The following is a 121,896-nucleotide window of genomic DNA, read 5'->3' as shown; positions in this document are numbered from 1 at the left end:
AGATGAGAGAACTTGTATAATTGACAACGTGGCCGAGCTGGACAGGCAACTCCTAACTGCTAATGCTGTTTGTTCTGAGTCAACCTACCCCTCCTTGAACATTTACTGGATGCCTAGTGTATGAGGCATTTGGCAGGAGAGGTTCCGGCTTGGTAGGCCACTACTGACTTCCTCCTCCTCCTAATGCTGATACTTTCTTACCCGCCCACCCCCGCCCCCTCCGCGCTTTTTTACCCCCCCTTTTTCTCCACTGCATTACTTTTATTTATTTATTTTATTTTATTTTATTTTATTTTATTTTATTTTATTGCATTACTTTTAAAACCGGCCTTGGATGCTGAGTTAAATGGGGAAAAGCGTAGTGCAAGCCCGGCGTCAGTGACGGGACCCTGGTGGGCAGCAGGTCCCAGGAGCAATCTAGAAAGGCAGTGACGCCTTCGGACCAAAGGAGTGACTCTCCTACAATCCGGGTGTACGAGGTGGAAGGGAAGGGCGATGCTGCGTCTCTGCAAGGCAACGCCTTTGGCTTTTCCGTGACCCCACTGGTAGGGCAACGGGAGAACTCTCCTGTGCAAGATGCCTACGCATTTGGCTTCTGCAGCAGGGTGACTGGCTGCCCAGGGCATTCGGCCAGGTCTCCGGGGCTCTCTCCCCACCGGGTTTATCCTGAATTCCAAGTCTGCAGCTGACGTTCCTACCTAGGCCGCCACGGCTGACCCTGAAAGGGACCTTTCCACCACCGTTGTTGGCTGACAGCCCTCAGCGGCCGCGCGGCCCCGCCCCGCCCCGGCCTGCGCCGGGGGCCAGAGGCCGGCAGGGGTCAAGTTCCCTCAGGGGTCCCGGGAAAGGCCACAGCTGAGGGGCTGCCACGCGAGGCCTTCTGGGCGGACCGCAGCCAATCCTCAGGAGGCACACACGAGCCGCAGCCAATCAACGCCCGTCTTATTCCTGGGTCCCGCCCGCCCCGGCCTTTTCTCCCTGCCCCCCCCTTCCCCGTGCCTGTAGTCGCGGCTGAAGCTGCAGCCGCCTCCACAGCTGGCCGGGGTCTGAGGATCGGCCTCCTCCTGGCACCGTCGGGTTTCTCCAGTTGTCTTCACTGAGGATGTGTCCCTGCGCCGCTGTGTGCCCGTCTCGCGGAGACCACCGGCGCACTTTCATCTAGCGACTGGTGAGGGAGCGCTGTGCGCGGCCTCCGCGTGCGGAGCGGGCTGAGGCGCCGGCGCTCTTCAGCCGGGGGGCGGTGGCACAGTATTCACTTTCCCGAGGGTGCGGGTGACCGGGGACGCCAGTGGCGCGGGTGGGCCGCGGGGAGGGAAGCCAGTGGCTCGGAGGCACGGAGCGGGCCGAGTGGCCGGGCTCCCTGCCTCCGCCTTCCCGCAGCCTCGCGCAGCGTATGAATGGTCTGTTGTGCGACGTGCTACGTTGCCGTCTTGCCCGACACGCCCTCCAGCGTTGTTGCCTTGCTAGTCTCAAGACAGTTGTCCGCGTCGCTTCCCTTCAAGCCTGGGACTCGAATCCGTTCTTTGAAGCGTTGCCCCTTCGTAGGGCCACCTATTTTTATTCCACTATGGTGACACTGACTCTGAAATTCTGCGTCAGTCGACCATTACGTGAAAAGGGACCGGTTCTTTATTGGGGGTGGGGGGACAGGACAGAGGCTTTTTATTGTGATCATGCTTCCCTGGTTCTAAAAAGTTGTAGTTCAGCAGCAAAATCGGTGAGCACGGACATTCTTGACGACTGTTCTCCAGCCTAGTTAATAAAACTTAAAGATATTTTTCAGGAAGCAGAAATTGATGTAGCTGCCCCCTCCCCCCTCCCATGCTTCCAAGCAGGGCGTTTGAAATTCGAAATTTATCAGAATTACTGAAAGAATGTGACTTCTGTGAGTGTGTTTCTCTACCCAGGATGTACCGATTCACATCCTTGCATAGCCGCTTCTTGATCTTCTCACTCCTTTCTCTGTTTTGAATTCCTTGATTTTTATTGGTTTTGGAAACAAAGATGAGGACAGAAAGGTCTGCTTTCTTTCTTTTTTTTTTTTTTTTAAAGATTTTATTTATTCATGATTGAGAGAGAGAGGGAGAGAGAGAGAGAGGCAGACACAGGCAGAGGGAGAAGCAGGCTCCATGCAGGGAGCCCGACGTGGGACTCGATCCTGTGTCTCCAAGGTCAGGCCCTGGGCTGAAGGTGGCGCCAAACCTCTGAGCCACCCAGGCTGCCCAAGGTCTGTTTTCTAAAAAGAATTTGTTACAGATACTTGCGGAAACTTAAGAGTTTACTTCAAGAAGTTTTTTAAAAAATGGCTGTTCCATGATTTAAAAAAAAAAAACCCAAACCCCAAAGAAACTTGTATTGAGGGTTCTTAGTATACTAAATTTTATGAAGGAACTTACTAAATTCTTTTACACTCATTATACTTTTGGACCGTATAAAGTTCACTAGACCATAAGTGAATTTACCTATTACATAAAGGAGCTCCGTATTACTTGGTTTATTATTATAAGTAATATCAAAGTCAGTTTACTGTTATCAATAGGTCAGTAATTTATTGCTACATGTAGAGATGTGCTTGCCCCCTAAAACTTGGGAGAATTTTTCTGTTGTGAAACTGAGTATTGCTCTGATAAAGCATTGAAGTTTCTGTTTTGTACCAAGAAAATATTTGGGAAAACGTTAGACTAAAATAATATTGATGAAGCAAAATTACTAATTTCCTAAGGAAGGAAGTGCTTGTGTTTTAAAATTGTTATGTGAATTATTTTCAGGCTTATAGAAGGAATTAAAAAAAATTAAACTCTTTAATTTTGAGTTACATTTGTAGCTTTGTAACAGTTAATATAGATACAAGTTTAAAAGAAAGATATTTTGGTATTAGTGCTTTTACAAATCTACTTACTGATTATATATATATAGAGAGTGAGACATAGGGAGAAATAGGATATCCAAGAACTTAAAACCTTTGTGTACATAAGGGACATACTAACAGGGCAAGTTATTATCATCAACTTTGCAGATGGAGAAATAGGACTAGGGAGATTAAGTTATTTGTCCAAGGTTTTAGATAGTAGGAACCTAATTCTTATGACTACAAATAACGATAACTTTTTTCATACTACACTATTCTATTTCTCACTAAAGATTTCCTAACTGCATTTTGAGAGAGCAATATGAGTAGAGTAGAATAGATAGAATCTAGAGTAAACTTTTCTGTATTTGTGATTTTGGATAGGCTACTTAAACTTTCACGTAAATTTCCTTTCTGTAAAATGAAGGTTCTCACATATAAAGGGGCAATATGAGTCTGAAATTTGAGTAAAGCCTGTGGTTGTCTGTATCATAGTTCAGAAGATGGTCGATATCTGTTTTGTAACTCATGGGCACGTTGGCAGTCATGTAAGGGTTTGAGTGAAAAGCATTCCAAGCAGAAAGGACTCTAATATAAAGTAATGCCATTTTGTGACCTGTATACTAATATGTCCTCTTCCCCCTACCCACCATTCTTTTTTTGAAACATTTGTTGGGTGCTTACATATGAATAAATGATCTCATTTATTTTTCAGAACAACTCAGGAGATAAATAGTTGTTCCCCACTTTTTGCAAGTGAGAGAATTGAAGCTTAGGAAATTGTAATGTGTCTAGGATTATTATTTTTTTTTAATTTTTTTTTATCATGGTCACAGAGAGAGAGAGAGAGAGAGGCAGAGACATAGGCAGAGGGAGAAGCAGGCTCCATGCACCGGGAGCCCGTCGTGGGATTCGATCCCGGGTCTCCAGGATCGCGCCCCGGGCCAAAGGCAGGCGCCAAACCGCTGCGCCACCCAGGGATCCCTGTCTAGGATTATTTAGTCAGTGGTGTACTAATGGGTTCCTAGCTCCGGTGTTCTGAATTTAGATCTGAATTTTACATGCTACATGATCTTCAGGCCTAATTGATATCCTCTTCCTGAGATCACAAGACTAACCTTAACACATAAAACATAGATATTGGGCTTAGATTTGTCAGAGAATGGCATGATGAGATTTGTGTTTTAGGAAGATACCTAAACTCCTAACCAAGGATAAGTGGAACAATTATGAGGTCTCTACTTCTACTGGCTAACACCTTTGTGGTGGCTCAGTGCTCAAGGCTGAACAAAATTGCCTGTAGCTAGCTATACTGCTCCAACTCCGTTTCCCATCAGCATTTTTATATTCACATATAAAACAATTTTTCACCTTTAATTTTTATTTGTTGGTTTTTAAAAGTTTGTTTTGTTTTTCTAATTTCCAAAGTATTTAACCCTTACTCTACTTCTTGGCTGTTCTATCTATAATCAGGCTAGAAACTTGGGAGTTCACCACATCTTGTCAGTTCAAGAGCTTAAATATATCTAAGTGTGTCTCTGAATCGCTCACTTTCTTTAGACCTAAAGAAAGGCACAGAAAGCTGTCTATAATCTGACTCATCTGTGTGTATATATTAGGCCTCACTCTTTTCTGTCTTCTGAATTACTTGGAATTTTCAGAATAGACCAAAATGATTCTAATGCTTTCATTTATATTTATTGTTCCCTCTGCCTTGAATGCCTACCCACCCTAAATTTATCAGGCAAACATGTACATCCTGATGTGGGAAATATCTCTTTCTTGTCAACTCCCTATTTCTATGAGTCACTTGCTTTATCTTTATTATAAGTTTATAATCATGTTTTTATTGTTTAAATAAAATCAGTCTCCTTTATCAAATTGTGATCCTTTGATGGTAGATTATAATAGGTAATAAATTTTGTTCATTGAATGCAGATGTTAAATGAGCTGTAGTTTCACTTAAGTATTATCCATGAACTTGTATTTTTTTTCATGTTATCTAAAATATTTGTATTTATTTTGCATTTCCAGTACCTTGTGACCTGCTGTGGATTCATTGGAGAGGCAGTAGTGTAGTAGAAATAGCGTGGACTTTGCTGTTAAACAGATCTATGCTTAAATTCTAACTCCTCTTTTATTGGTGCTATGATTTGGGTGGCTTAAACCTCTCTGATATGTAAGATATCCAGTATGTATCAGGTGCTTAATAAATATTTATTTTCATTGCTTTCTTTGCCTTCAGTAAGCATTTGCTGAATGCATAAATAACATTTACACTGGTAATTGGAAATACGGGCCTGGAGTTTAGGAAAGATGTGAGGGTAGAAGACATATTTGGGGGTTATGAGCATATCAGTTACAGTTAAAAGCTAGAAAGAGATTGAAATTACCCAGGGAGAATATGAAGTAGAGGGGAAAAGAAGATTGAGGATGAAACATTGAGAGAAGCCCAAAATTTGAAGGTAAGGGGTAGAGATAATGTCTTTGGAAGATGTGGTGAGATGGAGTCCATGCTTAAATGCTTCAGGTATCCCTTCCTAAATACCTTAGGAGAATGCCAGATTAATGACCAAAAGCAGGTAAGTAAAATAAAATAAGAACTGAAAGTAGTGGAGTGCCTGGGTGGCTCAGTGAGTTAAACGTCTACCTCCAGCTCAGGTCATGATCTCAAGGTTCTGGGATCCAAAGCCATGTGGGCCTCCCTGCTCAGTGGGGAGTTGGCTTCTCTCCCTCTGCCCCTCCCCCTGCATGTGTATATTCTTTCTCTCTCTCTCAAATAAATAAATAAAAATCTTTAAAAAACCAACAACTGTGAGTAGCTAAAAGTATCTGGCAGTTTGGAGGTGATTTTGGTAATCTTAGTGTATGTAGTTTAATTGGAGAAGTATAGAAGTATTAGGGAAACCAGGTTGCAGAGAAGGTGAAACTCAAACATGAATTTTGAGATTAAATTTGTTACCCTTTTGTTACAGAAGTAATATTAGTAATAAAAGATATTATTTGTTGATTGCCTGTTTTGTTCTAGGTACTAGACTAAGCAATTTCATTTACAGTAACCCTGTGAGGTTGGTGACATTGTCTTTGTTTTCAGATGAAGAAATGAGAGATTATGTAATTTTTAGTTATGTAACTAGTAACAGCTGGCATTACTATATTTGAATCCAAATATGTAAGACTCTAAGAAACTCTAGCTCTTAGTCACTTCCATATTTATGTTCATAGTATTCTATATGTTTCTCTATATATTGTAGTATGCTATGATTTTTACATTTAATATTCCCTTTTTTCCCATTTAAATTGTCTATATAGTAACAGTTATGGAATTTTCTGTAGTTATACCTTAATTCTTTCATGTAATGTCTGAGTTATTTGCCAGTAAGTAGTTCTTCTCAGGTATTATGAATACACTAAAACTACAAAGGTGGGAAGATATTTAGAGTCTCCAAAGAATGAAATTAACTACAGTTGACTATTTTGCCATGTATCTCATTTTCCAGTTTTCACATTTTAAACTACTTGAAGCTTTGGTACCTTTTTGTTTTTGATACCAATCAACAGTTGGGATGAATGTTATAAGGCTTATATCAAGTTATAAAACATACAGACTAGTAGAAACAACTGAGGCTAAAGAGGATTGGGAGTCCTCTAATTCTGTGCTGTCACTTCCAGATGGGAAAGTCAGGAAGGGAAGAACTAGTTAAATTTAGGACTTTTGACTCTTAATGTGGTTTGAAATGGGAGTTAAAAGTGCAGATTTGCACTATCTGTGATGCACAGGAGGTTTCCCTATACATACAGTAAACTCATCATATGTCCCCCCCCCCCTTTTTTTTTTTTTCTTGGTCCCTCTAAATAACTGCCTCATAAGTGTTTTTCTGGTCACTCAGTGTGTATTTAAAAAATTAAAATGAGGGGTCCCTGGGTGGCTCAGTCATGTAAGTGTCTGCCTTCATCTCGCATCATGATCCCATGGCCCTGGGATGGAGCCCCGGGTCAGGTTTCCTGCTTGGCAGGGAGCCTGCTTCTCCCTCCCTGTTTCCTGCTCCCCTTGCTTGTGCGTGGGCTCTTTGTTTGTCAAATAAATAAATCATCTTTAAAAAATTAAAATGAATAAAGTATTTTGGGGAATTTAAGTTTTATTTTTAAAATTCATTCAGTTTATTTCAAACAAAAAAAAGCCAGTTGAACTAGTTCATCCATTTCTGCACCCCTACCCCCATCTTAGAAATATCAATCTGTTCTCTTTGTGAGCTTGTTTTGTTTTTTAAAAATACCACATATAAGAGTCATAAGCTATTTTCTTTCTTCTGACTTATTTCACTTAGCATAATGCCCTTGAGGTCCATCCAAGTTGTTGCAAATGGCAAGATTTCATTCTTTTTAATGGCCGAATAATATTCCATTGTGTGTGTGTGTGCGTGTGTATGTATAACTTCTTTATCCATTTATCCATTGATGGACGCTTAGGTTGTTTCCGTATCTTGGCTATTATAAATAATGCTACAGTGAACATGGGGAATCCATCTATCTTTTCAAGTTAGTGTTCTGTTTTCTTTGGATAAATATCCGGAAACGGACTTGCTGGATCATATGGTAGTTCTGTTTTTAATTTTGGGGGGAGCCTTCATACTATTTTCCACAGTGGTTGTATCAATTTACATTCCCATGAATAGTGTAAAAGGGTTCCTTTTTCTTTACATCTTTGCCAACAGTAATTATTTATTTATTTTTATAATAGCCATTCTGAAGGAGTGAGGTAATATCTCATTGTGATTTTGATTTGCATTTTCGTGATGATTAGTAATGTTGAGCATTTTTTATGTACCACTGGGCATATTTGGAAAATTGTCTATTTAGATCTTTTGCCCATTTTTTTTTTAATCAGATGGTTTGTTTTTTGCTCTTGAATTGTATGAGTTCTTTGAATATTTTAGATTGATTAGCCGTTTGTGAGATGTATGACTTGCAAAAATTTTTCTCCCATTCAGTAGGTTGGTTTTTCATTTTGTTGATGGTTTCCTTTGCTGTGCAGGAGCTTTTTAATTTGATGTGGTGCCACTTGTTTATTTTTGCTTTTGTGACTTTTGCTCTTGGTGTCAGATTAAAAAAATAATATCCAAGACCGATGTCAGGGAGCTTACTCCCTGTTTTCTTTTGGGAGTTTTATGGTTTCAGGTCTTATAAGCGTTTAAAACCATTTGAGTTAATTTTTGCATATGATTTAAGATAGGGAACCAGTTTCATTTTGCCTGTGGCTGTCCAATTTTTCAACACCCATCTATTGAAGAGATTGTCCTCTTGCCATTGTGTATTTTTGTTTCCTTTGTTGTAAATCATATATGCATGGATTTCTTTTCCATTGATCTGTGTGTTTCTTTGTATGCCAATATCCTACTGTTTTAATTACGAGTTTGTAATATAGTTTGAAATCACAGGTTGTGCTGCTACCAGCCTTGTTTTTCTTTCTCAAGGTTGCTTTGGCTACTTGGAGTCTTTTTTGGTTTTAAGATTGTTCTGTTAAGTATTTATGATCAGTTCCTTGGAGAAGAGAATTTATATAGAATTTCTGTTATAAAAGTTTTAAAATCTAACCATTATGAAATGGATTGACTGGTTATTTAAAATACGGAGGACTGGGGTGGGCGCCTGGGTGGCTCAGTCGGTTAACCGTCTGCTTTTTTTTTTTTTTTTTAATAAAATAATTTTTATTGGTGTTCAATTTACCAACATACAGAATAACACCCAGTGCTCATCCCGTCAAGTGTCCCCCTCAGTGCCCGTCACCCACTCACCCCCACCCCCCGCCCTCCTCCCCTTCCACCACCCCCAGTTCATTTCCCAGAGTTAGGAGTCTTTATGTTCTGTCTCCCTTTCTGATATTTCCCACACATTTCTTCTCCCTTCCCCTATATTCCCTTTCACTATTATTTATATTCCCCAAATGAATGAGAACATACAATGTTTGTCCTTGACTCAGATCATGACCTCAGGGTCTTGGGATCAAGTTCCACAATAGGTTTCCTGCTCAGTGGGGTGTCTGCTTCTCCCTCACCCCTCCCCGTTCCTGCTCTCTCTCGCTCTCAAATAAATAAATAAAATCTTAAAAAAAATCCAGAGGACTAAAATAAAATAAAATCCAGAGTACAAAAATATTGAAAGAAAAATAATTAGGAGATAATAAATAAAAAGATGATGGAGACTGGAGGGTATTATGCTGAGTGAAATAAGTCAATCTGAGAAGGACAAACATTATATGTTCTCATTCATTTGGGGAATATAAATAATAGTGAAAGGGAATAGAAGGGAAGGGAGAAGAAATGTGTGGGAAATATCAGAAAGGGAGACAGAACGTAAAGACTGCTAACTCTGGGAAACGAACTAGGGGTGGTTGAAGGGGAGGAGGGCGGGGGGGTGGGAGTGAATGGGTGACGGGCACTGGGGGTTATTCTGTATGTTGGTAAATTGAACACCAATAAAAAATAAATTAAAAATAAAATAAAATAAAAGAAAAAAAAAGATGGAGAAATGTTGAATGGAAAGTAGTTCACTCTAGATATAAAATTTCTAATATATAGGTGGTTAGTTTTCTAACAGGAAGTAAAGAAACTGAAGAATAGTAATTTATCATATCATATAGTTGACACTGTATTTCATTTCTCCAGATCTGAACAGGGGAAAGCAGACAGTGTAGCATACTGGAAAAAAGGAAATAAAGGCTCTTATATGGTGGCTGAGTTTTCTAGATTTTCCTACAGTCTGTCTAATCAATATATTAGTATTTCTATTTTTTGGATGTTTATTTTTGAATAGATATTCATGCTCATGGTAAAGCATTCAAAATTGGGTCATCGTAAAATATAAGTAAGTGTGCCTTCCATTTCTGTCTCCAGCTAGTGGTGCTCTTCTCCATAGGAACTATTGTTAACCATTTTCCTGTGTATTCTTCGAGACATCTTTTGTACAAATTCATGCATAATCATGTAAATACATATACATTTTTTCCAGAAAGAGTATTAATTTACATCTCATTTTAAAGAACATTGTACAGTGTATCTTAGAGATTATTTCATATAAAAAATACATAGTTGCTTCATTCTTTTTGATGCATGAATAATACTCTTTTGCATGGATATACTTTTAGCTATTTAGGGTTTTTCCATGCTTTACTATTTCAAACAATGACTCAGGGAATATTCTTGTACTTATGCCATTTCACACATAATGTAAGGTTTTACAAGATAAATTCCTAGAAGTAAAATTGTTTGGGTCAGAAAAAATGTGTATTTTACATTTTCATAACTATACTAAATTGCTCTCCAAAGAGATTGTGTGAGTGTATATGTTTACTGGCAATGGAGTAGGTATGTATTTTCTTACAATCTTGTCAGTACATAATATCAACCTTTTGATCTTTGTATCTTGTTAGATTAAAAAGTGGTATCTTATTATAGTTTTTTTTTAAGTTTTTATTTAAATTCCAGTTAGTTAACAGTGTTATATTAGTTTCATGGATACAATGTAGTGATTCAACAATTCCATGAATCACCCTTTGTTCGTCACTGACAAGTGCACTCCTTAATCTCCATCGCCTATATAACCCTCCCCCCACCTCTCCTCTGGTAACCATCAGTTTGTTCTCTATAATTAAGGCTCTGTTTCCCCTTTGCTCATTTGTTTTGTTTCTTAAATTTCACATTTGAATGAAATCATATGGTATTTGTCTTTCTCCGACTGACTTTGCTTAAGCATTATACTCTCTAGCTCCATTCATGTTGTTGTATGGTATCTCCTTATAGTTTTAATTTACATATCTTTTGAGGGAGATGAGTCTATTAAAAAAAATCTGTTTAAATTACCCCCCCCTTTTTTTTTTTGAAAATATCATATTCTTTGAGTTTTATTCTGTTGGTCTCTAATTTGTAGAGACTATATGGTAAGGTAGATTTTCTCCTTTTTTGTCTTAATTTTTTTTTTAATGTAGGCTTTAAACTGATTAAATTTTTATAATTTTTATAATTCTCAAATTTCAGATTATGCTTTAAAAGTCCTCTTGTACTTTGAAATTGTAAAAAGGAATCTCCCATGCTTCTCGTGTTTTTATGGTATTATTTTTGTTTATCATTGCCCCATCTGGAATTTATATTGGTATAAGGTATAAATAAGTATCTAAAAGTTTTTTTTTCAGGTTGATACCTAGTTGTTTTAATACCTGATATTTAATTATCATCTGCTCGTATGGTGAAGGACTTTCCAGGCACAGAGAACATTATGACAGTGTCTAGCCCTTAATAAAAACTGAATGATGAGAGAGAGGATTGGCTTTTGTGGTGGTGATGGGTGGTGTTGGATGGTGATGGTGGTGAAATAATTTTAGGGGGTAAAGTTTTGAGATGGGATTGTTATAAAGATGGTAGAATTAAGTGTGCTTATAATTTGTGGGGACATAGCTAGTAGAGTGTAAAAATACAGGGGAGAAGGAATGAAGCTTTTGGAAAGAAAGCGATGGACTCCAAAGTACAGATACAGGGGTTGACCCCAAACAGGAGACTGGACAAAAGGTGGTAAAGCTGATTGATATAGTTCTAGAATTCTGTGGATGTGAAGTATGAAGGTGAAAAGGTGATACATTTTTATTTATTTATGTGTTTGAAATAGGAATTGGGGGCACTTATTTTTTTAGGGGGCACTTAAATATAGAGGTAGTTGTAAAGCACTTGAGAGTGAGGGGTAAAATTTGTATTTTTTACTTTTTCTTTCTCTTTCTTTTATAGGTCACCCTTGCAATTATGGATATTTAAAAGGATCACACAGTGTGGAGGGGGAGTTCCCCTCCTCACTCCCCCTTGGTGCTTGATTCCAGGAATAATTTATAAACTGTGGAAAGTTTTTTTTTAATAAAGAATTTGCATTTGATATAAACTTTATAGAACTATTTATAATTTTTTGATTTAAGTGCCAAAATAAATTGTACAAAGATATATAGTTTTATACTATTGCCATTGAGGATTTAAATTATAATCCTAAACAAGTCATTTATTCTCTATAAATCTTACTGAATAGCACCTTTTTGTCCTGGCTTTTTTATTTTTAAAAATTAGTCTTAACTATTTTGAAGAACTACTAAGCAGTATAAATAAAACAATTAGGATGAATTCTTCCATCCCTGACTGCACATCAAAGTGTCGATCCCTGAAGCATGCTTTGGATGTCCTTTCTGTCGTAACAAAGGGGAATGAAAACCAGATTAAGGCCTTTCTCTCCAGTTATTGTTACAATGCTGCAACTATCAAAGATGCCTTTGGCAGAAACGCCCTCCACCTTGTTTCCTCCTGTGGAAAGAAAGGAGTATTAGATTGGCTTATTGAGAAAGGAGTGGATCTGCTGGTGAAAGACAAGGAATCAGGATGGACAGCTTTGCACAGAAGCATTTTTTATGGACATATTGATTGTGTTTGGTCTCTCTTGAAGGTAAGTATCATTTGTTTACTTAAAACTGTTTGGTGTGGTATATGTTTTTCTTAGTCTGTTTGAAACACCCCATTTATTTTCTAGAGATTTGAGTTTGTTCTTATCAATTGTTTGTTATCTTTTACTATTGTAACTGACTCATCTTTAGAATTCAAATCCCATATATGTTTTTATTTAGACTTTTTATGATGTAGATTTTAAGCATATACCAAAGTTCTAATACATAGTAGACTGTTGGCTAGTTATGTTATACATGTCCCTCCTGTCTTGTTTATCTCCTACTATTTTGAAGTAAATCCCACACATTTTATCATTTCATCAGTATTATGTATCTTATAGTATATTTTTAAAAAATATTTTAATTATTTATTCATGAGAGACACAGAGAGGCAGGGGGAGAAGCGGGCTCCATGTAGGAAGCCTGACGTGGGACTCAATCCCGGGTCTCCAGGATCACATCCTGGGCTCAAGGCAGGCGCTAAACCACTGAGCCACCCAGGCTGCCCATCTTTTAGTATTTTTTTTTTTTTTTTTATCTTTTAGTATTCTTAAGAAAAATGATATACTTTTCTGTAACTGTTATTAGCTTTAAAAGGGCACTACTTATTGAAATATAACATTTAAGGACTGTTTTTGGGTACTATGTTTCTTCTTGTTTGCCTAGGATATAGTTTATAGTTGTAAAAAAAAATAGAGTCAGTTTAATTGAATTGAAATTTCCAGTAAGTAAATTAAATCTAGGTTTGTTGTACTGTATAGTCAAATAATGAAGTTTTCTGAGATGTATCCCAATGTCATTTCACTGATGAATGCACATTAACAGTCAAAAGTCATGAGTTTTAAATGGAAAAGTTTTTTTTGTACAGGCATTTTGTCATGTTTGTAGAGGATACAGAGAAGAGCAAAACACTTCCTGTCCTCAAGGAATTTATGGTCACATTAGGGAGTTTATCTTCAGTGTCTTCATCTATTTGTGATTTTAAAAAAAGTTTACTAATAGTACTGGTAATTCCTCTTATATCTAAAACATTTGAATATTGGTTCAATTTCCTTACTTTATTTTATACAGAAAGCTAGGTTGGTAAGAGTTAACACATCTTAACCAGATCTACTCTTATCCTCTCCCACCTCTAAAACCTCACCTTTTTAACAGTTTCTGCTAGAAAGTTGGATGACTCCTAGTCCTGTCAGGCTTATGAGCATCCTTGGATTTTCTCTTGTCATAGGAGTTGCCATTCAGGTGTCAAGATTTGGGGCTTCAGTTTGAAATAGGGCCTGGTCTGAATTTTGAACCTTCCTTCCCTTTGAAGTTTCATTTCCCTTTAGAAATCCTCATTCTTTCCTCCTTGGCTAAGAGAAGCCAGAAAATTGTGCCTTTGGCCACCTTGTGCTTGGCTTGATTGTCGTTTGTCATCATCAAAGCCCAACTGATCAATGATAGATATCTAAGAGTGGATACATTGCACTAATAAAATTTTCCCACAGAAACCTTTTCCTATCCATTTAGTATTCATGTCTCAACATAGCATATCCTTTTTTCCTTTGATCTTTTAACATCATTTAATTGGAAGGGCCGCAGTGATTGGGGTGTGCATGTCACTTCTATTTCTGGACAACTGTAGCATTTAAAGTATTACGACAACTATAGCCCTTAAGGTATTATGGTTGGCAGAGAGAGACTATACACAAGTACACATTTTAAATAAATTGCATTTGATAACAAGTTTATAGCTATAAGACTTTTTAATTACCAAAACAAATTGTACAATAAATATACACCTGTACTACCAGTTCCTGATTGCCAAAGAGAAGAGAAACCTCAGCAGAAACTACTTGTCTACCAAAAACTGGAATAGAGACAGCCTATCTTATACATATCTTCTTTGACTCCTTGATTTCATGACAAGATGAGTGGCTGTCAAAGACTCTTTATGCTTGTAGGGTCCTGTTGTATGTTATTGGTATATCATTGTTTTTTCATACTAATAGTTTACTTACATTTCTATTCTGGAAAAACTTGCTTTATTTTTATTTTTATTTTTTTAGAGAGTTTATTTATTTTATTCATGAGAGACACAGAAAGGCAGAGACACAAGCAGAGGGAGAAGCAAGCTCCTCAAGGGGAGCCTGATGTAGGACTCAATCCCAGGACCCTGGAGATCACTACCTGAGCCAAAGGCAGATGCTCAACAACTGAGCAACCCAGGTGTCCCAAAACTGCTTTAATTTTCTTCATTTGTAAATAGAACTAACCTAATCATAAGGTTGTATGGATTAAATGCTCTGCTATTTGTAAAATATTTGGAACAAAAATTTTTTTTTTTTTTTTTTTTTGAGTGCCTGATGTGTTCCACTGATCTAGGCACTGATCTAGGTCATAGGGATATGTAATGAACACAATAGACAGGTTAAAATAGAGATAAGTCTAATTGTTGAATGTCTTAATAAACTGTCAGCAAGTACCAAAAGTTCTTTTTTTTCCCCAAAGATTATTCTCAAAAAGAACATTTTATATTTAAAAAACTGTAGTGAAGTAACAACAATATCAGTTGAACATTACTATCTGTCCCCCCTACTCCTCTTCTATTATATTTTAAAAGATAGAAAAGTATGGTGTTAGGGATAGGGTGTGCTAACTAACTGCCTTATATAAGTGGGACAGAAAATGTTCTCTTTCATGTTTGATTTTGAACTGTGAAGATATAAGAATTACTTTAAATTCATCCTTAAAACACATAGACACATTCTCAGTTTTTTTAATTAGGATTTATAAGAAGCTACAATTAAACATTGCTTTAAAGTTTGAATACAAAGATGAAAACCTGTATCACACTAATAGAAATAAAGGAATAGAATTGTCTTAAATGTAAATAACAGATGTAACAAAATTCAAGGCAGGAAGAGATGCAGCCTAGATGATGACATAATATTTATAAACAGTAAATTCTGATATCAATATTGTTCTGCCATTACTTGAAGTCTTTATAGCTCTTAACTAGACGTGGAGCATGGCTCTTTTTTTTTTTTTAATTTTTTATTTATTTATGATAGGCACACAGTGAGAGAGAGAGGCAGAGACACAGGCAGAGGGAGAAGCAGGCTCCATGCATCGGGAGCCCGACGTGGGATTCGATCCCGGGTCTCCAGGATCGTGCCCTGGGCCAAAGGCAGGCGCTAAACTGCTGCGCCACCCAGGGATCCCAGCATGGCTCTTTACATACATAAAGTATATGTGTGCAAGCACAGGCACATACAGAGAGACCCAGAGCTAGGGCAGCCAGACTTGCCTAACTGTAGAAAATTTTCATGTCTAGTTCATTTTGATTTTAAATGTTACTTATTTGTTCATGTTTTCTAGTTCTTATTTTAAGAATTAGATTTTTTTTAAAGATTTATTTATTTATTATGATAGAGATAGACACAGAGAGAGAGAGAGAGAGAGGCAGAGACACAGGAGGAGGGAGAAGCAGGCTCCATGCTGGGAGCCTGATGTGGGAATCGATCCAGGGACTCCAGGATCACGCCCTGGGCCAAAGGCAAGCGCTAAACCGCAGAGCCACCCAGGGATCCCAAGAATTAGATTTTTGATTTTTTTTTTTTTTTGGTTCTCTTCTGTGTGTGAAAAAATGTGGGTGGGCATAGGAGGTAACATATTTATATATTTATCTCTCTCTCTCTTTTTTTTTTAGCATGGTGTTAGTCTGTATATTCAAGACAAAGAAGGCTTGTCAGCTTTGGATCTTGTAATGAAGGACAGACCAACTCATGTAGTATTCAAAACTACTGGTAAGAAAATTCCGCAAATATATTTCATGAAGATACAGCTGAGAAAATTTTAGTGAAACTTTGTTCATTTTAAAATACATGAGAAAATTTATTTGTGTGTGGATATCTGCAAAGAACTTTTATCTTGGTGTATGATGGCAGATTATTTTGGGTTTTTATTCAGAACACTGATTTATTTTGTATTTTCAGTTTTAATCTATATTATGTCTGTGAGAATAAAAACATAGCCAAGTGGGAAGACAATTAGAATTGTAACTACTGTAAAGTAATTAATGTGCATCCAGAAAGCAACATCAATACTTGAGGTAGAAGGGAAAAGGAAGTGATTCTTCTACTTTCATATCTTTTTGATTTTGCTTATTTCTTTAATTTGTGTGCCTTTGAACTTTGGAAATGGGAATTGGTGGAAAAGGAGAAGAGGTTTACATGAGTCCACTCTATAATTTGCATTTAAATAGTGAGCAAGCTAAATAAGGACACATTCTTTTTTCATTTTTATTTCTATCCTTGATACTGTATTGCAAGTTATAGTTGTAATTCCATTCAAGAACGGTATGTTATATGCCTTCCAAAATAAAAATTAAGACTTAGATCATAAACTTAGCGGTGATTTTTTTTTTATTCCACTTTAATAGGTATCACTAGTGTGATTTTTACATCTATCAAGAGCAAACTATTGAAGTTAATATTTCTCTAAGAAAAGTAACTTAATGATACATTTGCTTCTTTTAGAACCTTTATATGTGTATATGTAACATATAAATAATATATATATGTATTAGTAACATTCTGTATTTAATTAATTATTTTCATGGAAACTAAGTGGATACAGCAGGTGGTATTTTATTCATTTGGCAATTAAACTAGCTGCTAACAAAACCAGGAACAAATATTAGATTCCTAACATTGAGACAGACTTGTGCTGATTTAGATTTTCTGGTTTCTATTTCTAAAATTAGATAATATGTTAATAGTTTCATAATGTAAGAGATAAAGTTGACAGCGTCTTTCTAAATATGCTGGTTAAATTAGTTAGAGTCTGTGTTTGAGGTAAACTGATTAGTAGGGTATATAACTCAACTGTATTTGTTTTAAAATATTAAAGTATAAAAATTAATTTACATTTTAGATCCTACAGATGTCTACACCTGGGGAGATAATACAAATTTCACCCTGGGTCATGGAAGCCAGAATAGCAAACACCATCCAGAGTTGGTGGATCTGTTCTCCAGGAGTGGGGTTTATATCAAGCAGGTATTTTGAAGTACAATGAGAACTTTCAGAGATTAAAAATAACTTTTGTGTTTGATAGTTTATTTTTTATTTGGATTATGTTAACTTTGTGGAAGGGATAGTAACATTTTAATGAAGAAATCAATCAACAGAACTTCACTAATTCTATTTTAGATTTTGTTAGCTTTAATATTATTTAGATTGTGTTAAATACCATAAAACTGAGATGTTTGTGCAAACAGTATTAAAAATTAGAAGGCAGTATAGAGATACTACTTTAAAAGGTAAGAGCTTCTATTGATTTTCTAGCATTTGTTTTCATTTCACAAAAATTATAGTTCTTCACATTGTTTCTCAAGTGAATTTGTTGTTGAAACTCACTGTTAGTTTCAGGTGAGCAAACCTGAGTTCTTAAATATGGGTAATTATAAAATTTTAGTTGATATAATTGTACAGTTTTGGTCTTTGGTCTTCATTTTGCTGAATCATGTTTTCCACCTCCGTGGATTTTGTTACTCTTGACATACTCAATTTATTCCATAATGCAGTGTGTGTGTGTGTGTGTGTGTGTGTGTGCGCGCGCGCGCACGTGCATCTGAGCTTACTAGGTCCTCATAATTCTTAAAATGCTATTCCACCCATTAGCAGCCACTAATGATTGATCACAGGGCATTTAGAAAAGATACCTCTTTTCCTTTTCTGAGATAATCCATGGTGTAGTTACCTTGTATGAGCTGAGATTTTTCAGGAGCAAGGATTTTTAAACAAGAGTAAAACAATAAATGGTAGCGTTAGGAAACCAGATACTGGTTATACCTTCAGGTCCTAAGATACATGTGTTATGGAAGAAATGAGCATATTTATCCTTTGTTAGGATGAAATAGTACACTTAAGAAGAAAGCTATACTTAAGGCAAGAAAGTGAGAATATTTTGTGAAGAGATTAAGGATGTAAGGAATTTGATTTACCACAGAATGAGATTGAAGCAAGCACTGGATAGGTTATGAAGGAAAGCACTGTAAATTACAGTCAGAAAAGAGAAGACAAGTTTTATGGGAATATTTACTGAGCACCAGTTATACGGAGAGCCCCATTAGTAGTAATTGAAATTGACTGATTCTATACTCTAGAACTAAATGAATTAATATCATGGGGCAGATAGTATTAATCTCAGCACAGTATATTCCAGAGAATTAAGATGAAAGGGATAATCAGTTATCTCCTTAAAAAAATTTGGAGGTTTGGGCAGCCCGGGTGGCTCAGCGGTTAGCGCTGCCTTCAGCCTAGGGTGTGATCCCGGAGACCCGGGATCGAGTCCCACGTCGGGCTTCCTGGATGGAGCCTGCTTCTCCCTCTGCCTCTGTGTCTGCCCCCCTCCCCCCGTGTCTCTCATAAATAAATAAATAAAATCTTAAAAAAAAATTTAGGGGTTTTAAGGTTGGAAGACTTTTTTTTTTTTTTTTTTTTTAAGATTTTATTTATTCATGAGAGACACAGAGAGAGAGAGAGAGGCAGAAACACAGGCAGAGGGAGAAGCAGGCTCCATGCAGGGAGCCCGACGTGGGACTCTGGGATCACACCCTGAGCCAAAGGCAGATGCTCAACCGCTGAGCCACCCAGGCGTCCCAAGGTTGGAAGACTTAAACTCTGGTATTGGTTGTTTAATATAAGTCAGAAATAGAATGGCATTCTAATATTGAATATAAAACCAAGCAAAATGTATTATTTCTGGTTTAAAAAAATGATTTTTCCTTTACAAATTCTAAATTTGTGTTACAAATATGAATATAATGTTGGGTTTTATTTTTAGACTTTTTGGGTATTTGCGGTATAATTAAATGAATTAATGACTTTTTTATTACTTAGATAAATATACGTATTCACAGAACTTACCAAGTAATTAAAAGATATATGTGAATAGAGCTTGTAAGTCAGCTTCTAACTTTCTTATTTTCCATAAGAACCTGATTTTCTGGAAAATAATTCTCCGATTGCTTTATTTTGTAATAATTTTTTATATCCAAAGTTAGAAATATTATAGGTGACATAAGAAATGTAAAAGCACATATTTTTTAAAAAGAAAAAATGATTTTTAAATGGTATTAAGGTAAAACTAATATACTGATATTAGATGGTTTGCAAAATAACAGAGTGTGGTGTAGGGGTTAAGTATGTATGTACATAAACAGGCATACTTTGTGTTATTGCACTATGCTTTATTGGACTTCATAAACACTGGATTTTTTACAAATTGAAGGTTTATGGCAGTTTTGCATTGAGTAAGTCTTTGCCATTTTTCCAATAGCATTTCTTTACTTCATTGTCTCTGTGTCACATTTTGTTAATTCTCTCAATAATATCAAACTTCTTCATTAGTATTATACAGTTGACCCTTGAAGAACATGGAGGTCAGGACACTTGAACCCCTCCATTCAATCAAAAATCCATGCATAACTTCTGACTCACCAAAAACTTAACTGCTGTTGATTAGGAGTCTTACTGAGAACATAGTCAATTAGCACATACTTATATGCATTAAACACTGTATTCTTACAGTAAGGTAAGGTGGGGAAAAGAAAATGTTATTAAGAAAGTCATAGGGAAAGAGAATACATTTAAAGTATTGTACTATATTTCCTGGAAAAATATCTGCTTATAAGTAGATACACACTGAAGTTCAAACCGGTGTTGTTCAGAAGTCATTTGTATTTGTTCTGGTGATCTGTGATCAGTGATCTTTGATATTACTATTGTAATTGGTTTTGGGTACCACAAACTGCATCCATATAAGATGGTGAACTTAATTGATAAATGTATGTGTTCTCACTGCTCCACTGGCCATTGTTCCCTATTTCTCTACCTTTTCTTGGGCCTCCTTAATTCTCTGAGACACAGATTATTGAAATTAGTTCTGTTAAGAACTCTGCAATGTCCTCTAAGTGTTTAAGTGAAAGGAAGAATTGAATGTCTCTCACTTTAAATCAAAAGCTAAAAATGATTAAGCTTAGAGAGTAAAGTGTGTCAAAAACTGAGATAGGTGGAAAAGTAGGCCTTCTGAACCAGCAAGTTGGCCAAGTTGTGAATTCAAAGAAAAAGTTCTTGAAAGAAAAGAAAAGTGCTACTCCAGTGAACACACAAATGGTAAGAAAGTGAAACAGCCTTATTACCGATATGGAGAAAGTTTTAGTGACCTTAGTATAAGATCAAACCAGACACAAAATTCCCTTCAGCCAAAGCCTAATCCAGAGCAAGGCCTTTAACTCTCTTCAATTCTGTGAAGGCTAGGAGAGGCGAGGAAGTTGGAGAAGAAAATTTGAAGCTGGGAGAGTTTAGTGGGTTCATGAAGTTTAAGGAAAGAAGCCGTCTCGCTAACATCAAAGTGCAAGGTGAAGCAGCAGGTGCTGATGTAGATGCCCCAGCAAGTTATCCCAAAGATCCAGCCAAGACAATGCAGGCTGCTGCACTAAACAACAGATTTTCAATGTGGACAGACAGACTTTCTATTGGGAGAGGTCAGTGAGTGGCTTCAAAGGACAGGCTGATTGTCTTGTTGGGGGCTAATGCAGCTGGTGAAGCCAGTGTTCACTTAACAATACTAAAAATCCTAGGGATCTTAAGAATAATAATGCTAAATGTCTTCTGCTTGTGCTCTAAAACTAGAACAGAGCCTGGTTGATAGCATATCTGTTTACTGCATGGTCTACTGAATATATGTCTTAAGCCCACTGCTGAGACCTGCTCAGAAAAAAAGATTCTTTCAAAACATTACTGCTCATTGATGATGCACCTTGTCACCCAGGAGCTCTGATGGAGATGTACAATGTGATTGATGTTGTTTTCGTGCCTGCTAACGCAACATTCATTCTGTGGCCCATGGATCAAGGAGTCATTTTTGACTTTCAAGTCTTATTATTTAAGAAGCATGTTTCATATGGCTAAAGTTGCCATAGATAGTGATTCTTCTTAAGGGTCTGGGCAAAGTAAACAGAAAATCTTCTGGAAAAAAACCAGAAAAACGTTCCAGATGCCATGAACACTTGTGATTCACGGAAAGATGTCAAAATATCCACATCACAGGAGTTTAGAAGAAATTTGATTCTAGCCCTCATGGACGACTTTGAGGGGTTCAGATCTTCACTGGGGAAAGTAAGTGCAGATGTGGTAGAAATAGCAAGAGAACTAGAATTAGAAGTGGAGCCTGAAGATGGGACTGCATCGTTGCCATCTCATGATCAAATTGACGGGTTGAGGAGCTGCTTCTTATGGATGAGCAAAAGGTGTGGTGTCATGAGATGCATTCTACTCCTGGTGAAGATGCTGTGAAGACTGTTCAAATGACACTAAGGATTTAGAATATGATATAAACTTAGTTGATAAAGCAGTGTCAGGGTTTGAGAGGATTGACTGAAGTTTTTAAAGAAGTTCTACTGTGGGTAAAATGCTATCAAATAGCATTGCATGCTAGAGAGAAAACATTCATGAAAGGATGAGTCTGTTGATTTGGTTAACTTCATTGTTGAATTGTTTTAAGAAATTGCCATAGTCTTACCCACTTTCAGCAACCACCAGTCAGCAGCCATCAACACTGAGGCAAGACCATCCACCAGTAAAAAGATTATGACTTGCTGAAACATCTGATGATTGTTTAGTACTTTCTAGTACTAAAGTATTTTTAAAATTAAGATATGTGCATTATTTTTTTAAAGACCCAGTACTATTGCTTACTTAACAGACTACAGTATAAAAGAAACATAACTTTTATATGCTCTTGGAAACCAAAAATTAATTTGACTCACTTTACCAAGAAATTTTCCCTATTGTGGTAATCTGGAACCAAATCCACAATATCTACGAGATATGCCTGTAATTAAAACTGCTATTGGTTTCGTATTATTGCCTTCCATGAAGTTTAGTCCTTTAATTAGCCTTCTGATAAGGGTATGTGAATATATAATTGCGTGTCAGTAGGGCAAGGAGGGTTTGGAAAGATGGCAGGTAGAAAAGGAAATGGGGAAGAGGGTAAAACTTGAAAATAAGTTTTATTTAAAGCCATGTAATGTTATTAAAGATATATTAGACAGAAACAGATATTAAAAGGACATACTATTGAACCACCAAACCCTGTATAGGCGATACCTTTTTAAAAATATTCTTAAGCCATATGTACTGTTTTCTTTAATACCATATTAGTATTTTTGATGTTTGTGCTTCATGTTGTACTGCTTCGTTCTTGTTTGTGATTTTATAGTTGGGAAACAGCTGACTACTGCTTTTCCTAGTTGAACGCTTGAGATTTGCATTATCCTTTGTTTAGTGTCTTTTGTGGGTAATATATACTTAATTTCTTTTTTCCTTTTCCCATTTATCAGCATTTGTAGATAGTTTTAAAATTGTATTTTTAGGGGATCCCTGGGTGGCGCAGCGGTTTGGCGCCTGCCTTTGGCCCAGGGCGCGATCCTGGAGACCCGGGATCGAATCCCACATCGGGCTCCCGGTGCATGGAGCCTGCTTCTCACTCTGCCTGTGTCTCTGCCTCTCTCTCTCTCTCTCTGTGTGTGTGACTATCATAAATAAATAAAAATTAAAAAAAAATAAAATTGTATTTTTAATATTTATTATAGAACTATATATTATAGTACATACATATATATACAAAATAGAGAGAATATATAATGAATCCCCACATACATGTCATCCAGCTTAAATAGCAGTATTCTGTAATTTATTCTTTTGATAAAAATTATTTTATTCAGAGAAATTTAATCATATTCTTTTGTTTTCTCCTAGGTGGTGCTTTGTAAATTTCATTCAGTGTTTCTTTCTCAGAAAGGGCAGGTTTATACCTGTGGTCATGGTCCTGGAGGACGTTTAGGCCATGGAGATGAACAGACATGCTTGGTAATTGAAATGTCATTACCCATCTTAGGTAACTTCAGTAAAATTTCCCTAAAATGGAAGCTTCAGTTAACTAAAGAGACATTGTTTTTATCCTACTATAAGCAGAGAGTAATATAACAGTTGATTATAGAGTTAAAAAATTAGTTGTGGCGCCTGGGTGGCTCAGTTAATCCTCTGATTCTTGGTTTCAGCTCAGGTTGTGCTTTCTGGGTCTTGGGACAGAGCCTTGAGTTGGGCTCACTGCTCAGCAGGGAGTTTTCTTCCCTTTTACCCCTAATCCCCGCTTTTGCACAATCTCTCTCTCTGAAATAAATAAATCTTAAAAATTGTTTAAAAAAAGATCATTTAGTTTCCTTGCATATCATGTTTAAAGCATTTAGATAGAGTTTTTTTTTTTAATTTTTTAAAGATAATATTTTATTTATTCATGAGAGACACAGAGAGAGAGGCAGAGACATAGGCAGAGGGAGAAGCAGGCTCCACTTTGGAAACCTGATGTGGGACTCAATCCTGGAACTCCGGGATCACGCCCTGAGCCAAAGGCAGACGTTCAACTGCTGAGCCACCCAGGTGTTCTGAAGCATCAAAGAAAAATTATATTTTGCATATAGCAAATAATAAGACAGGAGAGCATATAAATAAGTTTTAAAATATTTCCATATTTGAAATTTTAAAAGTCAGACTAATTGTAAAGCCCTTTTCTTGAAGTAGTCCTGGTTTTTATTTATTTACTTTTTAGTTCTCATCAAAGTATTTGTGGCCTACCAGTTGAGTTGGGGCCTCTGGGTGGCTCATTTGGTTGAGCCTCCAAATCTTGGTTTCAGCTCAGGTCATGATCTCATGGATTGTGAGATTCAGCTTTGGGTAGGGCTTTTTACTCAGGGGGACGTCTGCTTGAAGATTCTTTCCCTTTTTCCTTCTCTCCTCTTATGTTCATGTGCTCTCTCTCTAAAATAAATCAGTCTTTAAACAAAAATAAAAGTTGAGCCTGTGTTTTCATTGTATAATCAAAGATTGACTCTTACGCTACTGAAACTGTTAATTGGAAGAAACCTAAATAATTATTGCATTAAAAAATTGCCTAGGGATCCCTGGGTGGCGCAGCGGTTTGGTGCCTGCCTTTGGCCCAGGGCGCGATCCTGGAGACCCGGTATCGAATCCCACGTCGGGTTCCTGGTGCATGGAGCCTGCTTCTCCCTCTGCCTGTGTCTCTGCCTCTCTCTCTCTCGCTGTGTGTGACTATCATAAATAAATAAAAAAAAATTAAAAAAAAAGAAAATTAAAAAAAATTGCCTAGTAGATTATTTTTAAGGTAAAATTTTTTGACAGGATTACTGCTATTGAAAAGAAGAGAGAACTATAATAACAGCTTCCAATTTTCGTGGGTTTATTATGTTCTAGGCATCAGTGATGCTTTTCGTACGGTATCATTGACTTAAGCCTCACAAACAACCCTGTGAGATTACAGATATTATTGTCTTCATTTTATGCAATGTCAGAGACTTGTTTTTTATACTTACCAAATCATTTACTCTTCACACCTGTATTTTCCTGTATTTTTATTTATTTATTTTTTCAATACATCAGTGAATACCTTAGCTGAAGACTTCTTTTATTTATACCAAACAAATTTATACTTGGTGTATGATAAGGGCTCAAAAATCATTTGTTGGATTGAATTATTTTACTGAAATGTCTTACTGGGTTTTGCATTTTACTCATAAACCAATGTCCATATCCTGTTAAACTTTTTTTTTTTTTTTTAAGATTTTATTTATTTATTCATGAGAGACATAGAGAGAGGCAGAGACACAGGCAGAGGGAAAAGCAGGCTCCGCGCAGGGAGCCCGATGTGGGACTCGATCCTGGGATTCCAAGACCACACCCTGGGCCGAAGGCAGGCGCTAAACCGCTAAGCCACTCAGGCATCCCCCCTAAACTTTTTTAAAAAAAAATATTTATTTTTTTAAGATTTTATTATTTATTCATGAGAGACACAGAGAGGCAGAGACACAGGCAGAGGGAGAAGCAGGTTCCATGCAGGGAGCCTGATGTGGGACTTGATCCCAGGTCTCCAGGATCACACCTTGGGCTGAAGGCAGCACTAAACCGCTAGGCCACCGGGGCTGCCCCATATCCTATTAAACTTATCCCTTGCTAAATTGTAGAGTTTACCTATGATATGTCAGCCATTTATTAGTTATGTCATTTTGGAAATGGGATCACCAGATTCTGTTTGCATTTTGGTATAAATGGTTAATATATACTAAAGATACTTTTATTTTGTAGATTCCTAGGCTTGTGGAAGGACTGAGTGGTCATACTTGTTCCCAAGTGGCAGCCGCTAAGGATCATACTGTTGTACTGACTGAAGATGGATGTGTTTATACATTTGGTCTGAATATTTTTCATCAATTAGGAATTATTCCTCCACCTTCCAGTTGTAATGTACCCAGACAGGTAAGCTTCCTTTTTTAAAACAAGGTGACTATTTGCTATAAAACCTGTATGGACAAAAAGATGGAAGATACTGACATGTAACTTATTTTACTTATATTTAATGCTATATACTTTATTTTTCACAGGAGATACTAAGCAGAGTATAATTCAGCATTTGTTTGGAGTAAGAGAGAAGGCGTTTGGGAAACTAGGCCCAAAAGTTCTTTAGTTTAAACTTTTTTATTTATAAGCAGAGGGGGATCCACATTTTGCGGGTTTAAAACAAATAATTTTGAGGCCCTCCTTAAGAAAACATGAAATTTATGGGGGCTTCTGGGTGGTTTAGTGGTTGAGTGTCTGCCTTGAGCTCAGGGCATGATGATTCTGGGTCCTGAGATCAAGTCTCGTATCGGGTACCCTGCATGGAGCCTGCTTCTCCCTCTGCTTCTGTCTCTGCCTCTGTCTCTCTGTGTCTCTCATGAATAAGTAATTGAAGTCTTTAAAAAAGAATAATAAACGCAAAATGTGCCGTGTAAGTGAGTTATCCAGAAGTCCAAGCTTATTGGGCTAGGACTGGTGCTTTAAATTAATATGTTGCTAGAATCATCACTCAATAACAAATGTGTTTCCAATTTGTAAATTTTGTATTTCAGAGATTAAATTTCTTTACTGGTTTAATCCTTTGGATTTAAAATTATTATTAGATACACAGTTTTTATTAATAAGCTTTTAAATCTAATGCTTTTCCATTCTGGATGACTAATGAATTGATAGGAATTGCTGAGAAATAGTTAGAGGTAGCCTCCAATCTGTGGTACTTTTTGGTTGGAGGATCCATTTTCTATAATCATGAAATTTGTGGGTATTAATCATTTTGTAAATTTCTTTATAAATGGTAGATTTTATTCTTGTTTTTATTCTTAGTGTTATGTGGCTATCTTGGAGCTTTAGGTTGACACGGACATATCTAGTATTCTCAATTTTGCATCCCTAGGAGCCATTTGGCAATGTAGAGATATTTTTAGTTGTCACAGCTGGGGGTGGGGTTGGGAGTAGTGCTACTGACATCTAGTAGGTAGAGTTCAGGGTTGCTGCTAAACCTGTAGTTTATAAGGTAGTCCCCCACAGCAAAGATTCATCTGACTGAAAAATGTCAGTAGTGCCACTGTTGGGGGACCCTGAATATGTCCAATAGTTTTTCTTTAATTTATTTTCATTTTCTTCTATTTTTTTTTCAACATAGGAAGTGTACTCTTTAATCTCCATCACCTGTGTCACTCATTCCCCCAGGCACCTCCCCTCTGTTGACCATCAGTTTGTTGTCTATAGATAAGAGTCCTCGTCTTGATTTGTCTTTCTCTCTCTCCTTTTTCTTTGCTCATTTTTTTTCCCTTAAATTCCATGTGAGTGAGATCATGGTATTTGTCTTTCCCTGACTTTCTTTTGCTCAGCATTGTACTCTATCCCTGTTGTTACAAATGGCAAGATTTCATTCTTTTTTTTATGGCTGAATAGTATTCCATTGTGTATATACACACCACATCTTTATGCATTCATTTATTGAGGGACACTTGGCTGTTTCCATAGTTTGGCTATTGAAAATAATGCTGTAGTAAACATAGGGGTGCATGTATCCCTTTAAATTAGTGTTTTTTTTTTCTTTTTTTTTTAATTAGTGTTTCTGTATTCTCTGGTTAAATACCCAGTTGTATGATTCCTGGATCATAGGGTAGTTTTATTTTTAATTTTTTGAGGAACCTTCATATTGTTCTACATAATGGCTGCAATAGTTTGCATTCCCACCAACAGTGCAAGAGGGTTCCCTTTTTTCCACATCCTTGCCAGTGCTTGTTACTTGTGTTTTTTATTTTAGCCATTCTGACAGGTGTGAGGTGATAACCTCATTGTATTTTTGATTTGTATTTCCTTGATGATGAGCATCGTTTTATTGTCTTTCGGCCATCTATGTATGTCTTCTTTGGAGAAATGTCTATTCGTGTCTTCTGCCCATTTTTTATTTTTTTATTTTATTTTTTTCTGCCCATTTTTTAATTGGATTATTTGTTTTTTGAGTATTGAGTTGTAGGAGTTCTTTATATATTTTGGATACTAAACCTTTATTGAATATGTCATTTGCAAATATCTTCTTTCATTCCATAGGTTGCTTTTTAGTTTTTGTTGATTGTTTCCTTTGTTGTGTAGAAACTTTTTATTTTGATGTGGTCTCAGTAGTTTCTTTTTTTTTTAATTTTTTATTTATTTATGATAGTCACAGAGAGAGAGAGAGAGAGAGAGAGAGAGAGAGAGAGGCAGAGACACAGGCAGAGGGAGAAGCAGGCTCCATGCACCGGGAGCCCGACATGGGATTCGATCCCGGGTCTCCAGGATTGCGCCCTGGGCCAAAGGCAGGCGCTAAACCGCTGCGCCACCCAGGGATCCCCAGTAGTTTATTTCTGCTTTTGTTTCCCTTACCTCAGGAGACATATCTAGAAAAAAGTTGCTACAGCCAGTGTCAGAGACTTATTGCCTGTGTTCTCTTCAAGGATCTTTGTGGTTTCAGGTCTCACATTTAGGTCTTTAATACATTTTGAGTTTATTTTTGTATATGGTGAGAGAAAGTGGTCCAGTTTCATTCTTTGCGTGTTTCTCTCCAGTTTTCTCGATAAGATTTGTACGAAAAAGACAAAACAATTGTCTTTTTCCCCATTGTAAACATTCATTCTTCCTTTGTTGAGGATTAATTGGCCACATAATTGTGGGTTTATTTCTGAATTTTCTGTTCTTTTCCATCGATGTATGTGTCTCTTTTTATGCTAATATCATGCTGTTATAGTTACTGTTGTTTTGTAATATAACTTGAAATCTGGAATTGTGATACCTCCAGTTTTGGTTTTCTTTTTTGAGATTGCTTTGGCTATTCCTGGGATGCAAGTGTGATTCAGTATTCATACAAGAATCATTGTGATAATACATCACATTAGTAAGAGTCATCTGGCTGTAAAATCAATAGTGCCACTGTTGAATATGTCACATTTAAAAGTGTTGAATTTTCTGATAGAATGAGAATCCCTGTTTTGCATGTTGCTTGTTGAAAAGTTGAATGATTTGGTTTTTATACTGTTAATTTTTTATATATTAAAACTGCTGACTTAAAGTTGCTGCATCAAAATATCTTGTGTTCTGAGAAGGGTTGGAGTCTCAGTGCTGAGATCTTCAGTGAATTCTGGCATTAGAACTTGAGGGGGCACTGGTAGTGGGTATGTCATATATTTGCTACTCTGGTCTACTGGATCTTTAAAAAATTATTCTAGTACTTGGTAATATAATAAACTGCTGTCTTACTTATCTTTTTGAATAGGTGCAGGCAAAATATCTGAAAGGAAGGACAATCATTGGAGTAGCGGCAGGCAGGTTTCATACAGTGCTGTGGACTAGAGAAGCTGTTTACACTATGGGACTAAATGGTGGACAACTGGGTAAGAAATCTTGATGACAATATCTGAAAAGTAAATTGAATTTTTTTAATTTTATTTTTATTTTATTTTTTTTGAATTTTTAAAACAATAAAAAATTTAAAATTTTTTAAAAATAAATTGTTTTTTATTTATTTGTCTGATTTTTTAGGTTATTTGCCAGATCCCAATGGAGAAAAGTATGTAACTGCTCCTCGTCAAGTCTCTGCCCTTCATCATAAGGATATCACTTTGTCTTTAGTTGCTGCAAGTGATGGGGCCACAGTCTGTGTTACCACAAGGGGAGATATTTACTTACTTGCAGACTATCAGTGCAAGAAGATGGCTTCTAAGTATGTTATGTGTATTTTTGTAAAGAAATATAATTTTAATAATAATAATTCTTCCAGCAAGACTTAGAATATAAGCTTTATGTGCTATGTTCTAGAGTGTCAGATGAAGAAAACTGAATGGAGAAAATTTAAAACTGAAAGGGAAAATCAAGAGTTTTTACCTTTGAGCTTAGTCTTTGAGAAGCATCCAGGGAGCATATGTAGAAGTTCTCTGTAAATTGTTAAACAGTATTTCAGAACTATATTTAACATATGGTTAAATGTGACCTATAAATTTCTTTTTTTTTTTATGCTTCAGGTACATAGTACTAGATTAATTATAATTCTTGGTTTGTGACACAATCATCATTGGTTCATGTGTGGCTTTCTTATGTTATGCATTTATTTATTTTTTAAAAATAGCTAATTATTTATCATGGATTCTCAGTCCATGTGTTTATAATTAACTGGTATATTTTTTATCTTTATATTTGTGTAGCCTTTTGTTACCTGAGAGTAGGATATAGTATGATATATCCTATAGTAGGATATAGTAGCATGCAGTAAAAACTAGCAGTTGGTTAGCTCATCAAAAAAGCCAGGTAAAGCAGGGAATCATAAAACTAAGGTGTAAGCATGGATGTGTCCGCCAATTGGAGTTCCTTAGCTTTTGAGCATAAACCTACCCATAATGTATCATCTGTGATTTCATTTTGAACACTTAAGGAGGAAGCTCTTAAAAACAATTGTGAGGTAAATTAATATGGTTAGAGTCCTTTACTTTTCATATATTTCAATCTTTTATAGTTGATTAATCCATTTCTGATTTGACAGCAGTATTTTGCTATGCATTTTAATGTGTCATTCCAAAGTATTCAACTTTTTTTTTTTTCAAGATTTTATTTATTTATTCATGAGAGACACAGAGAGACAGGCAGAGAGAGAAGCAGGCTCCATGCAGTGAGCCCAATGTGGGACTCGATCCTGGGACTCCAGGATCACGCCCTGAGCCGAAGGCAGAAGCTCAACCTCTGAGCCACCCAGGCGTCCCCAAAATTAAATTAGTGATGATTTTCCTGGTAGCTATTAGCTATTTAGGGTTGTTCATATTTGAAATTAAAGATTTGTTTCATTTTGAGGTTTTAAGTTTTTCTGGTCTGTTAGGAGCTTTTAGTCTTATCAGTTAATTAAAGTAGAGTGAAGGGATCCCTGGGTGGCGCAGCAGTTTAGTGCCTGCCTTTGGCCCAGGGCACGATCCTGGAGACCCGGGATCGAACCCCACGTCAGGCTCCCGGTGCATGGAGCCTGCTTCTCCCTCTGCCTGTGTCTCTGCTCTTTCTCTCTGTGTGTGTGACTATCATAAATTAAAAAAAAAAAAAAAAAAAAGTAGAGTGAATGTGTGCATTCACAAGTGGGACTTTAGATTTCAGAGGTGTGTGTGTGTGTGTAGGTACAGGCATTTGGGAGGGAAGGACTTGCTATAAAAAGAAACTGCCATAATGTAGGGGAAACTTAAAGAGAAAGGAGGGACTAAGGATACCAAAGGCCAAATTGTCTTACTTCACGTGTCACAATAATCACTGTAGATTATTGTTTGAATAGTAATTTCTTAAAAATTGAGCCATGTATATTTTAGAGAACATATTTTTTTTAATTTTTTTTTTTTTTTTAGAGAACATATTAATGGAGAGTTTTCTTTTTCACCTAGACAACTAAACTTGAAAAAAGTTCTTGTTTCTGGGGGACGTATGGAATACAAGGTTGATCCTGAAAATTTGAAGGAAAATGGGGGTCAAAAAATTTGCATTCTTGCCATGGATGGAGCTGGAAGGGTAAGTGTATATTTATGCAAAAGTGTAGTAAAGAAATTTTGTTCTCAATTGATAGCTGTAAGGGACCTGATAATGTGAACATGTATTATTATGATGATGATGATTCCCATTGACTTTTTTCTCTACTTACTTTTGACATCAGTAGTAATTAGTATGGAGCTGATATTTCAAAGAAAGTTTGATGACAATTAATGTTGCACAGTACAGCTTTGTTAAACTGTAGCTTAAAATTTCATTTACTGTGCTTAAAATGGAAATAAGGAATTTTGATGGATTATTTGATATGTAAACTGAGTATGGATGAAGATATCAAATCGCATAGATATATTTTATATAACAGCTCCTTAAAAAAAGTAAAAGCTGAACAGGCAAAATTAAAAATTTTGTAATTAGTAAATTTCCCCCAGATTTAGTTTTAAGGAAATGTACACATAATGTATATTTTCAGAGATTATAACTGTCATATATAAAAGATAATGCATTCCTAGATCACTATAGGAAGAATCTCTAATCTCTTTACATTTAAGTAGACTTCAATTTCAGTGCCCTGTGCAAATATATCAGTACATTTCTCTAAGGAAATTGTTAAATTAAGCATATATTCATACATTTTAGTAACACAAAGAATTTTACACTGGCTAGAAAAACACAGATTGCCTTCTGCTTTTTGTTTATAAAATAGAAACATATAATGAGAATGTTTTCTGAATCTTACAAAGTGCTATAAAATTTGACATTTGGAAATTGAAGAATTAATCATAAAGCTCTACCTACTGGTACTTAACAGATATAAGTTTGTAGTTGATAATTTTAATATAGAGGACTATATTAGAACTCTAATTTTATACTATGGGAGGAAGCAGTGGCATGGGATTACATAAAATAGTCTAAAAAGCATTTGACTCTAGGATATATTTTATTTATATTAATATGGATCTAGTTTATACTTCTGTATCTTTAATTTCTGCAAAATAGAATCTTACTATGAAAACCAATCTCTGAAGGACTCAATCAGTATAGTCTTTCTTTTTTTTTACATAAATTTTAAAATTTTGGCAGATACCATTTTGTGTTAGTTTTCTTAAATATGAGGGGATCAAACTTTTAAAAATCAGCAGCATTAATTTTTCAAATGTAATTTTTCTTGGAATGCAAATATATGAAGCAGATAAGAGTTACTGTTCTGGATGAAGCTGGATTGGAAAACTCAATACCATACCTCTCCTTATTCTCTCCATCCCTAACTAGTAGGTTCCAAGCCATTTCTCAGAAACATTAAAGCTTGCAGAACCGCTTGGAAGCCATTGAACTCTATGATTTTTCTACCTGTAAGATTTAGTTCTATAATTGGGTTATTCATGTCCTTTTTTTCTTGAGAGCTAAAGTTTGGATTTTCATAGGGTGATTTTCATTCTTCTTGCAAATAGATGGTACTACAAGTCTAATATCTAAGTTTTAGTTTTCATATTTTTGCTTTTCTTTACTATTGTAGCAGATCAATTTACCAAAAACGAGTAATACTGAAAATTACATCTCTTAAGGGGAGTGTCTTTGAAGTATTTTTAGTGCTTCATATTTGCTTGATGTACTTTTTCTGAAAGACACAATGAATTGATTTTTATAGTTTCTTTTTCTGTGAAAGAGTGAACATGGAAACATATTAATTAGAGATATAATCCTTTGATACCAGTTTTTGGTTGTTCAGGTGCTATATGGGAATATATTTTTATTCCAGTGTAATTTGGATTTATTTTAGGTATTTTGCTGGAGATCAGTCAGCAGTTCTCTAAAGCAGTGTCGATGGGCTTATCCACGCCAGGTCTTCATTTCTGATATTGCTTTAAATAGAAAAGACATTTTATTTGTCACACAAGATGGAGAAGGATTTAGAGGGAAATGGTTTGAAGAAAAAAAAAGGAATTCTGAAAAGAAAGGTCAGTTCATATATGTGTCATATATGTGAATAGAGCATAAAGTATCTTTCAATTAACCTTTAATTTCACAAGTGTTTATCATTAGGTTTGACAAGGGTTATTAGGTTTTACCCTTAAGTATTGTCTTTTGATTTTGGTTTATGTGTATGTAGGTAAATAGTTAATTCACTTAACTCTGGTTTTCTTTTTTATTTTTTAAATATATTTTTTTAATTTTTATTTATTTATGATAGTCACAGAGAGAGAAAGAGAGGCAGAGACACAGGCAGAGAGAAGCAGGCTCCATGTACCGGGAGCCCGACGTGGGAATCGATCCTGGGTCTCCAGGATCGTGCCCTAGGCCAAAGGCAGGCGCCAAACCGCTGCGCCACCCAGGGATTCCTTAACTCTGGTTTTCAACCTTTTATCTGTCTCAGTATATCCTGAGGTCATGGTGCATTCCTATCACTAATAGTAGATCACTGCTTGGCTCTAGGGACAGGGAAGTGTAAAGCTTAAAGAAAAAACTCCCCAGATGCTTTTGAACCATCTTCCAAGCTCCATTTTTTTTATCTTCTTCCCTAAATTGAGAAGTGACTGGCTTATAGTGTGTGTGTGTGTGTATATATATATATATATATATATTTTTTTTTTACATTTTATGTATTGTCTTTTTATATACTTGTATATGTAAAATTAAAATTTTTTAAACACACATTTCATGGCTTAAAGGAAAATAATAGGAAGAATAAATTTTTATATTGAGAATTTAAAAAAATAGTTGTATTAAATAGTTGTTGGGTAGAGATAAATTTTATTTCATTCCTTGATGAATAGAAAGGATAGCTTTAAGATGCTACCATTGAAAACAGAAATTATTCATTATATAGTTCATTCTTAATTTTATCTGATTATAAATTTATAAATTTATGATTACTTGCATCGTTTTTTAACTTAAGTTGCCAAATTTTTCTTTCATCCATAATTATTTGTTGATTTTTTTCTGGAAAAACTAAAATTCATTTACCTCTTCACAGTTAATGGGTCCCACTGTATCCCAAATCATATGGACTACTGCAAAAAATATATTTTCCTAAAAAAAAAAAAAAAGTTTTCCTTATTCGTACTCTTATTTCTTTTTATCTGTTCTTAACTATTAGAGTGATCTTATTTTAATATTTGATCTGATTTTAATATTCCTGTATTTAAAAACTCTTTAATGTTTCCTCACTTCCTAAACATCGTCCCAAAAGCTCCTTCTCTGACCTTTGTCTGTGTACCTGAACTGCTTTCATTTATCATTCTTCAGTCACATCCATCTTCAGGTTTTCAATTTTGTTCAGTAGTCCCAGGACTTTCTCTAATTTTTCACATCTCAGATTCATTTATGCTTCATCAGAAATGTTTTCACAGATCCCTCAATCTAAATTGAAGTACCCTGTTTCACTTTTCATATTCCCTTTGGATTTTCATGATGCAACTTGTCTCTACTTGTTTTTATGTATTTATCTTTTTTTTTTTTTTTTTAAGTTTTTATCTATTTATGAGAGAGACAGAGACAGAGATGCAGGCAGAGGGAAAAGCAGGCCCCATGCAGGAAGCCTGATGTCTGGAATCACGCCCTGAGCCAAAAGCAGATGCTCAACCACTGAGCCACCCAGGCATCCCTGTATTTATCTTTGTGATTAGTTTTTTTAATGCTTGTCTCCTATCAGGCTATAAGATGGCAAGGACCTTGACTATTGCACTGGGTCCTTGGCATTCAGCATATTTCCTGATACATAGTAGTCCCTCATTAAGATCTGTTGAATGAATATGCTAAGACACATATAAGGAACGTTTATAATTAATTCAGAAAATTATAAACATAGTTTTCAAAATCAAAGACACAGTGGAGTGATTAGAGGTTTGTTGTATTTCTTTTATTTCTTTATAGATTATGTAAGTCTGTAAACATTTAAATTAGATTTACTGTGTGTCACATATAGAGCTATGCTTTATTGATAACATATATGTTGATAACAGGGCCCCTGTTCTCAGACACTCATAAGTTTGTAGGGACAATAGATACATGTTAATATTTACAGTTTACAAATGCTAATATGCATATGTTAGGTTTTTTGAGAGTAGAAATTGCAATAACTGAGTGTGTGGGAAAAATTAGCAAAGGCCTGTAAGACTGAAATAGAGTGAATTTGAGAGAGTAACCAAAATGCAGGTTTGACTGCATATAAATGTTGGAAGTCTTAGAATTGTATCTTAGTCACATTTAGTAATCTGAATTCATGATCTCATGCTTCCACATTTGCTTTTTAATGTTTTATATCTAAGTAAATGGTTGTCTTTGACACCTCACATCCCGCCACCCCTATATCCGATCAGTCACTAAATTTTGTCACTTTTGTCTCAAATATTTCTGAAATCTTTCCACTTTTCTCCACTTTTATTGCTACAACTTCAATGTATATTATTTATTCTTTGGATTCTTTCTTATTAGTTTCCTAAATGATCTCTGTCTTTATTTTTAATTACTTTCAGTATTCTTCCTACTGAAGAATAATTTCTTTGCATGCACATTTCATACTTTTCTTTCATAACCTTAATTTGACTCGTAATGGATATAATCATTTGTTTTAATGTCTGTCTTCTCTGCTAGATTGTGCACTCCAGAATGGCAGGGACATGCCTATCTTGTTCACTACTGTATCATTAGGGACAGATTGATGATCACTGCATCACAGTAGCACAGTATGGTCACTCATATATTTGGGACCAAATAACAAACTATAGGGATCCTAAGTTTATATATTTTTAATGCAAGCTGAGGAGTTTTAGAAGGTGGTGTAACACTAGATTTGCTTCTTAGAAAGTTAACTTTGGTGCAATGTGGAGGATGTTTTTGTTGAAAGGGACAAAATCATGGGTAATTGAGAATTGACCAAACAAAATTTCCTTTATAGTACCTATACTATACATAGGGTGCAAATTGTGTTGGGGGGCGGGGGAATATAATTCTTCAAAAGGACTTATATATGAAAGATACTTTCATATTTTATTTTTCTATTTTCTTTTCTCCTAAAGCATTTTAATAGTTTCAATAAAGCCTCCATTAATAGAAGTTTGTTTATTTTTCTTTTTAGCAGAGATTTTATCAAATCTTCATAATTCCTCATCAGATGTGTCTTGTGTCTCTGATATAAATAGTGTATACGAAAGAATTCGACTTGAGAAACTTACTTTTGCCCATAGAGCTGTTAGTGTCAGCACAGATCCAAGTGGATGCAACTTTGCAATCCTGCAGTCAGATCCTAAAACAAGGTACACTTGTATATATTAAATTTCATTTTTAGAAGGAATAATCACTGAGTTTTCCTTTTTTTTTTTTTTTTTTTTTTTCAGTAGCTCCTGGAGGAAATTTAATTGAAATGCTTTTGCCAAGACTTGTAGAAGCTTTAGACATAAAATCATGTTATCTGGAAAACTCAGAGGTGGAATTTGTTATAGTGGGAATGATAAGTATTTCTTTTAGTTTGTAAACTGGTATTTATTGAAAATACATATGTGCATGCACAAAATTTATAACTACTTTTTGATGTACTCTGGGTTCTCAAATTCTGAGAAATATAAATATTACACAGTTTGCAAAAATCTCTAATACTTGAATATGATAATTAACAAAAGAAGAGGTGGTATAGTCATCTGTAGGGTAGTGTGAATCTCAGTGCAAATATTCTCTAAGTTACATTAGTAGAGAGATGACAGGTTAAGATAAATGTCCAGGGTACTGTTGGAAAGAAGTCCTGGAAGTAGGGTGAACTTCCATTCTGGTTTGCCTAGGCCTGCCTGTCCCATATTTAGCACCAAAACTCTCATCTCCTGGGAAAGCACTCAATCCAGGGCAAACCAGGAGGATTGTTTCCCCTACCTGAAAGGGTGAAATGTGGATAGGGAAGGTGTGATAACATTTTTACAGCGCTAAAGAACCAGAGTTATGGACTGATTGTATATCTGTGTGTATATTTATTTTTCCTCCCTGAATTTCTGGCCTATTCTGGGATTTGACCTGAAGTATTTGCTCAGTTCTTTGTATATTTGGTTTTCTTCACTTAAAAGGATAAAGGATAAAAGAAAAGGATATCAAAGAAAAGGTTGAGAACTGTACTCTTTTCTGGATATTTTTAGTTTTATAGTCATTTGTGTTTAGTTATAGTCATTTAAAAAATTTCTATGGAAATACTCATTTACATTCTAGCATTTCCTAGTAGAAATAGAAAACTCTGCTTTTGAAGGAAAACTTGAATCTTGTCAGTTTAGTAAAAAAATATAAAAAGGAGTCACATTTTAAAATGTGATACAGTATCTAAGACTTTGCAGTATTCTTATATTTTCAGAAATGCCAGATTTAAAATTTTAGAAGTTTAATAGCTAAAAAATAAATTGTACTTTAAAAGGAGAATTGGCTAGGGATGGGATGCTTTTTTTTTCATTTTCTTGAAAGTAAAAATTATTTTTGTTTCATTTCTAGCCTTTATGAAATTCCAGCCGTATCCTCATCATCCTTTTTTGAAGAGTTTGGCAAACTCTTAAGGGAAACAGATGAAACGGACAATATTCATGATGTGACATTTCAAGTTGGCAATAGAATTTTCCCTGCACATAAATATATTTTGGCAGTGCGTTCTGACTTTTTTCAGAAATTGTTTCTTTCAGATGGGACTACTTTAGATTTTATAGATGTTTACCGGAAAGATGAAGATTCTGCAGGATGCCATCTCTTTGTCATAGAGAAGGTTCATCCTGACTTGTTTGAGTACCTTTTACAATTTATATACACAGATACTTGTGACTTTTTAATTCATGGCTTCACACCAAGAATAAACTTAAACAAAAAGCCAGAAGAATATCAGGGCACTATGAATTCACATTCAAATAAAATGCATTGCCATGAAGATAATCAGAAGTCAGCATTTGAAGTTTACAGAAGTAATCAAGCACACACAGTTAATGAAAAGCAAAAAAGCAAATCAAAGGCTTCCAATAAAGGGAAAAGTATTGGGGAAGATGATCCTGTAAGAATGTTGCAAAATGTTGCAAAGAAATTTGGTTTCAGTAATTTGAGTAGTAGGTATGGCTTCTTAATATCTGTCCTTGAACCTTATTATGAGCTCCTTTTAAAAATTCTTTTTCTTTGCTACTCGTCTTTTCCCGTCCCTCAGTTCTACCCCCATGTGCCTTTTTGTATGTGTTCTTTCTTCATTTTCTGCTAAAGCTATCTCTGTAGGACCCCCTGGATTAAAACTTTGGAGGCTGTTAGTGGGTGTGAACTCTATGTTGTTTGTGTAACAGGGATCTGGAATGGTAGGCGGTGTGGTATGCTGGAAAAAATACTATCTCTGGAGTTAGGCCTGTATTTATTTGCCTTTTGGCTCTACTAGTGACTAGCTGAGGCAGATTTGTTAGTTTCTTTGAACTTCAGTTTCTCAGTATTTAGAAGGGAGGGATAATAGTGGTTCAATTTGTTGGTATAGTTCTGTCCTACAGTATGTGTAAACTGCCTAAGAGAGATTTGTCATATAAACCATATTCTTTGGAATTCTTTTTTTTAAGATATGTATGTTGCTTGTGATAGTGTAATCTTATGTGTGGGGTAGGAGCAGAGAAGGAGCATTTATCAGGTTTCCTATTTAAAAACACTGAAGGGTTTTGTGCTATGGTTTTGGTATGTTTTTTGTCAGTAACCATATTTAATATGCATTTGACCCTTGAAAAACATGGGTTTGAACTGTGCAGATCCACTTGTATTCAGATTTTTTATGATAAATTCAGTATGGTACCATTAAACCATATTGGACATTTTCCTTAGGATTGTCTTAACAATTTCTTTTCTCTAGCTTTCTCTATTGTAAGAATACAATATATAATGCAAATAATATACAAACTACAAACATACAAGTCTACTGTATAAGTTATTGGGAAGGCTTCCAGTCAACATTGAGGTACTAGTAGTTAAGTTTTGGGGTAGTCAAAATTATATGCAGATTTCAACTCAGGTAGGGGGCATGGTGACTTTAATTTCTGCATTGTTCAAGGATTAACTGTACTTTGAATTCTAAGTAAAACTGAAGGAGAATAAACGATACTTCTTTATCACAGAGTTGAGTTTATTGAGATACTTTTTTAGGTGATATAAATTATATAATTATGTCCAGATGTAAATTGTTGGATTTTTGCTGTTGTTTTGGTCCATCAACTTAATTTTTATCTATTTTTGATAGGTTAGATGGAGTCAGATTTGAAAATGGAAAAATTAATGTTATTGAGAAGAAAACTGGTAATAAATCAAAGCTAAATCAGAAAAAATGGTAAGTTAGGAAATGAAGATAAACTTTCATCTGTAGATTTTGAGACCTAACTGTGAAAACAGCTCTTGTTACTGACCATACAAAGCAAAATATTTGAGTAGGTACCCTCACCTTTAGTAGTCTTCATTTCTAGAAGTGTTGGAGAGCTGTTGAGATAAATGGATAAAATGTTAACTATTCAATAAGACATTGAAACAGTTCATTTTTAAATTGGTTTTTAAGGAAGAAATTTTTAATTTTCCTTGCCCAAATTTTATATTATTCAATATGTAGGAAATGTTAGCCCAAAACCAAACTAATTGTCCCTCTTCATCATTATGATTATTTTCTTTAGTGTAAGTTTTTTAAGTAATAAATATACTATTCTCAATATGTTAGTTATTAAAAAGTTTTTGTTTTTAGGTATTTGTACTTTGTAGGGGAAAAGTTTTGGAGAAAGAGAAACTAGAGATATCTAGACTATTTCAGCAAAGAATATGTTGTAAAAAGAGGTGAATTAAAGACCTTTGACTATGATGTCACTTACTATTACATTATTAACACCTGGTCTGTAATGCAAAAGGAAAATTAGAAGACTTTTTTGAATACTTATCTGTATTCGGTTCCATTTACTATCTTTATTATAAGGTCCTTATTATCTTTACTCAAGTGGAAGGAGATAAAGAACTTTATTTGTATGTGTACCCTCAAGTTTGTTCTCTGCTGTCTTTAAGAGAAAATCAACTGAAGCCAAATCCTATAATAAATTTTCTGTTGGCTAAATATGTAAAGAAATCACTCACTTCAATTAAAAAAATTGTTTTTTCAGTTCCTTTCTATGTGATGTGACCATGAAATCAGTGGATGGAAAGGAATTTCCTTGTCATAAGTGTGTTCTTTGTGCTAGACTTGGTAGGTATACTTTTTATTAGTTGCTGATTTATTTGTTTTATTATTGTTTCACTGTCTAATGAATTATACTTTTTCTTTTCCCAGAATATTTTCATAGTATGCTGAGTAGCTCATGGATTGAGGTAAGATTTAAATTCAAACCACGTGGCTGGCAATCACACTTCTTTTTATTTTTGGGAAATTATGTACAAAGAAATTCAGAATGGGAACCTGATATTTTAACTCCATTTTAATTTTGTTCTAAACTTTATGCTGAAGCCTGCTGGAAAACAGCAATATTTAGAATTAAAAATTGTTACAGAAAAACTTCTTACAGTCAGAGTATCACCTTTTATTATTTGGCCATGTGTTTGGAATACCAGTGTGATTGGTTTTTGTTTCAATTTTTTTTCATATTCTCCATGTTACAAGGCATTTTAAAATTAAATGTATGTCATTGTAGATTTGTGTTTTATAAATGTTACTTTCTTTTGCATTTGACATGATTCCCAATTCAAAGTTTTCTGTACCAGTCAGAATATGGTAGTTTTTCATAATTTAAAATTAATTATTTTACTTTATTTTATTTAGGCTTCTACTTGTACGGCTCTGGAAATGCCAATACATTCTGACATACTGGAAGTTATTTTGGACTACCTCTATACTGATGAAGCTGTGGTGATAAAAGGTATTAATAAGAGGATGTTTTAGATATTTTAAGGTAAAATTGAATACGGCAAAGTCAACATGAATCTTAATTTCTACTCTAATTGAAGTAAACCGTCAACAGGGGCTTAATTTAGAATGAGCAATAGGGATGATTACTAATAGTAAAGGAATAGAAAAAGAAAAATTTTATTAACCTATGTGAAAATGAACTCTATAAGGATTATGTATAATGGTTGAGATTAGATTTAAGTTTCATGCCAGCTACTTCTGTGATTGAGATGAGAAACTGTCAATAGGGAATAGTTTTGACAAATATTTGACAAAAGTTTTTAAGTGTTTGTTTTTCCCCTGGTGATAATATCTCTGAAGTAAAAGAAATAGAATTGAATCAAAATTTAAGGAGAGATTGCATTTATATACTTTTTTTAAAGCACTACACCAATGTTTTAGTTACAGTGTCTTCAGTCATAGGCATGGTGAACTACTGTGTTCAATTGTATGTATATACCACATTTTGTTTTAATCCTTTCATCTGTCAATGGACATTTAGACTGTTGTATATCCTCGCTGTTGTTAATTTTGCTTCAGTGAACATGAAAGGGCAGATATGTCTTCAAGATCCTGATTTCAGTTCCTTTGGCTAAATATCCAGGAGTGGGATTGCTATATCATGGTAGTTCTATTTTAATTTTTGGAGGAACCTCCATATTGTTTTCCATAGTGGCTGTATCATTTTATAGTCCTACCAAGAGTGCACACAAGTGTTCCCTTGTCTCCACATCCTTGCCAACACTTGTTATTTTTTGTTTTATTGATAATAGCCATCTTAACAGGTGTTAAGGTAACATCTCATTATAATACTGATTTGCATTTTCCTGATAATTAGTGACATTGAGCACCTTTTCATGTATCTGTTGGCTATCCCTTGTGTCTTTTTTGGAGAAACGTCCTTTGCCCATTTTTTAGTTACTTTGTTTTTTTGCTGTTGAGTTATAAGAATTCCTTATATATTTTGGATATTAATCCCTTATGAAATGTGGTTTGCAAATATTTTCTCCCATTCTGAAGGTTGCCTTTCATTTTGTTGATTTTTCCCCCTTTGCTTTGTAGAAACTTTGTAGTTTCATGTAATTCCATTTGCTTATTTTTGCTTTTGTTGCATGTGGTTTTGATGTCCTATTCAGTAAACCATTGGCAAGACTAGGATCTTTTACCATTTTCTTCTAGGAATTTTATATTTTCAGGTCGTTTTTTTACATCTTTAATCCATTTTGAGGTGACTTTAGTGTATAGTGTGGGTCCAGTTTCATTCTCTTGCATATGGATATTTAGTTTTCCTAGAACTCTTTATTGAAGAGACTATTCTTTCCACCATTTTGTATTCTTTATGCCCTTGTTGAAGATTAATTGACTGTAAAATGAGGGTTTGTTTCTGGGCTTTCTATTCTATTCCATTGGTATATATGTCTGCTTTTTATGGCAGTACATTAATTTTTGATTACTGTAGCTTTGTAACATATTTTGAAGTCATGAAGTATAATGCTTCTAGCCACCTTCTTTCTCAAGATTACTTTGGCTGATCAGGGTTTTTGTGGTTCCATATACATTTTAGGATTGCTTTTTTCTTTCTTTTTTTTTTTTTTTTTTAAGAAAAGATTTTATTTTTTATTTATTCATGAGAGACACAGATTGAGAGAGAGAGGCAGAGATACAGGCAGAGGGAGAAGCAGGCTCCATGCAGGGAGCCTGACGTGGGACTTGATCCCAGGTCTCCAGGATCAGGCCCTGGGTAGAAGGCAATGCTAAATTGCTGAGCCACCTGGGTTGCCCAGGATTGCTTTTTCTATTCCTGTGTAAAATGTCATTGGAATTTTGATAGGATTTTGTTGAATCTGTAGATTGTTTTGGGTAGAATAGACATTTAATTACTTTTTTGGATAGTTCATTGTGCATAGAAAAGCAACTGATTTTTGTGTTGATTTTTGTATCCTGCAACTTCACTGAGTTTATTACTTCTAATAGATTTTTGATGGTATATTTAGGGTTTTCTAGATATAAGACCTTGTTATCTGCAGAGATAGTTTTACTTCTTCCTTTTCTATTGGATGATTATTTCATTTTTTTGCCTCATTACTCTTGCTAGGATTTCCAGTACTGTGTTGAGTAGGAGTGTCATGAGTGGGCATCCCTGTCTTGTTCCTGATCTTAGACAAATAGCTTTCAGATTTTTACTGTTGAGTATGGTGTCAGCTGTGGACTTGTCATAGATGGCCTAATTTATTATGTTGAGGCACAGTCCTTCTCTACCTAACTTGTTGAGTTTTAATCATGAATGGATGTTGAATTTTGTCTTATGCATATTCTGCATGTACCGAATTGATCATATGATTTTTGTTCTTTATTCTGTTAAGATAGTATCACATTCATTGATTTGCATGTATTGACCATCCTTGCATCCAGACATAAATTGTACTTGATCATGGTGTATGGTCTTTTTTAACATGCTATTGAATTTGATTTATTAGTATTTTATTAAGGATTTTTGCACATATGTTCATCAGTGATACTGTACTGTGATTTTCTTCTCTGGTGGTGTCCTTGACTCCTTTTGGTATCAGGATAATCCTGGCCTCATAAAATAAATGTAGAAGTGTTCCCTCTTCTTCAGTTTTTTTTTTTTTTTTTTTTTGGGGACAATTTTGAGAAATATTGTTTTTAATTCTTCTTTAAATGTTTGGTAGAATTCATTCACAAAGCCATCTGGCCTAGGGCTTTTCTTTTTGGGGGAGATTTTTGATTACAGATTCAGTCTCCTTACTCTGTTTTTAGTCTATTTAGATTCTGTTTCCTCATGATTCAGTCTTCATAGATCATGTGTTTCTAGGAATTCATCTATTCTAGGTTATGCAATGTGTTCGCTTATAATTGTTGATATTAGTCTCTGATAATTTGCATTTCTGTTATATCACTTGTAATGTCTTCTCTTTCATTTAGAATTTTATTTTGGGGGATCCTTTTTCTTAGGCTACTTAAGGGCTTGTTAATTTTATCTTTTCAAATAACCTTAGTTTCATTGACCTTGTTTTTATGCTGCCTCTAGGTCATTTATTTCTGCTCAGTTTTTTTTTTCTTTTAAGATTTTATTTATTAGAGAGAGAGAGAGAGAGCATGAGGGCAGGAGAGAGGCAAAGAGAGAGGCAGACTAACAGACTCCCTGCTGAGCACAGATTCCCAATCCCAGTGCCTCCCAGGACCCTGAGACAAAGTTAGATGTTTACTGACTGAGTCACCCAGGCACCCCTCTGCTCAGTCTTTATTATTTTCTTCCTTCTGCTGACTTGGGCTTTGTTTCTTCTTTTTGTAGTCCTTATTGTGTAAAAACCCTAAGGTGGTTTTTTCAAGATCTTTCTTTTTCATTAAGGCATTTATCAGTATTAATGTCCTTGTTAGAACTTCTTTTACTGCATCCTGTAAGTTTTGGTATGTTGTATCTCCACTTTCATTTGTCTCAAGATATTTTTTGCTTTCTCTTTGATTTTGTCTTTGATTTTGTTAATTTTCACATATCTACACATTTCCCCTATACCCTCTTGTTATTCTAGTTTGATGCCACTGTAGTTGGAGAGGATAGTGGTATCATTACAATTTTCTTAAATTGTTAAGGCTTGTTTTGTGGCCCAATATATGATGCACTCTGAAGAATGTTTTATGTGTGCCAAGAAGGATTTGTGTTTTGTTTTTGTGAATGGAATGTTCTGTATACATCTGTTAGGTTCATTTGGTCTGTAGTGTTGGTCAGGTTTGATGTTTCCTGGTTGATTTTCTTTTTCCATGATCTATCCATATTTGAACATGAATATCTATATTCAAGTTCTTTTATTGCTGTACTGATGACTATTTCTGCCTTCTTGTTATGTCTTCACATGGCCTTTCCTGTGTGTGTGTGTGTGTGTGTGTGTGTGTGTGTGTGTGTGTGTGTGTTTAGGGAGTGAAGAGGGAGGGAGGTAAATAGATACCTCTTTGATACCTCTTTCCTTAGAAGGACCCTAATCCTATTGGACCAGGGCCCTACCCTTATAACTTCATTTATCCTTAATTATTTCCTGTGAGGCCCCATCTCCAAATATAACCTCACTGGAAATTAGGGCTTCAACATGTGAATTTTCAGGGGACACAAACATCCAGTCATAACAATATCTCTTTTCTAACTTAAAAACCTTTTTTGATCTGCTTCTTGTTTGCTCTCTTGTCATTGTCTCAGTCAGCTTCAATGTTAAACAATTGCTACTGATTCTTTTTAGTAAATGCCCTGAGAGAAGAGGCTGTTCAGACCAGCAAAGCTTTAAGTCAGGTCAACCTTCCAGTGGGGATTTCCAGGGAACTGTCAGACATGTCAAATAATGAGAATTCTTTGATAATGTTTCTTTATAACTCTTCTACCTCCTTTAATGGTGGTTCTTTTCCACTATGATTGCAGGGTTATTGGTTTTTAAGACTACTGTGGAGGAGGGGAAAGGAGGATTTAAATAGAAAAAGCTACAGTGTCCCACCACTTACTGTTTTTACCAAGATTCAGCCATTTTTCTTGAATCAACACTCCCCAGGTCATTGCAAGCCTTTGGCTAATTTCTAGAATTTTGAAAAAGTTGATTTTGACAATTTTCATAGTATCTTCATTGCTTTTGTGGAGAAGAGGAGTTCTAGAAGTAGTCCTTAGTTTGCCATTCAGTGACTTCACCTCTTCCTCCTTTGTTAAAAATGATTTTTCTACATTTTTTCTTCTTAGTCTTTTTTTTTCCCTTCTATTGTGGCTTTGTTTTGTTTTTGTATTTATGTTGCTATTCTGGCAGTGGCTCAGGGTTATTGCTTAGGGCCATTAGTAATGCTCAGAAACAAGAAGTTTATTTTAAATTAAAGAGCATCCTATGGATTAAGAAGACAATGTACTTTTAGGCTTTTTATTTAAAACAAAAATGATCATCTAAGAGTATTATTCACCCCTTTCTCTCTATATTTTCTTAACATATATGCTATATGTATTTAACATATACCTACATAATAAACTTGATGCTGAGATTTGAATTTTCCCTGTATTTATTAGATTGAGAAATACTTATCTAACAACATGGGAGATTTTAAATAGGCAGGCATTCTAGTAGCCTTCTAGGCTAAAAAGATCAATTAAAGTTGCCCATTTTATGTTCTGGTGTGAACCAGGGCATTTTGGTGTATTTCTCTTCAGCTTTCTACTTACAAGGTAGAAAATTCTCACATTATTGCTGTTTATCATATTTGCATTGCAACATTTAGAAAATAGTCATAATCTTCTTTGTGTCTTAATGAATTGAAACTTTTTTCATAAGTGTAATGTTTACAAAATAATAGTTCTGTTTATTTTCTTTTTTTAGAATCTCAAAATGTGGATTTTGTTTGTAGTGTTCTTGTGGTGGCTGATCAGCTTCTTATAACTCGATTGAAAGGGATTTGTGAAGTAGCATTAACTGAGAAACGTGAGTATTTTTGATTTTTTTTTTTTTTTTTTTAAGTATTTTTGAATTTGACTGTTAACCGTGTTTTCAGGTCGATAAAGGATTATTCAGTTGACTTTATGATGCCATTTGTGGAAAACTGCGTCATTATTTTTTTGAATCATGAAAACTGTAAAACATTTAAACTATTTTGCGTCATTGTAAGTAAGCACGTTCTATTTCAGATGCATTAATATGTGAAAATAAGTCCATCTTATAATTGAATGTTAAGTTTTTTAAACTGTCATAAAACCTTGAATCATGAAGATTATAGGAACTTTATTTTGAAATTTCAAAGATGAGCATTTGAAAGGAATTTTTTCCTTTTGCCCTGGTCTTAGCTGTAGGTCTGTGTTTAGCTACCTCTTTCTTACTAGTCACTGGAATTTTTATATAATGGTCTCATTTATATATTTGATCAAAACACATCTCTTTTGTTTTAAACTCTTTATTTCTTTCTTTGTTATTTCATTTAATAAATACTTCATTATTTCAGTAAATTTCGTTGCTGTCTTTTTGAACATTTGAACATTAAACTTTTGAAACCCAGAGCTATTTTTTGTTGTTTTGTTCTTTACATCCAAGTTTTTTCATTTGACAGAACTGCTGCATCTTAATTATATTTATTGATCACATTTCCCCCACCTTTTTATTCTGTCACTCTGCTAGCTGAGATCACTTATCCATCCCTTCTGTGTAGGGTCACAGTAATCTTTTAAGTCCTTTTTCTTTCTACTTCTCTCTTTTTTAATCTTCCTGTTGGAAGTAATTATGTCTTCCTCTCTTTAGATATTTTTAATTGCTTACTCTAGGTTACAAAAGATTATAATTTTATCTTTGTTCATTTTCATTGTCACACTGCCACATGAAGGGATTTCCTGTCAGAATTTTCTAATTTGTAATTGCTGATAGTTTGTCTTAGCTCTGGTGTCTTATTTACTTACTTTTCTTGAGCTTTATGGAATATCTTCTCCTTGGTTATCAAAAAGAACAATAGTTCTAGTGTTTTAAGCTAGAAAATGGAAATGTTTGTTGCATTCTTTATTTTAGTATAACAGGAATAAAGTATACATATTGGAGATATTTTCAGTTGTTCAAATGACTTTCCTGGCACTGCTTGTATTCTTTTTTGGCCCATGCTGCACAACTGTCTTATCAGTGAATATCTTGATTTTCCTAGAACCTAGTAAGAGAAGGGTTCAACAGAGGTGTGGCCTTTTAGTATTGGGCAGTCCTTGTTCCTAGCTGAACAACTCTAGAGTTTTTATATGATCCATTTTTATTTTTGCGAAAGGGGAGACTTTGGGTTCATGATTAGTTGAAATTTTAGGTTTGGTTAGGAGTGGAGCAGACTATTATGGATTGTAGTTATACCTTTTGACAGAGTTACAAGGAAGAAAAAAGCATGTGGAGTAAGCCAGGTGTAGAAAACAGGTGTGTTCTTCTGTTCATTAGAACTCACAGTAAATAAAGAATGGAGGGGTTTGAGAAATCCAAGTTACGTGCTAGGTAGATAGAATATTCTTAGATGGCCTCTAGCAAAATAGGACACTTCATATATAAAGTACTAAGATTGTAATCAAATCAAGAATCTTTGGTACAGTGTACCAGATTCTGCACTGGCATGAATAATGAATACATGGCATGAATACAGTGTTATTTAAATGTAATTATTTTTCAAATATATAGTGTGTATATGTGTTTATGTAAATACACCCATACAAATTCTGATGGATTACTCAGTGTAAATATATTTTATAGGCTGATTTCATCAGTGTATCTTAGTCTTCTTTTGTACATTACCCTTAACGTGACCCCTGGCTTTTTTTAATTTTACTTTTTATTTTAAAATATATTTTTAAAAAAATTGAAAGTAATATCTGTGCCCAAAATGAGGCTCAGACTCCCCTCAACATCAGGAGTTGCAGGCTCTACTGACTGAGCCAGCCATATTCCTAGATTCTCTTAGTCTTAAGATCTTTTTAGTTTCATAGGAGAATAACTATTCTGTGCTATATAAATGAAAAGGAAAGTTGTTTATCTGTGAAAGTTAAAACTACTGTAAAAATGTTAGGTGGAAGATGGTCAGTTGTAATGTGTGTTTGCTTTTAGGTGACACTGTAACATGTCATTTTTATTTTCTTTTGGTGTGCTTATTTCTCCTCATAACCAGTCATTTAAAATTGGTTTGGCACATTGGGATGGAAAACCGCATTCTATATTTGCTCTAGTATACATTATTTTTTAGCAAGAAACTACTTCCTTGTTCCTAATGTTCAAACCTGACAACTTTAAAAAATAAGTATATTGTATTTGTTTTAGTAATATGGCTTTTATCTCATTTTGACTCTTTTTTTGTAGTTACCCTTAAGAATGCTACTATGGTACTGGAGTTTGCAGCAATGTATAATGCTGAACAATTGAAACTGTCTTGTTTGCAGTTTATAGGACTGAATATGGCCGCTTTACTTGAAGCAAGGTAGGTTGGGTGCATACATTATATGACCATTGTGAAAGCAATTATTTATATATTATAGCTGATATGTTACTAATTTAAAAAGGCATAATGATAAATTGCAGATTTGTAGAAAATAAAAATTTTGAGGATTCAGTCATTCCATCAATATTTAAGTGCCTCATATATGCCAGCTACTGCTAAGATACAACTGTCAACAAAACAGACAAAATCCTTGGACTCAGTGGAGAGCTTACAGTCTTGTTGGAAATTCATGAAAAAAATATTATTACTAGTATATTTTTTATAGTGTACATATCTCTTGTCTGGGTTGATTTACAACTGTAAAGTTGTAAAAAAAAAAGGTAGCAATGTTACTTTGGCTTTTGGAAACTATGTAATACTAAATAGGATAACATTTAATTGACATGTAAGCATGTGAAAAATTTGTTATTAGTTTATTTCCTTTTCTCCTTGTATTTTTCTCTTTGGATATTTCTTTTCTTTTTTCTTTTTTTTTTTTTTTTTAAGATTTTTATATATTTATTCATGAGAGACAGAGAGAGAGAGAGAGAGAGAAAGAGGCAGAGACACAGGCAGAGGGAGAAACAGGCTCCACGCAGGGAGCCTGATGTGGGACTCCATCTCCGGTCTCCAGGATCAGGCCCTGGGCTGAAGGCGGCACTAAACCGCTGAGCCACCCGGGCTGCCCCTCTCTTTGGATATTTCTTATATTACATATTGCTTCCTTAGTCAATCTTAGGCCCAGCAGATGGCCTGAAAACTTAGTTGGTTTATTTTGTTGCAAGCTTGATGAATATTCAAGTCTTTATGTTGGAATCAATGAATAATGAAATGATTCTTATAAAAAGTGACACATTTTACATAAAACAATTGGCTAAATATATACACTCTTTTTATAAGCTAGTATTTCATATTATGGATGTTTACTTGGATTAGAAAAATTTAATGCTAATAATTTAGGAGTTATTAGATTTTTTTAGAATCAGGGATCTTGGAAATTTTATCCCATGTCTTCAACTGTCTTAGTGGAATTGTTTAAGGAAATAAGTTTACAGATTTATTTAACATAAGGTCAAATTTCTATTACTACAAAGTCGGTGAGAAAAAATGTTTTGGTGAACATAGAAGTTTTAGATGAGTCAATTTGCATTTTTTTCAGTTTGCATTTTTGAAGCTTTAGTATCATTTCATTCATTTATTTATTTATTTATTTATTTATTTATTTATTTATTTTTTTAATTGAGAGAGTGAGAAAGAGTATGAGTGGGGTGGGGAGCAGAGGGAGAAGCAGACTCCCCGCTTAGCATGGAGCCTGATGATGGGCTCGATCCCTGGACTTCTGGCTCATGACCTAAGGCATGACACTTTTAACCCACTGAGCCACCCAGGCGCCGCCGTATTTTTCTTAGTCATAATAATGATAGCAAATACTATGTGCCAGGGAGCATTCAAAAAGTATTATGTAGATCTCATTTGATTTTCATGAAAACCTTCTGAAGAAGTAGATTCTGTTTATATCCTCTTATTACTGATGAGAAAATGCAGGAACCCTTTTTTGGCAATCAAAATCTTGATCCATTTAATTTATTATAATGGTAACAGGTTTTTGATATCTTACCTTTCAAAGACAGGATAATCTTTAATGAAACTAATGTTAAAATATGATTGAAATAAAAGGTTCTGATTTTTAGGTGAATCACTAACAGATTCTTCAGTCTAGTTCCTTTTTTTTTTTTTTAATTATTTATGATAGTCACAGAGAGAGAGGCAGAGACACAGACAGAGGGAGAAGCAGGCTCCATGCACCGGGAGCCTGATGTGGGATTCGATCCCGGGTCTCTAGGATCGCGCCCTGGGCCAAAGGCAGGCGCTAAACCGCTGCGCCACCCAGGGATCCCCACTAACAGATTCTTAATAATTGTTACATATAGTTCAATTCAGAGGAAATTCTTTTCATAGTATAATGCTTTGTTATTTTGTAGAAAATGCTTTTCAAATGCAAATTAATGTTATGGGATAACAGACAATGTGATTTTAAAATGCCAATAGTATTTTAGTATCAGAACCTGGCTAGGGTTTCGTAATAAATTTCTTTGCTGATCTTATATTAATAATTGTAATCAAAGCAGTTTTTGCTTGCCAAATTAAGCTCATTCAGTTTGTCAGATAAGAATCAACCAAAATGCAAAATAAGTACCAAATCTATCTATAAATATCATATTGGAAAATGATGTGTCTCACTGCCATTGTTCAATTGTTATGTTGTGACAGGTTAGTCAGGTGAACCATTAAAAAAGACACATGTGCTGTGGTGATGTCTACTTGTGTAATTTTACATGAGTAGATATGTGTAACTCAGATTAAAACAAAGATTGTACAGATATAATTATTCCTTATCAAATATGTTTCCTAGGAGTGTAGATAAATATGTAGAGATGTTCAAAAAGGAGAGCTACACCGAAACTGATAGAACATCACAAGTTAATTATCGTTAAAATGTTAAAAACTGATATTTTACAGAATAGACAAGTTGTTTTGCACTTGTAAAAATAGTTTAAATATATTTTAAAATGTAAACTTTTTCACTGATGCCTTAAAATTATCTCTTTGGAACTTGAGAGTTCCTTGAAATCTACTTTGAATGCAACTGATCTAGTCCAAACATTATTTTATATGTCGTGAACATACTAAAGTCCAAAGAAGTGAAGTGCATTGCTCAGAGGCATTCAGGTAACTGTGAGTGATAGTTCTAGATAAAATTCAGGTATCAGGCCATTGTATTATGTCAATATAGTGTTCCTTTTGTAGTTAAAGATTGGAAGGTTGGAAAATGAATATGTGTAACCCCTGACTTTCCATGATTTGACTTAGGATTTTTCCACTTTACAGTGGTGTGAAAGTGATACACATTCAGTAGAAACTGTACTGCAAAGTTTGAATTTTGATCTTTTCTCCATGCTAGTGATAAGTAGTACGATATTCTCTGGTGATCCTGGGCTGGGAGCCACAGTTCCCAGTGACACATAGGGTCACAAGGGTGTAAACAACTGACACACTTGTTTAATATTTTCAGTACAGTAATTAATAAATTACATAAGATATTCAATATTTTGTTATGAAATAGGCTTTACATTAGATGATTTTGGCCAACTGTAAGCTAATGTATATGTTCTGCGCACATTTAAGGTAGTTTAGACTAAGCTGTGATGTCCAATAGGTAGGTATATTAAATGTATTTTTGACATAAGAGATTTTTAATTTATGATTTATTGGGATGTTGAGGAAGAACTATAGTATTTTGCTATGATATAAATGAGTGATAGAAAAATCCTTTCTAAGAGTTGTTTTATTGAAGGTACTTGTATATATATAATGTGGTTCATTTAAAATATATAACTATATATACTTCCAAAAAGAATTTGTAATAGCTGGCATATTGATTTTAAAAATAACTGTTACTTATTCAGCAATGTAAATTAAGTCCTCAAGATAGAATTTTTTATCTTATTTTTTAGGTCTCTTGATGTTTTAAGTGATGGTGTTTTGAAGGATCTTTCTGTGTTTTATAGAAAAATGGTAAGGTTTATTATTTTTTTTCCAATAATATAATAAAACCAAAGTAGTACTATATTATATTAGGTCACACTTCTCAATGGAATAATTTCCTAATGAATTCTAATATATTAGGATCTTTTAAAAATGAGGACATAATTTTTTTTATAGATCCCACAGATTAGTGTGATAATCAAAAATTGAAAGTATTCAATGATAAAATTATCTATTTTAATTCCTTCCTTTTTTTTTTTTTTTTTTAAAGATTTTATTTATTTATTCATGAGAGACAGAGAGGCAGAGATACAGGCAGAGGGAGAAGCAGGCTTCATGCAAGGAGCCCAATGTGGTACTTGATCCTGGGACTCCAGGATCACACCCTGGGCCGAAGGCAGGCACTCAACTGCTGAGCCACCCAGGCATCCCTATTTTAATTCCTTTCTAAATGAAAGTTATTGAAAGCTTTTTGAGTCTTTCATTATTTGTTACTATACCAAAGTTTAGGATAGTACAAAAATAAGGATTCACATGATCCCTAAGAAATGAATTAATTTGGATGTGATAATAAGATGGAGCTTTTTTTTTTTTTTGGACAGTTTTTTGGAATAAATGAATAAATCTAACCAATTTCTTTCCATTGTTGTAAACCTTGGACTTTGGAAGTCATTAGGCATTGTAGACTTTTCCTTGTTAATGTAACCACATATCAATATAAACAAGTGGGATTTACCTATTATTTTAAAAGTCTTTACAAATCTTGTATTTAAAAAGGAACACCTTTTTCTTTTTTCTTTTTTTTTAAATATAAATAGATTCCAGCAATGGATAGAAGAGTCATTACACCATACCAAGATGGACCAGATATTAGCTATTTGGAAGTAGAAGATGGAGATGTCTTTTTGAAAGAAGAAATAAATATGGAACAAAATTATTCGTAAGCTCTGTTTCTCTTTTTCCCTCCTCTCCTTCCTCTCCCCCTCCTCAATCTTTGACACTCTTAACAGCTTTATACTGAAAAAGAAAAATTGGAGAATCCTGACATAAGTATATATTTATATTTATTCTTAGCCTTATTATAAGAAAGTAAGTGTATAACTGTTTACAGATGTAACAAAATTAAGTATAAATATAGAAGGAATACAGCTTTCAAATTAAAATGTCAAATTGAATAAGTGCATTTATCTTAGCTACCTTCCCAAACCCTGCTGAAATTATGATAAAGAAATAAGAAAGGCATATTGCACTAGAGCAGGGAGAACAGGAAAGGAGAAAACAGCAGTTAGGAGATGTACAGTTTTGGAAGTTGGAAAGTGGTTGCTGAGAGTGTAATGACTTAGAACAAAAAGAAAACTAAAGCAAAATTCCAGAAAGGCTTAAGAATTAGAGGTACCAGGTTTATGACAACCAGGTTAAGTGATTAGATTTGGAAAAGAGCATTTTTTGAGATTCTTTTTTTTTCTTTTTTTTAAGATTTTATTTATTTATTCATGAGAGAGAGAGAGGGGCAGAGACACAGGCAGAGGGAGAAGCAGGCTCCAAATGCAGGAAGCCTGATGTGGGACTTGATCCCGGGACTCCAGAACCATGCCCTGAGCCAAAGGCAGACTCTCAGCCGCTGAGCCACCCAGGCATCCCTTGAGATTCTTTCAAAGAGCATGATCTCTTTCTGAACCCCATTCAACCAAGTGATTGCCCCTCCTGTGCCCCTTTCTTGGCAGAAATATTTGCCCTCTGGAGAGTTTGAACCTAAGAGGAGTGCATCAGCTCTCTATATAAAATTTTCTCTATAGAGAACCTTACTGGTTCAAGATAGGACCTACAGTGACTGACATTTGGAAATCCTCCAACAAAATATCCCAGGTTCTACAGTATCTCCCTATAGTGTAGCCAACCATTTGACAAGCCGAATTTAGAATTTCCAATCTGGGTGTTAGGCTCCTTTATCAACTGGTTACAGAATTACTTTCCTCTACTTGATAAATGACTTGTTAAAATCTTTAGGCATTCAAGTCACTTACTATGTATACTGTATAGCTCACTGAGAAACTGCTCTTGGGTTCCAGAGGTCTTTTTTAACCCTTTTTCTGGAGTTTGTTAGCATTTGGATTGCTTAAAGTTTCTGATAACTGATTTTACTTTTCAAATTATTTTCCTATATACGATCTTATTTTACAGAAATAGTAGAGTTAGAACAAGTTAAGAGTATCACACTGAGGTTCATTGAAACAGAGTAATTTGCTCTGGGCCACATAGATAAATGCAAATAGAGCATGCATATTTTTGTGTTCTCTGTTTGACTAAAATGCTATATATACTCAGAATTTGTAGTTCTGTTGTTAATCCGTAACTTATTTCTAAAAAATGCATTTTATATATTTGCTCTTTTTCATAGGGAAAGTATGTTCAAGAAGGCAAAAACAAAAGCAAAAAAGAAGCCGCGTAAGCGTTCAGATAGTTCTGGAGGTTATAACCTTTCAGATGTTATTCAGAGTCCACCATCTACAGGTTAGTGAAAGTGTCTTAGGATTTATTTCCTGATCTAATCTTTCAAGTCTGTTACCTAATTCATTTAACACATATTAAATACTATTGCATGTCATTTGCCAGGCCTACTGCAATAGAAAATAGTCTTTGTCTTAGGGAGGCTACAGAAAATGATAGTATATTTTATTTTATTTATTTTATTTTATTTTATTTTTATTTTATTTTATTTTATATTTTATTTTATTTTATTTTATTTTATTTTATTTTATTTTATTTTATTTATTTTTATTTTATTTATTTATTTATTTTATTTATTTATTTTTTATTTTTATTTTTTTAAAGATTTTATTTATTTATTCATGAGAGATACACACACACAGAGGCAGAGACACAGGCAGAGAGAGAAGCAGGCTCCATGCAAGGAGCCCGACGCGGGACTCGATCCCCAGTCTCCAGGATCACGCCCTGGGCTGAAGGTGGCACTAAACTGCTAAGCCACCCGGGCTGCCCTATTTTATTTTTTTGATAGTATATTTTAATAATCTGATTGAAGTTTGCTTTGGAAACACAAAAGAAGAGCCCATATTAGTCTAAGAAGATCAGGGAAGACTTCTTAGAGGAAAATGATATGTGAGTTGGATCTTGAAGAATGAGGAGTTGGCCAAGAAAAGGAGGCAGGCTGATAGACATACTAAGCAAAAGGGGCAATATGCTCCCAAGACTAGAGGCCCTAGAAAGAACTGCAAATTTCTTATGCCTATGGTTTAGCATGACTCAGCCATATGGAGTATGTGCATATAGGTGGTAGTCAAAAACTGGTCAGATATAGGAGGTATTTTATGCTAAACTAAGGAATTTGAATTTTATTCTGAAGGCTATGGGTAGTTGATGGGCTTTTTTTTTTTTTTTTTTTGACTGACCCAGCACAGAGCCCAATGTGGGGTTTGATTTCACAACCCTAAGATCACAACCTGAGCTGAAATGAAGAGTTGGACACTTGACCAACTGAGCCACTCAGGTGCCCCTAGTTAATGGATTTTTAAGGCATATGATGTGAGTGGTTAAAATTTTTTAGAAAAACTACCCTGTCTAGTGGCATAGAGAGTTAGAGATAGGCAAAGCATGACAGAGATACTCTTATCATATAGATCCATTTCATTTATATATCAGTGCTCCAAGCAAGATGCCCTTCATTTGCATTAGGTTATAATCCAGTGATATAATATAACACATTTCATATCTGTGCATTATGTGAGCTATTTGAAAGTAAAGGTTATGTAGTTTTTCTAAATTTTTTTCCCAGTTTATTTTGAAAAAAATTGTATATATAACTTTCATTCAGATTGTTAGCCTCTTACCACATGTTTTCTAACAGACTTTCTGTTGCATGCTCTCTTCCCTTATCCTCCAGGCATTCTGTACATTTTTTTTAAAAGATTTTATTTACTTTTTCATGAGAGACAGAGAGGCAGAGACATGGGCAGAGAGAACCAGATTCCATGCAGGGAGCCGATGTGGAACATGATCCCGGGAATCCAGGATCATGCCCTGGGCTGAAGGCAGGCGCTCAACCACTGAGCCACCCAGGCATCCCTCTATACACTTTTTTATAGATCCACTTGGAAGTTGTAGGCATGACAGTTTGATATGAATTAATACTTATATGAATCTCCTAAGAATAAGGATATTCTACATAACCACAATATTGTTTTCACATCTATAATATCATTATCACATCTAAGACAATTAACATTAATTCACTAATATTACCTAGAATTATAGTCTCTATCCAGATATCCCTAATAGTTTAAGAATACTTTTATAGCCTTTTGTGTTTTATCCTTAAAAATGACCTGGTATCTTATGAAGATAGACATTGCCTTTGCTTATTAATGTCTCTTAATTATTGCAGCACCTCTCATATCTTTCTGTTTTGTTTTCAAAAGTTCAGATCAGTGGTATAGACTATTATTCCACATTATAGATTTATCTGATTAGATCCAGATTAAACTATCTAATAGTTTCTTAATAGTTAATAGTTTCTTTAGATGAAAATATGGAAGTATGACCATAAAGTAATGAGACTACAGTATGGCTTTAAAGAATGGTATGTATGTCTATGGCAATAAGACATAAATAGGTATAATTTCTATCAGCAGTATTTTCATAGTCAGTCAGCCTGATAAGGTACTTCAAAAAATACAAGTGCATACTGTTTGTGTCCCGGTGGGGGGAAAAAAAAAGTTTCATTCAGGGCAGAGAAAGAGTATCTTTTTATGTTTAACATCGTCTACAAGTGAGGTACTTGATGTGTTTGGTAATGTTCAAAGGATAAATAATGTCAAGAATAATTGTTTCAGGTAACAAAAAGAAGATATAAAAAAAGATACTATATCTAAATTGGTTGATTGAAGCGCTGACGATAGATCTTTTGCATTCACTACATCTCATTCCTGTTTTAGGACCTTTCATGACGTAAAATTCTGTGATTTTGTGTTCTCTGTGTTACATGAGTTAACCTCTAGTCCTTAGAAGGACACATGGGTAGACACATGTAAAGATGAATAAATGGATAGACAGATAGTCATGAGACTAGTGATTTTCCAGTTACCTAAAAGACTTAGGACAAAAGCAGGTATTTGGATTTGTTTGTTTGTTTGAGAGGCCATGAGGGATGAGGGAACAAAAGAAGAGGGAAAAGGACAGACTCTGTACTACATACAGAGCCTGATGTGGGGCCAGATCCCAGGACCCTGAGATCATGACCTGAGCGGAGATCAAGACTCTTCCAGCTTAGCTGACTGAGCCACCCAGGTGCCCCTAGTTGATTTGCTTTAAATAGTGGTATTATTAGTACGTATGCTAGAATCTTAGCATTTCAGAGCTGGGAGAGACATTAATAGTGAAAACTAATTTATGTCCCTTCCTTTAAACCTGAGGAAATAAGCTCAGAAAACTTCAGTGATTTGAAGTACAGACAGACAGAAATAGAATTTATTTTTTCAATTCCAATTCTGTATTCTTTATGCTGTACCACTCTGTGGCCAAAGTAGATAATGATTGAAAAGTCAAATTTAGTTGGGGGCCAAAAAAGTCCTGTTTGGAAGTAAATTTATTTGTGTTGATCTCTTAACGTTAGACAAAAGACATTCTGTGAAAATGTTTTATATTAAAAATAATTGTTGTCTACTTTAAAATATCCCCTTTATTCATTAGATTTATTTCTAATTGACTTTTGGGAGCATTCTGGCATTAAATATGCTCTTTAAGATAAAAAATTGCTACTGGGGCCCCTAGGTGGCTAGCACTTGACTCTTTGTTTCAGCTCAGGTCATGATCTCAGGGTTGTGAGATCTCAGGCTCCATGCTCAGTGTGGAGTCAGCCTGGGATTCTCTATCCCTTTCCCTCTGCCCCTCCTGGTTATGTTCTCTCTCTAAAATGAATAAATGAATAAATAAATCTTTTAAAAAAATTTTGCTGCTCATAAAAACATTGAAAAGATTGGGGGGGGGCGTTGCTGAACGTTGCTTTCAGACTGTTTTAGCAGTAAAAAAAGCATATATCTTGTCAAAGTGATTTACTTTATTTTTTATTGGTGTTCAATTTACCAACATACAGAATAACCCCCAGTGCCCGTCACCCAATCACTCCCACCCCCCGCCCTCCTCCCCTTCTACCACCCCTAGTTCATTTCCCAGAGTTAGCAGTCTTTACGTTCTGTCTCCCTTTCTGATATTTCCCACACATTTCTTCTCCCTTCCCTTCTATTCCCTTTCACTATTATTTATATTCCCCAAATGAATGAGAACATATAATGTTTGTCCTTCTCCGATTGACTTACTTCACTCAGCATAATACCCTCCAGTTCCATCCACGTTGAAGCAAATTGTGGGTGTTTGTCATTTCTAATAGCTGAGTAATATTCCATTGTATACATAAACCACATCTTCTTTATCCACTCATCTTTCGATGGACACCGAGGCTCCTTCCACAGTTTGGCTATTGTGGCCATTGCTGCTATAAACATTGGGGTGCAGGTGTCCCAGTGTTTCATTGCATCTGTATCTTTGGGGTAAATCCCCAACAGTGCAATTGCTGGGTCGTAGGGCAGGTCTATTTTTAACTCTTTGAGGAACCTCCACAGTTTTCCAGAGTGGCTGTACCAGTTCACAGTTCCCTTTTCTCCAGCATCCTCTCCAACATTTGTGGTTTCCTGCCTTGTTAATTTTCCCCATTCTCACTGGTGTGAGGTGGTATCTCATTGTGGTTTCGATTTGTATTTCCCTGATGGCAAGTGATGCAGAGCATTTTCTTATATGCATGTTGGCCATGTCTATGTCTTCCTCTGTGAGATTTCTGTTCATGTCTTTTGCCCATTTCATGATTGGATTGTTTGTTTCTTTGGTGTTGAGTTTAATAAGTTCTTTATAGATCTTGGAAACTAGCCCTTTATCTGATATGTCATTTGCAAATATCTTCTCCCATTCTGTAGGTTGTCTGTTAGTTTTGTCGACTGTATCCTTTGCTGTGCAAAAGCTTCTTATCTTGATGAAGTCCCAATAGTTCATTTTTGCTTTTGTTTCTTTTGCCTTCGTGGATGTATCTTGCAAGAAGTTACTGTGGCCGAGTTCAAAAAGGGTGTTGCCTGTGTTCTTCTCTAGGATTTTGATGGAATCTTGTCTCACATTTAGATCTTTCATCCATTTTGAGTTTATCTTTGTGTATGGTGAAAGAGAGTGGTCTAGTTTCATTCTTCTGCATGTGGATGTCCAATTTTCCCAGCACCATTTATTGAAGAGAATGTCTTTCTTCCAATGGATAGTCTTTCCTCCTTTATCGAATATTAGTTGACCATAAAGTTCAGGGTCCACTTCTGGGTTCTCTGTTCCATTGATCTATGTGTCTGTTTTTGTGCCAGTACCACACTGTCTTGATGACCACAGCTTTGTAATTCAACCTGAAATCTGGCATTGTGATGCCCCCAGATATGGTTTTCTTTTTTAAAATTCCCCTGGCTATTCGGGGTCTTTTCTGATTCCACACAAATCTTAAAATAATTTGTTCTAACTCTCTGAAGAAAGTCCATGATATTTTGATAGGGATTGCATTAAATGTGTATATTGCCCTGGGTAACATTGACATTTTCACAATATTAATTCTGCCAATCCACGAGCATGGCATATTTTTCCATCTCTTTGGGTCTTCCTCAATTTCTTTCAGAAGTGTTTTATAGTTTTGAGGGTATAGATCCTTTACATCTTTGGTTAGGTTTATTCCTAGGTATCTTATGCTTTTGGGTGCAATTGTAAATGGGATTGACTCCTTAATTTCTCTTTCTTCAGTCTCATTGTTAGTGTATAGAAATGCCACTGATTTCTGGGCATTGATTTTGTATCCTGCCATGCTACCGAATTGCTGTATGAGTTCTAGCAATCTTGAGGTGGAAGTCTTGTGGGTTTTCTATGTAGAGTATCATGTCATCAGCGAAGAGGGAGAGTTTGACTTCTTTGCCAATTTGAATGCCTTTAATGTCTTTTTTGTTACCTGATTGCTGAGGCTAGGACTTCCAGTACTATGTTGAATAGCAGTGGTGAGAGTGGACATCCCTGTCTTGTTCCTGATCTTAGGGGAAAGGCTCCCAGTGCTTCCCCATTGAGAATGATATTTGCTGTGGGCTTTTGTAGATGGTTTTTAAGATGTTGAGGAATGTTCCCTCTATTCCTACACTCTGAAGAGTTTTGATCAGGAATGGATGCTGTATTTTGTCAAATGCTTTCTCTGCATCTAATGAGAGGATCATATGGTTCTTGGTTTTTCTCTTGCTGATATGATGAATCACATTGATTGTTTTACAGGTGTTGAACCAGCCTTGTGTCCCGGGGATAAATCCTACTTGGTCATGGTGAATAATTTTCTTAATGTACTGTTGGATCCTATTGGCCAGTATCTTGTAGAGAATTTTTGCATCCATGTTCATCAGGGATATTGGGGGGGGGTCTTTGTCTGGTTTTGGAATTAAGGTGGTGCTGGCCTCATAGAACGAATTTGGAAGTACTCCATCTCTTTCTGTCTTTCTATCTTTCCAAACAGCTTTAGGAGAATAGGTATGGTTTCTTCTTTAAACGTTTGATAGAATTCCCCTGGGAAGCCATCTGGCCCTGGACTCTTGTGTCTTGGGAGGTTTTTGATGACTGCTTCAATTTCCTCCCTGGTTATTGGCCTGTTCAGGTTTTCTATTTCTTCCTGTTCCAGTTTTGGTAGTTTGTGGCTTTCCAGGAATGCGTCCATTTCTTCTAGATTGCCTAATTTATTGGTGTATAGCTGTTCATAATATGTTTTTAAAATTGTTTGTATTTCCTTGGTGTTGGTAGTGATCTCTCCTTTCTCATTCATAATTTTATTAATTTGAGTCTTCTCTCTCTTCTTTTTAATAAGGCTGGCTAATTCTTTCAAAGAACCAACTCCTGGTTCTGTTGATCTGTTCCACAGTTCTTCTGGTCTCGATTTCGTTGAGTTCTGCTCGAATTTTTATTAACTCTCTTCTTCTCCTGGGTGTAGGATCTATTTGCTGTTTTTTTCTCTAGCTCCTTTATGTGTAAGGTTAGCTTTTGTATTTGAGTTCTTTCCAGTTTTTGAATGGATGCTTGTATTGCGATGTATTTCCCCCTTAGGACTGCTTTTGCTGCATCCCAAAGATTTTGAACGGTTGTATCTTCATTCTCATTAGTTTCCATGAGTCTTTTTATTCTTCCTTAATTTCCTGGTTGACCCTTTCATCTTTTAGCAGGATGGTCCTTAACCTCCACATGTTTGAGGTCCTTCCAAACTTCTTGTTGTGATTTAGTTCTAATTTCAAGGCATTAGGGTCTGAGAATATGCAGGGGATGATCCCAATCTTTAGGTATCGGTTCAGACCCGATTTGTGACCCAGTATGTGGTATTCTGGAGAAAGTTCCATGTGCACTTGAGAAGAATGTATATTCAGTTGAGTTTGGATGTAAAGTTCTGTAGATATCTGTGAAATCCATCTGGTCCAGTGTATCATTTAAAGCACTTGTTTCTTTGGAGATGTTGTGCTTAGAAGACCTATCGAGTATAGAAAGAGCTAGATTAAAGTCACCAAGTATAAGTGTATTATTATCTAAGTATTTCTTCACTTTGGTTAATAATTGATTTATATATTTGGCAGCTCCCACATTCGGGGCATATATATTGAGGATTGTTAAGTCCTCTTGTTGGATAGATCCTTTAAGTATGATATAGTGTCCCTCTTTATCTCTCACTACAGTCTTCAGGGTAAATTTCAGTTTATCTGATACAAGGTTGGCTACCCCTGCTTTCTTTTGAGGACCATTCGAATGGTAAATGGTTCTCCAACCTTTTATTTTCAGGCTGTAGGTGTCCTTCTGTCTAAAATGAGTCTCCTGTAGACAGCAAATAGATGGGTCCTGCTTTTTTATCCAGTCTGAAACCCTGCGCCTTTTGATGGCGTCATTAAGCCCGTTCACGTTCAGAGTTACTATTGAGAGATATGAGTTTAGTGTCATCATGATATCTATTCAGTCCTTGTTTTTGTGGAATGTTCCACTGAACAACTTCTTAAAGGGGAATTTTAAGAGTCCCCCTTAAAATTTCTTGCAGAGCTGGTTTGGAGGTCACATATTCTTTCAGTTGCTGCCTGTCTTGGAAGCCCTTTATCTCTCCTTCCATTTTGAATGAGAGCCTTGCTGGATAAAGTATTCTTGGTTGCATGTTCTTCTCATTTAGGACCCTGAATATATCCTGCCAGCCCTTTCTGGCCTGCCAGGTCTCTGTGGAGAGGTCTTTCTGGCCTGCCAGGTCTCTGTGGAGAGGTCTGCTGTTACCCTAATACTCCTCCCCATAAAAGTCAGGGATTTCTTGTCTCTTGCTGCTTTAAGGATCTTCTCTTTATCTTTGGAATTTGCAAGCTTCACTATTAAATGTCGAGCTGTTGAACGGTTTTTATTGATTTTAGGGGGGGATCTCTCTATTTCCTGGATCTGAATGCCTGTTTCCCTTCCCAGATTCGGAAAGTTTTCCGCTAGAATTTGTTCAAATACATATTCTGGCCCTCTGTCCCTTTCGGCGCCCTCGGGAACCCCAATTAAACGTAGGTTTTTCTTCCTCAGGCTGTCGTTTATTTCCCTTAATCTATCTTCATGGTCTTTTAATTGTTTGTCTCTTTTTTCCTCAGTTTCCCTCTTTGCTATCAACTTGTCTTCTATGTCACTCACTCTTTCTTCCACCTTGTTAACCCTTGTCGTTAGGACTTCTAGTTTGGATTGCATCTCATTCAATAGATTTTTAATTTCTGCCTGATTAGCTCTAAATTCTGCAGTCATGAAGTCTCTTGAGTCCTTTATGCTTTTTTCTAGAGCCACCAGTAGCTGTATAATAGTGCTTCTGAATTGGCTTTCTGACATTGAATTGTAATCCAGATTTTGTAACTCTGTGGGAGAGAGGACTGTTTCTGATTCTTTCTTTTGAGGTGAGGTTTTCCTTCTAGTCACTTTGCTCAGTGCAGAGTGGCCAAAAGCAAGTTGTATTGGGAAAAGGAGAAAAAGAGAGGAGAGAAAGAAGGAAAGAAAAGAGAAAGAGAAAAAAAAGGAGGAAAAAAAAGAAAAAGAGAAAGAAAAAGAAAGAAAAAAAGGGGTGGGGGAAGGAAATCAAAAAGCAAACAAAACAAAACAACAACAACAAAAAAAAAAAAAGAAAAAAAGAACCACGGTGGAGTATCTTCTGATTCTGTGTACTTTAAGTCCCTTGACTTGCCTTGGAACTTGTCCATCTAGCTGGTCTTCTGGGGGAGGGGCCTGTTGTGCTGATTTTCAGGTGTTAGCACTTGGGGGAGCTGCTCTGCCCCCTGCCTGGTGCAGGGCTCAGTGGGGGTTGTTTACCTTTGAGGCCCCTGGAGGAACAGCCCCAGTGGCGGTGCCAGCTGTGGAAACCTGGATTCAGCCCCCGCAGTAACTCTGGAGCTCTCTGTCTGCAGGGCCTGGAGGCTGCGGGGCGGGGCCGCTGATCTGCTCAGCTCGGGGCAGGAGCATCCTTGCTGTCCTGGGTTCTCCCGGCCTCTGTCCCCGGGGGAGGCCGGATCCTGGGCTGTGTCCCGGCGCCCTGTGCTCCGGGGCCTGTGCTGTTGGATTCGCTCCCGGCCGCGGAGCCCCCTCTGCAGAGTTGCCATCCGAGCCCCTCCCAGCTGCTCCGGCCCGCAGGTCCGCAGCCTCCTCCGCTGAGCCGCCGCCCGAGCCCGGGTCCGCCAGGGTCCCGCCTAGGGCGCTGCATCCCTTAGGGAGCTCGGGGCACTCTCCTGGGCGCGCAGTTGCTCTGTTACTGTCCCAGGGAGCCCGAGGGCATCCCCGCCCTCCTGGGGTCCTGCTCCAACTTCCTGCGAGCCCCTTTCCGCCGGGGAAGGTTGGTGCAGCTCCTGCGTCTCCGGGACGGGGCTCTCCTGTCCTGGGGACACTCGCCCCGGCCTCAGCCCGGCTCCTCGCGGGGCCCCTCCCCCTTGGAAGCCTTTTGTTTCTTTATTTCTTTTTTCCGTCTTCCTATCTTGGTAGAAGCGCGAACTCTTCTCACTGTAGCATTCCAGGTGTTCTCTCTTTAATTCTCAGGCCGAATTCATAGATTTTCAGGATAATTTGAAGGTTTTCTAGGTAATTTGGTGGAGACAGGTGATTTGGAGACCCTACTCTTCCGCCATCCTGCCCCTCCCCCAAAGTGATTTACTTTAAAGAAAATACTTATTTGAATGTATAAAAGATGGTATATTTTACTTAAGTCATTTGTAAAACTTTTAGTTACTTTTAGTTATAGCTCATATATGAGTTCTTTTGCTATCTCATTTAGATTCTACGAAATTTGATGATAATAAACACCATGAACTTAGGCAAAAGTTTACTGGTTTTTCTTTTGATATTTGAAATGACTCTAATGTACTAATGAATATACATACCAAGTATGGCAGGGAGATAGGTATTTAGGTTGCCTAGAAAAGAAAATGGCATGTACATTTCATAACCTTTTGTTTTAGGTGATAAGCTAATTAAAAATTAAAGTAGCTCTCAAGCTACAGATTTTTTTTTTCTTTTTTTTGCAGAAGTAAAAACCCTCAAACAGGCTACAGTTGGCATCAGCATAGCCTCTGCTACTGGGCCAGTCTGTTGACTAGATGAGAGGTAGAAAAGTTATAGTGTTCCTCCCACACAGAATGGGGCCAGTCCCCTTCTGCATGGGTGCAGAGAACTTGGTAAAGAGAGATGAGAGGGAGGGGGGGGGGTCTGAAGTTTATTTTCCTTTTTTATGGAGAAAAAGAAGTTCTGAAACACTTTAAAATATTTTTTTTAATTTAAATTCAATTTGCCAACATACAGCATAACATCCAGTGCTGAATCACTTCTTAAAGCAGATCCCAAAAAAGTGTCTTCCTTAGGTTTGTGGCATAATTGTTGTGTTATTGAAATGGATAAAACTGTTGTGTTAAAGAATCCTTCATTTTAGTTTTTTTAATTTTTTCATCAGTTACCTTGAATTGCCAAGATTGGATACAGTGAATATAATATAAATGTTATTAAATTTCTGGATAAATGGAAGTTTTTAGCTCTGTTTAGTGCATCAAATGTATATGTGTTTAAATATTTTTAAAAATTTTACCTTTCAGGATTATTAAAGTCTGGTAAGAACAATTCTGTGGAATCTCTTCCAGAACTGTTGACATCAGACTCTGAAGGAAGCTATGCAGGAGTGGGTAGTCCTAGAGATTTACAGTCCCCTGATTTCACAGCAGGATTTCAGTCAGATAAAATTGAGGTTTGTTTTAATTAATGCACTGTTTTCTTCAAATTTTAGATCTATAGACAATCTATACTTTTTTATTATTATTATTTTTGGCTAACTTTAAAATATTCTCCTGGCTGGTTTACAAAAAAATAGAACATATGTAGTATTAGTTTTCTCAAATTTGCATTTTATTTCTAGTTTTAAAGATTTTAATGGCAGTTTGAACCTTTTATGACATTATATTTCTAATACTCTTTCTGCAGTTAAAACATTGTTGTAAAATACAGCAGCACTGTATAGACATATGGAAAAATAGATTTATAGCTAAATTACTTGAAATTTATATTGTGAAATGTCAGTTACCACCAGCTGAAAACTGTCAAAACAAAATTATTTTGAAAGTAAGCCTAACTTCAAATTCTGCGTAGTCTCTTTCCTCTGTCATGTTATTAGGAGCAATACAATCTGGAATGGAGTCTTCCTACTGTGGTACAATTGACATTAAGCTGCAGAATTTCTAGTCTGGTTAAACTCTGGGGAGGCCATTTTTAGACATAGCTTAACATTTTATTCCATAATTGTTAATCTATAGGAAAAGATAGTGTCTAACTTATTAGATATCGAGTCATTTTTCTCTAACCCCTAGTCTTCACAGAACTATTACAACTTTGAGAAGTTCATGAAACAATGGAAAATTTACCCATTCTTCTTAGTGTTCTAAGCCTCAGGATTGCTTTTTTTTTTAATGTGGTTTTTAAATTATTTTTTTTTAGAGATCTTCTTTATTTATTCGAGAGGGAGAGATAGCAAGAGAGAGCTTGAGTGGAGGGCAGGAAGAGGGAGAAGCAAACTCCCTGCTGAGCAGGGAGCCCGACTCAAGGCTCAGTCCCAGAACCCTGGGATCATGATCTGAGCTGAACATAGACACTTAATGACTGAGCACCTACATGCCCCTTAATGTGGATTTTAAATTTTATTTTTATTTTTCTTTATGTAGGATAGAAGTTTGGGGACATTTCTTATTAATGTCAAGGTGGGTGTAGAAGACAATTAAGGCTTAAAAGGAAGATTAAAGACATGCTGTGAATGTCTGGCAATAAGCATCTATCTTGGCAATGGAAATAGCTATTTTAATAACTTTTCTGACTTACTGTAATGGCAGTCCTTTTAGGGTTCCTTTTGAGCTGTCAGTATTATTTAACTTTAATTTTATTCAGAGTGAATTATATGATGTTAATACGAAAGAAAATGAAAGCTTGATATAAAAGTCACAGACATTAATTTTAAAGTTGCTGCTTCATACCTTATTTGAAGAACTTTTATTAACATTTTTGTTTTATACTCAATTTAATATTTTAAAATATTTAATAGGGATTTAATGTGTAAACTGATTCTCCTAAAAATTATTCTCAAAGTTCACTATAATTGGGTTTAGTCACTGATAAGGTTTGAGAATTGGTTAAGGCACTAAACTAGAGGAATGCTAGATGATTATTGTTACAAGATTTTATACTTTAATTTAACCAATATTAAGTACCAACTAACTATTAGTACCAGCTATTATGCCAGGTGCCTGCTAATGTACTTTTTTTTTTTTTTTAACCTACAGGTGAAAATTAAACCATATGTTAATGGTACACCTCCTGCATATTCTAGGGAAGATTTAAAACCATGGGAAAAATCACCAATACTTAACATATCTGCTCCACAGACCATTCCTAGTAACAGAATTGATACTACAAACTCTTCTAGTTGGGTTGCTGGCTCTTTCAGGTAGGATTTTCATTTTGTTTTATATTCTTTTAGAAAAATATTACTCATTTTTAGTACAATGGAAATTTTTAATGAAGCACATTTAAAAAGTATTAATGTAAGTTTCTAATACACAGAAAATTACCTGAATGCATACAAACTAGTAGCCAGCTAAAATAGGCACTTTTCCCCCTAGACAGGATTTAGTTCCTTTAGTTCCCTTTGTAGTGTCATTTGTGAATACTAGTAAATACTACATAACACATAAATATCTGTATCTAGATATATAGTGACTTAATATATGGGTTTTTTTTATCGTATATATTATTTAAAACTCCCTTTCAGGAAGACCATTTGTCATTTTTGGGTTTACTTTATCTTTTTTTTTTTTTTTTTTAGCACATTAAAGGGTATTTAAGATCTCACAAAATGTATTGTTATTCAGTTATTTGTCAGAGGACATTTCATTTATGTTACACTATGCTTTAAACTTACATGTACTATATCCATATTTTTCTTTTGTTTAAAAAAGTCAAGTTTTTAGGTTGAAGTAGATATAGTACAGTATTCTTTCAAAGTGCTAATTGAGCTTGTGCTTCATCTTTATATACCTACTATGGTTTATAATAAACTAAACCTGATAATTGACTTATCAATTATTATATTAATGTAATTATTTTGAAATGTGCTGTATTTTATGAAGTTGGAAGACCAGATTATGCTGTGCTAGTTTATGTTGCTTTATCAGTCTCAAATTTGTTGTCTTTTTAAGTAAACTTGTTTGTGGGAACACTGAGAAGCATCTTCTAAACACTAGACTATTTTATTAAATGTGTTTTAAGAATAATTCACTTGGTATAAAGTCAGCAAAATAGATTGGCTATTTCTAAAGATTGTAACTTTTTTTTTCTCATAATTTAACTCCATCAGGTGGTTTCTAATATTATAGAGCACCCTCAAACTTCACTGTTAAATTTTTGTTGTTAACATTTAGTAGTAAGAATTTTGTTAAAAATAGAATATAATTTGCATGTTCTATTCATCTTAAAGAATAAGAATTTAAACAGAACTTTGATTACTTCTGTCTGAGTTAAATAATCATTCTATTGCTTGTTTTTTTTCTTGTTTTTGTTTTTTTTTTTTTTTTTAATGTTTCAGCTATATATTATGACTTTGGATGCATTTTAGTTATGTATATATAAAAGTAGCCTTCATTCAAAGTATCCTTTTTTAATTTGGCCGTAGTTGACAGACCTAAAGTATCCTCTCATTATCAATCTTACGTATAATTTACAATTTCAGTGACATTTGGAGGTTTGTACTTTATGGATCAATAAAGTTTCTTTTTTCCTTTTTCTTTTTTTTTTTTTCCAATAACTGTTGTAAAATAACCTTTATATGTGTTTTAGTCCTGTCAGCCCTCCTGTTATGGATCTCAGAACCATCATGCAAATTGAAGAAAGTAGACAAAAATGTGGAGCTACACCAAAGACAAATTTGGGGTTCGTTAAAAAATCATAAGAAAGCAAAGACTGTGTTGTTTTATAGTTCTGCCCTAAAGAATTGGAAAGACCTACTGGACTTTTTTTGTTTTTCTATATTTGATGTTAAATTTTAAGCTCTTTCCTAGATACTCTAGCCTTCCTGACATTTCTCAAATATATGCTAAAGACTGAGTTGGGTTGGTAGTCTAGCTCTGATGGTTAGAAATTGACCCCTAAAATGATCATTGTGGACTATATTTGATGCAACTGTGATGTAATATTAGTATGAAGGCTCATTTGTATCTATTATTTGATCATTGATAGTGTAAATTGATACTGTCACTGTTGAATCATGTTGCCATTTTGATCCAGTAATAGTAAAATCACATCAAATAAAAAGCAATATAATTACCTGTAGTCTTCATTAAGTAGAAATTAATGCCAATTCATTTAATTCCTAGCAAGATGATTTCTCATGGAGTTAAACTTTCTCAGAAGCAACGGAAAATGATTGCAATGACTACCAAAGAAAACAATTCAGGAACGAATAGCATGGAAACAGCTTTAACTGCTCCTTCAAAAACTCCAAAACCAGCAAACGCGTGGTATGCTTTAATTTTTATTAAAACAAGCAGAGATCTGTGCATTAGAGTTTAAGGTTGCTCTTGGCTTCTGGGTCCCCTTCCCATCTTTTCAAATATTTCATTCCTCTCTTTAAAAAGTTAAAAATTAGACCTTGTGAAGTAATTTTTTTTGTTTTGTTTTGACATTTACATCATGGTTTCCAAATTTTTTTTGTACATAGATATAATTTCTTCTTGGTATTTTAATTAGTGTGTATTGCTAAAGTAATTTAAGAAAGTAGTCTATTTTTTTCATTTGTTATAAGAAACAATATATATCATAGAAAAATTGGATAAACACATTTTTTTTTAACCACCTTAATTTCTTTGTCCTTCTGGATACATTGGGAATCTCTTTACATTGTTATAATCATGGGTTTCATTGTCACTCTTAAGCAGGGGTATCTAATTGCTGCAAGTTTTCTCCATTAGAATTCCCCTATAATAGCAACATTAATAGGAAAAATCTCCAAAGAGGTCAACTAGCAATTTTGAGGTGTATAAAATAGGTTGTACTTCCTGTTTCCCTTTAATTAAAAAGCAATTTCAGAGGAAAAGCATAGGGATAGAGTAAAGGGCAAGGAAGAGGTTCACTGAACTCCCGTTTTTCTCATAAGGACTGAAGAGGGTCTTGGAAGCTACCCTTTTTGGAGGGAATCTTTTCATTGCTTCTTTTTATTTATTTAGTTTAGAGAGAAAGAGTGGGAGGTAGGGGCAGAGAGAGAGGCAGGGAGAGAAGGAGAAAGAGAATCTTAAGCTTCAGGCCCAAAGCGGAACCAGTCACGGGGCTTAGTCTCACAACTCTGAGATCATTACCTGAGCTGAAATCAAGATTTGGACGCTTAACCAACTGAACCACTCAGGTGCCCCCCTTTCATTGCTTCTAATGCCTCATTTTCCTACTTGTAAGAGAATAGTTTTCCCAATTAAAAAAGTAAATTATTTTGAAAAGAGTGGCAACTCATTTTAGGTGCTACCAAGGGGACTAAATCAATGTTAGGACTATTTGTAGATCTAAAGCATGATCACAGGAAAGAAAGTATAGAAAGAGGTGGGAAAACTCAAAAAAGAAAAGAGTAAAATTTGAGAAAATGAGTTTAGTAGAATGTTTTAATTCATTAGTATTTGTTGCATACCTTCTATATGTGGTAGACTGATTTGTTCACTGCCTTTGTAGGGTTTGTAAGATAGCTGTTATAACATTGAGTTGTGTTTTCCCTAAGAAAAGTATGGAAGAGACACAAAAGTTCTTGGATCAACTCCCAAGATACTAAATAATACTGCAATTTGAGAGAATTAACTAAGCATATGAAGAAGCTTTGGGCTTAGTAATATAGCCATGCCATTAATCAGTTTCATTATTTAAAAACAAAAAGTAGAGGAGGCTTCCTGGAAAGATGGTAGATTAGGGGGACCTTAAGCTCACTGTATCCCATGATGCAATAGATACACAAACCTAATTGTAAATAACCCAGAAAATGATCCAAAGACTGGCAGAACAAACTCTACAACTAAATTTAGAGAAGAGGCCACATCAAAGAGTGTAAGAAGGGCAGAGATAGTGGGGAGCTAAAGGGACTTCTCTTGAGAGAGGGACTTGAGGGTGGAGAGAGGGGAGACAAACAGACTGTCATACCAGGGAACCTGAATGGGGAAAACAAATCCCCATAACATTTGGCTTTGAAAATCAGAGGCATAGAATTTTGTGAGTTCTTAAAACCAGCAGGACCTAAAGCATGAAATTTTTTTTTTAAGACTTTTTATTTGTTCATGAGAGACACAGAGAGAGAGGCAGAGACATAGGCAGAGGGAGAAGCAGTCTCCCTTTGGGGAGCCTGAGGTGGGACTCAATCCCAGGACTCCGGGATCACGACCTGAACCAAAGGCAGATGCTCAACCACTGAGCCACCCACGTGCCCCAAAGCATGGGATTAAAACAATCAGCAGGCTTAGTTCTAGGAGAGCCTGGAGGACTATAGGAAAATGAGTCCCTGAAATTAAAGGGACAGCCTACTGACCTACAGCATAGAAGCAGCAGTTTCAAAACCCTTGGAACATATGGGAGGGAGAATTATTTACTAATCTCAGAGCATATTCCAGAGGGACAGACATCACTGCGAGACTCCTCCAGAAACAGAGGAGCTGGCAGGTGCCATTTCCCCAGCCCCTTTCCCTGCTTCAGGGATCTGCCCCCTCTAGCCAGGCCTGCCTTAGTCCCAGCACTACAGGTCTCCTCCCCCAGAAGACCAATGCAAGCCTTGCCAATACTACATCTCCTGACAGCGTGCTTTACAGGTCTTTGGTCCCTGTGGTATCAGAAGACCAGCAAGAACCTTGTTAAAACTGTGCATGCCACCCCTACCTTCTTTGCAGACAGGCCCAGCTGACCTCCCTTGTGTCGGAGGCACATCCCCCCCAGCAGAGAAGTGGCATGCAAAACTTGGAGGTACTGTGTACCCTGTATACTCACACTTTGGAGTTGGCCAGGGCTAATTTGCAATCAGCCGCAGCCCTTTACCACTGGCAGAGGACTGGTATGCATTTGTTAAAACTGCACCCAGCCCACATGCTTTCCTGATAAGCCCAGATGGCCATGATCCTCATCCTTTCTCTCAGAGGACCTACTGCATGCTCTGCCCCTGAGCATATTATAGATCCATCCCCACCAACACATTGTTGGCTAGAGCCCATTTAGACCAGGGCCATAAGTGTGGCAGTGTTGAGGCAGCCCTGACAGAGGCTAGCACCACTCCAAAGTGACTCGTAATCTGGGGAGAGGAAAACATAACCACACAAACTAATTAGATTACAGTCCCAGGAGTGGGCTATGGGCAGATAGCTGGTTTGGTAGCAAGGCCCTGCCCACTACCACCAAAAGCTTTTCAGGGGACAACACAGGGAAAGTGCCCTGCAATTAGCTGTTATTGCATCTGGTGAAGAAAGCCTGGTCTGCCTCAACTCAAGCCCAAGGTGGCCCAGACTGGTCCACAGGAATCAAAAACTGCCCACAATAGGCTAAGAGAGCCACTGCAGACAAATGGACCAAAGGAAAACAGCTTGGCCACAGTAGCAGGGTACATGCAACACACATAGGAGACACCCCTGGTGCCACATTCTGGTAAACAGGTGATACTGCACTGTGGGGCACTACGGGATATCAAAAGGCCACTACTTTCAAAAATAGGCAATGTAGCTGACTTTCTTAAGCATAGAAACATACACAGAAAGTTAGATAAAATGAAGAGAAAGAGGAGTATGTTCCTAATGAAAGAACAAGACAAAATCATAGCAAGAAACCTAAGCAAAATGGAGATAGATAAGTAATATTATGCCTGATAGAGAATCTAAAGTAATGGTCATAAAGATAATCCATGTATTTGAAAGAGTAGAGGACGTCACTGAAACCCTTAACAAAAAGATTAAAGAAAGAAACAGAGATGAAGAACACAATAGATGAAATTAAAAATACACAAGATGCAATAAAGTACAGACTAAAGGGAACAACAGATCAGTGACCTGGAGGACAAAGTTATGGAAAGAATCAAGCTGAGCAGGTGAGAGAGAAAAAATTATGCAAAATGAGAACAAACTCAGGGAACTCTGACTCCATCAAGAGTAGTAACATTCACATTATAGGGATCCCAGAAGAAAATAGAGAGAAAACAGGGCAGATCATTTATTTGAAGAAATAACAGCTGAAAATTTCCTAAATCTGAGGAAGGTAACAAATTCAGATCCAGGAGGTACGGAGAACCCCCCCAACAAAATCAACCCGGGGAGGTCCATACCAAGACACATAGTAATTAAAATGGCAAAAAGTAGTGATAAAGAACTTTAAAAGTAGCAAGAAAAAAAGAAGACAGTTACATACAAGGGAAACCCCATAAAGCTATCAGTGGATTTTTCAGCAGAACTTTGCAGGCCTGAAGGGATTGGCATGATACATTCAAAGTGCTGACAGGAAAAATATCTGCAGCTAGGAATACTGTATCCAGTAGGGCTATCATTCAGTTTAGGAGAGAGTTTCCCAAACAAAAGTTAGAAGAGTTCATGACCACTAAACCAGCCCTATAAGAAATGTTAAAGGGGACTCTGAATAGAAAGACCATAAGCAAGAAAAGCAGGAAGCACAAAAGTAGTAAAAAAAAAAAAAAAAAAAAAAAAGGAAGGTATCTGTAGAAACCAGTGAAGGGACTCACAAACGAAAAGTATATAAAGTATGACACCTTATACCTAAATTGTGGTGGGGAGAGGAGTAAATGGGTTCAACCTAAGTGACCATCAAGTTTACATAGACTGATATATGTAGAAGATGTTGTATGCAAACCTAATGGTAATACAAATTAAAAACCAGTAATATATATGCAAAAAATAAAGAATCCAAGTATATCACTAAAGAAAGCCAACTTATGGTGAGGGAAGAGAGCAATAGAAGAAAGAAACAAAAAACCACAAAAACAACCACAAGACAAGCAACAGAATGGCAGTAAACACATACCTATCAAATACCACTTTGAATGTAAATGTACTAAATGCCCCAATCAAAAGACACAGTGAGAGAATGGGTTAAAAAAAAAACAAGACCTATCTATATGCTAGCTATAAGAGACCCATTTCAGAGCTAAAGATACCCACAGGCTGAAAGTGAGGGGATGGAGAAAAATCATACAACTAGTGGTGAAAAGAAAGCCAGGATAGTAATACGTATATTGGACAAAGTAGACTTTTAAACAAAGGCTGTAGCAACAAAGAAGGATGCTCTATAATCCTAAAGGGGATAATCCAACAAGAAGATAGAACAATTGTGAATATCTATGCACCCAGCATGCGGACACTGAAATACATTAAGCAGTTAATAACAACCATAAAGGAACTAAAAGTAATAATACATAATTGTAGGGGACTTTAACATCCCACTTACATCAATGGATGGATAATCTAAACAAAAACAAGGAAATAATGGCCTTGAATGACATATTTGAACCAAATGGATTTAATACATATATTCAGAACATTCCATCCTCAAATAGAATACACATTGTATTTGCCCATGTGCACATGAAACATTCTCCAGAATAGATCACATATTAGACCACAAAGCAAGTCTCAACAAATTAAAAAAGACTGAAGTCATACTACACATATTTTCCAATCACAATGCTATGAAACTAGAAATCAACCACAATAAAAAACTCAGGAGGGCACTTGGGTGGCATAGTCAGATAAGTGACTCTTGGTTTTGGTTCAAGTTGTGATCTCGGGGTCATGAGATTTAGCCCTGCCTTGCTGAGCACAGAGTCTACTTAAGACTCTCCTCCCTTTCCTACTGCCTCTCCTGCACTGCTTATGCTGCATGCATGCACTCTCTCAAATCTTTAAAAAAATTCTGGAAAGAGGACAAATACATGGAGGTTAAATAACATGGTACTAAACAATGAATGAGCCAACCCAAAAAATCTAAGAAGGCATTAAAAAAAATACATGGAGACAAATGAAAATGAAAACAGGTCCAAAATCTTTGGGCTGTGCAGCAAAAGCAGTTTTAAGAGAAGTTTATAGCAATACAGGCCTATATTATGAAGCAAGAAACGTCTCAAATAAACAACCTAACCTTATACCTAAAGGAGCTAGAAAAAGAGAAGAACAAACAAAACTCCAAACTTGTAGGAGGAAAGAAATAATAAAGATTAGAGTGGAAATAAATGATATAAAAACTAAAAAAACGGTAGAACCGATCAATGAAACTAGGAGCTGGTTCTTTGTAAAGATCAACAAAACTGACAAATTTGTAGCCAGACTGATTCCCCCACCCCCCAAAAAGAGAGAACTCCTATAAACAAAATCAGAAATGAAAGAGGAGGAATAACAACTAACACCATAGAAATACAAGGGATTGTAAGAGGATATTATGAAATATTATATGCCAACAAATTGGACAACCTAGAAGTGGGTAAATTCCTAGAGATATATAACCTACCAGAACTGAAGCAGGAATAGAAAATATGAACAATTGATTACCAGCAATGAAATTGAATCAGTAATCAAAAACCCCCAGCAAATAAAAGTCCAGGACCTGATGACTTCACATGTGAATTCTAGCAAACATTTAAAGAAGAGTTAATATCTATTCTTTTCAAACTTTTCCAAAATAGAAGGGGAAGAAAACTCCATATTCATTCTATAAGCCCAGCATTACTTTGATACCAAAATCAGATAAAGACAGCAGCACCCCCCTCAAAAAAACAAACCCCAAACCAAAAAAATTTCAGGCCAATATATCTCTGATGAATATAGATTCAGAAATCCTCAACAAAATATTGGCAAACTGAATCCAACAATACATCAAAATAACATTCACCAAGATCAAGTGGGATTTATTGATCATTATTCAATGCAAGGGTGGTTCATTATTCACAAATCAGTCAATGTGATACATCCACATCAACAAGAGAAAGGATAAAAGCCATATGATCCTTTGAATAGATAAACTGAACAAACAATTGACAAATAGTTTCCAATCAATATAAAAACCCTCCATAAAGTAGATTTAGAGGGAACATATGTCTACATAATAAAGGCCATATATGAAAATCCCACAGCTAACATCATACTCAATGGTGAAAAGTGGAGAGCTTTTCCTCTAAGATAAGGAATAAGACAAGGGTGTCCATTCTCAACACTTTCATTCAACATAGTACTGGAAGTCCTAGTTATAGCAATCAGAATCAGGTAAGAAAAAGAAATAAAGGGCATCCAAATTGGAAAAGGAGTAAAACTTAACTATTTGAAGACATGAATGAATATATATATATAAAACCCTAAAGATGCACCAAAAACCATTACAACTAATATAACCCTAAAGATGCACCAAAAATCATTACAACTAATAAGTTTCATACAGGGCAGCCTGGGTGGATCAGCGGTTTAGTGCCTGCCTTCAGCCCAGGGCATAATCCTGGAAACCCAGGGTCAAGTCCCATGTCAGGTTCCCTGCAATGAGCCTGCTTCTCCCTTTGCCTGTGTTTCTGCCTCTCTTCTCTCTCTCTCTCTCTCTCTCATGAAAAAAAAAATCTTAAAAAAGTTTCAAAGTTAATATACAGAAATTTGTCACATATCTATATACTAATAATGAGCTGTCAGAAAATGTAAGACCACAGTACTATTTACAGTTCATTGAAATGAATAAAACACCTAGAAATAAATTTAACCAAGTAGGTGAAAGAACTATAAAAACTAAATGATGAAATAAATTAAAAATAACACAAACAGAAAGGTACACTGCTCTCCTGTGTTGGAAGAATTTATTTTTTAAAATGCCCTTATTACCAAGAACAATCTACAGATTCAGTGCTATCCCCTATCAAAATAACAAGGGCATTTTTCACAGGACTAGAACAAATAATCCTAAAATTTGTATGAAACCACAAAATACCCCGAAGAGCCCAAGCAATCTTAAGAGAGAACAAAGCTGGAGGTATCATACTCCCTGATTTCAAACTATTACAAAGCTATAATAATAAAGACCCTATGGTATTGGCACAAAAACAGACACATAGATCAGTGCAACAGAATAGAGTTCATAAATAAACCTATGCTTCTGGTCAATTAATCTTTGACAAAGGAGGCATGAGCATATAATGGGGAAAGAACATGTTTCTTCAATAAATGGTTTTGGGAAAACAGTCATTTTCTTATACCATATACAAAAAGAAACCTCAAGGTGAGTTAAAGATTTAAATTTAAGATCAGAAGCCATAAAACTACTGGAAGAAAACATAAGTGGTAAGCTTTGGATATTGGTCTGAGCAACGTATTTTTTAAAAGATTTACTTATTTTAGAAAGTGCGCGCAAAAGTCAGTGGCAGGGAGGGATAGAGGGAAACAGTCTAAAGCAGACTCTGTGCTGAGCACAGAGGCTGACATGGGGCTCAGTTTCATGATTGAGATTATGACCTGAGCTGATACCAAAAGCTGGACGCTCAACTGTCTGAACCACACAGGCGTCCCTGAGCAACATGGTTTTTTGATATGTCTCCTCTGGCAAAGGGCATCAAAAGCAAAAATAAACAAATGAAACTATGTTAAGTAAGCCCTTGCAGAATGAAGAAAACTAACAAAACAAAAAGGCAACCTACTAATTGGGAGATGATATTGGCAAATGATAACGATTGATAAGGGTTGAATATCCATTATATATAAAGACTATACACAACTCAGTATCAAAACAACAAAAACAGGCTGAGGGCCTGAATATACATTTTTCCAAAGAAGACATACAGGTAGCCAACAGACGCATGAAAAGATGTTTAGCATCACTAATCATATGAGCAATGCAAATCAAAACCACAATGAGCTATCACCACACACCTGTCAGAATGGCTATTGTCAAAAATGACATTAAATGTTGGTGAGGATGTAAAGGAAAGGGAACTCTGATGTACTGTCACTGTTGGTGGAATGCAAAATGGTGCGGCCACTATGAAAACTGTATGGAGGTTTCTCAACAAAATTAAAAATAGAGCTACTATATGATCCTGCAATTCCACTTCTGGTATCTATCTGGAGAAAATGAAAACAGTAATTTGAAGAGAGAAATTTAGAATCCTTTGTTCATTGCAGCATTATTTATAATAGCCATGATATGGATGCAACTTTGTACCATTGATGGATGAATGGATAAAGTTTAGGTATAAATACATACAATGGAATAGGAGCCATAAAAAAAAGAATGAAATCTTAAAAGCCAGTAAAAGAAAAGAATGAAATTTTGCCATCTGCAGCAAGATGGATGGACTAGAAGGTATTATGCTAAATGAAATAAGGAAGAAAAAGACAAATACTGTATGTCTTCCCTTATATGTAGAATCAAAAAATAAATGAATAAAACAGAAACAGACTCGGTATATACAAAGAACAAGTTGATGGTTACCAGATGGGAGATGGGAGAAGGGGAAGGGGATTAAAAAGTCAAAATAACATGCTTCCAGTCGTAAAATAATTAAGGCACATAGATACAATGTGCAACATAGGGAATAAAGTTAATAATGTGTAACAATTTTGGTGACAGATGGTAGCTAGATTTATGGTAGGTGATCACTTCACAACATATATAAATGTTGCATACCTGAAATTAATGTATGCCAGCTATACTTGAATAAAAAAAATACAAACTAATCAATAGCAGTTTTATGTTTCTTAGGACACCAAGCAAATTTAATTAGGGATAATTTTATTCTGAATTATCTGAGCTATAAAATTGATCATTTGTGTCCTTTTTATGACTTCTTGAGACTATTTTTAATATTTGAAGGATCTTTTAAAATTTATTTCTGCTAAATTCTGAATATATATACTTTTATTTGTACTCTAAATTAAAGGTTAACTTAGTAAAATATATATTTGTCAATAAGTATAGAATAACTATAAGGATATTATATATATATACTTTGGTTATGGAAATTTTATAAGTTAATGGCATAAATCAAAATATTTGTTAGAGATTTTTAAAACATGTTTATATAAACTGGTTGATGTTTGGTGTTCATGAATTTTGATCCATGTTTAGTGTAAACGGAAATAATCATTTGTTGAATACTTTTTACACACAGGGTGTAAATACATGTAGTATATGATTGAAGAAATTAAAAATGGCATAGATTTGTTTTCCTTAGAATATCCCATGTAAATGATGATCTAATGAAATTTGGTAGCACTTAAACTTTACTATGCTATGAATAAATTAGAAAATTAAATTAGCATTTAATCTGATTTATGAATTGTGTGTATAGAGTATATTCAGAACTGTAGTGATTTAAGTTTTTAAAAATAATTTCTTAAAAGAGCATCTTCATCATCTGAAGAACCATCTAACATGATTTTATTTTTGTAGAATATGTTTTTATGCTGTGTTTATCTTAGTATTAAGGTTAAGATAAAGCTCATTAGCAAATCACAAATTAGCCCTATAAATCTGCTTCTGATTGTGGAAAGGATTTTTACTAGTTTGATCACAGATTTTCTCACCTAGTTTTTATGACTCATAATACATAGTTGTACTCCTGCTCTCTACAGTTAGGTGTGGCAATATTATATATTAAATATAATTGGTTCTTGCATTAGAATGAAGTTCTGATATAATATCGTGTGAAAACACAAGTGTATGTGGGAGTTGGCCACTTTTCATTATCACCTGTTTTACTTGGAGAAATAATACATTTCTCATGAGTCATCTTCAGTGGAAGAATGCACAATCTTTGTGGCCTGGCTTGATGAATATAAATTCTTCTAAATTCCATGTAGAGGTAACCTATAAATTATAAACTAATTCAACTTCTTAACTTTTTAGAGCTGGAAATTTTATCTATTAAAGCTAAAATTTCAGAGCTGCTTTAGCTAAGAAACAAAATCTTGATTAATTTTTTATGTGGTTACCAATGTCTACAAATGCTTCTTCATAAAGCTACTGTGGCTCCTAAGATGGAAAATAGCCAGAGCCTGAGTTAAGAAAGCAAAATCATGGGAAATCAGACACTGTTTCAAATTATGGCATGATCAGTGGAAAGAGTAGTAGAACTCATTTAAGGAAATCTGGTAAGTCATTTTATAAGTAACCACTATGCATGATTAATGAACATGTGAGTTTAAGATATTTTATAAGCACTGTTATTTACATTTATTCCTAAGGAGGTATCAGTAGCTTTTTAAAAGAGTTTTGGAAGTCTTTTAAAAGTATGTATAATTTATCACATCTAGGAGTCTCTGAATTACTACTAGAATGAATCTGACAACTTATGCTTTATAGATTGAAATTTCTGTATTTAGAAACATGATTTACTTAAAGGAGACATTCATTGTATTCTCAGGCAAGAACATTTGCCATCAGTATTCCCAAATTGCTAATGTTACACTGTACACCATAGTTACCTTGTTTGCCAATAGAATCCTTTAGGTATGTGTGCTTTTGGGAGGAGGAAGGAATTGTTAAGGAAACACAAATTGTATATGTGTTTAGCTTTTTATGTTTTGTATATGTATGTATTTGGGGAAAAATTTCATGGTCAAGTCATAGGGAAGTTCCATTTGAAGAAGTATTTTTAGCATGAATACCTAGGTAGGTCATGTTTCTGACACAAATCTATAAGGAAAATTCCTCTGATGTAATTTAAGGCTTTACTTAGAGCAAACAACTTTTAATATGTAGACAGAGCAGTATAGTGATTAGGCCTGGGTTCTGGAGTTAGCCTTGCTTGAGTTTAAATCATGGATCTGTTAATTTGGTAGCAATGTAAGCTTAGATCAGTTATTTAATCTTTCTCTGTCTTTCTTTCCTTGTCCATAAATAGAGCTAAAAACAGTACCTATTTCACAGGGGTATTATGAAGTTGAAACTGAGTTAAAGCATCAAACATTTAGCATAGCACCTTCAACATTGTCTAATCAAATATATAAATGTTAGCCATTTATATTTTAATAAATGGTAACTTGATTTGTAATATGGCCATATGATTAACTGATTTCCTTAACATGTAGTAACTTTTTGGTGAACTTTTCTTTTTTCTTAAATTTTTTTTTTTTTTTATGATTTATTTATTCATTCATGAGAGACACAGAGAGAGGCATAGGCTCCCCACTGGGATCACGACCTGAGCCGAAGGCAGATGCTCAACTGCTGAGCCACCCAGGAGTCCCTTAAAAAAATCTTTAGGAGTCATTTTGTATTGAATGATCTAATCTTTATTGATCAAATAGAAATTGGGTAAAATAGTTTTCATTTTGTTATGAATGGATGCTTAGTTCATATGATAACAAAACAAAGTGTGAATCATCAGTATCTTCCTATCTGTTTTCTCTTTGGCACTTTATAAGAAGTGTTGTCTTGATTTCTTACTGAAGGCAGTGGTAGACTAAAGGATGAGTTCTGTGGTCATTAAGAATTAGGTTTGGGGGAACGCCTGGGTGGCTTAGTGGTTTAGCGCCGCCTTCAGCCCAGGGCCTGATCCTGGATACCTGGGATCGAGTCCCATGTCTGGCTCCCTGCATGGAGCCTGCTTCTCCCTCTACCTGTGTCTCTGCCTTTCTCTTTCTGTGTCTCTTATGAATAAATAAAGAAAATATTTTTAGGGAAAAAAAAAGAATTAGGTTTGGATCCCAGTTCTGCCTCATCTCTGGTGGTCCCTGAACTTTGGTTTTACTCTTCTTTTAAACTTAGGAGATGATAAAAAATACTTACTTTTTAGGATTGTTACTACAAGAATTAAATGACATGATGCATGTTAAAGCGTTTTGCAAATATAGTTTGGTAATTAGATCAGAAGTACAAACGAGCTATTCAGACAAAATAATAGGATTTTAGAAAGACTTGCTCTTTTATGGGATACCTCAAATTGTTTATGAACTTAATTTAGGTTCGGATTTTATGGTTTCTTGCCCCTACAAATTTAACTTTTTCGGGAATTATCCATTTAGCATTTGACCACTTTGTTCTCTGAGTAAAGAAAATAGTAAAAAAAAGAAAAAACCTAGGTATGGAAATTGTTTATACATTATTATTGCTTATAATTTTGACTCTCTAATGTTAAGGATTCTGAAAATGATCTAAGGTTATGGTGTAGATCTAGTGTATAAAAGAACTAATAACTAAAGTTTAGCTTTTTAAATTAATTTTTCTAAGTCTACTTTAGAAGGAAAGAGATACTAAGCCTATTTATAACTGATTATATGTCTTCATGTCATGAACTTTGTTCATGTCTTCTTTTTCTCTTAAATCACAGTAAGTTTTGTTAAATGCTATGAAAATTATGGATATTAAGACTTACATAGCATTTCTCTGTGTCAGCTATTGTCTTAAGTATTTTTCCATAAATTAACATTTGATCCTCATAACAACCATTATGATGATGGAGATAGTATCGTCGTATTATTGATGAGGAAACTGAAGCACAAAGCTTAACTTCCCAAAGTCAGAGCCAAAATTTGAACCCAGTCTAAGCAATAGAGCTTTATATGTCTAGCCCTATTACTCTGCAGATTGTTTTTGCATGGCTGTAAAATAAAACATTGATAGTTGAATTAAAAGATTCTGAAATCATTAAACTCTGAGTATGAAATCTTTGAAAACTAAATTAGTCTGTAATGGTGATTTTTAATTTTTTGCCTGTTTTTTGGTATTGTAAAATATATTCCACTTTTAACTAATTATCAAAGTATTACAGCTATGTTGGGTGTGATTAATTTTGTATATTTAGATCAACCTAATTTTTATTTCTTCTGTTTTATCATGTAAAAGCAGGCTAACATTTTAAGTAACTTTTTATTAAAACATATACACTTAAAAGTACAATAACCATAAATATATAGGCTGAATTTTCACAAACTGAACACATCCTGTACAACCAGCACTCAAATCAAGAAGTACATTACCATCATCTTCTAAGTCCCCCTCTGCCACCCTTACATGCCCTCTTCTCCCTGCAGCAACCCAGTATCTTTTTTATCATCCACTATCCTGACTTCTCTTTTCATAGATTTTCTTTTAATGTATATAAATAGAATTGTGTCTGGCTTCTTTTTTTCAACATAATTATGAAATTCATATTTTGATGAGTACTAGCTAATTTCCATTGTGTAAATATACTGCAACTTATTCATTCAGTTTTTGTTAGCATTTGAATATCTTCATTGTTTTACTGTTAGATTAGTGTTGCTATGGATGTTCTAGTTCATGTCTTAGGTGAATGTACATTCGTATTTCTATTGGGTATCTTAGCTAGGAATAACTGGATAATAAGATATACATATATTCATTTTTAGTGGCATCACAAAACATTTTCATCAGCGTTGTATGAGTTGTACTTCTTCCACCTCTTTACCAAAACTTGGCATTTTTCAACTTTTAGTCATTTGAGAAGGAGTGCAGATTTCCTTTTGTTTGTTTTTAATAACTTTGTCAAGATATGATTTACATGTAGTAAGTGGACTAATTTTGTATACAGGAGTTTTTACAAATATATTCATCTGTGTATTCACCACCCCAGTGAAAATAAAAAGAAATATTTCCCTCATTGCAGTATCTTTTCTTAGTCTCCACCTATGCCATCATTGATGAAATTTTCTGTCACTATAACTTAGTTTTTGTCTGTTTTCAAACTTTATATAAATGGCATGTAAGCTCATTATGTTCTGTTTTATGTCTAGCTTTCTGTCATTTGACTTGAAGTTTTGGAGCTTCATCCATGTTGCATTTACCAGTAATTTCTTCCTTTTTTGTTGAGAAATACTGGTTTCCAGTATGTTTTTATGAAAACAGTGATTATGTATAAGTCATAATAGACATGTTTTTATATCTCTTGATAAATACCTAGGAGTGGAATTGCTGGATCATATGTTAAGTGAATGTTAGACTTTATAATATAAGAAAAGCACCAATGTTCCAAAATGTTCATATTTTACACTTTTTGTCTGCAGTGTATGAGAGTTCCTCTTGTTCCATACTCTTTCGAACATTTGGTACACGTAATTGTTTTGATTTTAGCTACTAGTAAGTGTGGTTTATTTTACACTTCTCAGGGGCTTATTGGCTATTTTCATATCTTTGGGATGCATGTCCTTGCCTGTTATTAGTCATATTTTGGATCATAAGTCTTTTCCATAGGATTTTTCTACTTTATCCTGTTTATGTTTCATATTGATTTTTTTTTCTTTTGAATGTTAGACCAACTTTGCATTACTAGGGAAAACTTCACTTGGTCATTGTTTATTATCTTTTTAATAAATTGCTGGGCATTACCATTATCCCAGAAAGTTTTCTTCAGAAAGTTCTCTTTCATCTTGGCGCCCTCCTCCATACCAATGTCAATCAGTATTGTGACGTTTTCCTTTTTTGACCAAAGATTATTTTTACCTCTTCTAGAACTTTATATTATGCAAATGAAACATAATGTACTTTTATCCATCTGGCTTCTTTCATTCACGTGTTCTTCAGATTTATCTGGATTGTGTATGCCAATGGTTTATTCCTTTTTATTACTCAGTAGTATTCCAAGGTATGAATATACAATTTGTGTTTATTCCTGTTGATGGACACCTGGTCTCTTTCCAGTTTTTGGCTATTATGAGTAAAGCTGCTGCTAATATTCTTGTTTGGGCCTTTTTATTGACATATATTTTAATTTCTCTTGGATAATTATTAGGGAGAATTATTGGATTATACAGAAAAATAAATGTTTACTTACTAAGAAACTGCCAGACCTTTCCCCACAGCATTAGTACCATTTTATCCACCCACCAACAATGTATGTGAGAGCACTGGTTATTTCACGTTCTTGCCAACATTTGGTATTGTCAATTAATTTTACCCATTTTGGTGGGCGTATAGCAGCCTCTCATTGTGGCTTTGTGTTTCCCTGATGAATACTGAGCACTTTTTAATGTGCTTTTTGATCATTAGCATATCTTTCTTTGTGAAGTGTCTATTCAAATTGTTTTGCTTGCTTTTTAAAATTGCCTTGTCTTTTATTATGTGTTAAGTTTTTTTTAGTTTTGAGTTCTAGTTCTTTTTACAATCTGGATACGAGTCATTTGTCACATAGTGTTTTGCAGTTATTTTCTGATTTCTTAATGATGTCTTCTGATCAGAAGTTTTAATTTTGGTTAACTGTAATTCGTCATTTGTTTATTCCTGTAGTATAAGCCCAAGGAAACCTTTGCCTACCACCAAGTTATGAAGATAGTCTTTTGTTTTTTTTCTAGGATAGTTTTTACATTAGGTCTATTATCCACCCTGAATTAATTTTAGGATATGATAAGAGATAAAAGTGAAGGTTTCTTTCTCTTATAACCATTTGTTTTTAGATAAAATACTTTTGCCACTGAATTGTTTTGGGAACTAATTATTGAAATTAAAATGATTGTATATGTGAGGATCTATATTTGAGCTGTCTATTCTTTTCCACTGATCGGATTTTTTTTTTCTTTTTCACTGATCGGATTTTTAATCCTTATGTCAGTACCACTCTGTCTTGATTACTGTGACTTGTTTTATCTTCTTCCAATTTTGTATTGCTTTAAGAATACTTGGGCTAATCTAGGTTTTTTGTATTCCCATAAAAATTTTAGAATCAACTTGTCAACTTCTAAACTGGTGGGATTAATTCAGTTTTTTAAATAGAGATAGGTCTCTTTTTTATTTCATATTTTTTTCTTTGATAAAGATTTATTTCAGAGTGTCCAAGGAGGGAGAGGGGCAAAGGTAGATGTAATGGGGAAGCAGACTCTGCTGAGCATGGGGCTTGATCCCACAACCCCAGAGATCATGACCTGATCCGAGGTCAGATGCTTAGCCAACTGAGCCACCCAGGTACCCTTAATAAATAGTTTTTTCGGGATGCCTGGGTGGCTCAGTGGTTGAGTGTATGTCTTCACCTCAGGGTGTGGTCCCGGAAACCCAGGATCAAGTCCTATGTCAGGCTCCAGTGGAGGAGCCTGCTTCTCCCTCCATGTCTCTGCTTCTCTCTCTATGTCTCTCATGAATAAATAAATAAAATCTTTAAAATATATATTTTTTTCGAGATATTTGTCCATTTTATATAAGTTGTCATTTATTTGCCTAAAGTTATTTATAATCTTTATTATCTTTTTAATTCCAATGGTATCTTATATTAGTTATTTATTACTTTGTAACAAATTATCCCTAAAAAATAGCTTAAAACAATCAATGTTTATTATCTCATAGTTCCTTTAGGTCGGGCTTCACTGAGTTATTGCTTATGAGTGCCCCTGGCTCATGTCTCCCACACTGCTGCAATCAAGGTTCAGCCAGGACTGTAATCATTTCTGATCCTGACTTGGAGAGGATCCTTGTCCAAGTTGACTCATATGGATATAGAATACTGGATTAATAGTTTTTTTCCTACCTTTCATCATATTAAAGATGTTGTTCCACTGTCTTTTGGCTTTCCTTGTTTCTAATAATAAGCTAAGTGTTTTCATACTGTGTTGTATTTCTTTCAAGATGCTTTCAAGCTTTTCTTTTGATCTTTGGTTTTTAGCAGTTTGCTCATTATGTGCCTAAGTATGGTTTTGTTTAGATTGATATTCCTTGAGGTTTTCTAAAATTCTTGAATCTTTAAATTTATATCTTCCACCAGATTTGGGGCATGCTTGGCTACTGTTTCTTTAAATATTTTTATCTGCTATATTTCTAACCTCTCTTCCTGGTATTCCCAGTTACACTTATGGTAGACGTTTTGATATCTGATTAAGTCACCATGGTGGAAGTTTTTTCAGTCTTTTCTTACCTCTGTTCAGATTTAAAAATTTGTTGATTTATCTTCAGTTTTTCTTGATTCTATTCCAATTGTTTGTTACATCCATCCAATGAATTTTGTTTTTTAAATATTGTATTAAAACTTCTTGAATTTCTATTTTGTTTTTTTTCATAGTTTCTTTTCCCTGAGCTTATTCTTTAATTTATTCTGAGCTTTTTTTAATTGTTGCCTGAGGCATAGTTATGACACTTGTTTTTAATATCATTGCTAATTTCAACATCTGGGTTATCTTCAGTATTGGTCTCCATTTTTTTTTTATCACATCATTTTGATGAGTTCACAACTGACAGCAAGAATCTAACATCACATTAAAAACTAATTATATAATATCAGTGTAAAATTTTTGATAATACATTCTCTCCATTTTCTACTTGTGATTTCTAGCATTGACCTTTTTAAAAAATGGACTTTTTAACATGATCTCTGTTGTTCTTTGCAGGGCATCTTCTGTACATTCAGTTTCATCCAAGTCATTCCGGGATTTCTTTGAAGAAAAAAAATCTATTACTGGCCATAGTTCAGGAGATCATGTCAAAAAAGTTTGTTTTAAAGGAATAGAAAATTCTCAGGCATCAAAAGTTGAAAGGTAATAAACATTTTTTACCTTAAAAAGCTCTATAGTAGTTTGACATTCTGAAATAATCTTTAAAAATTTATCAGGCAGTTTTACACATTCTTTTACATTCAAAAGTTACATGTCTACTTTTTTTAAGCTTTATTTTGATATAATTGTCTTACAGTAAACTTTTTAAAGTATACAGTTTGGTGTTTTGGTATATGTATGCACCTGTGAAACCATTACTAGTTATATTCAAGACAGTGACTATAACCATCATTCCCAGAAGTTTCCTCATGTGCCTTGGTAATCTCTTCTTCTCTTCCCCATTTTACTCTCTATGCAGCTACTACTAATCTTCTTGTGTCAGTATAGACAACTTGTATATTCTAGTTTTATATCTATAGGATTATTCAGTCTGTACTTTTAAAAATTCTCTTTTACTCAGGATACAGTTTTTGAGTCATCCAAGTTGTCGTGTGTATCATTAATTCATTTCATTTTATTGCTGAGTAGTATTCCATTGTTATAAAACAACCCATTTATCTGCATCTATTGATAGACCTTTGGGTGTTTCCAGTTTTTTCTCTAGACTATTTTTGATACTAGTTTTTAAAGTTTAATGTATTTTAAAAGATGTTTCATATTTTAAATGCCTCCGTGGAACATGAAAATCTAAACATAATTTAAAAGCAGTTTTCTAATAAAGTAGTTTTTCTGCCATGGTATGTAAATTCTCTTAATCACTGTACAAAAAGGAACATTCTTGGAGCATTAGATAGTCCAGTGTTGGAAGAAAGAACTGTGTTTCAAGTTAGTTGACTAAGTGGAATTTTTTTCTTATTTTTGCTAATATGACATCTCCCAAAGATATTAATCCCTAAAGTATTTTAGACAAAACAAAAATATAATTAAAAATGTCAGCCATGACCAGATTAATATTTTATTTTACATAATGATAAAGCTTTTTTCACTATTTGTTAAACCTTTTTTTTTTTTTTTTAGTGGAATCTTATGTCCAATTCCAACATTATAAACATATTAATATAAGGGGTCTGGGAATCATACTATAGTTTAACCTCATCATATCTGCCCTGCAAGCAACTTCTGGGGAATTGTCAAAGTCTTCTAACAACACTGGAAACTACTGGTTTATATGAACTCTAAACATAAACATATTTTCATTGTTGATATTGTGACTGGCTGCCTTATTATAGATAATGTACATTTGGACCAAAGATCTCTACTTACAATATGGAAAACCAAAAGATCAGAAGGAACCTGAAGAAATCATTTGGTCTATCTCCCTATCTTTATGAAAACTTTTATTAGTGGAACACTATAAAAAATCTTAAGTGTAACTCTAACATATAAAATAGATAAATTTTTTATATGCTTACTTATGAAAAAATGTTAAAGCTGATTTGTTAGGGTTATAAATGTAGAATTAGATGTGATATAAGACATTTGTAGTCTTAAAACTGACAAATATTTAATGACTTATCTACTTCTGTATCAGACATTACACTAGGTACTAGAGTTACAGTGGCAAACAAAATTAACATAGTGCCTGCCCGTGGAGCACACACAGTCCAAAAGAAAAGAGAAACCTTATGCAAGTAGTATATAAAGCATAATGAAAAATATTCTCAACATATATTTCAACATTAGTCTAATATTAAGAAAACTCTGAAATAGTTGTGATTTAAGATTCTCTAAGAGTACACTTTTGTTTAAACAGAGATGGCAGAAGAAATTATATTCTTGAATTAATATAGAAATGAATTAACCTCGCAACAGAAATTAACATGCCAGTGATCTTCAGTGTGTTAAAAGTATTTGAATCTATATATATTTATTAGATTCAAAATGTATTTCAGAATAAAAGTACTAACGAAAGTTGGTGAACATTTTATGATACACTGAAAATGACTGAACCCAAACAATATAAAACTATTTAGTATTTTATAAGTTGTATTCTTAAAGATGTTGAGGGAAGGGCATTTTATTCCATTCCTAGGTGACAGGTAGTTTTTTAAGTGTTAAATTTGCACAGTAAAAATGTTTATTTTCAACTGCATTTGCATGCCAGTGTACAGATACACATGCATTTATGATTATATGTTTATTTCAAAAATGTCTCTATATAATTCTAAACAAATGTTTCAGTTTCAAAAAGTCATTTGTACATCTCATTATGTTTTTGATTCCAAATTTTTTATAAATGTTTTTTAAAAATTTGTTGTTCTACTCTATAATGATCCTGCATCTATCACAATATTTTTAAAAATTGAATATAGTGTAGTCTTTTTTGATAAAAGAGAAACGTAGGCATACTATTGGTTTTTATAAGTTGTGTGATGAGCGATGCTGACCATGCTTTTAAATAGAAAAACATGTGGGTGGCTCAATGGTTAAGGGTCTGCCTTTGGCTCAGGGCGTGATCCTGGAGTCCCCTGATTGAGTCCTATATCTCCCAGATCGGGCTCCCTGCATGGAGCCTGCTTCTCCCTCTGCCTCTGTCTCTCTCTGTCTGTCATGAATAAATAAATAAAATCTTTAAATAAATAATAAATAAATAAATAAATAAATAAATAAATAAATAAATAAGACATGTAACTTCTTTATCTTCTTACTATGAAACACCTAAATCTGCCTCTATTTTTGTTCATTTTTTCCTCCTTTCTTGTTTTGCACTAGAATTACTTTTCCTATTGATGGTTCATATTTATACCTGTGCTGGTATCTTCATTCCTTTCCACTTTAAAAGCCTTACTAAAAGCCTTACACTATTAATTGTCCCTCTCTTTTCTTGTGGATAGTCAACATTGTCCTTTTAGGTGGATACCTCCCATCTTGTTTTGAATATGCTTAGATCTCTATCATGTGGTCTGGGTGAGGTAATGAATCCTTCAGTCATCCCTCGCACTTTCCTCTAACAGTTGTCCTATCATTACCAATCCCCTACTCTCTTCACAGCCAGATTTCTCAAAAGAGCTGTCAGCTCCCAATCACTTCTTAATCCAGTCTGGCTTCTAGTCCCATTACTAAACTGAAACAGCTCAGGCTAAGTTCAGCAGTGACCTCCATTTTGCCAAAACCATGAACTTTTTATATGACTCATTTTACTTGAAGTTCAGTTACAGGTCATCTTCTCATTTCACTTTATATACTCTTTCTACATCATTTCATGAGCTTCTATTTTCAGTTATCAGCTATACACTAAAGACTCAAAAATTATATTGCCTGTCCACAGCTATCATCTGAACTTCAGAATTAGCTGTCTTCTTGAAATCTCCATCCTACTTGGATATTCAGAAATACTTTAACTTCATGTAAAACCAAACAATGTTTTCTTCATACCTCTTTCATAAAATCAAACAAAAATAGAAAACATAAAACAATCCATACTTCCTGATTTTTTTCCTCATTTACCCAAAGGAAAGCATGAATTCAAAAAGATACACATACTCCTGTATTTATTGCAGCATTTTTAATAGCCAAGATATGGAAGCAGCGTAAGTGTCCATCAATAGATAAATGGATAAAGAAGATATAGTGTGTGTGTGTGTGTGTGTGTGTGTGATGGAATATTACTTAGTCATAAAGAAGAATGAGATCTTGGCCATTTGTGACAACATAGATGGACCTAAAGGGTACTATGCTAAGTAAAGTCAGAGAAAGACAAATACCATATAATTTCACTTGTAAGTGGAATCTAACAAAAGAAACAAGCAAAAACATTTTTGTCTATAGAGAGAATGGGTAGGTTTGTGGTTGCCAGAGTGAAGGGAGTTGGGAGGATGGTCAAAATAGGTGAAGGGTATTGAGAGATACAAACTTCCAGTTATACATAAGTCATGGGGATAAGAAATACAGCATAGGGAATATAGTCAGTAATATGTAATAACATTGTATGGTGGTAGATGGTGACTACACTTGTGGTTAAGCATAGCATAGTGTATAGAATTGTTAAATCACTGTGGTACACCTAAAACAAATACCACATTGTAGTCAATTCTACCTCAATTTTAAAAAAATGCCTAAATGAACTCCTGAAGTCTAATTCTTCATTAAAGAATGGAGTGTTTTTGTTTTTTTTTAAGATTTTATTTCTTTATTTGAGAGTGAGAATCCACATGTGCTAGAAGGGGGAGGGGCAGACGGAGAGGGAGAAGCAGACTCCCCACTGACCTCGGAGCCCCACTTGGGGCTTAATCTCAGTACCCTGAGACCATGACCTGAGTTGAAGGCAGATGCTTAACCAACTGAGCCCCACCTAGGTGCCTCAGAAGAAGGAATATTTTATGGTTAGTTGGAAACAAAATAATGTTTAGTTTAAAAAAAAAGTCCATTCTGGGACGCCTGGGTGGCTCAGCAGTTGAGCATCTGCCTTTGGCCCAGGGCGTGATCCTGGAGTTCCTCAGATTGAGTCCCACATCGGGCTTCCTACATGGAGCCTGCTTCTTTCTCTGCCTGTGTCTCTGCCTCTCTCTCTCTGTGTCTCATGACACATTTATTCTGTCTCATGAATAAATAAATAAAATATGAAAAAAAAAAAGTTCTTCCTGAGTTTCCTTCCTTGGAAAATGGCATTTGAAAGTCTTTACTATTCCATCTTCCTAATATTCAGTCTATCATCAGGACATGCCAGTTTTAGCTCTTAAATATTCCTCAAATCATATGTTAAATTTTATCTCCACTGTTTTTACTCTCATTCAGATTACTGTGATCTTTCACCTGGGCTACCTGAGTAGCCTCCTAACTGGTCTTGCCATAACCTTTCTTCCTTCCCTCCAAAATACTGAGCCAGTTTTGTTCTTCTTTGAAATGGCAGATCTTACTGCTCTTAGGGAAAAGCTAGATTTCTTATATAGCCCTTAAGGCCTTACATAGTCTGGTTTCTGCCAACCTCTTATCTTCCTCTTAACATCTCTCTATTCTCATTATCTTGTTCTAAATGCCATTTACTGGGGATCCCTGGGTGGCACAGCAGTTTGGCACCTGCCTTTGGCCCAGGGCGCAATCCTGGAGACCCGGGATCGAGTCCCACATCGGGCTCCCGGTGCATGGAGCCTGCTTCTCCCTCTGCCTGTGTCTCTGCCTCTCTCTCTCTCTCTGTGTGTGTGACTATCGTAGATAAATAAAAATTAAAAAAAAATGCCATTTATTTCTTGCCACTTGCCTACCCTTTGACTAGTTGACTCTTATTTTTCTTTCCGTCTCTATTCAATCGTATTTTTTGGAGTCAGACTTCCCTTCCTGAGTCAGTTTTCTTTGATATATTCCCACAGCACTTCTCACTCATTGGACTTTTCAGTTACTAGTGTGATTCTTTGTTTAATGTTTTCAACTACAAGTATTTTAATGACTGACTGAATATCCAACTATATGTTTAATGAAAGCATAGGAGAAGAGAATCCTCTCAATGAGAGGTTGATCTCTGCTTCTCGCTGAACTATCAATGCTTAGAATATTTTTTAGCATGTAATAAATGCTCAGAACAAGATGAATAAATGAGGTAAAACTGTAGTTGTTTTAGGTAACAGTTGTTTCTAATGAGTAAGTTTTATTGTATGCTTCAAGTTTGTAAATTGTAAGGTATGAACATTAAGTTCATTTTTGTAATATTTTTACATTTTAAATATTAACACTATTGATTGAAAATTTCTTACTTTCTTTGGGTAAGTCTTTGTCTTAAAGTTTTGAAGATCTGTGGTTTCATAGTTGATCACTAGAGCGTGCTATAACATCAGGGCTCTTAATCGTGAAAAGTGGCATCTGCTATTATACCGGTTTAGAAATTGTAAAGGAGTATATAATAATGATCATGACAGCCATAGCATGGAAGTTAATGTTTTAAATGGCTGTATGTTATCACTGATCACTGTGTATTACCATTTGATCACTGAGAAGGGAAATAGCGTGACTTTCATTTTAATTTTTTAATTTCATTGTGAAAATGTGTAATCATAAGTGAGATATAAAAAGGAAATAATAAAAGTAAATAATCACCAAATTATATTTGCACAACATTCTGCTAGCTTTTATTAGGTGTATATATAAAAGTGTTATATATAGGCCTAGTCCCTTAAATGTGTTTGAAATCTAGTTGGTAAGTCTAAGGGGGCACACATGAAAGTTAAATGGAAGGTCAAGAATGAAATTGCAATATAATGTAAGAGTATTAAGTCACAAGGCAATATATTATTTAAGTGTCAGATGAGTGGTTCAGAGAGGAAGAAATGACCATGGGCTGGAATTATCAGGAAAAATCTAATTGAAGAAGGGCTTGAGGAACAGTTTATAAACACTTTTCTTAATTAGTGCCAAATACTTGATCATTATATGTATGGCCATATGAATAGTATTAGAAAAATACTGATCTATTTCATTGCCATAAGCTTTTGAACTTAGGATAGGATTTTTAAAAGAGAAGAGGCAGTGTAAATTAAATAGAGGAAATAGAATTACAGCTAGAAGACAGAAATGCTGTGGTATTTAGGGAATTTGTGTGGCAAGTGCAATGGAGCTCATTTTAGAAGTTCCTCAAATCATATATTCTTGTTTTAATTGTAGAAAATGTAATTTTTCCCTCAAAGCTAGGGAAGTCCAGGAATGCCATGTTATTTGGGAATGTTAAAATGTAAAGAGATTTGTGGAACTTATGTACGTTACTTATGTGTTCTTTTTCATTTTCATGCATTTTCTTTCATTTTCCTTCCACTTAAACACCCTTTTATGTAATTCTTGGGCAGAAACCGATCTTGTGTTTCTTATTGGTAAGGAAAACTACTTGTGAGACAAAAAATTATTATATAAGCTCTATACTTAAAAATCTTTGTAATTAAGCTAATACAGGATTCTTTAAAAAAATTAAAAGTCAGCTATATAAGAAGTTATTTATTCTCAAAGTCTAAATTTAGTAAGATTAATGTTCAGTTTGAACAAAAATCTCTAAATGATTTTTTCAGAAGGCTAAGTTTTATAGATTGTCTATTGCGATGTCTATTTGTGTCTTGCAAATACCTACAGCTTAATAATGCTGTATTTATTATCTGAAAGCTTAGCATGTTTTTGATATTTGTTTAATCATAGCTCTATTTAATAGTTTTACTTTAAGATGAAATTTTCATGGAGCTTCAGTTGTTGGGGTAAATTTATAACTAATGAGATTATCCATGGAAAGACTTCTGGGATTACAATCTTATGAAACAGATTTGAGTTTCAGTCTTGACACAGTAGCCCTCTGAACTTTTCTGAACCAGTTTTATCACATATGAAATAAGAACAATAATGCCTATCATACAGGTTTATTATGGCTTATATCTGATAATATATATAGAAGTACTCTATAAATTATAGATTATACAGGTAAGTTATACTTAAGTTCTGATTGCTTAACTTTGGTTTAATAAGGCCTATATAAAATACTTTAATCCTGATACTCAATTTGTTCTAGCCAGTACCATATCACTTTCACAGACAGCTTGTAGTTGCTGCTTCTTACTTAATAGATTCCACAGTATTTTTCTATTTCTTTGAAAGTGTCAAACACTTTTAGCCAATCCCCAGACACCAGAGAGATTTTTGAGCACCACTTAAGTCATTATCTGTGTTTGTGTTTATTCCATGTTATGCTTTAGTGCCTAGAAGGCCTCTAATCTTTAGCCTTGGACTGACTTTAGGATGCTTTCTTTCTTTTTTTATGTCTTTCTTCTTTCTTTCTTTCCTAATTTCCTTCTTTCCTTTTTTTTTTTTTTTCTTTCTTTTTTTAGGGACTTCAGGGAACTTAAACCATGGGAATTTACATTTAGTCTCTAAGGTAGCTCTCTTTCATCAGAATGTAAAATTTTTCCCATTTATTTTGTAGTTATTCTAGTCTAGGTTTCCATCATCTTGTAATACTCCAGTAGCTTTCTAATTTATCTCCTTAGCTTCATTTTTCTCCTGGTTGGAAGTCTTCTACTTTATCCTGGGGATATCTATATCTCTTTATTTTGGAGGTCATAGGTCAAGCACCCAGTAGATTTCAAGTCCTAAAACTTAAAACTAAAAACCTATAGCTATACCTTTCATTTCATTTTGTATTTCAGTACCTAACATCTAGAAGAAAGAAGTTATCAGTAATTCAAAGGAATAAGGAACTTTAAAAAAAATCCTGCTTTTATCTCATACTTAAAATCCTTTGGCTTTCTTATGTTATTTTTAAAAATATTTATTTATTTGAGAGGGAGAGAGAGAGCGCACAAGCAGGAGGAGCAACAAGAGGGAGAGGGAGAAGCAGGCTCTCTACTGAACAGGGAGCCTGATTGATGCAGGGTGTGATCCCAGGACCCTGGGGTCATGACCTGAGCCAAAGGCAGATGCTTAACTGACTGGATCATCCAGGTGCCCCTGTTGTTTATACTTTAATTATATTTTTACAAACAACTATGTGCCAGGTGTTCTGTTGGACACTGAGATACAAACAAGAATGACGCACAGTGCCGTACCTTGAGAGACTAGTCTAGTAGTTAAGATAGACATGTAAGCAATAATTACTGTGTGTGAAGCTCTATAATAGTAGTTGAAATGCTGTAGGAAGAGAGAGAAGGTGATATTTGAGCTAGTCCTTAAAGAATAAAAAGACATTTATAGTGGAATGTATTCTAAACTAAGAGGAATAATAGAAATAAAGGCAGGTTTGTGATAATGGAAAACATACTGTACTCTGAGTAAAAAAGACCTGCTTTGAGTTCTGTCTCTACTTAGGCAATCTGTGAATCGGGCAATTATATAATATTCTTTGAGCCTAATTTTCTAATCAGTGTAATGGAAATAATACATGGTTTTTAATAGAGTATTGCAAAGATTAAATGAGATATGTATATAAAAATACTCTCAGTAAATTTATTTGCCCACACATTAGGTCTAAACATTTTAGCTTTCAGTGCATTTGGTACTCTTGGCCTACTGGTTCATTTTAACTTTATTTCTCTTTTAATCCCTTCCAAACTCTTAATCCTATCCTATTTATTGAAAAGGCTTTGGTGGCTTTTACCATTCCATTCATTTGTACAACCAAAAACGCTATTTCACTGCCACTCTCAGCTTTGATGCCATTTCCCCAGTGAAGCCAAGAGCATGTACCCTCATCCATATTATGTCAGTATCTCCTGTTAATTCATATTACTTTGTACGTATTGGTTGGTACAGGTATCAATTGTTTTATCTCACATTTTTATTATTGTTTATAAATAGATTTTTAAACCTCTCCCCCCAGTATTTTTAGGGGCGAAGAGACTGAATTTTAATCAGCCTGATTTTTAGCACCATAGTGCTACATATACCTAGTAACTCCATAAATGAATCAGGAAGTCAGTGTTTAAGTGCTATTTGTTCATTCACTGACTTTCTGATAAACCTGTCTAGGCCTAAGTTTGCTCATTCTGAAAGAGGGGATTGGATTAATCCAGATAATCTCTAGGTATCTTTTTAGCTGTAAAATTCCACATTTAGGTCAGTCTCTATAGTACCTTTAATTATTTCTCTTACACGAATACTTCTGCCCCCTCATCCTACACCTCTTTTATTGTCTTCTCCATGAGGCCCTCTCAAATGATCAGATCTTTTTTGATTTCTATAGCCCTGTTAGATAGTTTATCTTTTTTTTATTTTTAATGATTTTTATTTATTCATGAGAGATGCAGAGAGACATAGGCAGAGAGAGAAACAGGCTCCTCACAGGGAGCCTGGTGTGGGACTCGATCCTCAGGATCACCACCTGAGACAAAGGCAGATACTCAACCACTGAGCTACCCAGGTGCCTCTGTTAGATCGTATCTTAAATTATTTTCTGCTATGTCATTTTATATATAGTTTCCTCACTTAGTTTGTGAGTTCTTAGAACATAGTAATCATATATTTCTATCCTATAATTCCTGGCTTATCAAAGTATTTACTATATTAGTTGCTCACAAAATTTGGCTAATTATTCAGTTTGTATGTATTTTGAAACTTAGTGCTAATTTTTCACTTTTATTCATAAACAATTTTTAATGTAAAACTTTATTTACAAAGTTTTTTGTATTTCCTAATGTATGTTTGATAATAGTAAATGGTTCTATGAACATTATTAGGGTTTATATACCTGTAGACTTTTTTTTTTTTAACTTAAATTTTAAAAGTAAGTCTGATTCCACACATTAGCTTGTATCCTGTGTCAGGACTTATAATTCTTCCTCTGTATTTCTATGAATAAAGAGTTTTACTAATATTAGTAGAAATTTTAATTTCCAGTCTTGGCATTTGTTTTGCAGATGTTCCCCTCATGGTACGCCAGGACCAGAAGGCAACCATATTTCAGATTTACCACTTCTAGACAGTCCCAAGTAAGGCTTATTGATTAGCTTTGGAGCATCAAAAGCTAGGCTGTTGTTTAGCACTGAAAGATAATATTAAGAAATTGGGAGTAGTATGATATTGAATAGAATGTGTTAGCTGACTACTGTCTGCTCCACAGTTTGAGTTACCTTTCTGTTTAGTTATATCATTTTTGCTCCATCCAGCCTTTTGGTGTTTTCTAAAGTATTCTTTTTAGCACTGATCCAAATAAAATATTAGCTTTCCTTTCCTCTGTTTCTTAACCTTACTATTCTAAAAAGAAGGCAAAAGCTTTCAAGTCCCCTCATATTATAGGTCACTGAGAAAAAGTGTAACACTGTTGAAGAGTATTTCAAAGGAGAATTTACATGCAAGAATTTGGGAAGATAATGAGAGCTCATTGTTACTATTCTTTCAGTCCCTGGCTGTCTTCTTCATTGACTGCTCCTCCTGTGGTAGCTCCAGTCACTTTTGCATCTATTGTAGAAGAAGAATTACAGCAGGAAGCAGCTTTAATCAGAAGTCGAGAAAAACCCTTGGCTTTGATTCAGGTAAGTAATATGCTTTTATGGACTTAATTTAGGGAAGAACTGCACTACATTTCATCTTAAGAAAATTATGTTTATTTTCATTGCAAAGGTATATATATTTATTGTGTTAAAATGTACTATAAAACAAAACTGAGGTGCTCAATGAGTATTAATTGAAGGAATTTAGGTTAATGTAGAATGAATAAATTGTCACAAGGTGGTTTTTTTTTTTTTTTTTTTTTTTTTTAAGTGATCAATAGGGGCACCTGGTGGCTCAGTCAGTTAAGCATGCAGCGCTTGATTTCAGCTCAGGTCATGATCTCAGGTTCATGAGATTGAGCCCCCTTTCTGACTCCATGCTGGGCAGTGGAGCTTGCTTAAGATTCTCTCTCTTACACCCTTCCCACTGCCCTCGCATTTGCTCAAATAAATAAATAAATAAATAAATAAATAAATAAATAAATAAATTAATGATTAGTAACAAACTTGGTGTTATCTGGTGCTTCTGTATCAGAAAGTGTTCTTAGGTTGTAAGCCACAGATACCAATTTTGACTAGTTCAAGGAAAGATAAATTATGAAGGGATGCTAAAATTTGAGATTTACTTGAAAGACCAGAGAGCCAGGCTTGGAAACAGATAAGACCCATAGTTGCCCTGGAGAGTTAGAAGACTTATGTAGCAGAAAGCATCTTCCTGAAGTATTGGAATAAATGGATTCCAACAACTATTTTCAGGGTTTTTTTCTTTCTGCTCAAGATTAAAATTCAAAGGAGGATGGGTATCTGATTATTCTTCAGGCCTTAAGCCTTCTACTTGCCTAGGTGATAGCAGGATACCTCATTTAATTCTGCTGCATTGTATTCATATTAAGTTGTACTTCCACAAAAGGAAATTGGAAAGCTAATATAATCTTGCTAAAAGATTAAAGGATCTTTTTTTTTTCCACCTTTCTTTTTTCACCTTTTTTTTTTCAGATTGAAGAGCGTGCAATACAAGATTTATTGGTTTTCTATGAGGCATTTGGCAACCCTGATGAGTTTGTTATTGTTGAAAGGACACCACAGGGACCACTAGCAGTACCTATGTGGAATAAGCATGGATGTTAATTTGCTATGGAGTTGAAATGCAATTTTCATAAATCATGGTTGTTACAAAGAAGAGCTGTGGAAAAGAGTTCTTAGAGATTCGGTAACGTCTTTCTAGATAGAATAAGAAAGGATCTAATTTCTTTACTGCAGTTTAGGTGTATGTTTGGTTATAAACAGATGCCACAGAATTGTGATTTTAGTAACTTTTTATGTAAAAATGTGTGAGAGGATAAATAGGTTAAAAGTTTAAGTAGAATTATTTCTTAACAGTCTGAAAAGGAAAACATGAATGATTGAAGTGTAAAATTTAAGAGTGAGGCATTAAAAATTCCGTTTGAGAATTTGGGATAAATAATTTAGAAGGTTTTGCCAAATGTCTGTTGTTACTCTTCTTTGTTTTTTATATGATATTGATGAGCTTATTAGGAGCATCAGCCATTACTCATCCATTAATGGCCAAAATTTTGCATTTGCAGTAGTTGTTTTCATTCTTGTGTTTCTTTTGATCAGGCTATCAATGTTTCAAGGTCTGTTTAAAGCATGGACTGCTCAAATGCCATATTATTTCGATTTGTATAGCACATTTTGCATTTTGCATTAAACTGTGGAGTACAGTCAATAGAGAATGTGAATACTATTTTGAAGCTTAGTCCAAGATAATGGTTCCTTTATTAAATTTGGAGTCATTGTGGGTTGTTTTTTGGTGGGGAGGGGAAACCTTATAAAAGTCTGATTATGAGAGAATCAATTTCTCAAAATATTAAAATTTCCAAAATTATACAAAGAAGAATTGAATAGTTTTGAAGACCCTTTACATATTATGTAATCAGAAGTTCTCTGAGCTTGAGTTATATGAATAGACATAAACATTGTTTTCTTTATTGTATGCTATTTGGTTTTGAGTAGTTAAATTTTTAAAAAACAAATGTTAAATATGTGCTCCAATAAACTAGACAAATTGGGAAGGTTAATGTTCCAGTTTCTGAAACATAATCTTAAGGGAATATATAGGCAATTCACTGCTTTAATTCAGTTGATGGAAATATGGCTGAAACTAACTTAATACTTGAGATTTAGCTATACTTAAAACAGCAAATTTGTAAGCAAATGTGCAATAAAAAATAATCTTGATCCATTTTACTGTTAATGTGTCTTTGATATACTATATTGACATCTACCATAAGAGGAGTTACAGTAGACCTCCTGATCTACTGTACTATAACCAGTATTGTTTAAAGTGATGCTGTGTTCATTCCTTCACTGCTTAAGAAAGGCAGTTTTCTGAGGATGCATCTGTGAAAAGTTTTATATTATTTTTGAGAAGAAATGGATTTTATAAAGTTTTATTGAAGTTGCAGTAAAGAGGCCTTCTGAAGTAATTGCTTTATTTCATGTGAAGCTTTGATTCTAAATCCATATTGGCATCTTTAACATTTAATGATGCTTTAAAGTGATGGTTTTCACAGTGCATTCCATGTTACCTGGGAAGCACCCTAAAGAGCCTTTTTTTGGATGGGTTGTGAAGGAGGAAAAAGGGCTGACTGAGCCTCTGGGGGCTTTAGGTCTTTACAAACATCAGAGCATTGCACTTTATGGCCCATTTTATATAGTGAGGTATTGTATAAAATTTCATTGGGAGAAAAAGAATTCTTTTGCTAGTACAATGAAAGATAAGCACTGCTATACACTATAACTCTTCATTAAGAATTCCATAAAGATAATAGCCTAATACTTTGCTGCCAAAAAGCCTGGGAAAGTGATGGGATTTTTTCTGCTAACAATATTATTTTGCCTGTAATAATTAATGTATCTTTAATCTCTTGACTTCAAGACTTAATAGAATTGAAGAAAATCTAGAAATTGTCAATTTAAAGGATCGGGGAGGTGAAGAAGATTTTAAGATTGACCACAACAGTCATAGAACTCTTTAGCCTGGAAAGGTGATGGTTACATGGAGGTGGAGGTGTAAAATAAAAATATCCTGAAAACATGAAAAATTGATAAGTCTACCAATCAAAGTAAAAGTAAATTTTTTTGTCAGAATAGTAGGATTTAGGACCTCTCAAAGTTCAAAAGGGATGTCTTTTAAAAGAAGTTGAGGATATTCCTACTTTATATTATATAGGAATGACAGACAGTTGAGAAATATTGCTAGTCAGTATCTAGATTTGTTCTGTAACTCTTTTGGAGGTTGGAATATATGTGTTTGCTCATGATAAAGGCATTAATAGCTGTTTCATTTAAAAAAAAAAAAAGAAAGAAAGAAAGAAAGTAAACTCCAGAGAAAGTGACTAATGAGAATGAAGTTTGTCTTTTCAGTCTGATTCCCCTAAAGTTGGGCCTCTTAGAAATTGTTAATGGTCTATAGTAATTTAACTGAGACTGAGAAAATATAAAAAACGCTTAGAGAAGATAAATGTATAACCCAGACGCTTCCAGAATTGTCCATTTAAGAGAGCTTTTCAGAAGAAACATAACAATCATCCACCAAGGAATTAGGGAAAAGTGATCCAAGATTTATGGTTATGAATATCTTATTTGCTTGAAGTGATGCTCAGTTATGTAAGATGCCAGGACAACCTGATCTTTCCTACACACATAACTTTCAAACTATATCTTAGTCTTTATATATTTTATTTTCTTATATGTCTACTTGGCTGGCATTCCATGTATGTCAAAACTGAATTCTTGATATCACCAAACTCACTGATCTTTTTTTTTATTTCCTTATCTCTTAATTTGTCATTCTTCTATGGCATTTGGGCTAAACATACATACATATATACATACATTTGATTGATTGATTGATTGATTGATTGATTTTACTTACGAGAGACACAGAGGCATAGACATAGGCAGAGGGAGAAGCACACTCCATGCAGGAAGCCCAATGCAAGACTCAATCCCGGCACTCTGGGATCACACCCTGAGCCAAAGGTAGAGGCTCAACCGCTGAGTCACCCAGGCATCCCTGGGCCAAACTTCTGGATTCTACTTTATCTCTTTCCTCATTTGCCCCCAAATTTATTGGTTGTCCAACTCCTATCTTTTATTTAATCCTTTCCATTTCATTCTCATTACTTACTACTGTGTTTTATGTCTTTGTTTTCCAAAAATGCTCAGACCTTTTGGTCCCACAACCAAAGGTTTATACTGATACAAAATTGAGAACTTGAGAGAGCTTTTATTTATACGTGTCACATATATTTGTATTTAATGTATGCAACGAGAACTGTAAAAATTCAGTTCCTTTAAAAATAATAAACTATCATGTTAAATAACATTTTTAATGGAAATGTAACTATTTTACAAAACAATAAGATTTGGATCGTTTTATATTTCTATATATAAAAATATATAACTCCATATTTCAGGTTTAAGTCTTTGCTGTCTGGGTTAATAGAGGACTCCTAAATTCTCCCAGCTGCTTCTGCATTCATTCTGTTGCAGTGTCCTTTGTCATATAGTGTCTAGAAACTTGAGAAACTGAGATAGAAAGAGACAAATGACAACTTATGAAAATGGTTTTGACCTCATTAACTCTTGAAAGGTTGAGAACATCATTAAGAAACACTGCTTTAGTCCTTAGCTGCTATCCTTTTTTTCCATCTGGATGTGGGCTTTTCTTTGTGAGAAAATCTTTAGTAATACAGTATTTCTCTACATATTACAGGCTTACTGAGATTTTTTTTAATGTCTTTTTGAGTCTTTTTTTTTTTTTTTTTAAGATTTTCTTTATTCATGAGAGACACAGAGGCAGAGACATAGGCAGAGGGAGAAGCAGGCTCCCCGAAGGGAGTGTAGTGTGGGACTCAATCCCAGGACCCCATATTACCACCTGAGCCAAAGGCAGATATTCAACCACTGAGCCACCCAGGTGCCCCTACTTGGGTCAGTTTCAATAATTTATATCTCTAGGACTTTATCTGAATTACCTGGTTTGTTGGCATAAAGTTCTGCACAGTATTTCTAATCCTTTTAATCTCGATAAGCTTGGTAGTGAGGTCTCCACTTTCACTCTCAATTTTGGGTCTGTGTTTTCTTTCCTTTTTTCCCTTGATATATTAATTTTGTTAATCTATTCAAAGAATCAACTTTGGGATTCATTGATTGCTTTCCCTATTTTTCCCCATTGGTTTTAACCTTGATGTTCATTATTTTCCTTTTTCTGCTTGCTTTAGCTTTAATTTATTGTTCTTTTGCTAGATGTTTAACCCTAGATTACTGATTTTAAGAGCTTTCTTTTTTCCAAGTAATAGGCACTTAAAGCTATAAATATACCACTTAGCACATTAATTTTTGTATGTTTTCATTTTCATTCAAAAATTTTAAAATTTCCTTTTGATTTCTTTTTTGAACTGTGGATTATTTAAAAGTATATTGTTTAATTTTAAAATATTCAGGAATTTCTCCAGTATCCTTTTGTTGTTTATTTCTGTTTTAATTTTGTTAAATTTGGAGAACCTATTTGTATTGTTTTAATCCTTTTAAATTTATTAATTTATTGAGATGTATTTTATCATGTAGAATCTTAGAGATTGCTCCATGTGTTCATGAAAAGAATATGAATGAATTTGACATCATCTTCTGAAATGGCAGCTTATAGGATTTTGTTTTCTGTGTTGAGAACAGAAATTGTTACCAAAATAAAGGACAAGAATAGAAGCTAAAAATCAAAAGGTATGGGCTGTGCTGGATATCATCTATTTGCACCTCAGATCCATTCTCTATTCTCTCTACTATTCTGTCTTTCTGAGGTTGAACTCTAGAACTTTATCAACTAGCTCATTTTCCTTCTAGCTTCTGGTTACTTTAGCTAGTTTGGAGCAACTAGTATAATATTGGCATATTGACAGGAGGAAAGAGTCTGAACAGTTTTTTGTTTTGTTTTGTTTTGTTTTGTTTGTTTGTTTTTTCCTGTCTCCTGCCTACATGGTATTGCTATGGGCTACCCTACTCGCCAGAAGGTCATAAATCCTATCAGGCAACTTGTTCCCGTGGAGCGTTCTTCAGATTCTGTTAAGTGTTGCTTCCTCTCATTCAGATCTAGGAATGACAGGATGATCTCATTGTTTCTAGCTCAGGTTACTGCAGTATCCATTGTAGTTTCCCTATATCCTGCTGACGCTTTTATAGGTTTATTAATAATTTACCTAAGTTGAGAGTGCTACCTGTTTCCTGCTGGGACTCTTAATTGATTCAGAGATGGTCCAAATAATGAAAAGCAAGAGCATGCAGAGGTTCTGGTTCAAGGATATTTTGTCTAGAAATTTGGCAGTGAACAGGTAATTCATGAGACAAAAATGGTAGTTAGATGATGCCCTTGTTTTGTGTTTTTAAAAATTGAAGTCTACTCATCAGGAAAGCAGAATGGAGGAAGTCAGTGCATATAGAAATTGGAGAGCTGCAAACAGAGGAAATAATTGTGTGATAGAGATGAAGATGGAATCAAGAGTACAAAGTAAAATTTGTTGGAGAGAAGTGCTATCTATTTCTCTTAAACTGAAGGAGAGTAACTTAGTATAATCCTCGATCAGTGGTTCTCAGTTTGGTATCCAGATTAAGAATATCAAAATTACCAGGAACTTGTAAGAAATGCAAATTAATAAGCTCTACAACAGTTCTTTTAAACCTGAAACTTGGAGTAGAACCCTGCAATCTATGTTTTAGCAGGCTCTCCAGGAGATTCGGATGCATGCTAAAGTTTAAAAAACCATAGTACAGAGGACATTTTGAGGTGAAAGAAAAGGGAAGATAAACTTGGCTTGATAATCTATTTTTCATAGCACAGAGAAGGCCAGTAACTGGAAGAGAGTCAAAAACATACTTGCAATATAAATTTAAAAACTTAAATTTTGTTTGTCACTAAATGGAGGGCTTTTATTAATTGATAGCAAAAGGGGAATATTTGTAAATTGCTTACAACTCCTTTAATTCTCAAATATTTAGTACAGTTTAAAAAAAGATTTTGAATTTCCTTAGTGCCCTAAAATCCACTAGTCCTCATTATAACTTGTTATAAAGAAAGTAATAGTTTTTCAAAAGATCATCCAGAGGAAATAATGACCTGAAATGGCATAGTAAACCAGTTATATACTCAACATTCCATTCAGAAATAACAGAATACACATTCTTCTGAAGTGCACATGGAACATTCTCCAGGATAGATCATATGTTAGGCCACTAAACACATCTTAATAAACTTAAAATTAAAATCCTATCACCAGAGTGTTTGCCTCTCCTTTTCTGGGGCTTTCCCCCACCTCATGCCCTCTCAGAGCCAAGGCTCGGCTGCCACTCAGTGGCACAGAACTGAAGACCTGCCATCATCCCCATAGGGCAGCTTGTCCAGCCCCACTGCCCTGTTCCAGCCAACGCCTCCCACTCTGGGGAGGGAAGCTGAGGGTGGAGCCAGATGCTTGCCAGCACCACTCCGAGCCTCCTTCGCTTCTCCCCACCCCTGACCCTGCAGCTCCCCCTAGACCTCTCCTGTGTGCCCCTCATCTGCTGGACCTTTAGCTCTGAGTACCTATAGGTGGGGGAGAGGGGCTGTCAACCAGAAGGAACAGAGAGGTCTTTAGCTAGAAATCTGGGCAGGTGAGCCCCTGAGGATTGGCCCAATCTCCTGCTGTCCTGTAGACCAACCCTCCCATCTTGTTTATTCATTTACCCTCATTTAGAGCCATTTGCAGAGATTTAGAAAGATTTGCAGTAACGAATGGATTCCTATATAAAGATTATTTTTATACTTTTTGCAGCAAAAAGAAATTGTAATATTTGTACACTATCCAAGTGAATAAAGACCATGCCTAAGGCTAAAAAAAAAAAAAAAAAATTAAAATCTATCAAAGCATCGTTTCTGACCACAATGTATAAACTGGAATCAATCACAATGGTATAAAGTAGAATCAATCACAGGAAGAAAACTGGAAAATTCAGAAATATGTGGAGATTAAACAACATACTACTGAACAACAGTGGGTCAAAGAACAAATCAAAAGAGAAAAAATACTTTGGGAAAAATGATAATAGAAATACAACGTAATAAAACTTAGAGGATGTAGCAAAGGTGGCTCTAAGAGGGAAGTTCATAGCCGTAAATGCCTACATCAAGAAACAAGAAAAAAAATCTCAACCTAACTTTACACCTCAACAAACTAGAGAAAGAGGAACAAATGAAGTCCAAAATTAGTAGTAGTAAGGAAATAACAAGGATCAGAATAGAAAGAAATGAAATAGAAACTAAAAAGACAGTTGAGCGTGTCAAACTAAGAGTTGATTTTTTTTTTTTTTTTAGATTTTATTTATTCATGAGAGACAGAAAGAGGCAGAGACACAGGCAGAGGGAGAAGCAGGCTCCATGCAGGGAGCCCAACATGGGACTCGATCCCCGGTCTCCAGGATCACACCCTGGGCCAAAGGTGGCGCCAAACCGCTGAGCCACTGGGCTGCCCAAGAGTTGATTTTTGAAAAGGTAAATAAAATTGGCAAACGTTTAGCAAGACCCCCCAAGGTAAAAATACAAAACAAACAAACAAAAAAAGGACATGAACAAAATTTGAATGAAAGAGATGTTACAACTAATACTACAGAGATACAAAGGATCCATAAGTTACTATGAACACAAGTTTGAAACCTGTATGGAATGGATAAACTCCTAGAGACATACAACTTTCCAAGACTGAATCAAGGAAATTAAAAATCTGAACACATTGCTTACTATTCAGGAGATTGAATTGGTGATCAAAAACCTCCCAACAAACAAAAGCCCAGGTAGCTTTACTGATGAATTCTAGCGAAATATTTAAAGGAGAATTAGCACCAATCCTTATCACACTCTTCCAAAAAGTAGAAGAAGAAACACTTCCAAACTCATTTTGCAAAACCAGCATCACCCTAATACCAAAACCAGACAGGGACACCACAAGAAAACTAAAATTACAGCCTATATCCACAATTAACACTGATGCAAAATTTTCAACAAAATATTAGCAAATCACATTCAACAGTACATTAAAAGGATCATATACTATGATCAAGTGGGATTTATTCCAGGGGTGGTTCAACATCTAAAACAATGTGATATACCACATTAACAAAATGAAGGATAAATATCATGACCAACTTTAATAGTTGCAGAAAAAGCATTTGACAAAATGTAACACCAATTTATGATAAAAACAAAGTGGATTTAGAGGAGATGTACCTCAACATAATAAAGGCCATATACAACAAGCCCACAGGTAACATCATACTCAACAGGGAAAAGCTGAAAGATCAGAAACAATACGAGGATGCTCACTCTTGCCACTTTCATTTAACATAATATTGGAAGTCCTAGCCAGAGCATTTTTGCCAAGAAAAGAAAAGGCATCCAGATTGGAAAGAAATAAGTAGAACTGCCACTACTTGCAGATAACATGACACTAAACAGAAAACCCTGAAGATTTCACTAAAAGAGTGTTAGAGCTAATAAATTGAGTAAAGTTGCAAGATACAAAATAAACACGCAGAAATCTGTTGTTTCTATACACTAATAATGAACCATCAGAGGAATTTAAATGAACATATACAGTTGCAGCAAAACGAATAGGAAGTGAAAGATCTGTGCACTGAGAACTGTAAAATATCGAAAGAAGTTGAGGAAGATATAAATAGATGTTCTATATTCATGGACTGGAAGAAGTCATGTTAAAATGGCCATACTATCCAAAGCAATCTCTATCAAAATTCCAATGGCATTTTTCACAGAAATAGAACAGTTCTGAAATGTGTATGACTGAATAGCAAAAGCAATTTTGAGGGAGAATAAAAAAGCTGAAGGCATCACCATTTCCTGATTTCAAATTCTATTACCAAGCTATAGTAATCAAAATGGTATTGCCATACAAAGACACAGATGAATGGAATAGAACAGAGAGCCCAGAAATAAACCCATACATATATGGCCAATTAATTTGCAACAAAGGAGTCAAGAGTATACAACGCAGGAAGGGCAGTCTCTTCAATAAATGATGTTGGAAAAACTATCATACACCATGTATAAAATTTAATTCAGAATGAGTTAAAGACTTGAATAAAGACCTGAAACCATAAAACTACTAAAAGAAAAAGGTGATAAAGTCTTTGACATCAGTCTTCGCAAAGATTTTTTGAATTTGACAAAAACAAAGGCAATAAAAACAAACAGATGAGACTACATCAAACTAAAAAGCTTTGCACAGCAAAGGAAGTCACCAATAAAATGAAAAGGCAACCTACCAAGTGGGAGAAAATATTTGCAAATGAGGGACTAATATTCAAAATATATATAAAGAATTCCTAAAACTCAACAACATACGAAAAGAAGCCTGACATCGCTAATCATCAGGAAATCGCAAATCAAACTCACAATGAGTTATCAAGTTAAACCTGTCAGAATAGCCAAAATAAAAAAATACAAGAAATAAGAAGTATTGGCAAGGATGTGGAAAAAAAGGAACCCTTGTGCACTGTTGGTAGGAATGCAAGCTGGTACAGCCACTGTGGAAAATAGAATGGATGTTCCTCAAAAACCTAAAAATAGAATTACCATATGATCCAGTAATTCTGCTTTAGGCTATTTGCCCAAAGAAAATGAAAGCACTCATTCAAAAAAGACATATACATCCCTATGTTTACTGCAGCATTATTTACAATAGCCAAGATATGGAAGTAAACCAAATGTCCATCAATAGATGGACAAAGAAGAGGTGGTATACAGACACACACACACCACATATACATACAGTGGAATATTACACAGCCACAAAAAAGAATGAGATGCCATTTGCAACAATATGGATGGATCTAGAAAGTATAATGCTAAATGAAAAATATCACAGAAAAATATGATTTCACTTATGTCGAATTTAAGGGACAAAACAAAAAAGATGAGCAAAAAAAACCCCTCTTAAATATAGAGAACAAACTGGTGGCTGCCAGAGGGGAGGTGGGTTGGGGGGATAGGTGAAACAGGTGAAGTGTATTAAGAGTACATGTACTGTGGATGAGCACCAAGTAATATATAGAATTATTGAATTATTATCTTGTACACCTAAAATTAATATAACACTGTAGGTTAATTGAATTTAAAAAATTAAAATTTTAAATATTTTAAATATTGCCATACAATAGCAAATTAGATAGATAGATAGATAGATAGATAGATAGATAGATAGATAGAAAGAAAATTGGCAGAAGACCTGAATAGACATTTCTCCAAAGGCATACAGATGGCCAACAGACATATGAAAGGGGCTTAACATGAGTGGTCATCAGAGAAATGCATATCAAAGCTACAAGGAAATATCACTCACACCTGTTAGAATGGCAGTTAACAACAAAAAAGGAGTAAGTCTTGATAAGGATGTAGAGAAACAGGAACACTTGTGCACTGTTGGTGGGAATATAAATTGGTAGAGCCACTATGGAAAACAGTATGGAGGTTCCTCAAAAAATTAGAAATAGAACTACCACATGATCCAACAATTACATGTCTGGGTGCTTTTCTAAGAAAAACACACGACTAGGGATCCCTGGGTGGCGCAGCAGTTTAGCGCCTGCCTTTGGCCCAGGGCACGATCCTGGAGACCCGGGATCGAATCCCACGTCGGGCTCCCGGTGCATGGAGACTGCTTCTCCCTCTGCCTGTGTCTCTGCCCCTCTCTCTCTCTCACTGTGTGCCTATCATAAATAAAATAAAAAATTAAATATATATAAAAAAAAAAAAAGGAAAACACACGACTGGAAGAGAGATGCACCCCAATGTTCATTGCAGTATTATTTTATAGCAGCCAAGATATGGAAACAACCTATGTGTCCATTGATGGATGAATGGTAAAAAATTGTGACATACACACACATACGGGAATATCACTCAGCCATGGAAAGAAGAGAAATCTTGCCTTTTGCAATAACAGATGGATCAGGAGGGCACTATGCTAGTGAAATAAGTCAGACAGGAAAAACAAATACCATATGATCTCATGTATAGGTGCAGTCTTTAAAAAATATATATGTGAAATCTTAAAATATATATTATTTATATATAATGTTTACATAATTATATATATAAATAACATATTTTTATATTAAATATTATACACACAGATAGGTTAGTAGATAGAACAGATTGCCAATTGCTAGAGGCAGGAGGTGAAGGGTGGACAAAATGAGTGAAGGAGTTTAAAAGGTACAAACTTCCAGTTATAAGCAAGTCATGGAGACATGGGGACTGTAGTTAATAACACATTGCAAATCTGAACAGTGCTAAGAGTATAGATCTTAAAAGTCACCACAAGAAGAAAACATTTTCTAATGATATATGGTGATGGATGTTAAGTAGACATTGCAGTGATAATTTTGCAATATATACAAATAACGAAGTATTATGTTTACACCTGAAACTAAGTCAATTATACCTCAATTAATTAATTTTTTTCTAGTTATATTCTCTGATAGAAAATAAAAGTTAAACAGTGTTGACTAAAACTGTGTGGGAAGAATTAGAGAGCCAAACTTATTTTCAGATATCTAAAACAGATTATCATTTCTTAAGTAATCAGGTATTTTGTTATAGAAGCTCTCCCTTTGCCCATCTTTTATAAATTATGTGCATATAGGCTTTTTAAAAAAAGATTTATTTATTTATTTATTTATTTATTTATTTATTTATTTATTTATGATAGACATAGGGAGAGAGGCAGAGACACAGGAGGAGGGAGAAGCAGGCTCCATGCCGGGATCCTGACGTGGGACTTGATCCCAGGACTCCAGGATCGCACCCTGGGCCAAAGGCAGGTGCTAAACCACTGAGCCACCCAGGGATCCTGCATGTGGACTTTTAACTTTTAGTTTAATTTGCACAGAAAATGAAGAACTGAATGCATTTAAAATTATAAATACGAACTTACAGTACAAATATTTTCCAAAATACTTATAAATCTCCTTAGCTGTGGAGTTCAATTTAGGATGTACTTGGAGCTCCTAAAAAATAAAATCCTATAGACTCCTTGTATTTTTTTTATTTTTTATTTTTAAAGTATTTATTTATTCATGAGAGAGAGAGTGAGAGAGAGCAGCAGAGTCACAGGCAGAGAGAGAAACAGGCTCCATGCAGGAAGCCCGACGTGGGACTCGATCCCAGGTCTCCAGATCACTCCCTGGGCTGAAGGTGGCACTAAACCACTGAGCCACCCTGGCTGCCCTATAGACTCCTTTAAAAATAGATAGCATTTGAAATTGATGGCAAATATATATAGTATTCTTTTAAAGTTAGGCTAAAAATTAAGGAAACCTCTAGTGCTTTCATGTGCACATGAAAGAAAGGTTTGGTGGTGATGTGTTTTTTTGTTTTGTTTTTACTTGTAGAGACTTTGGAGGCACAAGTTAGTGTGCAGTAGGACTTCCAGTTTTAAGATGACAGAGAAAAGATATCTTCAAGGCTATTGAAAATCACTTCTAAATAATAAGAAAAACAAGAAGCAAACACAAACTTCCTGTTTGACCAAACCAGGAGTTATTCTTAAGACTAAATCTCAGTATAAGATGAAATGTATGGATCCCATCAAACTTCAAGCAGAATGGCCTCCACTTTTATTATTTGATTATAACTACAGAAAAGCTCTGGTTCTTTGCAGATTTTACCCTTTAAACTGGTTCTGGTTTGACCTCTTTTGGGTCCAATACATCTATCCCAAGTTGCTGAGAATTTTCTCATTTCTCAGAGGAGATTTGATTATCCACTTTGAGGAGTTTCAGTAATTTGTAGATTAACCAAGGACTTCAGCTTTTAGTAGACTTTAGCATAGTGCTTTGCTCTTATGGCCCAAGCTAATAAGTTCTGGAGATCTATTATGCTGCATACCACCTAGAGCTAACACTGCTTATTTTATACTTAAAATTTGCCAAGACCGTAGATCTTGTGTTGTTATCATACACACACACACACACACACACACACACACACACACACATTACTACTACTAATAAAGAGGGAAGGAGGAAACTTTGGGGGTGATGGATATGTCTATGGCCTTAATAATAGTGAAGTTGGTAATGGCTTCATGGGTATACACTTACTACCAAACTCATGAAGTTGTATACATTAAATATGTAAGCTTTTTACCTGTCAGTCATACGTCAGTAAAGTGGTTTAAAAAATAAATTGAAATAAAGAAGAAACAGGTGAAAGAGCTGACAGGAATTGTGTTTGAGCTGAGGTCAGGGAGCAACTATTTTGGCACAAGCCTTTTTTAGCAGGGCTTGACTTCTAAGCTCTACAAGTATAAAATAATTTAAAAATTGTAAAATTAACTATAATATAAACTAAAAAATCTGTTAGATGGCTTTATAGAAAAGAAAACCAGACATAATTCTTGCTCAGTATAACTATTGCTTTAACTAGTTTAATCTTAAAATCTGAGACTGTAAAAAAACCCCTGAACTTGGTCAACACAAAAGCTCTAATTATTCAGTCAAGTTTGCTTCATAAAATAAGCCCTAGTCTCAGAAAATGTATAGTGTAAAGCATCTATCTTCATTTGCTACAGCTATCAAATATTTTAAGGCAAAATCTGTGGTGTAATATAACATAAGCATTTAGATTATTTACATATGTTAAATGTTTCAGAGTATTTTTTAGACTTGTTAAAGCAAAAAACTTTTGAATCCTATTGTGATGTATAAATGATATAAAGAGATGAGTAAACTGTGTATTCTGATAAATTACCAAAATATACCATATACAGCAGTAGATAAGCATATTTGAAAAAACCCTTTTCTAATAAGCATTTTTAAAAAAGATTTTACTTATTTAATCATGAGAAACACAGAGAGAGAGGCAGAGACATACGTAGAGGGAGAAGCAGGCTCCTGCGGGGGGATTGGGGGAGCATGATGAGGGACTTGATCCCGGGACCACGCCCTGAGACAAAGGCAGACACTCAACCACTGAGCCACCCAACTGTCCCTCTAATAAGCATATTAATTGCTGGAAGATCCAACAATTAATGGACAATGAGTCAGCCAAGAAAGTAACTTTAGGGCAGCCCCGGGGGTACAGCGGTTTGGCGCCGCCTGCAGCCCGGGGTGTGATCCTGGAGACCCAGGATCGAGTCCCACGTAGGGCTCCCTGCATGGAGCCTGCTTCTCTCTCTGCCTCTCTCTCTCTCTCTCTCTCTCTCTCTCTGTGTGTGTGTCTCTATGAATAAATAAGTAAAATCTTTTTTTTTTTCAAAAAAGAAAGAAACTAAAGCAGAAAATGAATAAAGTCAGTTAAAGTTTATCAATACTTGGGGGTTGGTTTTTATTAAAGCTAATAAGCATTTAAAAAAAAAAAAAAAAAAAAAGCTAATAAGCATTTAAAAAATTGGTTTTAATCTTGTGTTCCATTTCAGCCTTAGAGTCTTCTTTGGAATCACTTTGAGGTTTGTGTTTTAAGAATATGTGAATATTAAAACTATCCTCAAATTAGATGTTAGAGTTTTTTTTACAGGTAACTAGAAGTTTCAAACTCCAGATTTTCATGTTTAATGTTATAAAAGTCTCCAAATAGGGCAGTATCTTTCAGATTCATAGAAACAGATGGCCTCTTAGTTTAGAATTTTTAGTTGTGAATTGCATCAAAATCATAAACTTAGGAATTGGAAGTGTGAGAGTTTTTTATATTCTCTATGAACACACCTACAGTTGCTACATGGATAATATTTAAAGATGGATAAATGTTTAAAAAGAATTACACAAAGTACACTCATCAATTTATTTTTCTGTTTTTATTTTATTGTGAGCCAAATAAGCAAGCTTAAAATTCAGGAGGTAAATAAATTCTTTTAAAATCAAGTCATAAGCGTCAAATCAAGGTAGATTTTGCTCCACGGTACCTTACTTTAATGAGCTAGTCTTAAAATTCTGTGGAACAATATATTCTGAAATATCACAAAAGCATATCTGTATACTTTAGGACAAAAAGGAAGTAGCAATGTCCACCCTTACTGAAAAAAATTATCTAATAAGATAGAAAATAAAAGCATCATAATTAAGTTCAATTCATAACAACTTATGCCTGACACTATTAAATGTCTAAGTTTAAACTTTTGAAATATTCTCTTGGTAGAAATTACAGATGATTCTATTAAAATAATTAAAGTATTGTGTTATTATAACTCAATTCTTCACTTCTTGCATAATATTTAGAGGAAATAAAACTTATTATCATTTTAATTTAATTTTTAGAGAAAATGAGTTTATTTTATCTCTAAAGTTCTATTTGTTACATATGTCACTGGTTTCAATTAAGGCATTTAAAGTTTCTAAAGAAATTTTAAACTTTCTGAAACAAATTTCTAATTGTACTTATTAATAAATAGTAAAATGGAAATAACAATAGGCTGAAATGAAAAGATGAATTTTCTTTTACCTTTCAAGAATAACATAGCAGTGACCAGTCTAATAAGTAATTAAATAGCGTATTTGACTCATTTTGCCATCATCAGACACGGAAAAATTTAGGAAAAGAGGTATTTAGTATGATTTTATGTTACATACATGTCTATAACTATGTATCTAAAACCATCACATTCATGGTACGCCTAGGTGGCTCAGCGGTTGAGCGTCTGCCTTTGGCTCAGGGCATGATCCTGTGATCTGGAATTGAGTCCCACATCAGGCTCCTCCTGGGGAGCCTGCTTCTCCCTCTGCCTATGTCTCTGCCTCTCTCTCTGTTTTTCATGAATAAATAAATATAATCTTAAAAAAAAAAAAACCATCACATTCATTACCAAGCCTTTGTTTAAATAGCTACTGCACAGAGGGTAGAATCCAAGGACAGGAAATAGCCAGTATATTCCCTTCCATCTAGGCACCGACATTTGAGTTGATAACATAATACCTTATGTTTCTAAAAGCCTGTAAGAAGAAATAGGTAAGAAGTACCAGAATTAAAGGTAGCGACTGAGATTAAAGAAAATAAATTTCTTTTTTGGTTGTATGTATGTTAAACAATATTTTGCATTAGTTGGAGTTTCCAACATGACCTTATCTTAAAGTTTTCAGAATAGTACACCATTCAAGGTGAAAAGTCACAGGCTTATCAAGAAGGAGATTTATGTTCTCTTTAACACCATTTGCCCTCAGAGTTGGTGCAAAACTTGCTACTCTGGGGGTTTTCTTCATAAATCCAAAGCATATATATTTCATGAAGTTTGCCACAAGATTATTATTTTCATCAGTAGGATGCTATAATGTCATATAAATGAACTATCTGTGGAGTTTTTGTGAAGCTATGCTAGAAATAGTTTACAGAAATATCAAGCATTTTAAAATAGGGCAAAGCGTATGCTCTTTAGGGCTTTAAGGAGTCCTAAAATATTTCTATGGAATGCTAATTCTGAGTGATTCTAATAGTTATATATATATATATATTTTTTAATATTTTTAAAATATATTTTTATATTTTATAAAAATATATATATATTTAGTTATATATATATTTTTTTATATTTTAAAATATATTTTATATTTATTTTATATATATATATATTTTTTTTTAAAGATTTTATTTATTTATTCATGAGAGAAACAGAGAGAGGCAGAGACACAGGCAGAGGGAGAAGCAGGCTCCATGGAGGGAGCCCAACGTGGGACTGGATCCTGGGTCTTCAAGATCACACCCTGGGCTGCTAAACAGCTGAGCTACCTGGGCTGCCCTACTAGTTCTATATTTCTTAAGAACCTTGTGATAAAGTTAATCTGGGAAATGCTGGTTCAAGACTATAGGATTCCTCAGAACCTTTAATTTGTGATTAGGCAATGCAGACTCTCAAGAAGGGACTTTTTCAACATGCTTTATTTTAATATATACACTAAGTTCACTGAATCAATGCCTTTTGTTTGTTTTTTGTTTTTGAGCAATATCTCTAAGGGACTGGAGTTCCATGGAAAATATTCTAGATTATACTGGCATCAAAGTTAGCTATATGCTGTTTTTGTTTTCTTTTGTTTTTCTTGTTTTTGTTTGTTTTGTTTTGTTTTTTTGTTTTTAGGTAGACTCCACATCCAGTGTGGAGTCCAATATGGGGCTTGAATTCATGATCCTGATATCAATACTTGACCTGAAATCAAAAGTTGGGACGCTTAACTGACTGAGCTCCCCCAAGCACCCCAAAGTTACATATGAAGCTCTGGAATTAGACAAACTATCAAGTCACTTTACCTCTCTGAGCCCTGAGTTCTCACCTATTCAGGAAGAATATAAATTGCCACTTAATAAGAGTATTAGAGATTGCTAGTTTGTGTAAAGAACAGAGCTTATTATAAGCACAAATAAAAAATGCTTACTTATCAAAACAGCATTAATTGGAGAAGCAGAGTCCACAAATGTAGCCACTGTAATTCCTCAGCAGAATGTACAAAGCCTAGAAAAACTGAGCAATATGTCACCAAAGATAACTATGAAGCAGGAGGAAAAAACTGAACTATTTTATATTAAATATAAATTTTACTTTGGCTTATGATTTGTAATTCAATCTCATAATTGGTTCACTATTAAACTATTTTCACAATCTTATTTAATCTTCCTAAAAATGACTGATACTATGTCTATTTACATTTAATTTTACAGACGAGAAAACTAAAGTAATAACTTTCCAAGCTCTAACAGCTAATTTGTGGAGCCTGTATTGAAACTGATCTGATTCCAAAGCCCATGCTCTGTTTTTAAAATTAATATCCTCAAGGCACCTGGGTGGCTCAGTGGTTGAGTATCTGTCTTTGGCTTAGGTCGTGATCCAGGGGTCTTGGGATCAAGTCCCGCATCAGGCTCCCTCCAGGAAGCCTGCTTCTCCCTCTGCCTGTATCTCTGCCTTTCTGTGTGTCTCTCATGAATAAATAAATAAAATCTTAAAAAAATAAAATTAATATCCTCATGTAGTTAAAAACTTGAATATAAAAAAGATGAAAAGTCACATCTCCTATCCCTGCCTATATTCTCCGATTCCCACATTCAGGTGCCTCACACTTTCATTAGATTAGGTGTTTTTCCAGTTCCTTTATGCAGATTCAAGCACATATAAATATACGTTTTCAATTTCTCCAAAAATATGTGGAGTTCTTAGGTAGGACATCGAAAGCATGATGAATCAAATGAATCAACATATATTAAAACTTTTGTGCTGTGAAAGACCTTGTTAAGAGGATGAAAGACTACAGAGTAAGGAATCACATCTGAAAAATGAATTCTAAAATATACAAAAGATATAAACAGATTTTTCACCACAGAGAAGATACAGATGGCAAATAAACACATGAAACCACATTCGACATCAACCATTAGAAAAATGCCAATTAAAGCCACAGTGAGGTATTCATCATACAGCTACTACAATAGCTAAGATCAAAACTAGTGATAATGCCAATTGCTAGTGAGGGAAGATGTAGAGAAATTGGGTCTCATTAGCTGGTGGACATGTGAAATGACACAGCCACTCTGGAAGATAGTTTGGCAGTTTCTCATAAAACTAAACCTGCACTTACCATATGACCCACCATTTGCACTCTTGGGCATTTATCCTAGAGAAATGAAAACTTATGTTCACACAAAGCCTGTATACAAATATTCATAGTAACTTTAATTATAACAGAAAAATCCTGGAAGCAAATTAAATCTTCAACCCAAATCTCCTATATTATGCGTAAAGAGTTCTCAGTCTTTGTGCCAATATTTATTCAGTCACCTGAAGAGTTGTATAACTTGTCTCCAAGATGGCAGCAATAATCCCTCATCCTGCATTCAACTGAACAAATTTGTACATCCATACAATGGAATACTGCAATAAAAAGGAATGAACTGTTGATAAAAGCAACAGCCTGGGTAGACCTCAAGGGTCTTAGGCTTAGTAAAAAAAAAAAATCAATCTTGAAAGAGTACATGCTGTAAGATTTCATTTATGAAACTCTCAAAATGAGAAAAGTATATAGATATACTATAAGCAACACAAATGAATAAAGGTTCAAAAATGATGTAAAGATCTTTAGTTAGCTATAATATATTGTCAATTTCCTGGTTTTAATAGTGTACTATATATTGCCCAATAATCATGATATCATACCATAGTTATACTTTTAAGATCACCATTTTGTGAAGTTGGTTGAAGGCTACATGGGACTCTTTGTACCAGTTTTGCAACTTCCTGTGAGTCTATAGTTATCTCAAAATGCAAGTTAAAAAAAATGTGCATGTGGGATGGGAGGGATTATTGCTACCATCTTAGAGACAAGTTACACAATCTCCTAGGTAAGTGAGTAAATAGTGACATAGAAACAGAATTTGGGCTCTAGGAGCCAGCAAACAAAAGTCATGATTTTGGATGATCTGTTCCTATTTTAGAGGACAGGAGGCAGGAGCCATGAGTTAGAACAAGCAGGGCTTAATCTCCATTAATTCAGCCTCAAGATCTAGCACCTATCTTTGAGGGTAAAGAGTCTATCAGATGGAGCAACTAACTGGCAAAAATTAAAGGGAAACCTAGGTAGAGACCTAATTCTGAAAATGAGGCCAAATTGGAGAAAAGAATGGGCAACCTGGGGATTAGACAGACTTTCAGAGTTTTGGCAATAAATTCTGAGGCATCTGAGCCAGTGGGTCCTTTGCTGACAGTGTTACTCATCACCAAATCCTACAGTGTTGGGTTCAGAGGCAGGTAAAGTGCATAGACCTATTGAAAGACTTCTGGAACTGGGAGAGGCCCAAGCTCACATGGGACATCATGGTGAGGAGCTTAGAGAATGTGGACAGTAGAAATCACGCAAAGGTCAAAGCATAAAGAGAAAATAGGCACTTTCCTTTTCCAAGGAATCCCAAGTTTTACCTCCTTTCCTTTACCATTGCATTTCTTGCATATGTTTTTAATTAGGAAATGACTGCAAAGTACTATATTTCTTTTTATAGAACTAAAATACTGATTAGCAAGGATTGTTAAAGTTATACTTAGACGAAATCAAACCACATAGGGTGATTGAAGTCATTCTATTTCTTTGTGGGGGTGGTGGGGTGGTGGTGGTAGTTCTGAATGGCAATGTGCTTTCTGGACACTGTCCTTGCTTTTTCTTTGAACAGAAGGAAGAACTTTTAAAATAATCTCAATATAATCCCCCTGCCCCCAAAGCTATGTCAATACATGTAAGTATTTGGTCTCAAAATTTTCCCTGACCAAATAGTCTCTTGTTCACTTTGCAAAACAGACAAAAAGGCAAATTGCTTTCTCTTTTTTTCTATCCCTGCATCCCAGTATAATGGGATTAGATCAATAGGTTGAGTTCTTGTTCCCATTGTGAATAGTCATTTGAGTAAATGCTGACTGTCTTATTTGGAGTCTCTCTGCCTTTCCACTCCATCCTCGAGAAGAATGTTTTATATAGAATTTTATGCTCTTTATACCCATATACTACTCAATCCCCTAATTGAATGTTAGAAATGTTGAGTACTAGGCACACACACTTCAAGTGCTTTCTAGGACGTAATTTTATTTCTGAAGATATTCAGAATGCCTAGAATTTACACAGAGTACATTTAAAAAATCAATTTGATAGTCAATTATTTTAAATTAGCTACCGAACATACAGTGCTTCAAAATCTTGAATTAGTGCAGGATATTATTTGAATACATGCTCTCAATTAAACAGAACATACGGAATTAAAAAAAAAAACCTGAAGCAATTGTGAATAATAGTTTTGGTGATAAAATCACTTGCTTAGTTGCCCTTATGACTTAAATTTGGCATTTATCTCATGCAGATTTTTCTATTGGAATATAATTCCAAGTGGTACCAAACATCATAATGGCTATATTTTAACAAAGATAGTAGTGGCTGTAATAGCCAGGATTTCAATTATCAGAAGTTTCATACACTAACAAGAAGATGATTCTGAATCTAGTTTTACATATTGAATAAATGTGTTGCATGAAAGCATGAAGTGATACAGCAGGAAGTCAAATGCAAAGATGTCAACCCAATGTTTGACTGTAATACAGCCTGCTCGCTGGCATACCATGTCCTTCACAGCTTATAACTACAATCTCCCAATAAGAATCTGGTTAATACCTGTTCCTTATCTCAATGGGTTGCCATCGAAGTTATTTTTTTTTTAAAAACACAAAGCTCTTTGAGCTTCTCTAACATAAGTGGGAATCACCTTTTATTTTCTGTTCTAAAATAGGTTGTTCTTGGGAATGCAGAACATGGAATTCTGGGCCAGCCATAGGGAATAGCTCATAGTCCCCTTTACACATTGTCAGTGGCCATTAGGTTACCCTGATTACTCTGTAGAAAGCACAGCCCAGCCTTGACCAGGAATACTGGAAACCCTGAAGAGATGGCCAGTATTATAAACTGCTATTAGAATAACCAAAACTATTTCCTGTGTCAATCAAGAGATCTTCAAATATATTTTAGTAGTAAAGAAATATGCCTAAGTGGTTGTGCCTTGTTTTACATTTGACTGTGAGTCTTGGTTTCCTGAGTCTTGACTCTGAAGCATCTTGTGATACTTTCAAAAAAAAATTTAAGTGACTGGGTATGTATTGCCAGGCTCTGCTAATCACTGTGTGTTTTAATCGAAGAGAAAATATGGATTCTGTGTGCATTCTGAAAGTCAATAGGGAATTGATCAAACTTTGTTCTGAGCACTGGGTAAAGATTTAAATAACAAGTGGGAGTGAACTGGCCTTTGTTAACATACCTTCATTGAAGTAACTTTTACTTTAGGCAGACTCCACCCAGAAGAAGGTGCTTATAATCAGCAGTCCAATTTGTAGGACAGAGCCAGGTTAGGATGTTTTGGCTTGATAATATAGCGGTATCATCTTGTCACCGTAGAGGTGGTTATATTCTGTAGATGACTGCAAGTGATCATATGAGTTCACAGATCTTTCATCACAAAGTAATATGGTGATATCAAATAGTCATTTGCACTCAACAGTATATATTGATATACACTAGGTTGTCAATAGTGGATTGACTATTTCTATTCCTGATGGCAAGTCTCACATCAAGAAATGTGAGGGGACAGCCAGGGTTGCCCAGTGGTTGGGCATCTGCCTTCGGCCCAGGGCCTGATCCTGGAGTCCCGGGATCGAGTCCCGCATCAGGCTCCCTGCATGGAGCCCGCTTCTCCTTCTGCCTGAGTCTCTGCCTCTCTCTCTCTCTCTC

At 35.0% G+C, this 121,896-nt stretch overlaps 1 protein-coding gene across 7 annotated transcripts; it reads left to right on the top strand.

Moving 5' to 3' along the window:
* The first annotated feature begins 966 nt into the window (after window positions 1–966).
* On the top strand, window positions 967–100,807 carry IBTK (inhibitor of Bruton tyrosine kinase). 7 transcript variants are annotated; one of them, XM_025444350.3, is made up of 29 exons: window positions 967–1,168; window positions 11,623–12,319; window positions 16,009–16,105; window positions 17,235–17,359; window positions 23,126–23,236; window positions 25,526–25,696; window positions 29,034–29,151; window positions 29,300–29,480; window positions 31,168–31,291; window positions 33,048–33,225; window positions 36,348–36,522; window positions 37,730–38,329; window positions 39,480–39,566; window positions 40,375–40,457; window positions 40,542–40,579; window positions 41,028–41,124; window positions 46,514–46,615; window positions 48,995–49,112; window positions 52,628–52,688; window positions 53,477–53,598; window positions 55,057–55,169; window positions 65,876–65,979; window positions 67,559–67,722; window positions 69,111–69,203; window positions 69,647–69,790; window positions 87,572–87,718; window positions 97,990–98,061; window positions 98,472–98,604; window positions 99,559–100,807. In XM_025444350.3, exons 2-29 carry the CDS (start codon window positions 11,999–12,001, stop codon window positions 99,688–99,690), a joined length of 4,011 nt encoding a protein of 1,336 aa, XP_025300135.3. In that variant the 5' UTR covers window positions 967–1,168; window positions 11,623–11,998; the 3' UTR covers window positions 99,691–100,807. The 7 variants fall into 7 exon arrangements, with proteins under 7 accessions (XP_025300135.3, XP_025300133.3, XP_025300134.3 ...); XM_025444348.3 differs by having other exon boundaries at window positions 65,831–65,979; XM_025444349.3 differs by having other exon boundaries at window positions 36,345–36,522.
* Window positions 100,808–121,896: the final 21,089 nt, after the last annotated feature.

This window comes from Canis lupus, chromosome 12 (genome assembly GCF_003254725.2).
Source record: "Canis lupus dingo isolate Sandy chromosome 12, ASM325472v2, whole genome shotgun sequence".
Lineage (NCBI taxonomy): Eukaryota > Metazoa > Chordata > Mammalia > Carnivora > Canidae > Canis > Canis lupus.
Note: the sequence above shows the minus strand (reverse complement) of the source record. Positions and strands in the feature narration are given on the sequence as shown.

Bases quoted from the DNA above. Each gene is read 5' to 3' on its own strand.
- IBTK (XM_025444345.3), top strand. From the start codon at position 11,999: ATGAATTCTTCCATCCCTGACTGCACATCAAAGTGTCGATCCCTGAAG. The intron at 46,616-48,994 runs GTGAGTATTTTT...CTTTTTTTGTAG, and splicing joins AGTAGCATTAACTGAGAAAC to TTACCCTTAAGAATGCTACT. The intron at 98,062-98,471 runs GTAAGGCTTATT...CTATTCTTTCAG, and splicing joins CCACTTCTAGACAGTCCCAA to TCCCTGGCTGTCTTCTTCAT.